At 42.5% G+C, this 135,380-nt stretch overlaps 3 protein-coding genes across 6 annotated transcripts; all 3 read right to left on the bottom strand.

Annotated features, from left to right (window-relative positions):
* Positions 1-19,993: 19,993 nt before the first annotated feature.
* On the bottom strand, positions 19,994-23,878 carry LOC306803527 (acyl-coenzyme A thioesterase 1-like). Its single transcript, XM_079309058.1, has 3 exons — positions 23,293-23,878; positions 21,774-21,976; positions 19,994-20,730 (listed from the first exon to the last, which is right to left on the bottom strand). The coding sequence occupies exons 1-3, from the start codon at positions 23,744-23,746 to the stop codon at positions 20,128-20,130; spliced, it is 1,260 nt and encodes a 419-aa protein (XP_079165184.1). The 5' UTR covers positions 23,747-23,878; the 3' UTR covers positions 19,994-20,127.
* An 844-nt stretch (positions 23,879-24,722) lies between these two features.
* On the bottom strand, positions 24,723-33,243 carry JMJD7 (jumonji domain containing 7). Its single transcript, XM_079309059.1, has 8 exons — positions 33,127-33,243; positions 32,490-32,643; positions 31,356-31,609; positions 30,823-30,879; positions 30,292-30,387; positions 27,997-28,073; positions 26,789-26,948; positions 24,723-25,409 (listed from the first exon to the last, which is right to left on the bottom strand). The coding sequence occupies exons 1-8, from the start codon at positions 33,191-33,193 to the stop codon at positions 25,321-25,323; spliced, it is 954 nt and encodes a 317-aa protein (XP_079165185.1). The 5' UTR covers positions 33,194-33,243; the 3' UTR covers positions 24,723-25,320.
* Positions 33,244-33,272: 29 nt separating this feature from the next.
* MAPKBP1 (mitogen-activated protein kinase binding protein 1) lies at positions 33,273-129,259 on the bottom strand. 4 transcript variants are annotated; one of them, XM_079309045.1, is made up of 31 exons: positions 129,124-129,259; positions 127,990-128,333; positions 100,284-100,375; positions 78,433-78,495; positions 77,800-77,857; positions 74,564-74,734; positions 72,347-72,484; positions 71,548-71,730; positions 70,263-70,423; positions 69,671-69,860; positions 68,530-68,676; positions 67,456-67,640; positions 67,254-67,345; positions 66,790-66,915; positions 66,335-66,405; positions 65,765-65,886; positions 64,790-64,865; positions 62,200-62,311; positions 61,567-61,630; positions 58,434-58,559; positions 51,913-52,061; positions 51,156-51,205; positions 50,389-50,625; positions 49,316-49,485; positions 47,574-47,719; positions 47,019-47,189; positions 46,091-46,169; positions 44,216-44,526; positions 42,361-43,422; positions 39,136-39,221; positions 33,273-38,149 (listed from the first exon to the last, which is right to left on the bottom strand). In XM_079309045.1, the coding sequence occupies exons 2-31, from the start codon at positions 128,104-128,106 to the stop codon at positions 37,856-37,858; spliced, it is 5,049 nt and encodes a 1,682-aa protein (XP_079165171.1). In that variant the 5' UTR covers positions 128,107-128,333; positions 129,124-129,259; the 3' UTR covers positions 33,273-37,855. The 4 variants fall into 4 exon arrangements, with proteins under 4 accessions (XP_079165171.1, XP_079165172.1, XP_079165173.1 ...); XM_079309046.1 differs by having other exon boundaries at positions 42,511-43,422; XM_079309047.1 differs by having other exon boundaries at positions 42,511-43,422; positions 127,990-128,328; positions 129,124-129,246.
* Positions 129,260-135,380: the final 6,121 nt, after the last annotated feature.

Genomic DNA, 135,380 nt, shown 5'->3' with positions numbered 1-135,380 from the left:
TTCTGACAACCAGTAAATCACAACTCCTCAGTTGGAAGTACCTACTGTCTGCTCACCTGGCCAAAGCAGAGATGCTGGTGAAATTGAGATAAATATTGGCAGAGAAAGGGAAAGCTGCATGCCTTCCACCTGCTTCTTTTCCCCTCTACCTGCTTCTTATATGAATATGATAACTTGATATTTCCCATCCTGTTCCCTCATCAACTTGCTGTTGACAATACTGAGTCCTAAAGGATTCCCTGAGGATGGCAGAGGCATGGCTTCCTCCTCTTGTCCCATACCTACTGTGACCTGCAGACAGGGTGCCTGTCAGGACATGGCTCCAGGCAATCTGCTCTGTCTGTTCCTTAATCCACACTTGCAATTTCATGGTGTACAGACCCAGACCTGGAAAAGGCCTGGGGGCCACCATAAGTTTTCAGTAAGGTATGTTCTCACTGGGGCATAGTAATACCAGATAGGATCAAGCCTCACAAAACAGCCAGCAGATACCTTAAACTGATGGAGAATGTGAAAAGCTAACTTTCATAAAATTATGAATTTGGCTTTTGACAAGAGAAGAAAAAATTAATTCTAACCACAATGGCTGTTTAGGAAAATAGGTTCACATGAAATCTTTGGCTTCAAATTTTTCATGAAAGTCAGGTACACACTGTGGATCATCCACTTTGTAAAATATTTTCCATAAAAAACTGTCACCAGTTAAAATCAGTTTTAGGCAGATGCTCCTGGGCTTCTGCAAGTGACAACCAACCACTCAAACTGGCATGTCACATATTTTGCTATGGCTGGAAAGGCAGCCACCAATGCTCACCACCAATGAAGACTAAATGCACTAGGTTGAAATCTTTGAAATACTAAAAAGAAAGACATCTCAAATAAAGGACTGGTGTTTACATGCAGCAAATCAAAAGGCAGTTACAAATCTCACAGAAAAATCAACCAAAACTGATTTGAAAGAAATGTGGAGTTCAGAGCAATTAACTATGCAAGCCTGCAGGACTCCAGCAGTAACACTGTTTAAACAGCCTCACTTGGGTGTTTTTACAGGACTGTTTTTTTAAGACTGCAGTGCACACACTCATCTTCTGGCTTCCATGGACACAGGAGTCTGTAACATCCCACTTCCAGAGATAAGAGAAAAAGCAGAGAAAAAAGGAAAAACCTCTTATTCAGAGAGGAGTCTACGTTTTCCATTTTTGTATTGCTGTTGCAGCTCTGATCAGACATTCTGCTGCTATAGTGAACTGAGAGACCAAAGCAGAACATTGACAAATTTGCCTCCTAAAGTGGAAAACCAGGCAGAGAACAATGAACTCCACTCAAAGAGTGGTATGTCTGCCTGGAAACAGAGCAATACATTAAAAACAGAACAGCTGCAGCAGGGAGACCCGTGCCTTAATAGAACAGGAAAGAAGAAAAGAAAGCTCCCAGAATGCTTTCAAATCAAGGTGCAAAAGTTACTTTCAAGAGCTATGGAACTAATTTTTTCAATAACCCCTTCAAGAACTTAATGTTTCCAGTAAATCAGCATGGCCAAAATGCATAAAAGGTTTTGTATTTCTGGTCAACAAGCACACTGACAACTACTACATCCATTTCCTCCTGGGCATCAGGGAGATGGGCTATGTGACATCAGGGCTTGCTGCAGACATAAAAAACATACAGCATGGGGAAAGCAAGACAGAGTCAACTGCATAAGGAAGGAACAACAGAACTGGAAGGTTAAACCTGAACCAAAGAGGGCACAGCAGAGTATGTTAGTGAACTAGACAATAACCAGGCAATAACTTCAAGGTGGTACAGAAAGTCCTCCCTATCCCCTTTTTAGAGGGAGGACATAGTCATGCCAGGCTTGTACTAGTGGAGTTAGACCCAGAAAATATGGTACTGTACCTTCAGCACAGATTGTAAAAGACTGTTCAGGAGACAAAGAGAAGAAGTATTCTAGAAAGATTTTACTTAATTAGGGCAGTTTCATTCCACATGTGTGACTGAATCTTACTTCTTTTCCAAACTACTATTAAGAAAGCACTTGGAAATAAGCTGGGATGCTGGGGGGGTGGGGTGGAGGAAGAGATAAAAATACATATCAAATTACACTGAGGTTAAATTGGTTCATGCAGTACCTGTTGGCATGTGGGTGATGCACACAAGAGACTGTGAAACAAAATCAGAATGGAAGAAGTGCAAGCCCATGCTGCAAGCTCAGCATGAAAGAAACAAAAGCCAATTAATAGAATTCAGCTACATGCAATTTATCCACTGGGCTGCTCACTAACTGCTCCTTGCAGGAAGCTACTGAGCTGCCAAAAACCAAGCAACAGAGTGGCAGCAACTTCAAATGATTGTGAACTGGTGGCATAAACCAAAAAGCTAACAGGGACAAAACCTACAAAAGACACAGAAGCCTCATTTAGTGGAGATCATTATTTGCCCCAGCAATGGCACTGCAAAATTTCAAACTCAGATTTAGTGTACAAAAACTGCCCTCACTGAGGCACTGTCTTCATAGTCCTTCCACCCTTGGTCCCAACAGCTTCATGAGGAAGGATGGCAGTTACCAAAGCACTCTCCCATAAATATAAACCTCCCAGTAACTTTGTTTGAGAAAAGTCTTTCATTCATTCATTCATTCCATAAAAGCTTCCAAATAGAGATAAGTGATGGGTCTTTCTAGGGCTAGATGCAGCCACACCACAGAGTAGGTGGAGGTGGAAGACTGCATTTTAAGGAAATGCATTGTTTTGTCACACAGAGACAATAGGAGATAATAGCCACTTTCTTTTTGCCTCGTAAATCAGTTTGTTGCTTGTTCAGCTCAGTGGCTAAGTTAGGAAAATTATAGTTATCTAAGAAAATAAATGTGTATGGTCAAATTCAAACTTTTTAAAAATGTTGACAGAAATTGAGGAAAAAAACTTTTTCATAGCTCATCCCCAAAATATTTTTCTATATTTTTTCCTTTAAGCACCATAAAAAAATAATCCAAACAACAACAAAAAATTATTCAAATCTATCTCAATTTTTCACTTCAAAATTACCATTAGAAACTAAGAGCTATAAAGCAAGCTTCAGAAATGCCACATTTAGGACATGTAATATTTAATTTTGAAATAAAAGCTTTCTAATTTTTCATTGTTTCCTCCTTGCCCCATTCTGAGCAAACAACACAAACAATCTGAAATTATTTCAGATCTTTGAATATTTTCCAACCATTTTCGGTACCTGCTGTTAATTAGAACAAAATACCAGGTTGTCTATCTGAGCAGCAATCAGGTGATAACATTTGTAAATGAACTGTCCTTCTGGCTATCAAGATCTATCCCTGTTTCAGGAAAGTAAAAGGTGTTATATCCTCTTACCTATCTCCTGAACCACTACTATCTTAAACAAAGACATCATACAGTAAATCCAGTATCACTGGCTCTTTTTCCTGGCCAGAGTAAGACAGCTACTAATTTCCTTAGGTGCTTTGCAGGTGTGGTTGTAAATATGGAAAGATAGTGATCTTTGCAGCTTCATGATGGGAGGAAGCTGCTCATTACTTACCTGGGGTATCTGAGGACTGCAGTGTTACCTTTCCAAGACACGTCAATGTAAAGCCACACATTGAAACCTACTGTGTTTATGTTTAGAAATTGTTCTTTTATTTTAAACCAAGGGATTGCAGAGCACCTAATTGAAATAATGGTTGAGTAAGATACTTCAATGTCTTTCCACTCAAGCCAGTTTCTCAAACCTTTATCTTCAGATCTTATTCAAATAGTCTGACACTGATGTCAGTATAAAATTGTTTGTGTAAAGACCTCAGAAGAGTTAGGTAAGTATTACACTTCACCACTTGGCTGACAGAGACACTTGACTTATGATTATGGTATTCAACTTCAAATTATCAGGAGAAGGGTTTCTTCCTTAGTTGCCACCTACCTCTTTTATTTATTTAATGGTCACTTTTTTAGAATTGAGAGTAACTCTTGCTTTCTGTTATTGTTTTTCACTCTCTATGACCATAAGTTCTTTGGGGCAGGATCTACTAAGGACATGCTTGCTACTGAAAGTTATTATACTGGGAAAGAGTAATTAAAAAACAAAGGTTGCAGTGATGGTATGACACATGCAGCAGCATTTCCTTTTTGTTTCTGTCCAATCCTGTTCCAACTCTGAATGTGGGATTTTTTCAATGTCCGACCTTTACTTGAGCACAGCCCTTAGATGTTGTTGAGAAAGAAAGAAAAGACATACAGTAATGTATTTCAAATAATATGGAAGTCATCAAGGGTTCAATTAATGCATTCCTGTCAGTAACTTACGAAGTTGCCCTCCAAAAATAGCAAGACTAAAACAGTAGCAGGCATCCTCCCTGTGCTATTCTGTAGGTGGGTATTGCCAGTGGGTAGGCTTAACTAAAACTAGAATCAGCCAACGTATGTTCTGGCCTAGGTAATCTGGAAGATTTTAATGAAGTGTAAATGTAAGAAAACCATTGAACTGAGCACAGAGGCAAGACAAAGAAATACAGAAACAGCCAATTCAGGGAGAACTGAATGCATTCACATGTATCAGCAGTAGCTGTGGAAATACCCGCAAAGTGTGTCTTTATAGCAGGCACACTGATCATTAAGAACAAGTGAATACTGACACAGAGTCCTTGGTTAATACCTGAAAATGCTCAAAATACCTAATGGCAAAGTTTCATGTTGCAGCAGGAAATCTAAGAGCTAGTTGTTGCTAGAAAAAGGAGGTTTTGCTCCAGTCCAACTCCCAAGCTTAGAAAGCCCTGCTCCTACTTCACAGTACTGGCTCTGGAACTCCTCTGGCAAAATGCTATGCTCATTTGAAGAGATGAAGCAACAGAAAACTACACTTCTCCTTTTCTTGAAGGATTTCCAGGGCTGCCCTTCTGTAGTGGCATGCAGCCATTACCTCAGCTTGAGCTCACCAGTGGGAATCTGACCATGGACAAGCAGCATTGTCCATATGAGCTGTCTAAAGTATCAACAATCCAAGAGAAATGAGTATTAGAGCTGGAAAACACATCAGACAATTCAGTGCACATTCCTGCAAGTGGATCATTAGCATCCACTGATCTCACTACCAGAAAGTCAGGGCTTTTCACTATCTCCTTGTAGGTGTGATCCAAGGTTATTGAAAGATCTTCACATTGGAAAACTGATGCTTTTTCCTTTCTTCACTTCTGTCTTTTTTTTTTTTTTTTTTTAATACAAAAACTCCAGATATCAACCAAACTATATGAACAATTTAGAATAACAAGAGTTTGACTTAGTCATTAGTGTTATTATGAGCCTTGCAAGCTTATTTACAGCAATTAAGAGCTGTGTGACTCACTTCTGGTGGATTATAGCTTCTGACAACTTCAGGGGTTCTGCAGAGGATTTGAATACAAAAGCTCCTTGTGTGTTGGTGCTTATCCCTGTACAAAATATTTCTGATGAGAAAAATTTCTCTCTCAGGTGTGTTTCTCTTCTTTCACTCAACCATTTCTGTGACAGAAAGAAGTCAAAATTTTCCTAATAGAGCAACTGGGAATTTGCCTTGCTGAAAACACTCTCAGCTTAATTCCAGTGATATGAAAGCAGCTTTCTGCCACCTGCTCCCCTTAAGCCAGCAGAGAAGGCAGACAAGTGTGAGCAGAGAGCCTGGCACTTAAAACACTGTGAGCATCTCATCTGGTCTCAGGAAAGCTGCCCTAACCTGTGCCAAGGCAGAGTCATCCACAGAGTCTGATATTATCTCTGAATGTCTGTGTATGCATATTAGGTCAGGGTTAATTCCTCTGTTTCAGCAGCACATAAAACATGACACTTGCATAACACTGCAATTTTAAATGCTTTCGGTCTAAAAGAAAAAATATTTTTACTGGCACAAATCTTTTTTAACTAGTTAACTTATATAATACCTTGGGAATTCTGAAGCTCCAAAGATTTTTATGAAATGCTTCTTGAAATGCGAGAATCTAGAATAGAAAATCATACCAAAGCCAAGAGAAATGTAGAACCTTCAGCATCTCAAGGAAATAGGGTGTTTTTAACTGTAGGTCTTCCACATTCATGGTCTATGTGGCAGGAAAGACATGATATGGCCAACAAGAGAAGAAAAATTTGTGTAGGTCCTGAAAAGCATTGAGTCTGTTCAAAACAGAGAACATTGAATTAAGCTACCTACACTGCCCCATTTGGCAGAGGATTCCAGACCTATGTGACAAAGGCCCAAAATGGACCTAGACAGAAAGAGTCTGAGCTAGGGAAGATGTGTTCACTCAGATATTTTAGCTTCCAGGAGCAGAGATCTGATGGAAAGCTAGATTTCAGATGATCACCTCTCCCATAAACAGCTCCAGGAAGCTCACCCACAGCCTGCCAACGCAGCAGAGCACAAACCACTGCTGCTGCCCTCCCTGCAATACACACAATTTGCACTCTGCAACCCTTCCCCATGCAATAGACATATTGCAAAGTGGCAGAGACCCTTGCTTTGTGTGATTCAAATCCACTAATTGTTGGTCTTCCCTACTGTGTAGTTACACACATACTGAATGCATTTGTCAGCCAAGTACTAGCAAGCAAACTGTGAACCACAAAAACGTAAAATGTCCTGTACCAGTATTGGGCACTGGAATGTTCATCCCACAGAGGAAATCATGTTGGCACACAACCCTAAAAAGATTTCACTCCCATATATAAGAAAGATTTTGAAACATTTCTGGGTTGATGCCTCAGCTGGCATGCCAGGACCCTGCCTACACAGCTGTTTTGGCTCAGCAGCCCCCTGGGCAAGCTGGGAGCTTCACAGCTGAGATCTAGGAAGCTGGAAGCAAAGGAATTGACCAACAGCCTAAGAACATCTAATGGGCATCTCATGCACCTACTGACCAGCCTAGGGGGTAGCCCCTGGTAAGTGGGAGAAGCCACAGTGTCCTGTCATCACAGAATGATGGGCAGCCAGAGGAACAGGCCAGGTGGGTCAGCAAGGTGTACAAAAGCAGGACAGCTTTCCAAGCAGGTTTCCGTGAAGCAGGAGAACCAGCCAACCCAGCAATACAGAATCCAATCAACATTTTTAAATGAGCAGTGTTGCATCAGAAAATGTATGATCGGTTCTGTTCATCAGACACCGCTTCCTCACGTACGCTAAAACTGGGAATGGGAAGTACCTGACTTGATAACACACCACATATTTCCTCCTCCTCCTCCTCCTGATGCACAAACAGCTGACAACATGGACAGATATGTGGAGCATAGAATGCCTTGTGCAATATCTTGCTTAAGTAAAAAGAAAGAGAGGATATAAGATTTACAATGGTAATGTACCCCCTGCTCTTTGACTCTGTCGTAAATCCTTCATACCTCTTGGGTAAGTAAGTGAGAAATTTGTTGTGCGAAATGAAAGTAGCAACAGCCAGATCACCTAAGATCACAGAAACTGCTGCAAGTCAGAGGAAAGACAAACTAATATTGCAAAGAAAAAGAAACTATTTGGTTGTTGTAGAATACACATTCCATTTATGAACCCAAACACTGTATACTGACACTCTCAATCTTCAGAGAAATTGAGTGTATTCCTCATCAAGTGCCTGTACTATGGAAGGCATCAATTTACCCAAGATCCAGAGAGCACCAAAAGGTCCACTAGCTGTGGCATAAATCAGAAATGTGTCCCACCCTCTGAATTAATACTTTAAAATGCTTCTTGTTCCACATAGGACATTGTTTAACCTTATGTGGCTCTGAATCAAATTAAATGAATGGTTGCATTACATTATTACAGATGCAGCTAAATGCTCTTCACTTGTCCCAAGCAAAACATCCTTCAGCTCTGGGGGGAATAACCTGGGAGTCAGAAGGTTAATTAATGGTTTCACATGGCACCAGGGACAACCTGGAAGAAGCAGTGAGCAGGGCAGCTTAATTTTCATTCAATATTCTCATGTATTAGGGAGTCTATATAAATTTCAACAGAATATACTATGGTCTCCATTGCAAAACCAAGAAAGAAAGAATACTGTAAAGCAATTTGATGCTTTCCTAAATAGGAGTAGATCTTAGCTATTAACAATCCCTTTCACCCTCAACATTTGAAAGAAGTGTACAGGTGAATCCATTCCAATCCATTTTAGTCTCTAGTGACAGGAATATCTGTTTGATATCTTAATACTAGTTCTGGTCATGATCATTTGAGCTCCACTTCCTTCCTTCTGATAGATGTAGTCATTGCCATTATGTGGTCTGTCTGTGTCAGGACAGGGTTTAATGAAAAACATTCTAACAACAGAGCATCTTGGGATCTTCATTGCTACCTGTGTAGAGCTCAGAACAAGTAAAATCCTCATCTTTTACACATTGCCTCCTGTTCCTCACCACTCCAGATTACTGAGGGGAGCTGGTCAAAATTCAGACAGTCAAAAAACAACCCACAGTCAAATGCTGAAAGTCCAAAGCCATGTCTATGCTATTGGAAAAGATGTGCCAAAAAGATTAAGAGACATCGTCCTGATCTGCAGCTACTGGTAATTCACTAGTAGGTCTTGTGCTTAGACAATTCCAGCTTTCCTGCCATCCATTTAGTAGTTAACATGTGCATTTAAAAAGCCAGAAGCTTTGATCTTCTCAGACACTTGCACACATTCCTCTCAGGACAGTCTAATTGATACTAATAGGATAATTCACAGGTGAAGTGCCACCTCAGGTGCACCAGTGCTTGATGAACTGCAGCACCACCAAACAGACAAAGGAATATGCACAAAACATCAGCCCATTTCCCCCCTCTACTCCCTGTGAAAACCAAAAGTATCACATTTTTCCATAGGTTTAATTATTGTTAAACTCCTGTTTCCTTTACTTCTATTTTTTCATAAGTGTTGGTGTATGTGTTGGTGTTCATGCATTCTATTTAGACTACAGATCTTTTTCAGAGCAAGGTCTACAGCTTATCTGGGAACTTCTATCACTTTTAACAAACCACTTCTCTCCTCAAGAAGTGTTCACTTCTCTCTTTTTGCAGTGTCACAGTACCATAAATGTCAATAAATTCTAATTCTTATATTGAAACCTGTGTTAAAGCTAAACTATATATATCTTCCCTCCTACACCTTCCTTTCACATGGTGACCTCTGACTTTCTCAGCCTCCACACCACATTTCCCCCCCACATGACAAATAAATTTAAATCAAAACTGGATGATTCTCTGTTATGTGTTGCTCAATCAAACATGAGGAACTCAATTCAGGCATTACTGGGAAAATGCATACATTGGGTAGGTCCAGCTAAATATTCATAGTTGGCTTTTGTTGTAAAAAAATCTCTTTTTCTTCCATATTCAAGATTTTCCTTATATATCAAACATATTTAAGAAACCTATAGTTGACCTATATCCACAGGCAGTGATGGTCTCTGTGCTACACAAAAAGCTTCAGATGAAGAGACAAGCTGTTTCCATTATTTCAAGAAGACTCACTTTTTCATCTAATGGTGTTAGAAACTAACACTGAAATGCCCTTGGCATTGATAGACAGTGCTCCTCTTCCAAAAGATATGGAGTACTAGAGCTTCCCAGACAATACCTTGCACAAGACAACACATAAAAGTTTCCTCAGAAGGAGACTTGGTTCCAGGGCCTGAGGTTCATAAAACCACAAGGGGAGGAAACACCCATCCTTCCCCTCTTTCACAGCTTTCTTCCCTGAGCAAACATTTTGAAGGCAATTCCTGGAGACAAACCTTGAAGGATTTCCTCAGCCAGTCTCCATTTCTTATTGGTATTCCTACAGTAAAGGCCCTTCATTTGCATCTCATCTGTGTCAGAGGGTTTCAGTCTTTCCTGTTTATAGTTTATATACCATCATGGCAGCAGTGCCATTAGGATAATTATAGTTATGTTAGGGCTCCCTTGCACACTACCAGGAGACGCTTTGTCTCAGATAATGAGGTCAGCAATTTCCAAGATTTGCAGAACAAGGACAAATTGTTTTGGCAATATGCCCAATTTATTCCCAAGCTTGACCCACCATTGGAGGAGACCCCATCTGCTCCTGTGCATTACTGTTTATACCTTCTGCTTTAGGGCCCTCTTCCTCCAGGATGAACCACACCATGTTTTATGCTCTACAGAAGCTCCCATATTGAAGGCCACCACCAGCACAGAGGCCAATGGGAAATTCTTCCAGTAAAGATAATCACAGAAGCAAGGGTGAGGGGGAAATAGGAGAAATCACAGGCCAAAATAATATCTAAGTTTTTCTAAATAAACATCAGTGGAACATACTTCTAAGCTGGTTTTACATTGCAAGTAGCAAGAGGAAACACAAAATAATCTGCTATTCACAAATGTACACACAAATGGACTCACAAACAGTCTTCCAAACCCACTCATTGCTGCCTCTGCAAGGAACAGGACATCTCATTTCTGGTGTAGCTTGTGAGATCTGACAGTCAGGTTTTATTTAGCATTTAATCACGGGTCACATTCAAGACCAGACTAACACAGCTAATTCCTCAATTTATGCCATTGCACTGAAATTCATACTGAGGCACCTGAATGTTCAGAGCACTATGTTTTGTAGATCTAATAATTCTAAATATGACTTGACTGAAGATATGGCCCTCGAACAGACATATTATAAGTGAATTCCTGGTCCAAACAGACAAAGTAGCAAAATTATCACTAAGAAATACACACCTTAAACTGGCTCTATTGATCTCAGCAGCTCTGCAGAGTAAGCTCCATACAAAGCACAGCAGCTGGCTTAGGGAAAGCATTACAACCACCTAATGTGCTAACCAGCAAAACAAATCAGCATGCACTCCCCATGGGTGTTATTGCCAGACGTGCTTCCTATAAAACAATAATCCGACCTACACGGGGTGTTAGCACAGGGCCTGCTACTCTGGGCTCACTTACCACTCACAGAAGAAACAATGCACACCAACACTTAGCTCTGCATGAGATTTTGCAGCCTTTTGACACACCCTGAGCCAGATAGCATCTGCTTGGCTAAGGCTGGTAGTGTATCTGTACACAACTGTTTCTCTCCCTGTTGCTATAGCTGTGCATTCTGAAACTCCTGAAACACGCAATACATCAGGTTTTGGCACAGCTCTCTTGGGCAGGTGTGTTGTGCAATGCATTCTTCAGAGCTAGCAGGATATTAATATTAAACAGCATTTTGTGGGTCCCAGGAGATGCAGTTTATATTGCTCTGAGCAACATGAGGCCAAGTTTCCTCTATTCAGCAGAGCCAAAGGCTGTTGCAAATTCAGATACACAAAGGAAGGAGAAAAGAACTGTGACTGAAGTTTAGGACGAGTCCAGCACAGATGGATTTTTAAATATCTAACTTGCAACAATTTAAGATAAAGCTTCCTATACAACAATGTTCCAAAATGCAGACATCTGGAGAAAAGGCGCTTCTGGGCTAAAAATTTTCTGAGATATTCCAGGAAGGTAAGGGAAGCTAAGAAAGAGATGTTTTGTGTAAAATATCTTCCTAAAACTCTCCTACTGTGAAGCTTTTGTGACCTTGCCACTTCTGCTGAAGTGTCTCCTTAGATAATGCCACATGGTTGGGATACTTTGAAAACTTGGAATTGCTGCTAGGCTTTGTTGCTGGAGGGTTTGGTGCCTTAAAACACAGTGACACCCTGTGGCCAATCGCTTAGGATGGAAACAATGAGCTCATGGAAAGGACAGCGTACAGTTTTCTCATTTTTCTTTGGCTTTATTGAATTTGTCTTAGGTATGCTTGAAACTAAATTAACTAGTGAGGGTAAACTAGGTTAGAATCTTCAGGTAGACAAGGCCAAAGCCAGTGACCATTTTGGATTTCAGCATAGGTTCAGAAGTCTAAAGTTCGCAAAATTGTGCAGTAAAACCTGTAAGTTCAGCAAGTAAATACCCATAAGAACAGTTTGCACGTATGTCAAAACATCACATTCACTTGACAGATGCAAGAAACTTGTAGAACTATGATTCAGCATTCTCAAAAAAGCCTATCTGGAAGTTGCACTTAAATATCTGTAGTTTAATTCTGCAGTAGTATCACTAAAATTTGAAATTAATTTTGAAAATGGAGATATATTTGCCTTGCTCTCCTGGCTTGTTTTTCTTCCAAATAGATGCAAATACCCCCACTTTTTCTTACAGGTATTTCTGTGCTAAGTATCTAAAGTCATAAATGGGAATACTGCTGCTATGTTCTCAGTAGGTTTGTTATCACTTTGCATTATATAATATGGTGACTGATATGATGAATCATCCCTCCCTAGCACAGTGCTTTTTTCCAAATGAGGCGCTGCACACTGGAAAGATTCAGCTCATGACAAATGGTAAGAATGGGAAGATCTCTTTGAAAGACAGACACACACAGGCAAGCAAATAGGCAGATGAAAATCGAATACAGAATATTCCTCAAACTGAAAGAAAATCATATCTTAATTAGCTCTTCACAGGGAATATATTCACTCAGCAATACTATCAAAAAATTAATGTTCATCAAGAAATGCATATTTTGAGGCAGTATTCTGAACACCTTGCTCTCAAGAGCAGAAAGTGGGTGAAAATACAACATATGACTTCCACTGTGACAGGTTTTGCAAAGTCAGTGTGCCATCAGTGTTGCCTTTTTTACTGATTAGATAATCAGTATAATGCTGGTGTCATTTTTTCTATTCCATATTGAACTCCTGGTGAGCAATTTATCTATTCATTGCATCTGAATGTAAATGAAACAGATTCGTTTGAAAGGTGATCTAAAAGGCTTTTCACCTACATAGATAATAGTCTCACCTATATACAAAGCAGTTACAGCCTAGGAAGCACCAGCTAATCAGACACAGGACTTTCTGCCTGTTCCAAACAGGAGTTTGAGTTGAGGAAGGTTACTGACCTGACCCTTCAAATTTTGTCACCCTGACTAGTGAGATTATGCTGCCATCTTGTGACCTGTAAATTTTTCTTAGCTACAAGTGACAGAATTTTCCCCTTAGACTGGGAGGACAGAGTACATGATCTCCCTGGAACAGAGGTGCAGTAAAGAGGCTCTGAGCAGCCGACCCCTCTTTTATTTTCAGACTCACATTGTCTCTCCTTAGCTTTCCCATCTGTCTCTCATGGGTTGCACCCTTCAATGTCCACATGGCTGCTAAAGGAATTGCTGTCCATGGACAGACTTGAGTAGAGAGCAGAGACAACCCTGCAGAGAGGATGAAACCCTTTAAACTTATTTTGAAGGACCAGGGCTTTGTAATAAAGGCTACAGAATGTCCCCTGCTGCCAAGAGAACCATATATTTTGGAAAGCAAAACACACACTTAGCCAGAAGTTGAAAATTGCATATACATAGGGAAAAAAAAAAAAAAAAAAAAAAAAAAAAAAAAAAAAAAAAGAGGAAAAAAGACATATTCTTTACAGCTGGGAACCATTACTATAAATTATTACATCGTTTTGTACATTGAGGATAAAATTTTCCTCTCCATCTTTTCAAGTGTAAAGCTTGAATATTTATGGTAACATTTTTCTTGCTTGAAAAAAAAACAACCAGTGCTACGATTCACTGTATTCTGAATCTAAACAGGATTGTTCCATCTAGTCACATTAAATAAAATAGCTGTATGTCAAATGATTATGCTGTTCCCTGAACAATACAGACTTCAGCTATGCAGTGACTGCTTACACAGCATTTTGAAATACCTGGAAAAAGGGTTAGTGTGGCTGCAGTCACATTGAAAAGCATGCTGGGATCCCCTCTCCTAGGAATGCCCCATTCTTCCCTTATACCCACAACAACATGTGCTTCCATCAGTGTGTACTCCCACAGCACTTTTGAATGTAAGACACAGAATCAGACCTTGAAGTGCTGCCAATATGAAAGGCATGGCAAGGCAGGAGCAGGCACATACCAGGAACAAGCAGGCTTGAGTGTTCTGAGCCAACAAGGCAGCTGCTTTCAGCTCATTGTTTGGGAGAGCCCACAAACAGCATAGACAGCTAAAAGGTTCCCTCAACACCTGGAGACAAACCAACAGTCTTTCCTCACTACCAAAGCCTCAACCACCATTATACCCAAATCATAGTTCCTTTAAAGACTTGTTTGCTAAAGTAAACCAAAACATCCTGCACTTCGTTTCTGATCAAAGTTTCCAGGACATACTGTATTTTCTTGAGGATATGGCACAGCAGAATAAGAGCTCCCAACTAGCCACTGAAGGTTATGTTTACCCATACATTCTTCTAAAAAGAGACACAAGGAAAGAAAGAAAAGAAGAATTAAGGAAACCTATTGGAGGAAAACAAACTAAAATAGAATGAGAATAAAACAAAGGACCAAGAAGTGATAAATTGTAGAAGCTCAGACCTCTGGTTGCCTGGAGGCAACTGCAGAAAGGAACTGGGGTTTGGTCTCTGGCTCTTGCCTGAAACTGGAGGTAGGTACATGCTGTGCCTGCTGCTTCTACGGTACCAGCAGAAGACAGAGCTGAGGGTGCTGCAGAATTGCCAGCCAAGCAAACAGCATTATGACATCCAAGCTCATCAAAGCATCTCTTGTTTCAGAGAAACAGTGGTTTTAGGCTATACAAAACACATCTTAGTAGCCAGAGACAACTGGGGAAAAAAAAAAAAAGAGGGAAAAGTTAATCTCCAGTCTTCCGCCCCTCTCTTTTGGGCATAGGATTCCAGATGAATCAAGGGAAACACTGACAAGGCACAGCTTAAGCAACATATCCTAAGGAAGCTGAATTACCAAATGAGACACTTTGTTTTATATTATGCTAAAGGTAACTCTTGGTAAAATGAAACTCTCATCTCATGAAAATATAATAAGATTTCAAAACCTACTGATCTAATGTGGAAAAAAATTTAAGCCTTTTTCCTGAAGCCATCATAAGCACTAATGTACAGATCAACAAAAACCCGCAGAACACAAATCTGGAAAATGGAAGAACTTCATCAGACAAAGCCAAGGCATGAGTTTCAGCCTTCTAAACCCCATGGAGAGCCTCAGCTTTTAGGTTAAGGCTATTTCAAGGAGACTTTTACCACTAGTCCTTAAGAGGATAAAACTGAGTCACACAACTAAATGCTAACCTTTACCCCAGTGGGAGAAAACCTTTTTTTAATACCTTTCTTATCTCAGAATTCTCTAGCAATTAGAGAACAAAAAACTGTATTATTTTCAAGTCTGATGAGTAATTGAAAATTTGAATGGTAGAGACAATAAGAGATAAAATATATAAAATTTGTTCCTCGGTTTCTACATTGACCTCAAAGAGAAAGAACTTGAGAAAATTTCTGTAATTTCTGTCACTAGAGCTTCAGTAATAGAAAGCAGTTATTACCTCCTCATAAAAGCATTCATTCCTTATGTCCCAAGACAATAAGTGTACTAATAATAAGTGATGGTGAAACCTCTTGGTTCAGAAAGTGAATAAAACATGGGTTTCAATGACTTGTTTATGAGTAGATCCTGTGTGCTGTGTTAGCTGGTGATACCATCCCATGCTGTCTGGCAGAGAAAGGTGGATTCACCCTGTGGCTGAGTAATGGGTACTGTGCTGATCCCTGGAATCCCAGAGCAGGCAGGGCTCACTGTACACTCACCTCCAGCACTGCACAGTGAAACCATCTGATTTGTGGGACTGAGCCATGATGCTTTCACTTGCACATGTCTGTCTTCTGCCAGGATGAGATTTCTGCTGGGGAACCTACATTCTACAGGAAAAAAACAAAACAAATCAAAACACCACAAAAAAAACCAAAAAAAAACCAAAAAAAAAAAAAAAAAAAAAAAAAAAAAAAAAAAAAAAGTATTACCTTTGTAAAGGAAACTATAGAATTGATACTCCTTAAATGCACACATTTTCTTTCTTTTCTCTGTATTCACAATTTATGTACAATTTATACCTCTATTTTGGTTAATTTTTGATTTGTCTAGCTGGGTTACAACTTTGATTTCGGATGCCCTGGAATTGGAATGGTCTAGTTCATGGTCAGTGGGACAGAAGCAAAACTGTTAAAGATAAAATAAAAAATAAAACCACACCTTTTACTAAAGTGATTTTAGTGTAAACATAAATTCCCAGTCTTAAAGGAAAATGTTGGAAGACCAGTAGCTTAAGCAATTGAAAAGATACAATCCTAAATATATAGAATGTAACTTAATTATTTTTCTCTAAGTGCTATCCAGAGTCAGGGTACAGACATTTTTAGGTTTAAATGCAAATTTTGCACCAACAGTTTTTTGAGACTCACCATTTCTAACTTTTGTCCTCAACAATGAAAAACAGCAGAGATATTTTACAGTAAATGCTGCAAGGAGCACTAGTTCATTGGAAATATTAATCTCTCTTCTCCCCAAACTTAAACATCATTTCCTCTGTGCTTAATACTACATTTGGCTTGGATTCCATTTCTGAATAACATATACACAGCACTAAAAAGCGAAGAACAGTGAATTTTTTTTCTGAAATGGTAGAATTATAAATAATTTAGGAAAATACTAATACAGAAAAAATACTTGTATTTTGTCATTAAACACTGGTCTTATCCCATAGCTTGATAACACATGATCTGGTATGTATTAAAGAACTCAGACTTTCAAGCACACACAGGGAACAGAGACCAGAAATGGAGAAAAGTGACTTCTAGATTACACCACACAACCTATATTCCCATCTTTTACTTCATTCCTCCTGTTCTGTGGCCATGAAACAATCTCACTTGCAGACACTGCTTCACCTGAAGAAGCTCCCAGGCTTGGAGAAGCACATTTGCACTGAAATCTCCTTGCTCAACATAGTCCTTACTAAAATTCCACTGAAACCTCAAATACCCACTACTTCTGCAGAGACAGCCCCTTTCTCAAAGATGTTTCACCTCTTCTGCACCTGTGGTTTACTTTTTGCTAATAAAGGCATTTTGACTACTTTCATTCTGCAGTTTCCTCCAAGTTATACTGTACGTGTATCAAAACACTTCAGGGTCAGTTTTCAATGCAAACATGAAAAAATTTTAAGAATATATTGGGCAAATCAGCACTCTCCATTTTTTGCCTGATTCCATGGTAGCTAGGGAAATCATCCTGCCCTAAAAAAGCATTGCAAGACATACTGTTCCCTTATAGTAAACTTGTTCATAGTAGATTACAGGTGGGGAGATTCTCAGTTCTTAAGAGGCTTGTCACAAGCTTTTCTTATTCTCAAAATAGAAATGTAGTGCAGAGTGCTAAACAGTGGGTGACTAAGAATCAAGATGAGATCTTTCAGTTCAAGCTATTCCTTTGATACTCTATTTTATCTGAAGCACTTTTCAATTACAAGCACAGATTTTCCCATCCAATTTCCATTAGATTTATCAGCTGGGCTTGGCAGAAGATCACTTGCAGCTAAAGGTCTATTATCTTTAATTAAATAAAAACTTTCACATTGTTCCTGAATAATGTTTTCTGTATTCAGCAGGCCTGGAGAGACTATATAAAGCACTCTGACTCAACAGCCTGCAATTAGGAGAATATTGTCTTGAAAAAAACCCGTGATCTTCGCCCTACTGGTCTAAATCATCTTTTCAGCAGAAAGAACATTAAGTAGTCAAAGTCATTAGCAAAATGCTGAAGAACATGCTTAAGAATAGGCAGAAGTGTTTCAGTGAATTAAGCCATTTCCAATTATTTTATATCAGTCTGACACCAGTTTCCAGTTTCTAATTCCTGAACATAACTTTCAAATTTTAGTGTAATTTTAAAAGTATTCCCTATGCAACTGAGTTGCCTTAAATATTTTCCTGTATGTGGCACATAGCTGCTCAGCTAAATCAGCTTTTTCAGTCCTTCTTAGATGCCATCCAAGTGATAAATAAAGGGCTTTTAAGTGAGTAGCAAAGCTTTCATTCCAGAGCAACAAAAGAAAGAGACCATATGTGCTGTTGTGATTGATGGAGTTGCCAGTCATCTCCCTTCATCCTCTATTTTCAACACTTTTCCATGAACCTGACTGCTGAGTGTGACAACATAACTAGATGAAAGCATCACTGACCACACTGTTGATTTACTGATAGAAAGTATTTTTATTTGTAATGGTAGTTTCCTAGAGATAATGTATTTTCTCAGAACGTCACAATTTTGTAATTCAAAGTATAGATCTGTAAATTGTCCATTGAAGCTGGGAATGTTCTGTTCCCCTCAGAAGGGATTAAAATAGGCATAAGTTATCCCACAGGCTGGAAAACAAAACTGTTTTGTATAAACCTCACTGTGTTCAGTAAAAATAAAAGAACAGAATTATTCATACCACAGAGAAACTCGCAGCCTAAGGCCCTGAGTCTGAGGAAAATGTGGATCAGCAGCTCAGGGATTTTTGTCCCTTACTCAGATGGAACTACTTAAAGACGTTTGACTTTCCTTGTTACGTGTTACTCTGCTGCCAGGTCCTACCCACTCACTAAGCACCTGGAACAACCACAGTCTATGTAGAACATAGGCACACAAGGGACAAACAGAAATCAAGTAAGAGACAATGGCATAAAACTTGATGGATGACCAGTATGGGTGAGCAGGAAAGAGATGGCCCCACTCTAACTATTCACACCTTCAGCTACCTGGTACCCATCTACCAGTCTGAGGAATAGGGGGTTCAGGAAAATCAGAAGTACCTGAAGTGACAGACTGTGTTGAATATATTGTATGAGAGTCCTGTGTGAAGCCCAATGTGCTCATTTTGAGTAACCATTGACCCTGAAGCAAGAAAACTAAGGGAATAGTTCCTCCCTCAGCAGGATCCAGGCTCCTACAGGGCTTTTATCTCAGCAGGAACTGGAAAACTACACAGACAAAGCCAAGATTTTTCTATCTCAGTGCAATGTAGAGACTTCCAGCTCCTTCTTGTTTCCGTGCTCAGGGTGTGAGTCTTGACTGCTCTAGGAGAGAGAATTTGCTCCACTGATGCTATTTGATATGTAGCTGCTGTTTGCCACTACCCCACAAAAGCACAAGGTAGATTACAGCCCCCATTGGCAGGTTTGGGCACTGGTAAAGGGTAAGAAAATGTACATTGTTCCCAGAAGGTGAGGTCAGTCCTCGAAGAGTGGCATTTCTTAGCTGTCACTGAGCCCACAGCTGTCTGCTAGAGTGGCAGCACCACTGTGCAGCCCACCTCTTTGGGCTCCTGGGAACTCAGCAGCAGTGGCTTTACTGTTCCCCCCAAAATGGAGACAGACTAACTTTTGACCATGTGAGAGCAAGTACTTGGCACATCTGTATCACCCCCATCTTGAACACTGTGCAAAAACACAGACTCCATCACTTCTCTTCCCAAAAGAAGGTGGGAACTCCTGCTCACAGCCTCTGCAATCAGATCAAGTAACAGCTTGTGGCTACACCAGGATTGTTCCTTAATGTACTGACTGGTGCACAGATGATTGTAGGCTTCATTCAGATAATCTCAAGCAAACTGTTCACACACAGATACACTGCATGTTGCACATTGCACTCACTGAGTAGTGCAGTGAAAACTTTACCCTGATAAGGAACTTCTATGGAGTCAGCAGGAGATACAAACCCGGTAACCTGGGTAAGATTCCCAGGTTTTGAAGTACCAGAAAAAAAATAAATGTTATCACTGCACTTCAGATTAAGCCAGAAGAATCCCTCTGCCTTTAGCTGAGATCAGAACTACTGCAACATTTTTACTACAAAATGGGAGAAAACAATATACCAGGAGGAAAGATGAGTGTACTAATGTGTTATCCAATAAAAGTGCTGTTTATATCTAGGTTAGTTAAAGGTGCAACACTAAGCCATTCAAAACTCCTCCTGTGAGAGTATTTCCTCTTATGAAAGGAGATGGTTGCATATTGAAGGCAAAGATAGCTCAGTACAAACGTGATTTAAATAATGGGATGCTGGGTTGATTTCAGACTACAAATGGTGCCAATCTACTGTGATGGTGGGGCCAGACGTCAGCTGAAATTCAACTTAAAATGGGAAATTATTTGGGGAATGAAAACAAACAACTATGCAACAGTGGGGTTTAGAGGAAGGCAGTCCAGGCAACTTCTGGTGAGTTTCCAAGATCCAGTGAGTGCTGAAATACCATCCCTGGTCAGCATCTATGACAGCTTCCACTACAGCTTACTCTTAGGGGTGTCTGAGTCCACCAAATGTCTCCAGAAAAAAGCCTGTATCCTGCACCATGCATCCTCTTGGGCTCTAGCATGTTCTCTCCACTGCCCTCCCCAATGCACCAACATCCCAAGCACCCTGTGGATGGAAACTTTGCACAGAGGCAAATATGGTGGCTCCAAGAGGTGCCCTGCTCCAGAATAGGAGTAAAACTCCACCTCCCGGCCGTGCTGCTGAAGGCGCTGAACAGCATCCTGGCAATAGAGGTCACTTTTCCAGTTCATGTCATCCAGCCCAGACAGGAAAAGGAACTTGGCTAAAGACTTCTCCACAGGAATGCGACAATTCCAGGTTGCTGGGTCCGTGTGATCATCCAAGACATCTGAAAAATCTACTAGTCCAGACTCATCACTGATCTTCATCCTCCCCAAGTCATATGGGTGAACAGGAAGAGTGAAGCCATCCCCCTTCAGGGGAATGAAGGAATTAAAGCAACTTCCAGATATGCTGACAGCTGCCTTGATGCCAGGTAGAAATGTAGCCATGGAAAGGGCTAGATCACCTCCTTTAGACAAGCCCAAAACACCAATCCCCATATCTTTCACCTGAAACAGAATTGTGAAAACAGTATTATTAACTACTCTTTATTTCCTGAGCTGATATAATCCCTCCAGTTCTGCTTTCTCACTCATCCAACTATGATCACTCATATTTTGCCCTTCCCCTCTCTCTGTTCCCGTTATATTACTCCCTCATCTATCCCTCTGCTGAGCCTCCAAAAGAGTGACTATGAATTCTACAGCTCCTCAACATTTCTCCTTCTGTAACACATTTGCCTGCTAGTGACCTGTTTAGACAAAGCACCCTTGCTCCCTCCACATCCCAGCTCAGCTTGCTCTCAGTACAGTGTTTCTTACTGCTCCTCTCTCCAAGCCAATTTCTCCTGGGTTTTCTTGCATTGGATTTCTTCATTGCAGTTTCTTCTATACTCTCCTACAGCTGTTATCTTCTGTTTTGTCTTGGAAGACATAATGTTCGTTACATCTGAGGCTAAGTGAGTGCAATAGCTGTTTAAATCAACTTATTTCTTGTGAAGGCCCTTCACATTGAATTCTAGATGTTCAAGAGCTCTCTGAGGAACAAGACAAAAAAGCAAGGCTGAATTCTGTTCTTACACTGCCTACAATCCTGGTGTCCACGTGATAGAAATTAAATAACTTCGAAAAACAAATACACATTAAGTAGCATTGCATTAAAATTTTAAATGCTACTTTATTTCTCTTGGTCACTTTTGGGTTAAGTATAATGATACATTGCTATAAAGTGTCTTTCTTGTCCCACATACTTGTTCAAATACAGCCTCAACTTCTTAAGATATGTCACACCTCCAGTGCTACAACTGTAAAGGATTCTTTTGTTAGAGTGTTTTATTATTGTCCTGCAAAACTTATTCAGAATCAAAAGCCTGCAACCTCTCAGAAACAGCAAAAAAGCCAGTGGATTTTTTTCCCTTCTAAAATCTTATAAGACTATTAGAACTAGTTAAAAATTACTATTTCCTGTCTAAGCAATTTTGTACTTAAAGAATAGGAATTGATTAGTAAACTGGAAAATAGTTTCAGGAAGAGCACCAGAATTTGTCTCTTACCTGCTGCTGCATCCGCAAGAAGTTCACAGCCTCTTCAAAATAGCTCAGTTCAAGAAACTCTGGCATAGCAGGGATATCTTCAAAGGACATGTAAGCAAGAGCCAGAGTCACAAAGCCTCTGCTAGCCAGGAGACTTGCTCTGTATTCAATAAGACCTCCTCCAGATCCATACAAATCAATAAGCCCAGGGAATGGGCCAGGTCCTGCAATGAAAGGAGGGTGTACACATAACCAAAAGAAAAGTTCCTATGGGTGTCCTTTGGTGGTGCTCCCTCAGCACACATCAGGACAGTAGATATCAGAAGAAAATCATCCTCTGAAGCTCTCCATGGTGGGTATCATTCTAAGGAACACACAAAATGACTGTAAGTATATGAATTTGCACATTTCTTTTCTCTCTTAGGAACTCATTATAGGAAGTTCACACATTCACATCCTTCTCTCATCCTGAATTTCAGCTGGCATTGGCCTACAACTCCTCAGGCCATTGAGGATCAATGAAGAAACAGTATTACTGCAGCAGTGGCTCTTCTTTAGGAACTATGCTAGCAGCTATGCCATGAAGGGAATACTTGGATTATAAAAGATACTCACAAATGCCAGAACTGACCTGTGCCAATTCAGGCTTCAATAAGATCTGAGTAACTATCCCTGAGCTCCTTAGCTCTTCTGCAGCAACAGGACCTTCCTTTCCTGATGCTAGTCTGCCCATTCTCATAGCCAGATTTCCTTTACAAAATGTGGTGCTACTGCAGCTGCAAAGGTCTGTTTGTTAATTACAGAGCAAGACAGCCACATTTAAGTGCCATTCAAGGAACAGAAACATTTCAGGCTTAAAGCAGTTTTGCAGGATCCATTCTCAGCACTGTCTGCATACAGAGTTATAAATTATAGCACCTGTTTAATTAAAGATCTTGGTTTTCCCATTTGTCTCCCATCTCCCTAAGTATGCCATGCAGTCCAGCAGCTCAGTCAGGAAGAGACTTCCTTTGGCTTTTCCTTAGCTAAACAGATACACAAACAGACAGGTCCAGAACCTGCAGGAAGATCTGTAGCAGCTGCTGAGGGCATGGATCTTCAGCCTAGACTGGCTGCAGCTTGAGTCCAGGGCTCCCACCATGCCTGGTCATACTCCACTCCACAGCCAGAGCTGTCCCCTCATCACAGCTCTGCGAAGGACCAGGGGCCTCTTTGCCCTGTCAGCTAAAGAGAAAAGCTAAGAAATAAACACACTTTTTGACAAAGCTGTCACTGCAGGAGAGGTCAAGGCACTCAACTAGAACAACCAGGAGACATCTTGTGCTACCACTGCTGTCCTCCCTGCAGCACCATTCCCTTGCCTTGGCAAGACCTGCTCCTCTTTGCTCTGCTGTGATGATCCAGGCACCTGGACCAGGCACAGGCTGAGGGAAGTGTTAGCTGAGGCTTTGCTCTGGGTTGCTGAGTGCATTCAGGGACCACGGGGCATAATACGTGCTGTCAGTCACACCTGGAAAACCAGAATGGAATTAAAACTCACCAGGAGGGAGGAAGAGGGTTGCTCTGAGACGACCTTCTCTGACCGAAATCCTCTTCACCCCCTCTCCTAAAAACCATCGTTCATGGGTGCATTTTCCCAGCAAGTGGCTCATGTCCCCATGGCCCTCATACACTTCCAAGTCCACACAGAAAGGGGTCAGGACGTTCCTCTTTGCCAGCCGCTTATGGGGCGTTTTGGACTGCAGAGCCCAGAGCAGCCCCATGGGCTCCACTCCCAAATAGCTGCCCCCCAGCGCCGGGGAGCGGCCGAGGTCCAGCTCCCCGCCGCTCCCAGCCCTGTAGAGAGCGTGGGCTTGGAAAAGCTCCCCGCTCTCGTCCAGCAGGCTGGCTCGCAGGGTGACCGCCTGCAGGGGCCGCAGCCCGGCCACACGGATCTGCACAGGCTCATCGAACAGGCACCTGCGGGAGGGCAGCACGGACACCCGCGCCGCCATCGCAGCCGGCACGGAGAGCTGCGCTGGGCCAGGCACGGGCACCTGCGGGACGCAGAGCCTCAGCACCCTGCTCCCCTCGGGACTAAAACCCTGCTCAAAGTCCAGCAGGGATCATCGTGACCGCTTCCTTCAGCGCGGGCTGCTGGGAGACGTAGTTCAGAGCCGCCTCTCTCCAGGCTCTCCGGCTCGGGTGGCACCTTGCCCGGGCACAAGCTGTCACTTGCTCTTAGCGGCTGCTGTTACTTCGAATTACAGAGAGAGACTATATTCAAAACCCCAAAGCAGCAAAAAGAGATATCCAAATTGCCGCGCCTCCCAGCTGCAGGAAATTCCATATTTGACTGCGGAACTGGCTTGGGAACCTTCACCAGGGCACAGTAAACACAAACAAGCCGGAAAGCCTAAGTAGCATTACATCTTAATCTAGCCACGAAACAAAGCCTGCTCTTGATCCCTCTCAAGCTTCCTGCACCACGAGTTAAAGTGGAACTTCATGCTATGTTTCTTTAAAAAAGCAAAAGAAACACAGTTACTAAATTTTTCTTCCCAATTATTGATTTCCCCCATATTGACAATGTTTCTAATGAACATTTGAAGATTTGACAATAAACACCAGCTTTAGATTTTCATACACAACACTACTACATTTTTGCAGGGTCTGTGAATTTGACAGCCTTCTAGTCTTACCCTGGGGGCTCTGAGATATGTGAGTAGTCTCATCCCATTCTGTGGAAGTACAAATAGGAATAGTGGCTGCTTGAACCAGGCTCCTGACCAAGCAGCAACTAATGGCAAAGGAATGAAACAATCAACGAGCTTACAAGCTGCAGAATCACACCTCATGCCATGAGACCATAGATATGCAGACTGATTGCAGATCTGGTAGGGCAACTCTAAACTCCAAAACCATCCCTCAGAATGCAAGAGAATGAAGCTATGTTTAAATACAACTGTGAAAAGAAATAAAAAACAGCAATAAAAACATGTAGCTTTTATTGGAAAATAGCCAACATTGACTTTTGTATGTCCTCCTAGATGTCCTTCAGCCATTGTCTACTTTGGAAAAAAAAAATAATCAGTACAGAAATAAGCTTTGAACTGACCTATTTATTGCAGAAGTTGTAGATTCTCACCATCAAAATATCACTGCCACTGAACTTCGAGAATTACAACAGGACAGATTTTTGCCTTAAGCAGAATGCACACGTTGGACAGTTGCAGCCTGATGCATAGAGCAGATCCTTCCTTGTCCACTTGGGTTGTTATGAAAACAATCTGTAGCTCTGAACAGTCAGTGCTTCCATTTTGGGATTTTCAAAACCTGGATTGTCTTCCTTCACATTCTATTTTCCTTACCTGAGGTAACATGCAAAGGCCTAAAATTTCTGTTATCAAAGTTCTACTTACAAGCCAAAAAAATCTGACCAATTGATCTGGATTCTGAAACCAAGAACAATGTGTTCAGCAGACACTGTTGACCACAGTTTAATGTTCAGTTCTTTTTGGGGGAATCATGCATGTACTCCAGTCACAGATGCTGATGATTGATCACAGGCTTGAGCCTCCCATCTCTGCTATAGCATTTTCACTGTTTTTGTGAGACAGTCTAGTAGTTGATAATAGCTGTACTTAATGTCATATTCCATGTCATACCAATAATTTACTGAGAAGACAAGAAAAGGAAAAAACATTTTAAGACTAGAATGTAATGATTTACAAATGTTTTACACAGTCCAGTTAGTACAGGCTTTTCCTTATTACTGATTGAACTTTGAAATGAACAAAGCTTGGACTACGGACAAAAATAATGTAAGCAAACAACAGAGTTCTTCAATGGTGCTGCCAATGCAACTCTGTCTTAGCACAAACCAGTTTCAGACTCAATACTGGAGATTCACTGAAGCAGAAAATGGCAAAACAGCTTAGGAACAGTATGCTTCTATTCAGACAAAATAATACCAAAAGTTTAATATCTGGATGGCAACCTCTCTTCCTGTGGATGGCAAATTCACCACTACTTCACAGTGGTCATCAATCAGACACTGCTTTAATTCTGCTTCACTTGCTAATTTTGTTGTATGTTTCCTAGGAAAATGAAGCCATGCACTGTAATATTGGACTAAAGCTTCTTGGAGGAGGATATGCTCTAGCTTCAGACACTCACCAGACCAGACCCATTCACCAGACCCAGACAATATATTGATTTTTCAAGTGCATACAGAGTGTACTGCAGTTAACAGACTAAAGGACAAATAAACTCAAACTCTAGTATTTCTGCAAAACAGATTGAAAAAAAGTGGCCAAGGGCTTGCAGCTGGGAACAACTCCACTTTAAAAAAAAAAAAATCTTTAGGGACTGATACAGCAGCACTAGGAAAAATGAATCGGAATTACTGCTTTACTGCTAGATTGCCTTTTAATCACAGAATCACAATAACTGAAAAAAGGGCTTGCAATATTTGCAGTGTTGCACAAATACTAATGTTACACTGTTCAAAGTAACTTTTTTCTTAAACAGCATTATCGGGATTATTCCAGACAAGCAAAGGACAAACAAAAATTCCAGCAAAAATCTCTTCCTCAAAACTTCCAAAACTTGCACAACGTAACAATAATACTTTGCATTATCCCCACCCCTCCCCATGTACCAAATGAGCACTGACTGAAATTCTAGAATTCACTTGAGCAGAGAAGAAGAAAAGGAGATAGAGAGATGATGATAGATCTTACTAAGAAAGCAATGACAAGGCTTTTGGTAAGTGCAAACACAACCTTATTAGTGAGGCAAGAGACTGGGTCAGAGCAGATTTCAGTTCACATGCAAACAGACTATCTTCCATGTTGTGTTGACAAAACTATGAATTATAAGCAAAACAGGCTGCAAGGAGGCAGCCCAATGGCATCTGTCAAGATTGTTGTTCCCTCCTGCAGAGAGGCAGATAACCTTAAAGGAACCTTTGCTCCCACTGATGCTTTGCTGTGGAATATCTACCTGCACACCCACCACAGTTCAAAAATGTATCTGGAAATGCTCTATTTTACCTGCAATACAGCCATGTGATTGCTGAACATGGTGGAACCAGAGAGAAGGCAGATATAACATCTCGCCAGCTTTCACTGTACACTGCAAAGGTTTTGCCTGAGCATACTCTGGGTACAGTTCTAGATCTGGGTTCAAGGGGTTCAGAGGGATCCAAGGTACCTAAAGGCAAAAGAGTGTGTATGTGTATATATATGTATACAGACCCTGGCATAAAATTGCAGCAAGCTTCCAGAAAAACAACTGAAAATCAAACTCACTAGGTTACAAAACATGTACTTTGTCTAGCAAAACATGTACAGCTACACAGCTCTCCACATTCAATTGGGAATAGGTCAAGGATGCAAAGATGTGCCTCCTTCAGTGACGCATTTCTAATCAGAGAAAAGGCAATAAACGTCATCCATGAAATTGCAGTTTCGTGGAATTCTTTCAAAACTCCTTCAGCCCCTTAAGTTGTTTGTTCCTCAGACATTCAGTACTTAAACCCTTTATCTGCATCATTCTTTCTAGAAATCCCTTCCTTCCTCTTTAGCTTTCTAGTGCAATTTTTACTCCCAGCAGCTAAAACACCCCTCCTTGCTGGAAAGTCCTTTTTGCCTGCATTAATTCTTTCTCTGCCCTACAGAATTATAAACCTCAGCATTCCAACCTTGCTGCATTAAAGGAATGAGATTCCATGAGGACTACTCTGGAAACAGAAAACAAGCCCCAGTTCAAGTTCTGTTATACATTACTCACACTTTTCAGGCAAAAGAGATTTGTAAAGAGCGTCCAGATATGAACATTTTAATCAAATAAATATTGCCACTATAAGAAAATACAACTTATTCAGACAGACATATTTTATTGCACTGAGTGATACTACTGTAGACCTGGGTAGAAGGTAAAAAGAAAGTGAATGTAGAGGGGTCTATTTCAGGCATAATTAAATAAATTCCTTTATTGTTGATAAAAAAGTTCTTTAGTGGATCTATCCAAGTCTGCTGCAAGGCAACCCTATGATATTAATGGTTTCAGGTGTGCAGTAAAAGATTTTTCTGGAAGCTAAGAATTCTTCGCAAATAGTAAAATACAAGTAAAATACCAGGGCATTCTCTTCCCAGTAAAGAAGGATTTCTAAATATCAACCAATATGCATAGTTTGAGGGCTCAGCAATGCCCTGAACTCTCCCTACTGTATTAATTGCATTCTTTATAAACCTTTTACCTTCTCAGCAGTCTTCTCATCCACAATTTCAAATGAACCATCTTCTGATATGTGGTAGGTTGCTGGCTGATAGAGCTCTGGAACCAGAGAAAGAATTAAATTACACAATTCAGAGAACCTAATGGCAGTGCATGTCACACTTTCACAAAAAAAAATTAAGACAAAACCATTTTCAACTTACTGCACTCAGTATCTTTCCCTTTTTCCATTTCAATTTTTATCCAGCTTCTTAATATACATTTTTTTTCAGTCAGTCTGAATAATACATATTCTCCTCCAAGCCCATTTGTATCCCAGTCCTATTTTGTTGCAGTAACTGCTTTCTTTCATTTGCAGAAGTCATAAATGCACCCCTGACTTACACATCATTCTATAGCTGGGTGTTTCACCTAAGGTCAGTCAACCAAAGAAGCACTCATGATAGTTATTAATGGCTTGTGGCCATTAATAATTTTAATTGACAGGGCTCATCAATTGCTTCAGATACTGCTGATTGCTTTTCTTTCATTGCTTCAGCACATGTGGTTTTCTAAGCCCTCCCTTGGGACAATTTATCTCCATTAATTATCCTAATGCTCAAAAAAATGGAATTCTCTTTTTACTACACACTGTGAAAAGTAAGCATTATCTCTGTTCTATGCTTTAACAGTAACTTGTTTTACAAAGTAGGACTCCTATAGTGCACATATATTTCATACATTCACATATGTACACCACCACCTGTCCAAGAAGAGAGAAGATGGGGTTGTTCAGCCTGGAGAAAAGAGAGTGCTGGGGATACCTCACTGTGCCTTTCCAGTACCTAAAAGGGACTTTTAAAAAAGACAGAGAAGGACTTTTTACCAAGGCCAGGACAAAGGGTTAATGGCATCAAAGACAGGATAGATTTAGATTAAATTTTTAAAAAAGGATTTTTTAACAATGGAGGTCATGAGGCACTGGAACAGGTTGCCCAGAGAAGTTGTGAATGCCCTGTCCCTGGAAGTGCTCAAGGTTAGGCTGGATGGAGCTTTGAGTAATTTGGTCTATTCAATGGTAGAGGCATTGATTCAATCATCTTCAAGGTTCCTTCCAACCCAAACCATTCTGTGAGTCTATGACTTCAAGGTTGCAAACAAAATAAAAACAATTAAAAAATATTGTAGCAGCACACATCTAGTCAAATTATGTTTGCATCACAGAGCACTCTGCATTCACTTAGTCTGATGGTTTGAAAGCCAAGGAATGGGAAAATCAGAAAGTTAAGCTATTCATCTTCTAGGTGACACTGCAACAGTAACTATTGCTGTGCACATAGGAAAGCAACATAAAGAAACAGAAAACAGGCAGTGTGAAGCAATGCTGCCATAAGATTCACTTTCTTAATTTCTCAGTTTTCAGAGTTTAGTTAGTAGCTTGAAAATTTCATTAAAACATAACTAATTTTTTAGCTTCCTGGCTTTTTTTCCTAGAGAGAAGTAGGTAGGCAGAATCCAAACCTGCAAAACATCAAAGATGACATGCTACAATACTGACAAAATACTATTCTGAAGTTGAAGAAACTGCCATGAGTATCACAGAATCAATTAGGTTGGAAAAGACATCAAGAGATGAGAACACCTGAGATCATCAAGTGTGAGCTACAATTGAACACCACCTTGTCAACTAAACCATGGCATTAAGTGCCACATCCATCTTCCCTTAAGCACCTCCAGACACATGCCTCCACCATCCCCCTGGGCAGTCCATTTCAGTATCTAATTAGCCTTTATGTGAAGAAATTCCTCCCAGTGTCTAATCTAAGCCTCCCCTGGGCACAAGTTTAGACCACTACCTCTCCTTCTGTCACTGGTTGCCTGGGAAAAGAGCCAGACCCCCATCTGGGTACAACCTCCTTTCAGGAAGGTCTAGAGAGTGATGAGATCTCCCCTAAGTCTCCTTTTCTCCAGGCTAAAAAAGTCCAGCTCCCTCAGCTGCTTCTCATAGGAATAGGAAACTCCACTAGCTTTAATGCCCCTCTCTTGACTTGCTTCAGTACCTAAATGTCCTACCTGAATTCAGTGGCCCAGAACTGGACACAAGACTCAAGATGTGAATTAATGAGCTCATTACTCTACTGGACTGGAAAACTCAGAATAACATTTGTACTACCAACTACCTGCAGCATGAAATAGAAGACATTTCTGTTCACACTGGAAAGTGTAATGCTGCATAAAGATCAAAATGTTACCACTGCTTCCTTTTTTTCACATCTTGCAGTATTTTAGTCTGTCCTCCTTCCAACCTTCAGACACACTGCACAGCAAAAGGATGTACCATATGGGATGAAGGGACGGTCACTTGGTGGATGCAGTAGAAAATATTTCTCTCCAGATATCACACAGTACAAGTTCTCATAATGGTCTTTATGTACTAGCATTGAGAAAAAAAATAAAAAATTAAAAAAAAAAAAAAAAAGAGAAATGTGGAAAAAGACACAAAATCATAGTTATTTCCTTCTCTGTAGCAAAAAACACATTAAATTGAAAGTATCAGCTTTCCTTATTATTATCAGACTGCTTCTTCCTCTTGCAGCCATGGGAAAGCCACCTATCATGCAGTAGCAAATGAATACAATGAAGCAAATTGTCAGTGCCTTGCCTGACACAATACCAGGTATATGCACCCAGAGACACAGCAGCAGGAGGCTGCAGAAGGGCAGAATAAAGAATACAAAAAAAGCATGCTAAATTAGAACTGGCTTAGCAAAAAAAACTGCACCCTTCCCCTGACCCACTAATTCAAAATAAGCGAGCTTAAACTTGTGCTGAAATCACCAGAAGATTTACAGTGACATAGGATACATACAAGATGTCACAGCAGCTGACTCCCCAAGCCAGAAATTCACAGCATCAGGCTTCTTCCCTGTATGGTTAGGGAAAAGAGATATGATGACAACAACAACAACAAATTGTAATTTTTAAAAGCATTTTAAATATTTTTCTGCCAATTTTTGCCTTTTCACTTCCTTTGTAACTATGACAAATTCCATTGCAAATAGCACTCTGTGAACAACAGCAATCTCCTTCTACATTGCAAACACTGGGCCAAAATATGACTCTGGATCAGAGAAAACCCACTTGATGTAAAGAAGAGTTACATGACATTTTTTCAGTTTTAAGGGTCCCAATACAGAACAGAGATACTGATTCCAGAGTAATCCAACCCCAAAACTTGGATTACTCTATTTGGTATTTTACTACCTCTGCTTTCTAAGAGGATGAAACCAAAATGAGCCGTGGCACTCAGAAAGAGAAGCATTCACCATATAGTACCTAGTGTGACTGCTTTAAAGCTCCATGCAAAATATTTACTGAATATGAGAGAAATAGAGGGTTTACCCAGTGCCTCACTCATCCATGGTATGTCAGGCTGCACATCACAGACAAGTTCAGGAAACTCCTCAGTGAGGTTTGAACACTGCTTCTGCACATAGAATACGTTGGGAGAGGCCACTTTCTTCTCCACAATGTCCAAAAAGTCCATGAAAGGCATTTGGCGCTCCTCTGGCATGACAAAACGGTCCTGAAACACTGCATCTGCATAACCATTTGGTGTCACTGCCACACTCACCACCTTGGGACCCACCACCTCCCTGCAAAACAATCAAAGGTTTACATCCAGGCCTGCAATTAGCTCTTATATTACATACTGGTTATGTTTAAAGGCAGCAAAAACAAGATGCCTGTCTTTCCAAGGATGTGTCTCTAGACTAGATTTTCTGCTGTCTGGTAAGGACTCTGGCATTCTGCTCCAATTGCTCCCTGCAGTTAAGACAACTCTAGTTTCTTTTTCCTCACTGAATTCTCTCCTAACAGGACAGTTCACAAAGGAGGTCCCTTTTCCTCCATGCAGACAGAGGATCCTCTTCAGCCACTTCTTTTCACCAAGCATGGCAGAGCTTAATACTATTGTAGCCATTCAACTCAGTCAGATCCAAGGGTTCACATGTTCAAAAGCAACTGAACAGGGAGAAGTGGTGGACACAAAATGATAGATACACACCCCATGATGCTAACAGTCCTTAATTCCACAAGATATTTAGCTTTAAATCCCACAGAACGAATCTGAATCACAGATTTTAGGTCTAACCATAAATCCCCTCTTAAAGAATGACTTTTCTTTAAAATTTCAATCATTGTTAAAATGTTCATCATTTAGTTTTTTGAAGAAGACAAGGTGTGCTCAGTCACAAACAAGTCAGCCTGTTCTTACAATGTTGTAGCCCCACTGCAGCTGGGTGGGTTTCAACAGCCTGAGTCTGCTGGATGCACCCACCCTCCTGGCTGCATCAGAACTAGGGGGGCAGTATGTGTGCAAGGAAGACACCTGATCCTGGGGGGACTGAACACCTTCATCCAGCACCAGGAAGGAATCTGAGCTAATCTTACAAATAAAAGCAAAGATCAACCAAGGGGTTTTTAGTGAGGTCACCCGAAATTGAACACCAGTCCTGCTCCACAGCTCACTCATACCTGAGGTACGCTGAGCTCCATTTCTTCAGAGCCGGCCAGTGGCTGATGGCGTTGCGAATTATACAGGGTTTATTCGGGCTCACCCACTCCCGATAAAACTCCAGCGGGGATGGAGGCCTGTCAATATAGGGTATGGACTCCGGCCAGCCCAGCTCTGTCCAGGCAAACAACAAACAGCGTTACTCAGCACCCCGGGACAAGCAGCCCTGCCAGCACACAGGCTTCACCTGCCTCACCACGCTGACAGCGAGCAGGGCCCCCCACGCACCCCGAATCCCCCGTTAAAATCCAGAGTGCCTGCGGGGTTTCAGAGCCAGATGGAAACCACAGGCCAGCGCCTGAGGATAAGGGGATAAAGGGCCTGTGCTACAGGATGTGCACCTCCCGCACAGAGGATACCACAGGACGGTCTTTAGGAAGCTGAAGCAGTGCTTTGTTTCGCTACTTTATACACAGAGTAACAACCATTAAAGGACCGTTTTCTCGAGTTTCGCTTTTTGCTTGCGGCGGCCCTTCTGCTTCGCCGTGCCCTCGGAACCCTCATGCGGGCAGCACCGGGCGGGGCCGGCCCAGCAGCACGGCCCGGCCCGGGCGGGGTCACCGCGGCCTCCCCGCCCGCCCCGCGCCCGGCGCTCACCGCGGGCCTCCCGCGGGAAGGCGGCCAGGCAGCCCCTCACGGCCCGCAGCGCCGCGCCCTCCGCCATGCGCGGCCCGGCCCCGCCTCAGCCGGGCCCGCTTCCCGCCCCTTCCCCCGGAACACCAACAGCGAACCGCGCCCGCAGCTCGGTAACAAATGGTCACGTTTTTATTGAAACAGTTTAAGACACCAAGTACAAATGGATACAGAGTTAAAAAGAGCTCCCTGGGGAGCCTCACAGTGCAAAAAAAAAAAAAAAAAAAAAAAAAAAAAAAAAAAAAAAAAGAAAGAAAGAAAAAAAAACAACAAAAAAACCCCGACAAACGGAATTTTTAATTCTTTCCCCAAATAATAATTAAAAAAAAAAGGACAAAGTATTACTTTACCTAAAGCCAAAAGTATAAAAGCAGGCGTTTATAAATAAAGCGGGAGGGTTTTTGTGGGTGCTGCGCAGGAGTGGAGGGGCAGGGGCGGGAGCGGGGCCTGCCCTGCGGCACGGGCACAGCTCGGCCCCGAGCCCCGCACACACCATGGCAAACGCGGCACACGCCGCAAGGACCCGGAGCACCGGCCACCTGCTCGCCCGGGGGCTGCCAGAAGACCTGTCTACCATTTCAATGAGGTCATTTCGTGTCCTGGATGCTACGCATCCAACGGGCTGGGGGGAAGACACCGTATACATGCATGAACTTACCAAGGGTGTTTAATATACCTGCTTTTTTTTTTTTTTTTTTCCTTATATATAATTATATACATATTCGTTCTTTTTAAAAAATTAACTTGGTATGTTTCTACTCCCGAAAAGAAACGTCCCAATTCCTCTGAGTCAAGATGAAATCTGCCAAACGGGGAGGCTGCGGAGGGGCTGCTGTAAGGCCATGCCCCAGCCATCGCCTGGGAGGTCGAATGGAAAGGAGAGGACAACCTGAGAGAGGAGGTGGAAGAAAGGCAGACTTGCATACACACAGCTCCTGGGTGCTGCTGAGGGATGGGGAGGAGGAAGGTGTCACCTGTCTGCAGCAGGAATACAACAGTTTGCTGCCTTTTCAGGCTGCAGCCCTTCCTACTGTCTCGGTTCAAGAGAGCCCTTAAACAAACTGAGGGGGTTCACAGGCAAAGCAATACTATTTACGAGATGGAAAAGAAACCTAAAATTTCTCATTTTGACCAGGAATGTTAGATTGAATGGGGGGAAATATATGTAAAGGGGATAGGTAGGTCCAAATTATTTTTCAGGCTTCATGTTAAACAAACAGCTTAATACAGGTATCTTGCTGTGCCTATGCTAACACCCACACAAACCAGTAAGTGGGATCACAAATCATTAAGAGGGATAGACTCAAATTTATTACCTCCTCTGACAAGCCTCTTCACTTCCCAGGCAGTTACCATTCATTATTTCTCTACCTGGCCCAATGAACAGCATGCAGTGAAACATGTTCACAAGGTGCAAATGCAATGTATTTATGCTCTTTTTGTTCTGTAAACTAGAGATTTTAGGAGTATTTCCTACTGCCAGCAATAGGAAGTTAGCAGGGAAGAATTAGTTGGATCAGTCTTAAATTATAGAGAGCAACACTATCTCCTCACCCCTCTCAGCAACAAACTTGTGGCCCCAGCATTTCCTTTACTGGGCTTCTAATCAATTCAAAACATCAAAGCCTTGAACAAGCAGCCCACGACTTTGCCATTTAAGAAAAAAAAATTGTTGCTTAGAGAACAACAAGAGAAGAAGCAAGAGGCTCAATAGAATATATTAAAAACAAACTCCTTCCAATTCATCCTTCAATTACAGATCACCATCTCCAATTCCTTCATCTACTTTCCTGAAGCCTTTTGGTATCGTAGCATTCACAGGTATTGGCCAAATGGTGTTCTCAAGACCAAGACTATCTCTACTTCTACTCTGTTTTCCTGAGTCTCCTACATATACTATTCTAAATTTATTTTAAACTACACAACCATTCTCCAACTGATCTACTTGCCCAACACTTTTCTCACCATCATTCTGATCGGATTTTACCTCTAGATTCCTGTATACAGCCATGACCCCAAGTTAAATCAATTCCAGGAAACAAAATCCACTCTGATCAACTTAAAAATCAGCTTTTCTTCACACAATTTATTTCCAAGGAGTTCTGTTCCATACCTCTATGCCAGCTTTGCTGGTTGTTGACCTTTACCTTCATGGTAATTCCATTCTCACCACTTGGCTCTCCTGTATCATCTCTGACCTTTTTGTCACTATCTCAATGTTTAAATAATAAGATGGTTAAAAATTGCACAAGGAAGTAATATAAAGGACCCTCCAACAGTTATCAACAGTACCAAAATATACCTGGGTTCAAGGGACTGCATTTTTTTCCTGAGTGTTTTGTGGCCCCAGTAGAGCAAGAAATTTCCTGTATACTAGGACGTATGTTCACAGTCTGAAAGTGGAGGAACTGGTCACCTCAAGAGCAAGCTTGATCCACACTAACTCCTATCACAGACCCAACATGACTGTTATAACACATTCCACTCACAGCATCTCCAGGTCTCCTTTTTACTCAGAGAAACTGCCAGAAATTTCCTCTCTGGTTTCCAACTTGCCTTCCTTTGCAAAACCTGTCTGTGCAAGAGAAGCTGCCCATGGGACCAAGCACACCAGCTGATTCAGCACAATACAGTGCAGAGACAGGACTAGAAAATAACCCCTTTAAAGTACAAGCCCATTGAAGGAAAGGTTAGCAAGGACATATGAAACATGATTAGGCAGATTTCAATTACAGGCAGAGCTGGAAAGCTCTCCAAATGCTCCCCATACTGCCATGTCCTGAAGCACTTGACAGTGATCAGACAGCAAACCTGCAAGGGGAGAGACAGAACTGCAGATTATTCATCCCCAGAGTTACCCAGGAGAAACAAGTTGTCCTATGCCAGATCAGCAGAAAAAAGGCTGCACTGCAGATCTGCAGTCACAGAAAGACAGAGAAGTCAACAGACCACAATTCCAAGTGCCACAGGGGTTCAGAGAGACAGCAGCCAGGACAGTAAAATGAAAGGAAACTTCCACCCTGTAACCTCCATAACCAAGTGATGCAGTCTGCTGCCTCTGACTGACTCCCACAGGTGCTAGCAGTCTGTCTCCCACCAAATTCTTGTTCCTTGCATTAGTTTTATGAACTGGGATTACACTGCTCTGCCTTAAAATAAATGTAAGACAGACTGGAGATGGAAGAAATAAAACACTTTGTGTATTTGCCCCTGCTGTTGAAAGGAGTGGGAGTAAGGTGCTGAAGAATTTCATTGGTTTCAATTTTTTTTTCTTAGCTTATATCATTGACCTAAAAAACATCACTGGATGCTTTTTGAAACTAACAATTTTAAGCCACAAGAGACACAAGTTAGCATGGGTTAGAAGCTCCACAGGGCAAGAAGAATATTGCACATACAAATGCAAGAAGAGAAGATTCTGTTTCTCAGACCAGAAATTCATAAAAAGCAAAGAGGCTAGAGGCAGGGGAAATGGAAATCACACCCCAAAATATCTCATTTTAAGTTCTTAGGAAATAATTTTCTGACAGGATTTGAAATAGCTTTACAGAAGGTAAGAGAATAGCTTTGTTGGAATGTAAATATTCCATTTTCATTTAAAGGCAAGGAGAAAACATTTTCCCATCACAGTGAAATGAATGAATGACACAGATGGCACTGCAGATCTCTCAAATCCAGAGTTACATACTAAGAGATGGAAACCAGCTTTCCAGTGTCACTTCTCACAAATAAGTCATAACATCAAAGTCAATACCCAATTCCTAATCATGAAAAGTGGCTGAAACAAACTTTGGTATCTAAATCCAATTTTAAAATATCTGCAGAAAACCTGGTCTGAAGTATCAATGTAACATCAAATTCCAGATTAAAAATATCACTTATGAATTCATAAAGTAATCTCCAAAGCATGGCCCAAGGGATACAGAGTCTTTCCCTGGAGGTGAATGCAGATAAAACACAGTGTGGGGACTGTCTTGACACAGTAGGAAAGCAGACAGGGTTGTCATAACAACAGCAGGATTACTGCAGAGAACAAAACTAAGGCAGGAAAAGCAAGAACAGCAAGACAAGGTCTAAGCAGAGAACAGTTCATTAATTGCACAGACACTCCAGCCTGTCTCCCTGTTTGGGATTTATAATACAGAGATTGTTTCTCGCTGGGATATGGCAAACGGATTGACAGTTTTTTTAAAGGACAAAGATAACAGCCACAAATGTGGCATAGACCAACAGTCAAGAGAAATAAATTAATAAATAAACCCATAAAAAGTCTGATTATTGATTCTCATGAAGTCTCGGAGAGGAAGGGATTGGCTTCACGTGGACTCCTTTGCTTTTAGTCAGCAGTTCAGAATTTATTGGATAAACTGGAGTTTCTTTGTATTTTTAGGTGTCAAACATCCTGACCTCCTGGCTATGAAGAAATTTCATGGCAATTTCTCCAAACTCCTCTTTCAAGACTTTGTTTAGAGACAGGAAGTTGAAGACAGTTGGGAAACAAATATTAAAACTGTGGCCAGCACATTGCTAAAAATTGGAACAAGTCAGTTGTTGGAGCCTGAGGAAATCAATTTATAAAGGTATCCCCACCAGCCCTAGACCAGCTGATGGTAGCATTGGTCTGAAGCTCTCTCTGTGGTCCTCTTCATGCAATTATTTCTGTGTATTCACAAACACCTGAAAGCCACCCTTCTTAGAGCTTTTTGTCCATGCGTCGTTCCACAGCTTGCAGCAATAGCTCTGAGTACTGTTCCAACAAAGCTAGTGTCTGCTCATCTCCCAAACTCTTGGGACTTGGTAGATTGGCACCACATCCCTCATTCACTGGGCTAGTGTTATCCTGTGGCTTCACCAGCACCTCCTTATCTTTTGGAAGCTCTTCTGCATCCTTCAGAGAGTCCAATTCTTTCTTCATAGAGGAGAAGGTTTCTGTCAGGAGGCCTGCTATTTTGTCTTTGTCAGTAGAAGATACTGTATCATTCAGTACCTGAAAACAAAGAGGAGAGGAGAAAACAGAATGCATTGGGGTTTAGGCAGAGCACCAAGCAAGCAATTTTAACCCTTTAGGAAAGTGAAGCCATAAAGATTTTCAGACCAATCAAGTCTACTTTTCTTCAATATTTGAGACTACCCATTTAGACATGGCAGGACATGCATCCAATACTCCCTAGCTGCACAAAATCCAGAGGCAATACTCCGATAGGACAGAGATGAGAAGCACATTTTTGGGTAGTGTTCCCTTTACAGTGGGCTTAAGGAAGTACTATGTTTCCCAGCTGCAGCGCAGAGCCACAGTCTCCTGTCCCTCCTGTCTGCCAAATGCAGCTGGTGTCCCTGGAACAGAGCAAGGTCACATGCTGTGGCCAGAGCTGCACCATCAAAGTCTCACATTCACTGCAGGAGACTTGACAGATCAGTGCTAAGCAAAGAAACAAAGAGCTGTTATATTGCTCTGCATGAACTCTGGTTTGGTGGTGAGAAGGACAGGTGAACAGCTGCATGTTCTTCTCACAGCTGGATTCCCATGGTATCCCACATTTGCTAATCTTTTTCCCAGGCATCAAAGACAAAGAACAGATGAGGATAATAAAACTCTAAGCTCCTATAATATTTCATAGCCCTGAAACACTGCATCACCATTAATTAATTCCCTAATACCCCTTTGAAAAAGAGCACACTGTTATCTTCAGTTTACAGATAGACTAAACAGACTGAAAACGTAATTGATTTGCTCAGAGTACCATAGCAAACCACTGGAAAATTCAAGAGCTAGAAATCAGGAGCTCCTGCATCCCTAGATGCATTCAAGCTGAAGGTGCAGTCAAGTGGACAGCCAGGCAGCTTGTGTCACTGATCCAGGTGTCAAGAGAGCAGCTTGAGGCAGCAATCAGTTAGACTGTGTGTAAGATGCCCGTGGGCTGTGAAGCCCAGCTGCTGCACCAGAGCTGTGTGTGAGGTCACTCAGTCACTCACCCTGCGGTAAAGGTGAAGGGCTCTGCGCATGCTGTCCTGGAGCTCGGACACCACGTGCTCACACTGCTCTATGCTGATGCCTGATTCTGGAGGGAGGGAAACATAAAAGCACAAGTTAAGGCACACACTCCACTATCCACAACATCATAGTTTGGTAAGAAAACAGGTTTTTCAATGCATATCTGAAAGACCACACATACACAACTTGTTATTCAAATTTTAGGGCTGGTTTGAGCAAATTATTAAATAGGCACGTTGCATGATCTTCCTGTCATGCTAACTAGATATGCTGCTTGCTTCGCCACCTCTATTTTTCCAGTCTTTAGACTCTTCAAAGTCAGCAATGTTTTTCCTCAGACTGCACATTTTTTTTACAGTCATGGATAGTCACAGATTACCCATGTGATTTCCAATTACAATTAAAGCCATGTTTGTATGAGAACTTCCAGTGGCAAGAGGGACAGATCCAAGGAGCCTCTAATTCAGCTTCTACCTAGTTAGAAATCTGCAAGCTTCCCCTCACACATCCTTCTGCACAGTGTATTACTAAAGAAGAGAGGATGATGGATTATACTGAATTATTGCAGTGTTCTCTAGTGAGGACTGAGGTCCAGAGGAGTTGTGACAAGCAAACTCAATCACAACAGAATTGCATTGCTGAGCAACCCATGACATACATTGCTGATACACCATAACCCAAAACTGAGAAACAAAAGCAAGCAACTGAAGGACAGCATCTTCTGCCTCTCCCCAGAAGATATAATCTCCAAAACATGAGTTGAGGACCTACAATCTTTATGCAACAAACACTTTCATGAATTTGACACAAACAAATACATAGACACATAAACACAATCTTCAAATTGCAAAGGTCTGGACAAAGGACATTCAACTTTCTTTAGTTACCTAAACCCAAAACTTTGCCACATTAGCACTGAAATTTCTGTAATTCTAAGAACACCATTTTTGAACAGACTAAAGAGGACCTGAGCTAATTTTATGAATACATCCAGATGATGCATAAACAAATACAGCTAGAAAAACATATACTTATACACAAACAAAAACATCCACAAAGAACAAAGGGGCATGAACAAATCCTTCCATTTGCATTCTTTGATCCTAAATCACCCGTGGAGTCTGAGCACAGTGAGCTTCAGTGCAATGCAAGATTCTTGCTTTCTGTCCCCCTCCTTCCCTCTTTATGTTTGAAACCCAGCTGTTTCTTCTCATGATTGTTTCTGGATTTCTCTTCTGATCATTGTTTTTATGCTGGTCTCCAGCTCAGGGAGGTGCCAGTCATAAGAAAGGTCACAAAACCTAATAAAAATGCTTAAGTAACAGACATTTTCTGCCTCTTGGGTGTGCAGAGCAGTGCTCTTCAGAAACTAGCAGAAAATATTAAACACAGCAACAGTATTAAGCACATCTACAGCATTTAACTGTAGATGATAAAATGCTTTAACAAGAACAATTAAGCCCCTTTATTTGCAGCTGTTATACAAGTAAGAAATGGAAGGACAGAAAAATTAAGTGGAAACCCAAAGTAGCAGTGCAAGTCAGAAGCAGAGCAAGTCTCTATCAACCCTACAGTTTTAATTTAAACTGCCATATTGTGATTCCCAGAAGCCACAGTAAGTTGTTAACAGCAATAGCCAGCTTGGATCTAAACAGTTTTTCCAGAACCCAGCACTAACAATTTGGGAAATGTAGTCTGCAAGAAGCTTAAGGCTGACAACTGCCTACTGAGAAAAAAAAAAAAACATTGGGATCCATATCATTCTAACTCACTAAAGGATGCTGTTAAATATTCTGTCAGGGTGTGCTACGTCTTGGGAGCTGTTAAAAAAAAAAATTACTGAAAAAAAAAAACCTTGCTCTTTCTCGGTGTTACCTGTGTTAATTCTGCAAACTGACCAAAACCTTTTGCTATGCAGCCTGATTCGCAAATCTAGAAGAGAAAACTCAGCCTAAAAAGTAGAGACAACTACAATTCTGCTATAGAATGTAATTCCACAGCTTCAGGCTGCATCTAGTGCTGGAAGAAACCTCACCCCTGTAGGGGGAGGGTCTGAAAATTTCAGATACACTCACTGTTCTCCAGAGCAGCTACAGTATGATAACTGCAGGTCCCTCAGACAAAACATCACATTTCCTGTTTCAAATATTAGTGCTTCAGTCTTAAGGTGTGTTTGATCCCTCTAAACATGCAAAAAGAAAAATAACAGTGCATCAAAAGCAAGTTAAACCTTCTGCAATGCTTTGGTGCAGAAATATTGTGCTTAACCAACCCAATGAATGGTGCAACAGCCTGGCACCACAGAAGTATTACACTGGATTACAGAGCTATCCCTTCTCAGATATGAGTAAGTACAACATAAAGGGATAAAAAACTGTATATCCCCTTAAGGTACAAGCTATCAGTACAGTGGTTAACATCCAGCTTTCTAATGCACAACTCATAAAAGTGCATTTCCTTTTAGGTTATGACACAACACAAAAGGTTCAGAGATGATGTAGAACTGAACAGTGCCACTGACTGCCACTGGAGGTTTTCCTGCCGTGGAGAGCAAGGTTTCAGCTTCAATCTGACCTTATCTGCTAGTTTTCATTTTACTTAACTACCTTAAACGGAGGCCTGTAATAGAGCTGCTTTCAGCAGGTGAAAGTATTTTGTCTTGTACCTTTTTTTCTATTAACTCACATTTTTTATGTTCAAACCCTCCACATGCACTGCATATTCAGTTTGCAGACATCCTCAAAGCAGAGTGGTAACAGCACAAAGACCTGCTTGCTCTCACAGGTAGCTACCAGCAAGGAGCTCACCTTTATGAGCTTTATCTCATGGGAGAAAATTGTATGCAAACCCTTTTGGACCCTGCACACTTGCATATTAACAAAGGAAAGTTTGGGCCCAGCATAACTCCACTGAAAGTATTATCTGTGCTTGATTGATTCTGTCAGCACATGTTGGCCTGCACCTTCATTTGCTGACCAAACATGTTACAGGAGGAGGATGGGGATCTGATCCACACACTCCAGGGCATTCCCAGCATATCAGCTTTTAGCATTGACCACAAAGAGGTAATTGTACAACTAAATCACTAGAATCATGACAGTTCTGAGATCTACAAAACATTCAGCTAAGGACTGTCAGACAAAAGACCCAGAGGAAATGGAAACTAAAGACTGAGAAAAAGATGTTAGATTGAAGAAGTGTCTCACCATTGAGGGGATGGTTTATGGAACGAGACAGGTGCAGACAGGACGAGACAGGCCAGAAGCTGGACGTAAAGAAATGTGATGGGATCGTGAGGCGGTTCACAAAGACAGGAGACAGAAGGGGGAAGATAAGAGATGGGTATCCATGCACACCTGAGACCTGTGCCAAGGCAGAAATTGATGTAGGAGACCTCGGCCTGATGGGGTCTAGTGGGCAAAGTCCAGGCTGGCTGTCTAGCACACAGGCGATGCCGCTGATCCGCTCCCTGCCCCTGGGCAGGGTGCTCTCAGGAGACCTCAGGTGCTGCCCCTCTGACACCTCCCTCAGTTTCAGACTAGCGACCCCTGGCTCATCCTGGCAATCTGTCCTTGAGACTGGATAATCCACTGGGCTCTCCTTAGCAAGCCCTGTTGGGACCTCTCTGCCAGGAACTAGAGATCCAGCAGTTTGATTCTCCCTCTTGGAGGCTCGGACCTCGGGGAAAGAGGGTTTCTTTTTAGAGGCCCCAGCAGGTGACTGTGGAGACTGTGGCTCAAGCAGGGTTTTTGTTTTGGTAGTGGGTGAGAAGGAGGCCAGTGTGGGTCTATCAGGCAATGGCTTGGGAATGTCAAGAATCAGATGTGCTCGGTTTGATGATGCCAACTTGCTGTGGAAGGACTTGGGAGACGAGCAGTTTACAACTGGCTGGAGTGCAGGTTTAACTGGAACATTTTCTTTCACAGGCAGCTTAATCTTCTCAGCATCTGATGTGGAACTAATCTGTGTCTTCTCTGTCAGTGGAGGACTAGTCCTCCCATCAGTCAACATTTCAGTGGAGCAACCAAGGTACAGATTTTCCCCTACAGATATGCTCCTTGACATCTTAGCCCGGAAGCTGGTTGTGGGGTTCATGTAGGACTTTGGTTTTGCAGCCCTCACATCTTTGGCCAGCAGAGCACCAGATCCATCCATCTTCAACATACTGGCTGATAACACCCTGCAATTGTTAGGTCTGGGATCCTTCTCAACCACCAAAAGAGTCTGAGGACGCTGCTTGGCAGAGGATATCACTCCAGGACCCTTATCTGTGAAAATTAAACAGACAAACATTCCAAAAATAGACGAGAGCCTGCAGTGAATTCCTAAATTGGAATTTAATGTGGCTTAGCTCAGCCCCTGTGAGATGTGTACAAACATAACCACTAGTTCAGGTCAATATCACTAAGCCTCAACAACTTTCTTTTTTCACCATTCCTCATCCTGCTCACACACTACTGCTTTTCTCATGGGAGATTTGTTCTTAAAGTGGGTGTCGGAAGACCTCCGACCACTGTGACTCTTAAGAGAGAGGCCAGAGGAAGCAGGCAAAAACTCGTATATGCTGTTGTGGTTATTAGGTGGGGTTTTTTTGGTTTTTTAAACAAACTTATTAATGGTTACTGAGTTGATTGTTTCAAAAACAGCGTTATTTCACACAGTGGGCTTGGATACAGTAAGCACCCTGTTACTGTCCCTTCCCTCTTTCTCTCCTTCCCACTCTGGGGAGCTTCAATCATAGCTTGGAGCAACCACACATAGCAAGAGAGAATACTTTGCAAATATTTTGCAAATACTTAATTTCACCCTTGCCAGTGCTCCTCCCACAGATGCCAAACAAATATCAGAGACTGATAATTAGAAGACCAGCATCTGCACTACAAATTTAAAATATTAAATCATATTTTAATTAATAATGTTAAAATATTAAAAATATTATCACTTGACAGGCTAGAAGTCCGTAGCTCAGAATGCAGAAAGGCAAGCTTAATTTAAATCCTCCACTCAGATATCCCCATTTCATTCTCAGGTTCATACCATCATTCCAACATGTATCCTTACCCTCATGCACAAGGTCATGCACTGACTGTGCCTTTCTCATGACAGCATTCACAGGGCCTTCTGGAAAGGAGGCAATAACCCGTCCAGGAGCCATTCCAACTCTGCTGGTCTCCAGAGCTGATCTGCGCTTTTTCTGCATGTAAATAGCTCGATTTGAATTCACATTCTCTAGGAGCTGGCTGCTCTCTGATGCATCACCAGGATGGCTGCTGTCATTTTTCAACAGGTTTGGTGTAAACTGACTGGTCTGGGTTGGTGGCTCGATGGGCTTTGAATCCAGTGTCAGATTTGACGAAGAGAGTGACAATCGTCTGAAGAACACAATAAAGGAAACCCAGTTAAAACAAGTAAGTATGTTCCCCTGGATAGACAGGAACATGCATTAAATTTCTCTGGAATAAAGAGCCCCTCCCTGTCTGGACTCTTTTGAGTCAAAAATGCCCTAAGCTGTTACTACTTAATTCTACCCAACCCTGCAAGCTGTGGTCTTCAGGCATTTGACTACAGGCTGTGCAATCACAGATAGCATTGGGTTGCTGTTTCCAGGGAGGACACCATAAAAAGTGAAGACAAAAGGAAAGGAAAAATTCCAGGCATAGGAAAGACTGGGCAAGTCAGGTCAGGCCTTTTCTCTTAGCTCACCTTACTAAAATTTAAATATTTTCAATTCTAAGATAACCCTAAGAAGAAGAATATATTATTTAATTATTTATTAATATTATTAATTCCTAACATTAGGAAAGCTGGTCAGTATCTTCAAGAGGAAAGCCAAATTTCCCCTTCCCGTCCACTTCAGACAAACACAGTGGGCTTACATCAGAAAGGAGGCAACTTCCAATCTGTCATGTTTAAACAGCTGAACAGATTAAAAGCCCAGAGGTTTTCATAATCAAAAACTACCTCCCCTGTTGCATTTCTAGAGCACCAGTGACTTCCTTCACTCATCACTGCAACTCTCCATAAGCTTACACAATAGCTAACCATTGACTTCCCTCCCAAACACAGTCTCAACATGAGACAGACTAAGAGGCACTCCTGACAGCAGCAACAGCAGCAGCTGAATACAGCAATAACAAACAAATTTCCCTACCATGCTGAATCTGGACACAGCTGGTGAATCTTAGATGATGTATTCAAATATGCTTAGTCCTATATAATGAAATTCCTTTGAGCTAAAATTTCAGGTTGTCATTTTAGAGGAATACAGAAGTATTTGTTTGTTTTAAGCATTTATGAACCCAAAGCAACAAAAGCATTGATCTAATTTCTAATTTTTAAAAATTTGTTTGTTTTGTTGGGATTTTATTTTAATAACAAGGAAAAGAGCTTGCAAAGGCCTTTTGGAGTGCTTTAGGGTTGAGGGGTTTTTGGAAGAACAATACCCCTGTGGGGTTCTGTATGAGACACCAGAACACCCTGTGAAGGCATGGGACCAAGAAACAAAGCTGAATAAGAAAGGACTGTAAAACAAAGGAAAAGTTGACAAATCTACTTTCATTGTCCAAGCTGAATGAAATGCAAAAGAATAAACAGAGCATAAACAGTGAAGAGTAAATCAGAATATTAGTGATTCCTCCAACTGAATCAACCAAGGCATTAATGATGAAATAATTAAGCATGTTGTTGAAAGAGGAAAAAGAACAAACAATAGTGTTACATCAGAATAAATAGAACAGCTAAAGAGATCCAGGATAACCTGTCCAAATCACAAGAGTCTGCAAACAGCCTGCCAGATGCTGTGCTAACACTTTGCTGTGCCTAGGCACACCAAGGCCAGAACTTTGTTAAACCATTTTCACCCAGGACCTAGCATGAGACCTACTTATATTAGTATAAATACACAGACAGAAACACTCAAAACAAGCAGAGCCATACCTGAGAGCCGGGGATTGGGAAAGAAAGCGAGAGGAAATGCTGAGGTTTTCAGTCCTTTCCAGATTCCTACATGAGCCACCTAAAAATTTTGGTTAAAGAGAAAGAAAAATGAGCAGTTTATTTGCAGAGCATTTTCATATATAAATTTTCTTATCATAGAGATATCAAGTGTTCCTTGATATCCAAGGGGATTTTTTTAAGCTAAAGCCACAGAGAACTAAATAATTGTATTTTCTTTGCTTTTAGTGTTCCACTTAGATTACTCTGCCTTAAGCTGCTACTCTCCCTAAGGGTACGCCTCCTCCTTTTTAGCTTCCCTTTGTGTCCTATCGTGCCTGTAGGACTGTGAGGCACTGGCATGAAGCAGAAAACAAACACATCAAAGAGGAAAAAAATAAAAGAAAAAACAAAGAACCCGAAAAACTCACAGAGATGTTGCTGCCTGCAACAATTATTAATTCTAAAAAGATATGCTTTGTTCTGGAGTGGGTCGATAAAGACAAATCAGCTCCTTTGCCACTCTGATGTCTCCTCTTATTCTCTCTCTCCACCCAGCCTTTTCTTTTGTGACATTGGTGATGCCTTGAAGCACCACTAGAGGCCACTGCGTGTCACCTACGGGGGTGAACGCGCAGCCAATACCTTCCTTTACAACAGGAAAAACCGGTCCGGGAGCAAAGCAACAGCTCTTTAGGATTCCAGGGACAGTACTAACACAACCTGACACATAGCCCAGTCTCACCCACACAAATTACACACAGACAGATGCAGTTAACAGATGTCACTCTCCTTTAGGCCTCTTACACTGTTTTCCATTTTTTCCCCTGTCCCCATGAAAGCCTAGCAGAACTTGTAGCCTGCTTTGGTTTATGCAAGGAAAAATCAGGAGTGACCTTCAAAAGTCTCCCCACTGAACATAGAGATGTACCTTTTCCATCAGTGTTGCTCAGGGTCCCAAAATGCTCCTTGAGGAACTTTTCCTGATCAGGTATTTGAGGAATTTCTCCCTCAGGCATGCTGGTACCCACATCCTCCTCTCCTTCTTCTCCCTCCAGGTCTGAGGCACCATCTACACTTAGAGGTTCAGTGCCTTCAGAATCTGGGAAAAGGCAAGAAAACTTCAGTGCTGTAAAAACTTAATCAGAGTAACATTAACCAAGTTAAAAAAAAAAAAATCAACAAAGATGATAGATTGAACCTAGAATGTTAAAGTCAGTCAGCATTACATGCAGTAATTCTCTAATCTACCATAGCTCACAAATAGCATAGCCTATGGCATAATCAGTACTAAACCTGTCTTCTTAGCTAGCAAGGTAAGAGAAAGCCAAAGGTGCACCAACTCCTGCTTCTACAGTGGCTTTGTTGAGGTTCAAATGCTCCTGGGTCTGTACAGCAGTACCAGTGAGATTAACAGGACTGTGACCTCAGGCCAGCTCACTAAGAGCTCACAGACAAATATATTTATAATGTCTTTGCATCTTACCTTCATTGGGATGGTCTGGGCTGGACAGACGACTGCTGCTGTAATCTACAGAGCAGGCACTGTCTGGACTGTGTTTGTCTGGGCATCCATTACTGTGATAACCTCTACAGAGCTTCCCATGGGGCAATGCTTTTACCTGGAACTCACTACAAGAGAGACAGGAAGATACAGCACTAGAAGACATATTTGTTAACGTGCAAAGAACACATTTTAACTTTAATAAGGCCTTACCTGTGTTAGTAATACCTTTTATTACAAATGTAAAGCTTTAAAGACAAAATGAAGTTGATTTCTCTCATCATAACACATTTTATTTTTTGCATTTCATTAAGCTTGGACATGGAAGTCCCAAGGGGACTGTCTGATTTTCTGGGTGTTGTCAGTTCCCATGATTACCAGGCACCAGCAGCACACTGCTCTGGCTGGATTTCCAGCACAGGTGAGGAACAAATGTAGAAGTTACATGATGAAAAAGGGAATAAAACCAGGCCTATACCTGCAGGAGAGAAACTAGTTTGCCATAGATTTAAGCTCTAATACACTTTTTTTCCCATTACATGACCTGCTTCTTCGGGAAAATTCTGTGATGCAAAATATAAAAGATTCTGTCTGAGAAATACGAATTTACTGAAGAATATCATACAAAAATACTCTTGTATGACAGGGTTTCTGATTTCTGTTGTGATTTCATGGATCTTATTTTGTCAAATGTCACCAGCACTGTTCTTTTGCCTGATGCCTAAGGACTTCAATTTCCCACTTTTTGAAATACTTTGGTTTCAAAGGTACTCCAAGGCAAGGTAGGATGCAGAATTCAATCAACTTCTGAATGGCAACTGAATGGCAACTACCCCTGACAGCTCCCACACTGTGTAAAGATTGCCATGTGTCCAGCCTCTATCCTACATCAGTGGAGGGCCTTCCTTTCTTACATGATGGAGGCAGCACATGGGTCTACTCTGTCCAAATGTTATCATCACAAAATTAAAAATGAAAAATAAACTAGGCAAAACTTAGCAGCCTCAACTTCAAAATCTTGGCATGCACTCTTGCATAAAAGTCTGCCTAAAGCTCTCAGCCCCACTCAGTGTAACATGACAGAAGACAAAGGAAATTAAACAGCCACTAGCATCAGGTTAAGAGGGGAAGGAAAGAACAAAATTCAGGGAAGAAAAAAAAAAAGGGAGCACAGAAAAATTAAATTATGCACAATTAAAACAGAAAAAACAGCAGAGGAATAAAAAAGGTCTCCACTGTCTCCAGTGTCCTTTTTAATTCCATCGGTATTGTGCAAGTCATTCTACTTCCCATAAAAGAGTAACCACACACTACATTTGCTAAATTCTTGCCCAATTTTCATAAGTGTCCTGTCAGTCCTCCTGGGTAGGTATTTCACTGCTGCATATGTGTCACTGTCAGTGAGTTTTCCAGCTTCCAAGTTTTCCCTTGCTATTTTCAACCCGGATAAGGGAGAAATCAAAAAGGCTGCTCCCAAGTTGTTTACTCAACCAAAAAAAAGTTTGGAGGAGACTACTAATGTGCAGTTTCCTCAGAGGAATATTATTTTAATGGTGCCTTCTTAGTTTCATATTCCTCTAGCATCCATCTGACACAGAACTCTCAACTAAACATGCCAGACATCAATCAGGCAGAAAGTCACGTCATCAAAGTTACCGCACAAGCTGCAAGAAAATCAGAACAGAAACATCTGAGCCATGCACAGCAGAGAACTTATTTTTAACCTGCTAGAGTCTGTGGGATGGATTTCATCTTGCTCAGGGTAGATTACACATTCCTCACTCTCAGAAGGTTCCAGTTCCTGAGAGAAAATCCCCTCTTCACAAGACACAAGCCGAATCACTTGGGGTCGCACACAAGACCCGTTATCTTGGGGAGGTATTGAGTTGCCAACCTGGTTGAATTAAAAAGAGGAAAAAAACCAGGTATTACCAGTGTTTTACCTTACACCAGCAAGTGCTGTGGAGGGCTAGAAAGTATGCATTACAGCACAGAATATGATCAGCAATCTAAGATCAGAAAACACAGCAATCCTATGTCTTTTCTGTTCCTTATTTACTATAACGGTCAGACTACTGCTGTACTTTCTTGGTTTGTTTCCTGTTTACAATTCCCTGAAGTTCTTTGGTAAAGTACTCTTTGATCACACATGGCTTCTATGGACTGATTGGACAATTCACAAAACTGAGCCATTTCAGCTGAAAAACTGCATTACTGCACTCAACAGCCTGATTCCTCTTCTCAGTCACACAGTTACAGGCTTCTAAAGAAGCCAGGCCCTAGGACAGACTGCTACTGGAAAATAGGCACTACCTTTCTGAGGATGAGCACTCATTACTTGCTGTGAACAATCAATACAAGATCAAAGAGAATTAACTAATCTAGCACAGCCAACAACTAAAGGCTTCATGTGAGTCACATTCCAGTGGCTACTGGAGTCAAGAAACTGCATCCCAGCACAGTGAGCTAACAGGTTACCAGGTTTTTACACACCTGTAATTCCAAGCTCAACCTTTCAACTTGTTTTTGACATAACAATTCAAAGAACTAAAAGAAAACATGAGGTCTTCCTGGCATTGAAGAGAAACCTTGACCCCATATAGTCTCTGCTGTAAGACAGCAGAATCACACATTGCAGGAGTATTAATTACAATAGAGTTGTCTAATAAGTTCCCCAGAAGTCATTTAGAAAACCTTTAACAATAGAAGGAATGGCATCAGGTAGTAATAAATGTAGGTGATAACAAGTAGATGCACTAAGAGTGGGTTCACCTCCTGCTCATAGCACAGCCCTTACCTTGTTGGCGTGCACAGGAAGGTCACTGTGCTCTTCTCTGTCGTCCCCATTGCTGTTTTGAGACAGGGAGTCTCGACTTGGCGAGCGGGACACAGAGAAGGACTCCAGCTGGCGCAGGTCCAGCATGGATTTCACAGTCATCTCTATGCTGCTGGCTGGCTGGGACCAGCGGCCACGCTGCCGGGGCATCTTGCTCAGTGGAGCCTCTGAGCGCTGCATTGCTGCTATCTCTTTGGCCTGAAGGAAATTAAAACACACACTGCCTTAGAGACTGAGTGTTGCTGCTGGAAAAACAGGAGAAAAAACACAAGTTACACAGAAAAAAATAGTTATGTCTATCCCAATAAAAGCCTCAAAATTGTCTAAGAGACAGCTTGAAAGGGCACATTTAACCATAAATATCAAGTAAAAATGACACTTTTATTGCTGCTTCTTGCATAGTTGAACAGCTAAATGTCTTGCTCAAATCCAAGTATATGAACAGCTTCATCACCACACAGATTCTGACAAAAAAATTAAAGGACAAAAGCATAACATCTAATGGAAAAAGACTGATGTAAAAATCTCAAGTGCAGCTCTAGACTCTAAACACCCTAGTCTCTTAAACTATGCTCTATTTTGCCATGTCCAAATCATTCTTCAGAGAGAGGTTTCTCACCACAGCTGCACCTTTCCCATATGTGCAAATGAAGTATTTAATCTCTCTGAGAATTTCTTCTTCAGTTTCCCTATAACAAGAAATACAATCTAAAGGTTTAGTAACTCACCCTTCTCATTTCCCAGTGGGAAAGGCTTCTTGAGAGGGTAAGGTCTGGATCTGCAAAGGTAAAGAGATATGCACCTAGTTGACATCCTGGCCAGCAGTCCAGCTGTTGAACAACCTCTTACTTCATCTTTCAACAAAAGCAGTACTCCTACACCTTTTGAACCACTGTCAACACATGCTTTCCCACTGAGTACTCAAATCATTGTATCAAAATTTTAATGGAGACATACAATTTTATGTAAGATTTTCATTGAATCAGTAGACCACTGCAGAACACTTGCCAGAGTGCAGTGCCCTCCCACAAACTTGGGGAAAAATTTTGCTCCAATATACTGTACCATCTGTGGTAAAAATACATCAAATTAAAAATAGCAATCTCTACTGTAAGTTTTATCAGTAAAAAAAACCTTACCTTTTGGCTTCTCCAGACTTTTAATAGCTTGTATATCCCAGCCCATGAAACTAATTCAAAATTTCTTTAGCCAGTTGAAACTAGCAAGAAACTTGGCAATTTAACAACTGTATTTCTAGACAGTTTAACAACTGTAGTTCTAGAGGACTCTGAAATGCATCCATCTTCAGATGCAGGAATGGGCAGCTCCACATTGCCCATTGGTATCTATCCATCTGCTTCTGTTTTGGTCTCTCTCTTTCTGCCCATACCTTGTTATCCCTAAGCCAGTGTCTCACATCTCCTCCTCCCCTCACATCCATGCCATTTTCCTCCAGCTCTGCCCATGTCCCTCTTCCATTTATACCTGAGTCTCTCTCAGTGTTGCAGTTGGACTGAATATTGAAAGACTGCAGCCCTCGTAACTCATCTTCATCATTCCCTTCATCTTCACCATCCTTATCGCTGTCTGATGAGAGTGCAGGCACAGAGGACAGGGCAGAGATGGACTCATGTCTGCAAGGCAGGAATTAGGAGGAGAATTACAGTTTATGCATGAACTGCCCACCATTTCAATCCTTACACCAGTTCTCCACCTTGTCTCCATCCATGTTCAGGAGGCTGCCTCAACTGTCTCAAGGAGCCCTTGCTCTAGCACAGTCCCTCTGAGAACCAGGGCAAGCTAAACCCTGCAGAAAGATGTGCAGACCCTGCCACAACAACATTCTCATATGCACAGAAGGTTGACAAAAATCAGAAGAAAGCAATTCTGAGAAAGTCAAATTAAATGAAACTGGGCTTTCCATTTCAGACTGCCAATTGATAAGGTCAAGATGGTAGATTATATTTGAAAGGCAAATATTTTTCCCACCCTTAAGCATTTCTTCTCTGGAGCTGATTTACACATCAAAAACTCAGAGATAGTCTCTGTTCGAAAGTAATTTGGTTTATGGCAAATTATCCCTTAAGAGACAGGTTCATTTCAAGGATTGCTTCAAGCAGAACCTGAAGGCACAGCCCACACACCTTTAGAGCACCATGCTATTTTAACTTTCAAGCACAAGGATCATGTAAAGCATATCTTGTGCAGATCTTCTATTAAAGTAGGTCAAGTTTTACTACACACCTCAGAGGCACTCCCAGCATAGAATTGCCCACTACCAATCAAGGATGCTCATTAACATCAAATTTTACCCTCCCTCCTTCTTCTCTTCCCTTTCCTCTGCTCCCTCCTTCAGTCAACAGGATCAAATGAACAAATAAAGCTTTGGACAATAATTAAAGAAAGAAGAATCCCCAACAAATACACTTGAATAGCCCCCACTCCATGGCCTTGAGCTAGAGTGCCAAACTCATAAGTGACATTTATAGGATATCACTGGTGGGTGTTGAGTGCTGAGCATTATTCATGAAATAAAAATAACTCATCCACCAAACACACAGCAGTCTGGTGAGGGACAAACCTCTCCTGCAGCTGACAGATAGCAGGCAATATTGAAACATGGCAAGAAGCAGTTAAGGTATTTTAATCTTTTCCTGTGTAGTGGCAGAACATAATTTCCATTTCATTAGGAGTAATAACTACTTGACCATTTCAGATGAGCTTTGAAGTGTTCTGGCAAAAAGAAAAGTGAAACTGACTGTAGCCTGCAGAGTTCTCCAGTGAAAAAGTTTCATTTTGTTCATTCACATCTACTCTTGACATTTAATTTTGTCAGTCTCTTCATCTTTCTTACTGTCTCCTACTATGCTCATCTTGTCACTCACAGGTTCTTGTGCCTAAGCAGGGGAATCCTAACAAAGCCCAAGCACCACAGTATGTTTGAGGATATGCCATGTTTCACCCTATGACATACAAAGTTAATATTGCCTACCATTAATAAAAGTAATTAATGTATCAGTAACTTTGATAGCATCCTTCTGCTTCTGTTCATTATGGCTGTTTGAGGAGTTTATTGAGACAAGAGTTGGATTATTAGACCTTTAAATATCTAGCTGGTTGAATACCTCACAATGATGAGGTGATATGGCAAGGCAAGGTTATGTGTTTGCCAAGCTCTTTTAGGTACTATCATTGGGGTAAATGGAGAAGGAAGGATTGCTATCCATGTGTTTTATGTTACAAATAGAAAGATGGCCCCTGCCCATCAGATGGTGGCCAAAAAAACTAGTAAGGGAAAAGTATGTTCCAGTATCCTTAAAGTAGCAGAGTAAGAAAATGCAAAACATATTTTGGAAGTCAGATGGGGTTTTTTTCATACTTCACAGGAGGTATAAACAAGTTATGGAGGAACATATTTGATAAAGACATACAGTTATCTTGCACTAGCCCAGCAAAAATTCATGCCCTTCTTCCACATCCTTCTTTTCACAACTCAAGTGTGCTTTTCAAACTCAGTTCTGTAACTTGAAGGGAGATGGATGAATGAATGAGATTTTCAAATTGATCTTAGGCCTACTGACTTGAAACTGAGATACTCCTGAAATGCAGTTTCCCAAGGTTCTTGTGTGTTTTAACTGTTGGTCTTGCCCAAGTCAACCCTTCTATTCAGACTTCACTATTTCTCCTTTCTTTCTCTGTCTGCCCCATGTACTTTGGATTTTCTCCTAAGTCTCCTGTTGCACACATCTCAATACTCTTGTTTAGTTCTTTTTCATGCTTAGATGAGAGTCAGTGCAATGTACAGTGAGTTTTCAAGCACAGAAGCTGTTTCTAAATAAGCACAACATGAGAGCATTTTGAAAATGAAGGAGTAAGACTTCTGGAGTTTGCTGAATTCCTCCTGAAAGCCAAACCCCAAAGCATCATTATACCAGAATGAATGTTTCAGAGTAGTTATTCCAGAACAGCATGTACAGACATGTCCAATTCTTACGATGCATGTGACTCAGAGCAAGTGTTTTAATTGCAATTGTTAATCTTCTTTGCTGAGGAACTATTCCCATTCTAGTATCATAGAATCACAGAATCATTAAGGTTGGAAAAGACCTCCAAAACTATCAAGTCCAATATTTGACTGAATATCACCATGCCCACTAAACTATATCATGGAGTGTCATGTCTACTCATTTGTTAAGACTTCCAGGATTAATTTTCCCTTGGGACCCTGTTCCAAAGCTTAACCACTCCTTCAGTGAATAAACTTTTCCTAAAGTCCAACATGAACTTTCCTTGGCACAGCTTGAGGTGCTTTTCCCTTGTTCTGTTGCTAGTTGCCTGGGAGAAGAGGCAAACTGTCAGCTCACTACAACCTAAATCTTGTTCCATACAGGTAGGCAGTGTCAGTTGCTCTTCAGCTCCCAGTTTTTGAAGGGTCACACAGTATAGGGTGAATGGAAGGGAAGGACCTTAAATTAGAAAGTCTTCAGGACATAGTATAGACTTAAAAAGTGCCACATGCCATTATGGAGTTCTAGTATTCAGACATCTGATAATAGGTATTCTGTATTCTTTTGTGTGACCTGAACCCAACTCTGTTTTGCTTTCTTGAAACAAAACAAAGCAGACAAGAATGGCAAGTATCCATTTAAAGAGGTATGCTGTCAGCATTCCCACTCTGATCTTGTGCTACCCAAACCCTCAGCTTTAGGGACATATTTATGAAACTGTAACATCCTGTGTGGTAGGTATCAGTGGCAGATTATAGCCTTCTGCTTCCCCCTCAAATGTTGAAGGGTTTTAAAAAGGAAAGTTATTCTGCTTTTCTCCACAGAAGGATCACAGTGCATTGACTTGAGAGTTGCCCTAATGTTATAATTGCAGTAGTTCATCACAGACTGAGGCACCATTTTCTGATAAGGCATCAAAAGCCTGCCCCATTCTAAGCCCTAGAAACAACACAGCTTTCCTGGACTGGACAAGATCCACTGAGAATTTGATAAGGAGCTCTTCTTTCCAAATATATTTGACAGCACACAGTACTTCTTCAGTACACATATGTAACTTTTAGACAATTTAATTTGGATATTTCTTTTTCTCCTGCTATTTATAATAAAGAGCCAAGGAAAACCACAGATACAGTGATTTTTAAAACATGACTATAAGCCCTCCAAAAATTCCACAGTAAAATCAGCTTAAAACTTGAGACAAGCTTTTCTAAACTAGAAACATATACTTGGATCAAAACCAAAACTCTACTAAATGGCCTTTACATGATTTCTTCACTGAAAATATAAAAGCCTTAAAACCAAAATGAACCAGCAATCTCAGTTGAGTACAGGTTCTATTATCCTGAACTATCAATGCTGCTCATGTTCACAAAAAAGCACACATGTGCAATTACCACAACCAGAGATAGAACTCAAAGGCTCTCAGCCACACTATAGAGAACTGTGGGTCATACAGGTCAGAGCAGTTGCAAAGTAATACAATGTTCCATAAAGGTGAGTCAGAGAAATCATTCAGAGGAGAAACTTTAGTCTCTAAAAATTTTTGGAGGGACTGAAAATGCTGGGACTCTTTAGTTCAGAGAACAAGTTGGACAAAGAGAGGTTATGAAAAAGGTTTACAAAACCAAGGGCACTGCTGAGATAGCTGGCTGCAGAACAAAAGATCACCAGAGCACACAATATTCAGAAGCAGAGGAGTTTGAACAAAACTAGTAGGAATGTGCTTTAACAGAGACAAAAAGTCCTCCTTTCCACAGGGAGCAGTGAACTCCAGGAACCTGTCACCAAAGAAGGCTGCAGAGGCAGACAATATTACGAAGTTCAAAAAGAATTTATACAAACTCAGTGGACAACTGGTTCATGTCCAGACAGTAAAGGAAAAAGGTAGAGATGTACCTCCTAACATCCCTGATGTAACAATGGAGCATGAGGCAAATAGACCACAAAAGTTCATATAGCAAGGCTCACAGTGTCTCACTAAATAGCATCTTCCATTGCCACAGAATTGCCCAGAACACTGGGCTTTGTGGAGCACTTGTTTGACCCAAAAAGGCATCTTCTGTGTGTTTACACTGCTGATGTTACTCACCTGGGTCAATTCCTGCCCTGACAGTTGCAACTGGATAGACAGCACTGTCCTGAATTGAAAATCTTCATCTCCCACCACCTCCTCAGATCAATTTTGTTACCCCAGCATTATTTTAATTATTCATCCTGTAATACAAGGGAACTAGCAGGAAGTATTACTTTACCCACCACATCCTAGCCATACTGTTCTAAAGAACAACTAGTAGAACAAATGGCTTATCACAAGGCAGGGAGCTTTCTGATACTACTGTCAGTCTTCTGACAACAATTTTACACCACAAGTTGCAACTCAACTCTCTCCTGCAACCTACACAGACAGGCTTTGGAAACAAACAGAACAGGTACAGGGCACCTAGAAAACAAATCTCACTCAAGTTCATTAGTTTTCCTTCTCCCACCTCAGTAATGCTGGTCCAATAGGCTCTTCTTCCATTGTCAGTACAATCCAAAATGCTCTGGGAATTATGTCTTTGCTGATCTCCAGAGACCACAGAGGACAATCAAAACTGAAAACAAGCTTTCAAAGCTGACAAGTGGATTCCAGGCTTGCAAAGAGGCTACCAAACAAGTTTAATAAAGTTCTGGGCTTGGCGTGGCACTAGCACCGCCCTCCAGCAAGCGTCTGTGATGGAAACAAGTATTTACTCACGTGGAACAGGACTGGGATTATCTGTCACAGGCTGAGCCTTGGTATGGTAAGACTGCAGCTGCTGGAATAATAGACACTGCTATAAAAAGCACATTGCTTGACAGATCCAGAACTTTGGTTAGAAAAAAGACTTCCTGAGTTTTTCCAGCATTGTTACCAAAAGCACTTAATAGACAGGACTCGTTTCAGGAATGAGCAGATCAAGACTTTCCAAAACAAAACTATGCAGACAGACTTGTTACAACATTGCTTGCTCCCAAAGGGAGTGAGAAACTCCTCCTGATACTCAACAGCCAGCGTGGTAAATCCTCCAATCTTTTGGTACTTCCACATCCAGAACACTATTTGTAGTCATTTGGGACATAGGAACAAAAAAAATCTGCATTTATCCTTTTTTACCCCACTGTGATCTCATAAAAGCTTGGTCAGAGCTCTCCACTGCATTACTTACAGTCCAACTAGTCTCACTTACTTACAAACTACAGAGAAATCAAACACATTATATACTAATAATCAAAAATATCCCGCCACTCTTGTTCTGTTTAAAAACAGAGGCACAACTTTTTAAAGAAAGGTCACCAGATAAATTTAGATCTATTCAGCTTGTAGGCTGCAGTAATTGGCTTTTAGATACACTGTTTGCCAAGCAAAAAATAAGAATATTATTTAGCTAGCAAGAGCTTTTCCTGTATAAATAATTTTTTGTATTTACTATTCATATTGTAATTACCTTAGCTGAGTTTTTTCAAAGCCTCCAGAAAAATACTTAACAAAGAAACAGCAAAACTGTAAGGACTCTTTTAGAATTATGACCAACATAGCTAACTCATAGAGCTCACAGGTATATTTCAGTTCTGACACCACAGAAAACAGCCTTTAAGTTGCATTCAGCTTAGATGTAGAGAACTTTACTCATGAAGGATCACAGCTTCCTTGGTGGAATTCCATGTACCATCCTCAGTACTCCTAGATGAACTGCTTATTAAAGATTTTGACCACATCACTAAACTAAATTAAGACACAAGAGACATTGGATACATATTGCAATCAGTGGAGCACACTAAGTCTGTCTGAAGATCCCAGCCTTGTTTCTATGTCCAAAGAAGTGGGGGTACAAAACCAAATTCAACAGAGGAATAAGAGAACTTTTGGAAGAACACTATCAGCGAAGGCAGCAAAAACCTTACAGTTGAATCCCAGTGCCACATTTTCACATTCCACCCTACACAGGCAGCCACCTGCTCTCAGCCTGCTCTGCTCACCTCATGAGTCCAGCTGCCTTGTGAGGAGGAGACTTCTCTGCCTGCTTCCCTCTCTGCTTCATGTCCGACAGCCGCTGCCGCATGTTGATGGTCATCTCTGAGCTCAGCCGCCAGATGAAGATGCAGCTGGAAGAGAGAAAGGTGAGGCTGGGATCAAGTCTCACTTCAGTTTATTGGTGCTAATTCCCACTGTAGAGACAAACAGGAGCCTTTTCTGTCTGTGGCAGAGAGACACATGCAGAAACAGCTTCACAGAAACTCAATCCCAGGACAAGCCTCGTGATGAAGGGGTTAAACCTGCCTGTCAAAGTCTCCCTGTGAGTAAGAGCAACTGCAGAGATATTTACACAGACTTATCTCTGATCCTATACCTTTTTTGACTATCTGACCAGCTGCTGAAGGAAAAGCCCTCCCTGGTGAGCAGGATAAGTGGAGCCTACAGATTTGCATCTTCTAACAGTGGCTAAGCTGAAGTCTCTGACTGCCTCTACCCCCAACAGCAAGGCCTTCCTAATGCCCACCATCCCATGGAATCTCTGTGCTGTAATAACAGTTAAGCTCATGTGGAAATACTTTTTGCAGTCAGGGTGCTTCTAATATTTTACTTGGGACTCTCTACAGGACACTTGCACAGAATTTACACAGCCATTAGCTCAGCTGGCACAGTGCTCAGAGCACAGTGCTAATAACACCAAGGGTTCAAGCCATTCACTTCAGAGCTAGATTTGATGATCCTTCTGTGTCCCTTCCAGTTCAGAATGTTCTGTGAAATATTTGACTGAATTTGGTCAATGGACTCAAAAGCCTTTGAGAGAAGGAAACCAACAGTGAGGTCTCTTTTCATGAATTTCTTCAGAAATTCAGTTTAAAAAATATATTCCTCATGACATTAAAGAATACTGTATCTCATCTTCAGCTACTAGAAAGTAAAATGACCAGCACTGTCTTTGAAATTTAACCTCAGTGCTAACTAATTCCTTTCATCTCAGTCATCTTTCCTGTCTAGCTGGGTGTACTTACACTGATGTAAAAACAGACATGGTGCTTTGGATATCACTTATAAAATCTTGTACCCTACTTTGGAATCCAAAGAGGATTGAATTCAGTTCCTCAACATCCATCATTGCCAGTATACCCATCGGCACTCCAATACACAAGATTTTTCAATTACTGATTTTTCCCTCCTTTTTGCTAGCATGTAAATATTAATTTGCTTTGTCATTTTGAACAATGATCATGAACTTTGGTCTTTGACCTGAGGCAAATGTCAAAAGTGCCAGGATCCTGAACACCTGAATCGTCTTCATTTTTTCTCTCTCATTAGGAAACAATTTAAAAGGTTTTAATTTTAATATCACACCAAAAAAAAGCTCATAAAACCCTCTTTGTGGTCAGTAGAGATTTTAAGGTAAAACTAAAAATTAGCTTCTTTCCCCCAGTGCCATGCTCAGGAGCATCACTACCAGCTACTGAAATCACAAACAGACACTTCCCATTGCCTGTGAACACTCCCATCCTCCCACTGGAGCTTTTCAGCCAGGAGAATGGGGTGAGGCACTGTGTCTGGGAACTATGGCAACCCAGAGCAGCCAGCTGTTTCCCCTCAAGGAGCAGCCCTCTCCAAGTAACAGCAACCATAATCTGCTGCTAAAAAATACTGAAATGGAGGAAACAAAATTCTGAAAGCAAATCTGGCTTGTTCATTTATTCTGCCCCCACAGTTATCCAACCTAGAGACAAGCAGCAATTAACCCAAGCCTGTGAATACATTAGCATCCAACACAAACTCTGCAGAAGCAAGCACCCACCCTTTTGCTGGGGTTGGGGAGGGTTTTTTTTTTTGTTTTCTCTTACCTTGCACGACTTTCCTCACATGAATCTCACAGTCCTTATGCCCTTTCTCATCCCTGGTTTCCTTTCTATTCTCAGCTCTATTCTTTGCACATGCTGCTGTGTGTGAACAGACTATATTCCCTGTTCTCCTTTGAAAAAGATGCTTTCTCATCTCCTTACAGCAAACTTCAGCAATCCTTTCCTCACTTCTCATCTACCTCCTGCATACCCTCAGTGAAGAAAATGACCTTTCTGCTCATGGAAATGTCAACAAAAGAATGTTGCACTAAACCACAAGGGACTTCAAACCTTCAATGTTTTTGGAATTTGTCAGAAGTTCACAACAGAAGTACTCTCTCTCCTGCAACTTTTGTCCCTGATCTATTTAAACACATGAAAGGTAAAGAAAGTGGAAAATTTAATTATTTATTTGTTACTGAAAGACAGGAACAACCAATTGATGGGATTTAAGGTGATATATTGTATTTAAAAAAATAAACCCTAAAACCCCCTAAAACCCTCTTTCCAATTCAATTGTGTTTAATTAATTAAAAAATGAAAGAGGGAGAGAGAATCTGGGTTGCTCTAAACTTGCAGTAGCACACCTTTCTCAAAGGAAAAATTTTATTCAGTTCAGCTGATTTAAGTATTCACTGATTCCAGAAATAGTGGCTCCACTCACCTGTACAATCATCATATTAAGCATATATTCTCCTTCTTCCCTTGGGATCAGTCTGGTGACTACTTAAGCTTTTAGTGAACTGATTGAGCTCACTAAATGTGCAGAAAACTCATCTCAGGGGAGTACTGATGATGTGACCTGAATCAGCTGCACCACTGCTGACTCAGGAGAGCAGGAAGAGGACCATATGGACAGGAGCAAGAAGTGAGGATAGGACTGTCCCTTTTGCTGCTAAACAGACTCTTTCACCTGGTAAAACTCACCAACAGGGATACTACATGAAAAAGTGTTGGCACTACTAGCAAAAGCAGCACAAGATGCCTTATATTACAGCCCTGAAGGCTGGTCAGGAAACAGATCACATGCCTGTCTCCTTTCCAGCACAGATTATTATTCACTCTCAGAAAAGGGAAATACTTCACATGGGTCTCATTCCATGAAATAATAACATAAGCTCTGTGACCTTTGCCAAGAGCACACATTTAGGATTCAGAAAGCTCTGAGATTTATTTGGAATTCATAAAACATCCCTTTAAAAAAATCTACCTTTCCTAAGGACATGTTATATCCAATATGACATGGTATGAGCCAGTATCACAAACAAGCAAAACCTCTTACCTGTCACCAGAAACAGAGATCAGATGTTTGCAATCATTACTGAATTTCATCCCAGTTACAATCTCTGTGAGAAATAAAGCACAAAAAACAAATGTTCCCTGAATTATTCAAATGGACAGAAGGGATCATTAGCCAAATAGCCTGTCTGCACTCAGTAATTCACACTTCACAGACCAATATGCCCCAATTACCATAACCATCTAACCAAGAGTCTAGGCTTGACATGCAAAGGCAAAATACACAGCTAAATACCCATGGCAAAATATACATGAAGACTGAATTCTCTTTTTGCCTATAATAGAAAATGTCCTGCATGGTAGAAGCTGAGTGTATATCATAATGAAACTTAATATACACTGAAAAACCCACAGAGTACTTTATAGGCCATTAGAAAATCTGTGTAAATAAAGACATGGTTTGACCAGTGTGTGTGTGCACTTGTTTGCAAAATGCAAAAACAGAACTTGCAATAAAATAAGCTATTACAACTTCATCAAACTACTATCTATTCAAAAATACCAATTAGGTAAACTTTGGTGGGGAGGAATCTTCAGAAAGCTTTGACTAGTATCAGACCCTACTATATAGTCATCAGCAGAAAAAAATGAATTTCCAGAATTTTATAAGCCTTACCTGAGTGTCCATACATGGTTGCAACACACTCGCCAGAATAGAAATCAAAGATGGAGAGGTTCTTGTCAGAACAACTGGTTGCAATATAAAGACCAGAAGGATCTGTTTGCACCTGGTTTAGGAGACCAGAGGAATGCAAAGATCTGGTGAGAAACTCTCTTCAAACTACATAAAAATAGTCCAGAATACTCAAGATGGTCAGAATAAAATGGAAGTAATTTTAGACTGTCTCCAACCTAATCAGAGACTGAAGGTACTTAAATTAAATGCCTTCATGACTGTGAAGGTATTGCCACCAATGGACAGATTCTACCTCTCTCCTACTTTCTTTTAACTGTTGAGGTCTTACTTTTTTCTATGTTAAGATCAAAAAAAACAAGAAACCCCCACCCCAAAACACACACACCATAAAAAAAAAAGAAAAAAAGAAAAAAAAAATCAGCGCTGACAGAGTTAAGTGAAATATTACAGGATTCAAGTCTTCAGGAGTGAAAGCGAAAAAGAACACTGCCAGAAAACTGTCTTTGATAATGATGCTGTCACATCTCCAGCATTGCAACTCCCATTTTTCATCTATTTTTTTATTGCTTGTTTCTTCATATGCACCTATTAGTTGCTTTATCTTGGATTAAATATAAAATCCCCTGCAAATGCCTCACCAGGTCTAAAGCAGTACTACACATCAAATACAGTTACTGTCATCAAACGTCCTGCTCTGTCCTTTACAGAATTTTAAGGAACTGAGAGGGTAAACTGTGTTTTTCAAGGGAGATGTGGTATTTAGATAATGGTAACTCTTTTGGTTTGTTATGTTTATTTTACTGATGTTTGCTTCCAGTGTCACTGTTTGGGTTCTACTCATTAAACTGCGATGTGTATTATGATCTCAGAATAACATGCCAAGAAAGTTTAAATTCCAGAGACAACCATAATCCCTTGGTTACATAATTGTCTTAAAAATGAGCAAAACAACAGTAAAAGTACTTGAGATACCCCACTTGAGATACACATTTTAAAAAACAACACCAAAAACCCCATAAAGGATATTAAAACCAAAAAATCCATCTCCCAGAATATCATAGCTTTTAGTCTGAGAAAAACAAAAATCTAATCGAGCACCTAAGCTTATCTGCAATTTAAAGTGCAGCATCAATTCTTCATTTTCTTTATTCTGGTTTACAAATAATTTGTAGGAATTATAATAGGCAAAGAGAAAGACCTTATCTTTCTCTGTAAAAAAAAAAAAGAGTTCACACTGAACAAAACTGTTTGTTTTCCCCTCCCTTTTTACCCAGTTATTTACACCCATCAATAGTTTCAGCTAGAAGAGAACTATAAGTATCATCTCTCCCTGCCTGACCAATTCAGAGTTAACCAAATTAAAGCTTGCTATTAAATGTATTGATCAAATGCATCTTTAACACTGTCAGGATTGGGGCACTGCCCACCTCTCCAGGACTCTTGTTCCAGTGTTTGACCAAACTCTCAGTAAAGAAATGCTTCCTAATGTCCCCATTGCAGCTTTGAACCATTCTCATATATCCTGTCACTGGATCCCAGGGAGAAGAGCTCAGCACCTCCCCCTCTGTCCCTTCCCCAGGAAGCTGTAGAGAGCAATGCAGCCACCCTTCAGCCTCTTCCTCTCCAAACTAGATAAGCCCTCAGTTTATCAGCAAATCCTCAGCTGCTCCTCATAGGACATTCTTTCCAGTCCCTAATAATAATACTGCTGAGCTGTGCAGCAGCAGAAAATCACAGTGAAAAAAAAATACAATGAAGAAGCTTATTTGGCAACTTCAGAAACATTCTGATTTTGTCAACAGGTTTTCCCTTTGAAGGCAAGAATGCAGTTCTTCCACTCAGCTGTGAATCTTGAACACACCTGATTTACCAAGGTAAGCACTGGATTGTGACAGAAGCAGGCATGCAGCCCTGGCCCGAGGCCTGGATGCACTAAGCAGGTAGAAAATTTAAACAGACTCTTTCTAAGCAGTAGCAGGCTTGTCCAGAACTCCAAGACCCAGGCTCTTCAAGTCCAATACTATTTAATTTTATAAACTCAAAGAGTTTCCCTTTAGACTTGCCATCTGAAATCCATTTCACACACACTAATTAACAGGCATTTCCACTTTAAAAATCCTAACAAAACCAGTCAAAAAATCCAGAATGAGCTCTCTGGAGTAGAAAGTTAAAGGATTAAATTAAATGGATTAAATCATCTCCTGACAGATACTGGTGCAGTTCTACTTGTTTACAGCATGGTCCTGTGACTCATTTCAGAAATAGGACAGACAGAAAAATCATAGATCAGCTTCAGCATTCACTAACTTTTTCCTGGTTTAGCCTGATGAAATCCAAATACATTACCAGCCCTTAAGGCTGGAAGTAGGAGGAAGCAGCAGCAGGGTAAAGGAGAGAGTATGTAGCAAGAAGAGAAAAAACAAACAAACCAACAACAAAAAAACCCAAAACAAAATAAAAACAACAAACAAACAAACAAACTGTATTCAGATTTGTATTTCATTTTCTTGCCCCTGGGCTGCATTCAGAAAAGCTGGAAAAAAATTGAAAAAGGAAGGAAACAGCTTACTTTGATAAGGGTGCCATCTTCACCTTGGGATCCTTTGTAAAGCTTCTTCTGTTTCCCACTGCTTATGTTGAAAACCCTGAGGGGATGACATAAGATTACATGGCTCATTGTGTCCAGGTACTACTCTGGGGCTGTTGCCACCAGGATGCTTTTCTCTCCCTGTTCCTCATTCCATATAAAATACAGGAAACAGGGCCAAGCCACAGGAAGCGGAGAAATGATCTCCATGATCTCCATGAAGTATTATCACTAGTCAGTTAAATGGTTCAAGAAAGAAACAACCTCAAAAGTAATGCAGAGACAGATTATCTGAATTAAATTGAGGCTTTATTCTCAAGCCAATAATCAATCAGTCCTCACTTCTGCAAAAATAGCTTGGCTCCTTTGTAACAGACCAAAGGATTAAGAGAGCAAGACACTTTAGGTTACAATACAAAACCAAATTACAACCAGTAGTGATATTTAGCTATGACCAACGCTCTTAACACCTCACGCATAGGAGGAGACATACAACTACAGAGATACTCCTTTGCTTTCAAGCAGACAGATTAGAGAAATGGATAAAAAGGGAGCAGAGAATGGATTCCACTTGTTCAATGACAGTCACATCTAGCTCAGTTTTAAGTTCCCACAGTTCCAGGAATTCCAGAGGACCTCACAGTTTCTTATGAAGTATCTTCAAAACCAAAATTTACCACACTGCAGAAGTTCTTGCCCCACAGTTCAATGATGTGCCAAGGAAGGCACACTTGCTCCCCCCAGTAGAAAGCCTTTGCTCTGCAGAAACCAATAGTCCCATGGGAATTGCATGCTTTCACAGCTTTTTATCAGTGAGGGGAAAGACAGAGTTCAACCTCACAGGGCCTCAGATTCACCTGAAAACATCATATCAAAGAACTTCGAAGAATAATGATGGAGATAGGGCTGCCTTGTTTATGACTGCAAAAATATTTTCAAGATGAGAAGGAAACTAACCTGATGTTACGATCCTGGCATCCAATAGCTGCATATTTCCAGCTGGGATCCACATCCATGTCATAAAGGGTGGTCTTCCTAACAATGTGATGTGTTCGGGTAAACTGGACCCCTTCTCCTGTCTAAATATATGGGTAAAAATTGTGTCAAAATCAAGTAGCTAATCCATTATTAAAAACAAGTAAATACAGACAAGTCTTCTGACACAGCCAGCACAAAACAATCCTTCCCAGGGAGCTGCTGGGAGCAGATGGGACTGGAAGCACAAGGAACTATTCCTTCCAGCCCATGCTCTTTCATGAGTCCTCACAATAGCTCTGGCAGTGAAAGAAAAGCAGATATCCTAACAGTTCTCTATTTCACATCTTGCTGTGAGAGGTCAGGCTGGGAGTTGCTGCATGCTTCACAGAACTAGTTCTCTGAATGTAATCTCTTCTCTGGAGTCAGTGGGAAGCATTGAGGCTGAAATAGCAACAAGCTCATACAGAAACACTGATATCATTCTTTGAAGTAACTCTTTTGTGAAGAGATTCTAAATTAGAAGTGTACAAAGAGTTGTGGTAAGGCTACCTTCTGTGCAGTGCGGAAATAGATGCTCTTGTCTGCCCCACAGCTTATCATTCGCACTTTCCCATCGTTGGCTGGAATAAAAAGGCAGGAGACAAGAGATAAACACATACACAAGGTGAAGGAAGTGTTGCAATTTATACCACTGCTCATTTATTCCAGTTCTGATTAGCTAAGACTGACTCCTCCCCAAGCAGCAAAACAGAAGCCCCTTCTCAGGGACAGCATTTGTCTTCCATGCTCAGAGTGCAGGAGACCTTAACACAGAGGCTTTTCAGAACAGATTAGGATGTAGTTCTCTCTTCTCCCTTACCAATATGCTCATATCTCTGAGTGCCACAGCACTCTGTGACAATATGGCATATGCACACTCAGCAAACTTCAGCAGAAAATTACAGCCACAAAAGGACAAGAGCAGTGCTCAAATTCAGCTTTGAAGGGAGGACATGATTTGCTACCTGCAAACTTCACTGCAGTGATGGAAGAAGAATGTTCATCCAGGGTTTGCTGCAGGCTATAGTCCTTCCCAGCATCCAAGACATGAATCAATCTATCCCGACTGGCTGAGGCTAAGAGCTTCAAACCTGTCAGAAAGTGAAAAAGACTGTAAGATCATGACTTAAATTTTTAAAACAGCTCATTATATTGTAGCTAACTGCATAGATGGACACAAAGTAACACACCTGAATTTAGTATTATAATAATAAACAGAACAAGTTTCAATCTGAACATACAATATTCCAATAAAAAGTAAGAGAAAGAAGACTTTTTCAAAGCCTGGCTCTACTGGCCCAACATTAGAAGCCTGCTCTGAAATCCAGGAGTAGTTCAGCATGACAATTCTAACATACCACAGTTGGACATTCTGACTTGCTCAACATTACATGCATAGGCAAAGGGGAAGCAGCTCAATTGCATTTACCTGTGTCAGGTTTGGAGTATTCCAGACATAGGATTTCAGAGTCATGGGCTTCCACTTTCAGCATTTCCTTCAGAGACTGCAACTCATATATTCTAGGACATAACATGGCTCATTTCAGTATGTTTAATAAAATTAGCAAGATCTGGTTATTTTCTTATGCCTGACCAGTCTGCAATCTGCATAAGAAGCTTTATGGGATTACCTGAGAGTGCCTATCCTGTCCCCTGAGGCCAGGTGCTCCCCACTGGGACTCACACAGACAGTGCGTATCCCCACCTTCGTATCCAGAACTTGAGCATCAGCTTTCTCTGCACTTCCTGCTGAGTTGTAATCAGTGTCCAGAAGTACCTGAGTGTTGTCATCTACATAGATGATTTTCATCAAGTCCTGGGGACACAATACATCCAGAAATATTTACCAGTTACAAAATATTAAAGTCAAACATCTGCCTTAGAAACTGAGCTCCTGGCCAACATAAATATTTTATTGACTTCAATGCTGTAATTGGTAGGACCTTTTAGTTAGGAGCAAGCACTAAGCCCCTTCAGACTGTAGGATGAAAGTTTCACAGTTGTGTTTCACAACCACCCCTTTGAAAAGATTTAAGCTAGAAACTAACAGCATCTCCTGCACTACTGCCAAGCTCTGGCATTAGTGATTACAACATATTAGGGCACATAGAAATATGAAAGACTTCTAGAGGATTATCCAAATCAGCCTTCTGAGTAGTGACAGAAAAAGCAAGAATTTTTCCACCTGATTCCTGAGGTCAGGGCTGCTGTGTCCAGAGATTTTCCCAACTCACATGAGAACAGAAGAAAATGTCTATATGTCATCACTGTTCTGTATGATTAGCCTCCCTCTTATATAGATGAAGTGAATGCAAACTTTTTCATTCATTTTCCCAAACCTCTGCTTAATTTAATGCACCTTTTCCAAACAAATCTTAAAAGTGGTTACACATCACAGAGGTGCAGAAAAAGAGAACCAACTCTTCTGAAACATATGGCCCTTATGGAAGAGACTAAGCTTGATGAATCTTTGGGTAGTTTATGAAAACAGCAATAGTCCCCAGGACCATTTCAGACAACCTGTCCTTCCACCCAGTAGTCCTTTTGTGCTTCTTCAGGTTCATACATTTAACCAGATTTGTGCTCAGTTTACAGAAACCTGTTTGACTTGGAGATCTTAAGAAATTTGGGCCTTAACTTGGGAATCTGTGTGTGAAGAAGAGCAACCCCAAGGACCAGGAGGTGATCCAAACCTAGGATCTTACATTGCTGAGGATGTTGCGGTGCAGGGCTGTGCCGTGGATGTTGGAGCTTTCAGTGTTCCACAGACGAATGGTGTTGTCAGAGGAGCAGGTGATGAAAGAACCAGGGGGGAGACAGGGCTGATTGTTGTCCTTCACTTCTGGATACATCTAAGGGCAAGTAAAACCAACCCCTTAATAATATTTCCTGGCATCTGGCACCCTAGACACTGGTAGCAAGTTTCAAAACGAGACAAAAGGGGTGTCCTCTCTGTTTTCTAAAGGTGAGAGCCAGACAGTTCTGACAAAAGCCTATTTGCAGACCAGAGCTTTCTACTGACTTCAAATAAATGTTCACTGAGCTTCTCTCATCACAGAAAACCTCCTTAAGAAACATGCAACAAAACAGTATCCTTTATTTCTGGTGGTTCAAAGAGAGCACCTCAAATCCCACATAATGACCATGGAACAACTACCTTGCACTGTTTACAACTTTCATCTACTACTGTCAGTTTATCATTCAGAAGGAAAGTGTGCAATGCAATTAATAAATAATAACAGAGTTCTCAACTTCTTCCCACTTTCTTTCCATTTTCCCCTCTCCTGACCACAATTAGACATATTTCAACATATTAACAACTCCATTGTTTCCTATTCTTCCTTTCCTTCTGTCTGTCCCTCTGAGGGAAAGCCAACTAGACAGATGGCAAGATGACAGACACTTGAGAGGCTACTTCTCCATGTTCAGGTGACTATGTTAGGAAGAACCAGAGTTCAAATTATATCACTTGTTTCATGTTTTTGACTTTGAAACACTTGCTCACCACAGATCTCAATTTTTCTGACATCAGCAATAAACTCCTGTGTGTTTTCTAAAGGATGCTCTGTATTCAGCTTTGTTCCATTTTGCTCCTTCTCCCATCTCTCACCTTTTAAGGGTGGAATTTTTTTCCCAATAGCACCACACATTTGGTCAGCCACTGCAGTGCAGCCAGAGAACAGTTCCCAGGCCCAGTAGCAAACACACTAACCACAGGTGAAAATCTAAGTAAATTCTTTCCCTCTACAGTAAGTATTTGCATTGAAATTCAGCAGCTCATCTGATGACTTTCTCAGCTGCAACTCACAATCCAACACATAACACCTGTGTCTGCAGACAACATACCTCAATGTTCCACACACATGAAGAGTGATACAAAGCAGAGTACACCTTGCCCACTTTCTTCGGATCTTTGACATCCCACACATACAGGCTGTGGTCATTGTAGACACAGGAAAGCCACTGGTTGGTGGGGTCAAAGGTCAAGGCAATTGTGTCTGGATACTTTGCATCAGCCACACCAGAGAAAAGACGGCTGCAAAACAGAGAACAACAGCCTGATTAACTGGTGTTCTCTAGGAGCTGGGGCAATGCTCAAACAGGGCAGCTCAGATTCTCCATGGGATGCTGTTGAGATGAACTCAACAACTACTGTGGCATCTACAGGTAGAGAGAGTGGCTGGCCAGGAAGACCTGTCTCTTGAACAACTGGAGTGCCAAAAGAATCCTGAAAGTCCCACGGCAAAAGTCTTTCTCCTTGCCATCCAACCGTAATCCAGTCATACAGGACAAGCCTGCAACACATCAGAGAGACCTGCAACAGGCTGCCAATTTTAATGCATAAAAAGAGCAAGCTGCAGATGGCAAAGGTCTGGGGAACAGATCTAACCCCCCCCCACCAAGCCTCCCTTGCTCCCCTCCACCTTCTCCACAGTACCTGGCCTCGGTCACACTTGCAATGTCAGTTCCCAGGAAGTGTGGCTTGGGCAGAGTAGTGACAAAGTGAAGGTTCAGAGGGTTAAAAATCCGCACAGTGCCATCAGCGCAGCCACAGAAGATGTAGTCATGATTCACAGAGATGCAGTTTGCCACAGTGGTCTGAGGAGGACACAGCACATGAGACAGCAAATGAGAAATGTGCTCTCACATCAAAGGTCACCAGACACATGACAGGGAGAACAGCAAACTGACAGACAAAGGAGTCATGGTCAGAGGAGCTATAGTGAAGTCAAGCCCTGGCAGCAAGGAAAAGCCTAAAAATCCATTTTTCATTTCTGAAGAACTTTCCAGCCAAGATCCACTGCAGATCCCAAGCAGTTAGAAAAAAGCTCAGCTTCTCTGCCACCCACTATGATGAGGCCAGCAGAGCTACACATTTGCTCCAGCTGAGCCCTGCTCTGAACATTGCTTTTATTTCTGTGACATTCAACAACACTGGCAGGCAAGCAGCACCTTACCCTGTACCAGAACACCAACACATTACCTGTCAGGAGGGGAAAAGAAACAAAACAAAATGGATTTTCTTCCCCTCCCTTTGGAATCTGTACAAATGGCAGAAAATGGTACAAAATGAAGTGTGGTGAAAAGGGGATGAGTTCAATGCAAAAAGTTTTTTTCCAACTTACTGTGAAGCTGTCTGTATTCTGAGCAAGAGTGAAAGGCAGATTTTAGAGAGAAAGGAAGGGAAAGAAAAGAAGAGGCATTTCACTTGAGTGAAAATGTGGACAGACTTTTTCCCTTGATTTTAATACACTGGATCCTTGCAGGTGGGCGTTACACTCAATAGAAAAGAAAACAAATGTGATCAAGTTCTTAACTATGGGCCAGCCTGGTGGTTTAGAATAGCCAAATCAACTGACACCTTGGGAACCTGTATTTGAGATATGCAAGCCAAGTAAAACACTGCAGAAGCCAGAATCCTTCTAAAACTCCTACTTGCTCCAGCCAAGCCAGGAGGGACCATACAGGAGTTACCATAAGGACATTGCTTTCCCAGTAGATCAGTCACTGTAATGCCGAGGCATGAGAATAAAAGAGCCTCAATGATCAATAAAATCCCTTTGCCAAGAAACAATGCTATTTTTGCCCAGCCTTACAGAGTAAATCACAGGGTTGCAGAGGCACAATTATTTTCACTGCTGGTGGTCAGCCTGTATGTCTGAGTGCCCTTATTATTTGTTGTTCCTGCTCTGCTTGAACAGAATAGGAGGATGTAAACTCACCCTCAGCTCCACCCACTTGTCTAGCAGCCTTTTTTCATTGAATTCACAGAGCAGGCCTGAGGATGTGATACAGAAAGTGCTGTCAGCTTTTTTGCCCCTTCCACAAGCCACGTCCGCAAAGAAGTTGTTCCTCAGTTCTCCAAGCAATCCCGAGCGACCCAGCAAGGGAACTGTGGCATTGACCTATGAACAGAAAACAGTTTGCTACAAATACAGCAAGGCACTTCAGGCAGACTGACCTTTTAGAACATCAACCCCTGAGAACTAAGGTGATTCAAAGAAAGAACTGTCAACAGCCTACAAGGAGAGGTTTTACTTGCTGTTCGTGTTTACATCTGTTCGTAAGCACACAGAAAAATCACCATAGGTGGATTCTACCTCCCAGAGAATAACAAAACAGCTAAAGTTTAAACACTTTGGTTGATGCTTCAAAATTATACTCACAATTCTTTGAGATGCTCATACTAATGTCAAATAGCTCTTCTCACCTCTGTGCTTCAAGGAGTTAAAATGACTGCAATTCTTTTCTCGTTTATTTGTCGTTCAGGATATGTGACTACTAAAGAGCAAGTATGCTGCTATGCAACTCCAGAAGCAATGTCCCTACCTCAGTGCAAGATGAGACAAGCTTTTGGTGCTACCAGCCCATGAGACTTGAGAGCCAGGGGTGGAAGGCTAGCCTTGCATCCCAGAAAAACAAAAAAGTTCCCACTTCACACAGCTCACTGGGGCAAAATCCACCCTGCTCTAAGATAGAAAATGATTGTATACAGGGTGGCCTTGATGCACTTTCTCTCACCTTGGAGGTTTTGCTGTCATCCAGGTACCAAAACTTGATATGTCGATTTCCAGCAGTGACAAAGTAACTGCAGTCCTCCGAGAATGACACTGCTGTCACTTTACTTGAGACTTTGTTGGCTGCCACTACAATGTTTTTCTGGAAACACAATTGTTTAGATTGCTTAATTTCTTTGCTTAGAAGCAAAGGAAATTAATTTCAATTACAGGCACATATCCAAGCAGTGCAGCAGGGAAAAGATGAAGCCCAAACTATTCCCCATTCACATCTGTATACAACCTCCCCAGCATTAGCTGGGAACATTGCTTTGGCAGACAGTATAATTCACATTTATATTTTTATTCCTCTTCCCCATTAACTATGATCAAGAACAAATTAGCAGGTACTAGTGCCTGCAGGAACTTGGTGTCTGAGCCATGACAAACATGTTGGTTGCACAATCACCAGGAGCTCAGAGCAAACCCATTTCCCTTCCTAAATAGCAAATACAGATATAGGCCAGCACAAGGAATAACTCTCCCTGCCCCCAGGCAGCAATGAGGGGGAAACAAGTATTTTTTCATGGAGAAAACTGTACTGGTTCTTCCACAAAGTATTCCTTCTCTTTAAACACATTACCAAAAGACTCAAAATACACAGAGACCATTCCAGTACTGGAAGAGAAAAAGCAAACTTTTTATACCTCAAATATACAACTCAAAATGTCAAAGTTTGGGAAAGGAGGAGGAAGATGTAGAGACAGAAAACAAGATGGACACTGCTCAAGCAGAATGGTCAGATAGCAGGAGGAGGTCCCTGTTCACAGCATCATTGTTCAGTTTTCATCTCCCTGCCTTTCCCCAGTTAAAAGTGAGAATAAAAATGTTTTCTGCTTTGTCTGTTGTGGGTCTGCAAGCATACAGCACATGGCTGACAACAGTGCACCCCTTGTCATTCCTGCTATGTTTCCTTTATCCTTCCTTTCAGGGATTCAGCTGCTCCCAATCTTCCAGACACAATGCCCTCAGCACACAAACCACATCACTCTGAGAGCCCCACTGTGTGCCAGCAGAACTGAAGAAACCAGCACAAGGTAAGTCTAGCCTGCTGCCCCATCACCATGGGGATCCCCCAGCCCAGAATGAAGGAAAGGCAAGTGGGACAGTAATTATCACAACTTCTTCCAAGACAGTGCACAGAGAAAAGCTTAGGACCCTTGCAGACCTCAACATCTGGATCACTGCTGTGGTCAGTATTTAGGGAAGCAAGGGAATCCTACAGTCAACATGGATTTTCTTTTCCATCACAGTCAAATGACTAGGTCTACCAGTGAGGAAAAATGGGGAAATTCAAGCAGCAGCACAGAGGACAGAAGGGTTGTGGTTAAAAGTGCAGGAAAATGCTTCAGGAGATCTGTATTCTTTGTCTTTATCGACTTTGGCCAGGCAAAGTATCTCTAGTTTTGGTATCCAGCCTGCAAAGTAAAGGCCAGTTAGACCTCCCATCACAGTCTGGAGCATAAGCTTCAAGTGTGTGCTCTTCAGCATGGAAGAGACATGTTCAGACAGTCCTCACCTCAGAAGTTCTCATATCCACAATTATATAGTGAACAGAAAATCTGGAAAAGTTTATGTTTACTTTTTGAACTACAAAAAACAAATGTTTAAATGTTTACTAGAGGATAAGACAGGCTTTGTTTCTACCAAGTGTTGCCTCAATACAGTGGCAGGCAGAGTGACTTCCATCAGCTTTCCCTCATTATGAATTCCCTATGTTCCCCTTCTCACCCATCAAGGATGGGATCAGAGTATCACAAACTCTGACATAAAATAATCAAAACAAGCCAAGAGCATCCACCATATTACAAAAGAAATCTCTGGCTGATGAGAGTTCCCTTCCTTAACCTCATAAATCAGTTTTTAATAAGCCTCTAAAAAAGCACAATGGTTTGGCAAGGTTTCAAAGTCCAGGCTTTTCTGGCTGGACAGCAAAATGTAACACATCTCCAAGCATAAAGAATATCCCTTCATGGAAATGGTTTAGACCTTCCCTAAGGGACTATAGCTTCTCTCTTGTCCAAATTTGTCTGTGTCCGTGAATGTCAAAAACCAAACAATAACCACAGAATTTTAAAAAAAACAGAAAGCAAGATGGAACTGAAATAGTTTACAGTCAGACTGGAAGCTCCTTTTGATTTAGCAACACCCTGTGGTCCACCCAACCTCCTGGAACACTTACCTTCCATGACCACACGTTGACAATCATGTCATGCTGGTACCCCACTGACACAATGTACTTGGAGCTGGGGGAGAAGGCCACGCAGGCCACACCGTACTTGTGCTCCTGGAGCTCTGCCACCTGGGAGCGCTCAGCCACGTCCCACACCCGAACCGCTGGCATGTGCCCACTCTGGAAGGGACAAGGACAGACTCAGAACACGAGGTGCAACCCTGAAACCACTCCTGACACATTCGAGCATGTAAATGGGCAGGAGCTTGGAAAAAGATGTCTAGATGGTGCACTCACAACAGGCTTAATGGCTGCTTTGATTCTTTAAAGCCCAGGTTGAGACCAACATCCTAAGGAGTATATGCATTTCAACAGCTGTGCAAACTAATATCACCTCTCCTGCCACAAACCTCCTCTTGTGCTACTCACAAAATGCTAGTCCTTGTTCTAGCACTTTTGATGCACATCCCTGGTCTTTGTAATGGGAACTTAGAGCCTGCTTGTGAAAAGGATTATAACAGATTGCTATCCTTAGACTCAGTGAACAAAAAGCCCTCACATGCTCTGCTCCTAACACAACACAGACATCTGAGATACCAAGCCAGGTCATGCCATACAAAAACATGACATGGCTATTGTGGGAACTCTCACACACCATCTGAGGGAAGCCTCTGAGGGACTAGCAGCATCATTTCTGCCACAAGGTAACACACGGATGCATTCTGCCAGAAGAGTGCAGGCAGGGTAATGTCAAAGTAAAAGACATGGTGGGAACAGAGCCTCTGGTTTAATGTTTGCCCTCCAGAGAAACAGAAATGCCAATTCAGCACTTTCTGCCAGACAAATCTATTCTTTTGTTTAATTGTTTGTTATTAAGCCAAATTAAAACAAGGCACACAAGATGAGCTGAAACGCTGGCCAAAAAATGTGCTTGATGGGCAAATCTTACTCAAGTAACTGCTCATGATTTCATATTGAAGTCTGTCAAAACAGTAGCTTAAAAGATAACATATCCATGGCAACATGGCAGAATGGTACCTTTTTTATTGGTTTTAAGTTAGTCATTTGATTGCGTGGGAGAGGCAAGTCTCATCACAAGTAAAAGTCAAAGCTTATAATTGTACATGTTTTAATTCCCTTGTTCAGAAGCTCTGCTAAGCAACTGCTTGTGGCCTGGAAAAATGCCATGGTCAGATTTAACTGCAGTTGGTACAGTTCTCCCTCCTGCAACACAGAGCTCAGGTCTCAAGGTGCTGGCAAGATGATACAATGAGCTGAATCAGCTGCTCTTCAAAACAACTGCTGTACTTAAACACATACATACATATAAATATTTCCCAGTAACTTAGCATACACCCCAGGACCTTATCAAACTTTTGCATTTCATCTTTTAAGAAATGCACACCAAAAGGCAGCTCTGTGTGACCCCCATGGACAAGGACTCTACACTTCCATGGGGGGAAATAAAAAATAATAATTAAAAAGAGAAAAAATTAGTTTTCTTATGAATTTGAAACATGTTAAAGACATTTAATATGTATGGCAGCCAAGAACTAACCTCCATGCTCTCCTCCCTGAAAAGCCAGCCATGCAGAAAACTAAGATGTTATTAGGCAGAATTAGCATAATGCAGCTGCAAGGGGAGCTTGACAAAGTGAACTCAGAAAGCATTTCCCTGTGGGACAGGGGTTGAACTAAGACATGACTGCTGACACCAGCAGGGGACACTGCTACACTAAGCAATAATTCAAATGTCAGACACGTGGGAGGATACTGAAAAAAAGAAATGGTTTTACAACAGGGCAAGAGGAGACATGTTTTGCAATAAGGGGGGAATAAACCAACAAAAAAGCCAACAAAAAATCCCAAAAAGTCCCCCACAACAAGAATAACAGTAAAACTCCTACAAAGCTCAAGTATAACTGGAACAGCTTTTTTTTTTTTTTTTTCAATAATTTAAATTTGCCATCTACCCCAATGAATTTTCAAGCAGAAAAGTTTGTTAGTAAGAAAAGTACCCACTTCATTTTTCACCATTTTTCTTTCCCCACATAAAAAGAGCTGAGCACCAGAAATAAAAAAAAAAAAAAATTAAAAAAAAAAAAAAAAAAAAAAAGGTACCAGAATCATCAGAACTGAACACTATGGAGAAAATATATATGTTATATATATTAGAACTTTAATACAAAGGAGTTTTGTTAAATTGAGATTTCTAGAGGGCAGGGAGGTATTAATACATATTACAGCTATAAAACCTCATGTTTTCACTAAAAAACTAATGACAACACCTAATGATGGAAAATTTATGCTAACTTTCTCAGTGTTGTGATAGCCTTCATCAAAAAAAACCCACTCTTGTTTCTACCCTTCTTCTGATCCTACAGGACTGAGGAGCTTTGGAGCCACCTGGTGACATGACAGCTGTCATCATGGTGGCCACACTAGGGACCTCTGGAGTGAAGTCTCCACCTTGACAACTCCAACACAGGACAGTGACACACTTCTCCCTGTGGATGAGGCTCAGGAGGAGACCTGTCTCACACATGCTCCCTCCCCATCTCTTACAGAGGCACAGGGACTAGTGGTAAACTGCCATAAATCACACAAAAGAGAAAACTGAGCCCAACCATACAGAGATCAGCATTTCTGTGGGTTTTTAACATCCAGCAATTCCAGCCTCATGACACACCCCACATCTTGAACTTCTAATGCAGAACAGACACACAGTGTACTCATCCTTATTTCCCTTTGGGCATGTTGGGAAAGAGGAAGCAATTGTTGCCCACAGCCAAACAAACAACGCCAAACCCGAGGCACCGACATCTTCTGTGACTATTCCTAAAACTCCACTCCACGTGCTCTTCTCACTTTTCCTGCAACACTGTTTCTGGCTTCAGTCACTTCCTGAAATCCTAAAGGGACCCTAAACTCAGGCCAACATTCAGGACCATCCAAGTACTCTTCATTGATGCTAGAGTAGAATGATGCCGTGTGTCCTTTTGTGTATTTTCACTCTACCTTCAGCCCACAGATGCCACCCCAGAAGACCAGTTCCCCTCAGCTGACATGTTAAAAAACTCCCAGCAGGAGCATCCAGTGCCACCCATAAGCCAGCAGATCCACTGAACAGCGAGGCAACACTGAAACTCACTTCTCTGTGTGAAAACAGCCTGTTTCTTTTAAGCCACTCTTCCCTGCTTCAAAATGCAATGGACAAGGTGCACCCTCTCTCCTCTCACACTTACCTCTCCTGTAACCAAATATTTTCCATCTGGAGAGAAAGCAAGTGCTGTAATTGTTTTCCTAAAACAGAGAAAGTAACACTGAGAAACATTTCTAACGTGACTTCATTTCAATACATCATGACTGGGGAATAGGTTGGGACGAACTGAAGAAATGCTCAAGTCACCCATAATAGCCTGACATAATGGTTTTGCCTTGCCATGGGGATTCCTTGCTGCCCAACTCTCAAACAGCAGCCTACAGAAGCAGAAAAGCTCAAAAAGTTGAGGTTCAGGACTGCACCTTTATCCCAGGTGCAGGACCATGTCACACTGCTGGCTTCCATAATGAGGTAATCATTTTAGGTGGAGAAAAAAATAAAAGGCAGATACCATGGAGCTGTAGTAAGATCCCCCCCAGGTCATGACCATTAGCAGTTCCTCTTGGGATCACAATGTTTACAAGGAGGTACTTTGTCAGCAATAACATCTCATGTGAGAAGGAGCTGGAGTCAAAGCTGCAGGCAGCCTGTCCCCAAGGCAACTCTAACAGAGGGGATTTAGCCTGGAGCAACAGCAGCTCCTGCACTTCAGTCAAGCCATAAAAGTCTTGAATTCACCTCACATAAATCAAGTCCAGCTTAAAGCTTTACTCACCTGGAGCTGTTTAGAATATGGTGTTGCTTATTCTTTCTAGGGTTGAAGAGCACAACAACACACCTAGATGGAAAAAACAGAAAGAGAGATTACATCACCACATGCATAAAGATAACCAAAGAGCTATCCTTTTTGGAAAAGAAAAAAATTTAAAAAAAAAAGGCAGCAAAGTAGCCCCCAAAAACTGTTTTATTCCCTAATCTCAGACTGAGCTGAGGTTAACTAGAAAACACAAAGCAAAGGAACAGTTCAGAGGGAAACCATAAGTCTCTCCCATGTCGAGGAATACCATTTGCTAGTACCATAAATAATTACCTTTCCACACTCCAGGAACCCTGAGCCAGATTGTTCAAGCTGGACAGAAAGGTTGACCATGAAAGCTTGTGCAAAGCCCTAATGGATGTCCCCTGCCATAAAAGTGACCCTGTGTACCAGGCACCAAACCATGTCTGATGTAAGAGGAAGCAAGCAGGGAAGAAGGAAACAAGAAATCTTCTGGAAAAGATTTAGGAGGGGATGAAGGGGAATTAAAGGCACTAAATTTCTGTGCCCGACCTTAACAATGGATAGGACAGAAACCATTGAGTATAGCACAAGAAGTGATTGGCCAGTTGAGAAGTGAGACATACTATGCCAAAAAACTATTGACCTAAGAAGTCTCTCTGCATAAACAACTTGCTCAGTAGGCTTGCAGATATCTCTCAGTAAGATGAACTGCTAAAGCAAGCAATACTAAGATCCTGGTAAGCAATATAATCACCTCCACTGGGAGCAAAACACCTCTATAGCTGACTGGGGGGCTAAGGAAGGAGAAGAGATCCCATTCCCACTACTCTTGCCCACAGCACATTGCCTTCGTGCCTCTGTCCACCACAACTAGACTGACAGGAGTCACAGGTACTGCAGCCTTCCCAACGCCCCACAAACACCCTCTACACCAATTTTAAATCTTCATGTAACAGCATTTGTCTTGCAGCAGAGCACAGTAATAACCAGTAACAGAACATGCTGTAAAGGGAATAAAAAGATATTGCTCTGATGACCTTGTGCCCTATTTTTCACTTCACCTTTAAAATACAAACTGTGGGTTTTGCCTGTCCCTCTACAAGAATACACTGCTGGAGTTTGGAGAGTCCCAGCTCCTCCTTTGCTGCAGTGTTGAGGCAGCACTGCAGGATGTCCCTGCACTGCTGTCAGCAGCCTTTGCTGCACTGAGGATTTCACTCACATCACCATCATGTTGGGGCTTGCCTGCACAACACATGCCAGGCTACAGACATCAATCACTGGAAGAAACATGCAGGACACACAGGAGAAGTAGAGGAGTTGGCCTGGAGTAAAGAAGTAGAGGAGTTGGCCTGAAAGAGCCAAGCAGAAAGGCAAAAAGCTGAGGCATCACAGAACCTCACCTACAGACGTCACCAACATTTCAAGACAGGCCTCACTCATGCACAGGACAAAGCACACCTTGGCACCACGCTGCCTAGAACAAGAGCTGCATCCTTCCAGGCCCCACTCCACATCCCCAGCAGCAGGCAGGAGTGCTACAGGCATAGCTCAGGGTTGACAGGGCCCTGCAATGTCTCTGGCATCTCCTCACCTAGCCCTGGCAGCTGACCTTTCCCTTAGTGTGGCCAGGCTATACTGCCAGGAGGGTCAACTTTGAAATGGAAAAGAGGGCAGAGAAGGAGCAACGCACCGATACCTTGAGCTGAGAGTCCTTGGCTGAACTGCCACACTCCATTAACATTCCTAGCTCAAAGCCAGCATCCGAGGCACTAAGGATGCACAGGATACATCCTTCCCTCCTTTAGACTACTCTACTCTCCAGCTATGCCATTTCACACACCCCTATCCACTCATGCCTTACACCCTGAAGGCCGAAATAATAAAGACACCAAACTTTCCTGACAGTTAAAAGGCAGATAGCCATGGTTGGAGATGTAACCTTGTGGAAGAACAGAGAAAGTGTAGATAAGTAGTTTGTTCAGACTAGGATTGATCCTTTTGCACTTTTTGCCCTGGGGAAGCAAACTGGAGAGTTTCAAGTCAAAGCTATGCTACATATTTCTGAAGGATTAGTGCAAAGAAGCAGGTGGTTTGTGATCCATTAACAAGTCAGGGAAGGTTAAGCCTTGCAAATCACAAGATATGAAATAGGAAGTTAGCAGATGTGAAAAACCTATCTAATCCTGAGCCTCCAGCTAATCAGAAAAGCAAAGCAAAACACCATTATGTGGAGTTGGATAGGGTTAATGGATCAAAATCCTGCAAAGTTAAAACAAGGATGAATTGTGCTTAAAATAAACTTCAAGAAACCAGCAAGAATAAAATGAAGACATGAAATCTTGGCAAAGACCTTCCTATGCAGCTCTTAAATTTAAGTTTCTGTTTTATTGTAAGGAATTCATCAGAGAAACTGGACTTCAGAGAAGTGAACACAGTTTAAAAAACAGAGGAAAGATACAAAATATAAACCACACTCTTCAAACCAAGCAAGCAAACAAACCACTTCCTAGAATGGTGTAGGGAGCCACAAAGGCCCAGGGCTTTGTCATTATTAACTTACAGGACAGAACTTTTGGCCACTTACAATCACAAATTTTAGCTCAACAGCACCCCAGAACACTGTGCCAGAAGGCTTCCTCCCCCTCTTCAGACCCTGGCCAAATCCAGATCCTACAGGGAGGTAAGAGCCACCATCCAGCTCACACACTAAGGCAAATCAACAAACCGCTCCAAAGGCCACACAGCTCTAGTGCCAGAGCAGCCATCACAAATGTGGATATTTTTACTTTGTCTTAAGACAACTCTATGCTTGATTCACTGAGTATGACCCATAATTAACAAACACTAACTGCAGGAGCAGGGGGATAAATCACAGTATCTCCTTACTGGTGAGCAAGCACCGATTCATAGCATGAAATAGTAAGCTCATAAGCTCAGCAAAAGGAGGTATTTTGATTTGTAGTTAATAATTAACATAACTTAGTAATTACTTATGACCTTCTTGCCAACAAAGCCATTTAGCCAGGATTAATTAGTCTTCTGAACTTGCTTTCTTAAATTAACTGCTACCCAACAAAAGCTACCCTACTGCAATGTTGTCCCATGATGATTTTCCACCATTCACCTCCTCTCTGCCACACTGAAAGGCAATGAAGACTTCAGCCAACTCCAAGGACACCCTATTCAGCCAGATGGCAAACCACAAACCATCAATCATACAGTGGGGCACAGATCCTGTTCTGGGAGTCAGGAGCATCCACATTTGTAAATCAGCTCCCTCTCAAAATGCTTGGGAAGGTTTCTAGTCCATTCCATCCTAAAGAGCACATCTCCACAACAGGCAAAACTGTTTCTAGTTCTTTAATCTCTTTAGAGCGTTCAAAAACAGCCCCAGGTTGCATCAGGAAGGTTCTGATAGGATATTAGGAAATTTTTTTTTCACAGAAAAGCTTGTCAAGCGCTGGAATGGGCTGCCCAAAGAAGCAGTTGAATGCCATCCCCAGAGGTTTTTAAAACATGAGGAGATGTGGCACACAAGCATGGTTTTGTGGTGATTTGGCTGTGTTAGGCTAATGGGCCATGATCTCAGGTTCTTTTACAGCCTAAACACTTCAGTGACACAGGGTGGCCTCCATTGCCTGCTCAGACACTCACACAGCTCAGCTTGATTCTGCAGAACCTGCAGTAGCTTCCTAAATAAGGTAGTCCAGAGCCCATTAATACTCTGGACATGCTCCATTTTAGCAAAGGAAATCAGTCTATCAAAATAAATGGAATGGAGACACTGAATGACCAGGAATTATCCACTTACTCCACACTGCCTCCTAGTCCAGTCAGGCTATCAAGCCCTCGAGAGAGTCAAAGCATCTACTCCTTTCCATTTATGCTTGCTTTAATCTTACAGTAGTTAAAATAATGAAAATAACTACCATTGAAAATTAGTTGCATCAAAGAACATACACCCATCTAACCATTCTCCACTTTTGCCTGCTTCTTTATAAGGCTGCATTCAGTATTTTACAGTCAAGGGGATAGGAAAGGATGTGTGGTAAGACAGCACTGATTTTTTTTATTCACAGCTTCCAACTGTGCATGTAGACAAAGCAAAGTGCTTCAAACCCAAAGTCCCACAGTGGTCACACCACCTGTTGCAAGCACTCCACCCCTTTCCCAAAGAGAAGCTTTCACAACAAATTCAAATGTTCAAGACACCTTTGTCTGAAGAGATATTTTGGAATGCTAGTGCCAACTAGCATGACACCTACAGAGCCTGGCACACATTAGCTGTTGAGAACATTGACACTGTTAGCACTCTTGTTTCAGCACAAACCCAACCTCCTCTGCAGCTGCAGACAAGGCTTGATGATCACAGCACCTCTTTAATCCAAATGTAAGTTCTGATTTCCAAGACATTTGTATAAACTATTTGCAGCTGTATGGATTACTGCTGTACAAACCATACATCACAGCCAGCTAAGATCAAGGATCCTCTTTGTTTGCCATTGCCAACAGCCTCTGCAGGAACCAGAATGCACACATATAGAAAAAGTTTAATTTCTAGGTTTGTGGTGCCACCTCACAACTATTAAGCACACCTTTCTGATGCAAGCAGCTTTTATGAACAGCTTGAGTGGGCAATCTTTCTCAGTATGCCTCTTTCTTGTGGGACATCCAGGTAATACAAGGGCAGGACAGAATTAGTTCTCACAGCACTGTCAAAAGTTTTTACTGACAACATGAGCATTGTCCATCAGGGAGCCCATTTGTATCAGCCAACAAGAAAGGTTCCTTGCAGAGCTTTCCAAACCTCCATGAAGGCACTATCTTTTATGTTCACAACTGTGCATCACACATGCAGATGAAAAACAGGGAGGGAAAGGGGAGAGAAAGAGGAAAGGAGGAGATAAGCACAGAATGTCACAGAAGTTTCCACTGACTCCAGCAAAAGCAAAAAGACCCACAAAATATAAAGAACAAGCAATTTTCCTAGGCTAAATACCATATAAGGAGTGGAGAAGAATCAGACTTCAGTATCATTTACAGACTCCATTTACACAAATTCACACACATTTACACATTTATCTGACTCACTAAGTCAGTGACAGTGGGTCACTCCATGTAGCTCCCTCCACCTTCTGACTTTTCTCCTACTGACTTCACTTCTGCACTTACCAAATCACAGTTTCTGGGCATTTTATTCTTCTTATTGTCCTCCTGTTTCCTAGAACATCCCTCTATTATCAGCTGCCTTACCCCAGCCATCTCCTTCCTCAGCAAACTGACAAAAAAACCCAAATTTCTGTAGAAGTCTGTTTTTTCCTTCCTCTACAGGTTCCCCTTACAAGGGGTTCAGGGAAAATTAAAAGGCTGCAGTAGCATTCCTTTCCAAGCTACCAACCAAGTCAGCATTTCCCTATCTCATGGGACACATGTCTGTAGGCAAAGTTCATGTGTCAAGTCCCCCTCTCCCAAATGCATGGAGTCTAAGCTATAAAGAGGATGCTGTACAGAGGAAAGAAAACTCCATTAAGACATCAAAACAAACATTAGTTTTCTTTTTCCTCCCCACAATATACTCTTTTCATGCCACTGCAAGAATAAATGAAAAGACCCAACAGTCCCATCCCTTCAAAACTGGGACATTTCTGAATTTCTGGCTCATACTTTGCTCTCTTCTCCCCACCCAAAGCTATTCAAATAAGAGTGCAATAGCTTCCTATGCACTAAATGCATGAGGGGAAAAAAGACTTTGATAAGAACAAAATCTTTTTTACACTGCATTGGTTGCCATGGGAAGCTTGATCAGAGCAAAGCAGTGTCTACAGAAGCTGGTGTTAATTTTCTATGTGGCAATTCTTCCTGCCAAAAAGCTTCTTTAATTCACAGCCAGTACTGGGAGTGGGTTCACAGTGATGAGAGGATGTGCACACTGACTATATAACTGAATAGGTATTTTCATGCAAACTGTATTAATTACATGCATGCTGAGAAGAAAGATCTATCTGTTGAGAGGTTAAGAGCTGTGTGTCACTGCTTGAGCAGAAAAGCCTCCAGAGCTCCCTGTACCAATCTGTGACAGAGAGAACTAAAAAGGTGGGAGCCTGAGAGGTGCAGCTAAATTCCTGCTTCAGAAACCAGAGCAGGCTAATGAAAAGCCATGAATACTGAACAAGAAACCCACTGTGAAAGTCAGTGATATATTTAGTGTCACTAAACTAATAGTGTAGAAATTTCTGATTGCTAAGCAGGGATACACTTGGTCTCTTTAAAAGGCTGCATAGCACCCCAAATCTGCAGGAGTGGGAACTCAAGCATATCATCCAATAGGCTCTGCTCCAAAAATCACAGGAAGAACTGTGACAAACTGAAGTCCAATTTCTTGCCTCCAATAGCCCAATCCTAAAGAAGAAGAGTGCACATTTTAAGATACTTGTCCAGACTCTTTGCTCAGCCTCCAGAAATTTGACTTTCAGAGATATCTTGCAACAGTGACCACCCACACCTAGAGGAGAGAGAGCAACAGAGGAAATTGCAGCAGAGCTGAACTGACTTTATAAGGATAATCCCCAAACAGACAAGGGCAGCCTCTGTTCTTACCATTTCAGCCTACTGAATTCACCTTGTCCATTACACTAACTGAGCCTCAAAGCAGAGGGCCCTCAAAATCCCCACCAATACCTATGTGACCTGATGACATTGAGAAAAACAGGCAGCTTTCTCTCCCTGTCATCTGGCAAGGATGCTACCATCCTCATGATCTTCTGCTGCCAGTGTGGTTTGTGCCTGTCTACCTGAACAGGCCCTGCTGCAGATGAGGGGACAGGGCTGAGTGCCAATATGCTGGGTTTTCAATAATTAATTTTTGGTGAAGAGGAAAAGCCCAAAAAGCTTTTTCCTCAGCTCCTGCCCTGCATATGGAGAACCAACATAAACTCCTGCCACACAGCCAACAGCTTCCAGTGGCTGCTGTCAGTAGCCTATTTCCACCTGCCAGACTATATCTTTAAAACAACCAGCTGTGTCTCTAACCTCAAGCTGCAGATGGCAGGGAACAGATGGACAGATCTGAAGCAGCATTCAAAACACTTTAAAAATACTTTAAAAAAGCTCAACACATGGACAGATAAAAAGATTCAATAATGAGCAGAGATTGTGATTGTAACACTGACCAACCCAGGCCTCTCTTCTTTCATACACAAGGCACCACTGAAGTTTCAGCTTTACCAGGACCACAGATGAGAAACTGCAGTTTTCCTTCCTGCTTCCTGCTAGAGTGAAGGTGTTGTCTGTCCACTTTTGCTGGCTACACTGATTTCTAGCAGGTCCAGCTGATCTCACTGCAACATATCCTCATCCCTCTGCAACTACTGCATATGGAAAATCCTTAACCCACCATGGGAGCTTTTCATACTATTTCAAGGTCTATTTTTAAGGAGGCAGAGCAGAAGAAGAGGAGGAGGATTTTTAAAATTGGCAGCCTTTCTGACACTGGGCAAATATAAGGCAGGGTGATGACTCAGGAAAACATTTTGCACGAAAAGGATGCAGAGAGAAAAGACAGCCTGGGTCCCATCTCCCACTGGATAAATTGTACACAACTCCAGTGGAGCCACACTGGAGCCAGAGACATGGCAGTAGTGCCCTCAGGAAAGTGATGGCTTTTTACAGAGCTGCACATTAAGGAGGCACCTTTTCTGGGAGGCAAAGAACTAAGCCAAACACAGATTGTGAAAGACTTGGGCAAGAAGTGCATGTAGGGAAAGCAGAGAGGGGAAAAAAGGCCTCAGAGGAAAAAGATGGAATTTAAACCAGCTTACTAACTGGGAATCATTACAGCTGTAAGGAAGATGATAATGTTTCCAGTTAATTGCTATGGCTCACAGCTACCTAGTCACCAGTGATTCAGCAGGAACTTCACCTTCAAAACAACCCCATTCCTTTCAGCAAGTCAAAGCCAGGAGAGGGGAAAAATAAAACCATCATGAATGAGAAACCAGGAGTAAAGCCTTGTCCTGCAGAACCAGGGACAGACCATCTCTGCTGCATTGCAGAATTCTCCACCTGTCCTTCAGCCTGCAGCAAAGGTAGGTAGAAAAATGAAGCCACACAAAGCAGCAGCTGTACTTACAGAGACTGAAATGTCTGTCAGTCTGCACATCTGACAAGCTTCAAAAGAGACAGGGCACTGATGACAAATGCCTGTACAGACACACACACACATATATGCAGGTATATACATAGACACATGCATACATATGGCTCACAGCTGACTGTAACATTTACACATAAAGAGTGCACATTTCTCCCTCTCTCTCTCTCCAAAACCACTCACTTCCCTAGGGGCAGGGAAGCAATGCCAGCAATACACCTACATGAAGTATCAAATCAACTGGGCTAGGAGTTGCAGAGCTGCATTTTATTTCAGTGCTCTTGCCAAACACCCACGGAATACTGCAGATGAGCAGCAACCCCAGAGGTTAGAGCAATGGGCAACTGGTGACAGGTAGACTGGAGGAACAAAAGGATCACTGAGATAGTTAATGACCAGAAAATGTGCTGACCAGACAGACAAGAAAGACTGAGAAGCACTAGAAAATGGAGCCTTGAGCAGCATCTGGCTGGTTCCAGGTGTGACCAGGAGAGATGAAACAGACAGAACATGGCTCAAAACCTGAAGGCCTTTGCATGCAAGACAGAGAATGCAACTTCTTCCAGGATGAACACCAGAGATTCAGAGCATACTGTGTTAATTCTTGGGAAAGGACCTGTTTCCAAATGTTGAGATCTCCCAAAGTCACAGCTGTCTCAGGCACACCAACAAGGAGAAAAGAACAGCTATCTGTCCTGACAGACCAGCCAAGACACCTGCTTTGGGGATCTCTTGCTCCCCAGTTGTGCTCCACCCCTCCACATGCTCTCAAGATCCAGTCCCTCTTCAATCAGTATCTGGCTGACAGCCCCAGGCTTGCCATTTTCAGCAACAGGCTACAAGCTTTTTACTGAATCTCAAAGGCCTTGGTCTTCCTGGGTTTGTGTGCTCTGAACTTTTCTTGACCTTCTTGTAGCTCTGTTTGACTTGGTTGAGCTGTGACAGCAATTTCTCTAACTGACCAGGTGTCTATAGATGATTTGGTTTAGTTCTGTTTATCTTTTGTGGAGTACAACCACAGTTTTATATAAACAATGTTAACCAACAGCTATTTTATGTAGACTGAGATATTTACAACTAATGACTGCATAGTGGAGAAAAATGCAGGCATGGTATGAGAGCAGAGGCCTTGAGAAGTGGAGAAGCAGGATGCAGTGCAGAGGAGTACAGGAATGGGATGGTAAGAGAGGAGGCACATGCTTGCCACTGGAGACCAAACTGCTGCAAACAGTCTCCCCCTCTGTCTCTTAAAAAAATACAGACCTGGAAAAAAAAAACAACCAACCAGCTTTTAGGTAGAGTAGCAAATAAAACAAAGAAAAACTATCCAAAATGCATTAAAGACACCACACATAATGAATTCCAGAAGCATTGTGGAGTTGTACAAGTGCAAGATGTGCAAGTGTATTAGCAAGCATATTAAAAATTATCCAGGTGAACCCTGGAGTAAGGAAGAAACCAGTAAAACCCACATCATACTCCTCCCAGAGAAGGGCTACAAAGCTGAAGATTTACCCTCAACAATTGACTTTAAGATCCAGAGGAGCAGCATAAGCATGAGCATAACACCAGGAAAACCAAACAGAAAGAAAGAAATGTATTACAGTTTTAATTGCATTATCATAATTGTTGAGACATTTTTATATAGAATTACCCTAATGCATTATTAGTCCTTTTTCTGTCACAATTAGTGGTAAAGTAAAATGATCCTTGAATTAGAATGTTATGTATTCAGTTATACCAATAATAAATTCCTGACTTCTTTTATTTATGCACATACACAGCCCATATATAAGGGGTGTTTCCTCTTTGCCCATGAACAACAAAGCCCAAGGGAAACATCTCAGAGAAAAGACACACATACAGGGGAAGAGAAAGCAATGAAAGACAAGTTCAAGAAAAAAAACCTAAAACTTTTAAAAACAGGCAAAGAGCAGCTTAAAGAGAAAGGCAAGAAAAATATAAAGATAAGCAAAGTTTACAATAAAATTACTGCAGAATAATCAAATCTGCCATCAAGTGCTGAGCAAATTCAGCTTTCCAGCCCAATGCACAACAAGAGAAGATGGGAGCTCTCTGAAGGTACTCTCCTGGGATCAGGCAGCTCCTTGCAGAGATTTGCAGACCCAGCTGGATTGCACAGAGAAATCTGGCTCTACATTTCGGGTTTGCACCAACTTCTCTGCAAGAGCAGTTGACACCATGCCATGAAGCCTCAAAAGCTGAAAATGAATATTTCTTTAAAACAAAGACCCAAAGGAAAATAGAACCTGCTTTCAAGCATTGGCCAGCACCTCTGTTTCCAGCAGCATGCACAGCCTTCATTGTGCCTGAGCAGCTCAAGAGCAGGGAGAAAGATCCATATATCAAACTAATAATCTGGGGCAGACCAACATGACAGCTCATGGCTGATGCCTCAGGGCTTTAACTGTTTTACCATGAGCACAAAGCATATCAATATTAAAATGGCATCATTCAAAGGAGCAAAACAAAAAAGAAATGAAATGTAACCCTCTCTGCCTCTCTGCCAGCCCCCTCCCCACCACCATCTCCCTGGATTGTCACAGGTGGGGTAAGGTAGTGGGCAGATCCCTCCAAGGTCCATTGACCCATTATTGACCTCTCTGCATTCCAGAGCAGGCAGCAAAAGCCCCCACTGCGGCAAAGAAACTGGAGCAGCTTTTCCCCTTGAATGCTTCAGTAAGCATAACCAGGCCATATCTCTGCAAGAGTGTCAAACAAAAAAAATAAAATAAAAAAAAACACAAAAAAGCACTCAAACAAACAAACAAACAAAGCCCACCACAACAAACAAAAAAAGCCTCCACACCAAATGCAAACACACACAGAAAAAGAAATGCTTCTTGGAAAGCATCAAGTTAAAGAATTACTTGTTCAAATAGCCAGTTGTTTTCTGCTCCTCTAGGCACGGGCAAAGCTCACAGTTGGCTTAGGCAGCAGGCTGCCAGATCCACAAAAAGGCACTAAAGCCTCCTGCCAGCCTTGCCTACTCAGCACCCTACAAGGTCAGGCTGGCAGATGCTGAAAGAAGGGGCAGGGGGGGCTGCTCCTCCCCACAACCGTCCACACCACAATACACAGGAAGCCTGCTGCAGCTCCCAGGCCCAAACATCCACAGATCATGCCAGCTCCCTCTCCCAGCCTTGCCACCTCTCACAGATGGAACAGCTCAGACATTGCCAGATTGGCAAAGCTCAATTCTGCCCACGTTATCTTTTTAGAAACCTTGTGACAGCTCTGCCTTTAACAAAAGGCGAACATTGACTTCTGCTTTATTTCTATTTCAGCATAATACATAGCATTTTAAATGCACTGAATTTTTTCTTCAGAGTAGTTAATGAGCATCACTTGTCAGGAGATCTGAAAAGACAGCTTTTCTAGAAGGAGAAGTAATCATGTTAAAACTCAGTTTTGCTTTCTTGTATATCTGCATCTTCTGTCACAGAGAAATGTTGTCAGGTGAGAGTCCAACATTAAGAGTACTTCCTAAAAAGTATTAGGATAGTGTTGAAAAAGCATAACAACTGACTCCAAAGGCAAGAAATTGGCTGGTATCAGCTCTGTCTTTGGCTGCCAGCTGAAAGAACCACTTTCAGGTGCACAACAGGCCACTGTTGTGAGCATGCCTTGCAGGGCACATCTTCCACTGCAGCAGGGAAGGGGCCAAGTCCTACAACTGGTTCCTAAGCAATAGTCAGGGCATGCTTACAATAAACAAAATACACCACTTCTTGGCACTTCCTAGCTAACATCCTAACACGATGCTCTGTCACCTTTAACTCGTTGCCTTCTGATACTGAGTGAAACCCAAGACCATCCACAGTGCCAGGTCTTCCAGAAAGAGGAAAATGAGTGACTCCTTGTTGTTCACACCTGGTGAAGGGACATGTCCTTTGGACTGTGTGTACTTCTTTTAAGTTAAACTCTGTGATTTGTCTCCAGGTTGCCAGGAGACACGGTGCCTGTTTTGAGATTCTTAGAAAGGGTGGAGCTCAGCTGAGGCGGCTGGTATCTCATTTTCATCCCAGACTTTGCTATTCAGTCCCCACAACCCCCCCTTCCTTGCTCTTATGCAAGCTCAGGACTTGGCTCACAGGCCAGTGGTGTTGCTGCAGCAAGGCACTGGTTGCTAGGAGGTGAAACTGGAGAGATCCAGAGCAGGTAGAGCAGAGAGCAGGCTGCTACCTGCAGGTACACAGGCATGGTTCTCTCTGCTGACCCCCTTCTTTCTCAGCTAATGGGCAAACCCCAGCAGGTTGCAGAGCTTCAAGCTGAGAAAAGGCCTACATGTTCCAAAATAGCTGAGGTACTGAGAGCTTAGCAACACTCCTCTTCCCTATTTCCCTAGCATGCAATAGCTTTCCTGACCTGTCAAAGCTTCCCACTTGCAGAGTTCTACCTGAGTGTTTAGCTCTGTTATCAAATAAAGTAGTCATGCTTATTCTCTTGCTTCCATTTCTTTGCACATAAACTGCAGGTTTATGACCCTCACCACGGGACTGCTGCCTCCTCCTCCCCTCCCTGTTTTCCTTCTAAATAGTAACTTCCCTTTAGTTCGCATGCTGGTTAATGAGACCAAATCACAAAGTAACAAACCAGCCATCTACATGGGATTATTACCAGCTTGCTTCCCAATTTAAAAATCCAATTGACACACTCAAGGATTGAGGACAGTCAGGGTTTCTCTTAAGGCAGGTAAAATCAGATATGTCGAATACAATCATTAAAATAGCAACTGCTGTAGCTATTGTGACAGGCATGATGGCACTTTCCTTTTGAGGGAACTAGATATATTTGTCCTGTAACTAGGCTGGCAGCAATAAGAAGAATGTACTATGTAGTTTTCCTTAATACAGTTTGTCAAACAACAACAAACTTGCAGGATTCCTCCAAAAAACCCTACCTTTCCCTGCTTCCAGCCTCAGGAATCCAGCACAGAGATTTCAAGGGCAGTTAAGTGCTTTTGCTGTGACAAAAGTTTTCATTGCAGCCTTGCAAAGATAAAAGCATTCCCATTTCCCTGTTCTCACTTTCTTCATCACTAACATTTTTGGCAACAGCAAAAATCTACACTAACATTAATCATTTTGAGGACTCAGCTAATACTTCTGGCCCCCCATGAAACATTGCACAGGCAATGTCCAGAGCTGCCACACCAGCTGAGTGAGACAGTGTGGGACAGAATCTACCTACTTGCCCTACCCACAGCACCCAACTTCCCTCCACTGCAGCATCACATACAGAACAAAACCCCTCTCCAAGACTCCCCATCAGTGGTGGGAAGAGCACATGCACACTGCCTACACAGACACTGCCAACAAGGAGCCTTCTTTGGCCCATAATAAGGGTCCTGCAATTCATGCTTACACTAAAAACCATCTCAAACTTCACCATCAGCTAAGCCCAAAAGTTGCTTGTAGTTAACACAATTGTGTGCCATGTTGTGGTACTGAAGGGTCGGAGTCCAAACACAATTAGTAGTCAAATAATTTGCATTTAAAAGCATTCTGATGTTTAAAAAAAAAAAGGGGGGGGAGGAAAATGTAAAATACACCACTGAAGGGATGCTTACATGAACTCCATCCCTTTTCCTTCTACAAACCCTTCTGAGAGCATTTCTTTCCACCACTGCCTCATTTTGCTCTCCTCTCTCTCTCTAAGAACCAGGCTTGCTCAGCACTTGGAACAGGTGAAAACAGACACAGGAGTGGAGCCAGTAGCATCTGGAGTTTTTTGCCATAACCACGTCCTTAACTTTGTGTGTGTACATGTACCACAGCATCAGCTGAGCTCCTGTCCCATTTGTGGAACCAGCTGTGGAACTTTGAGCAGGAGCATCACACTGCAGAGGCTCTGAAAGGCAGCACAACATGTCTTTGTGGGCTTTACCACCTTGAGGGAAGGTTAATGCATGGTCCTGGGACAAGAGTGTCCAAACTAGCACAGGTAAGGATTGGTGTACAACACAGCATCTTTCACATTACCCTTTTTCTTTCCTTTTTTTAGTATAGTCATTATTTAATACCCAAGTCCTATTATCTCTAAGGGAAAAAATAGAAAACTATTGCTTTTATTTTTAGGAAAAGGTGCAAGCTGAGAGAAACAGTGATTTTCTCTACCAGTCAGTCCTGTGACAGACTAAAAATATAAAGAAAAAAAGTCTGTTCCCCATGCCCTACAACACACTGACTCTTCCCTACTGCTGGCTTTTTTCAGAAAAGTCTTCCTGTCCTTTGGACAAACCCTCAGTATCATTCTAAATATGGAGAAACATAAAGAATACAGAACAACACACTTCTGGTGAGACCTCACCTGATGTACTGCATCCAGGTGTGGAACCCTCAGGACAGGAAAGACACAGACCTGTCAGAGCAGGTCCAGAGAATAACCACAAAAATGACCAGAGGACTGGAGCACCTCTCATGTGAGGACAGGCTGAGAGCTGAGCCTGGAGAAAAGGCTCCAGAAGATTTTACTGTGCCTTTTCAATACTTAACAGGAACTTACAAGAAATATGGGGACAAACTTTTTAGCAACCTACTACCGTTGTAGTAGTAAATGGGGGGAATGGCTTTCAGCTAAAAGAGAATAGATTAAAATAAGAATTTTTTTACAAAAAAAGTAATGTGGTGAAGCACCGGAACAGGTTGCCCAGAGGAGTGATAGATGAACAAACTATTTTAATTGAAGATGTCCCTGTTCACTGCAGGGTGGGTTAGACTAGATGGCCTCTAAAGGTCCCTTTCCAACCCAAATTCTATGACTTTCCTGGACCCAACCCTGAAAATTTGAATGTGAAAATGGGTGGCTGCAAAGTCCAGCCTTTTCCAGGTGCCTGACAGATGGAAGGAATCACAAAAGCATGGATGAGCACAGGCTGATCCCAGATAGAGTGGGGTACACAAAGAAATTTTTGGGAGAAAGGGCTCATATCACATGGCTTCTCTTGAAAGACAGGGAATAAACAGATACATTGGTACCTGAAGGCTTGAAGGAGCATGCCATATCAGACCTATTGCTGATGCCAGACCCTCAAATAGTAACTGTAGGATAAAGCATCACATTACATCTCTATTTGTCCCAAGCTGTAGCAGCTGGCTACAGAACAGTGACCCACCCCCTTGTAACCTGAAGGCTGGATTAGCAAATGGCACTTGGGACAAGTACCCAGAAGCTCTGTGTGCAAGAGAACAGCACTCTGTGTACAGAAACAACAGCAGCTTGTCTCAAAGGAACCTGGCAACACCAAACATCAGCACTGCACTGACTCGGCTTTCAGTACCAAGAGTGACACGATGTAGAAGTCACACAAGGTCTGAAGCCAAGCACACCACAGGATTCCCACTGTCACCACAAGAGCTACTCCACAGCTGGGAAAGATGGCATTAACCAACTACTCCCCACCCAGCAGCTGAGCTCCCAGACTCAGCAGCTCAGCTCCCAACACATTCCCCAGCTGTCTGACAGCACCCTAGTGCTGCAGTCCTCAGTCCTCAGTACTTCTGGCACATCTTTTGACTTTTTGGCAGACTTCCTCCAGTTTAGTAAGAAGTCTTTCTGCCCAGCTATTTAGAGGTTTTGTCCTGTTTTTCTCCCTTTACTGCTGGGCAACAGGTTTGCTGCAGGTCTGAAGCTTCACAGCTTCCTCATTATTTAAGATTCTACCAAATGTTATGTCCTATGCTGGTTGTCAAAGGTAAAGAACTTCAATTAATTAGACAAGAGATGAAAAGCAGCCCCACATACACACTAGGGGACTGTCTGATGAAAACTGCCTAGAAGTCAATTTAACAGGTTTGACTCCAATTCTGGTAAAGACTTAAACCAGGGGAGTTTGCCTACAGCTCCAGGTGATTGCTAGTACTGCTTCTTTTGCCTATTTTTGAAACCCAGTGCTGTTCACTTTTGACAGAAAATTTTGTTTGGTTTGGTTGTAATGGCCCAACTCAAACCAATCTGCCGTACAGATTCTAATTATGTTTAATGATCTCACTTAAGGGGATTTTCTTATCTTCATCTCTGAGCCCATCACCACAATTGTGCCAGCTGGAAAATATCTCCAGATGGCAAGTTAAGCACAGTAGCCTCACAGAAGAAATGTATTAACAACACTCCAGATTCCTGGGAGATGAGGAAGGGAAAGAGGTCTAACTCTTGAAAGACAACTGTCCTTTTTTCAAAGAGGACAAAGCAAGTTGCTTCTGATATGACCAAAGATACTGATAATTGCTTTAAACCATACACAAGAACTTTTCTTCATTTAATGGTAGGTTTCTACATCTTTACAATGCCACAGGATTCTCCTTTACAAAAGAACATAAAAAGAAGGCACAGAACATCTCCTTCAGGGTTTTTGGTAAGTAAACTTGAAGGAAGCAGCACCAGCAGAAGTGGATTTATCTACTAGGAACCCAGCAGCTCAAGTATTTCAAAATCCCTGTACCAATTCATGCTGCATTTGGGATATAGTATAGCCCAATAGCATTAGTGTTTATGCTAAGCAAAAATCAGTGAAGAACTGTACCTACACATAGCAGTAGAGCTTTGCTCAAACTGCTCATATACCATGTACTGGCTCCAGAAGGAATAAAGGACTCCCTCTGTGCACCTAGAATTTTCTAAATGCAACTACCATTGTGGCACCCAAGGAACAAAATCAATTAGTTAATAAAAACAGGCACTGAAATAAGGCAGGAATATTTGTCATTTTACAAATCAGGATTTTATTGTCCATGTCACTACTAATTCTAGCCTGGACAAAAGAGTCTTAAGTCTTGGAAAGATCCCAGTTCAGAATAGAATTTTGTCTCATTCACCATAGTCACCTGTTGGATTTGCCTCTCACAACTTGTTACTGTACTAACTGACTAGAACCCTCCACTTCAAGGAAGAAAGAAAGAGTGAGGCAACATCATACCTGGTCAAGTTATGCAATGTTTATCCTAAATGTTACTCTTCCATTGTGGGTTTTATACCAGTTAAGGGAAATCATTCTAAATTGATAATTTATTACCTTGTTCAGTAATCTATCTGTATAATGATAGAAAATTATGACTAAAACTTTCCAAGGGACTCCACATGTGGATGGGCTGGAAACCACTCAGCCTTACAGCCAATCTACTGGAACTGGAAAGAGGTATTTGAGAGCAAATCAACAATCACTTCTAGAAAAGAAAAATCTTCATTCTTTCAGCTTCCACAGGGATTTACCACTCAGCTATATGAGACAGCTACACATGTGTTGAGCAGGCCCCTGGATGGATTGAAACCAATTCACTCATTTCCTGTTCATCCCCCTCCTCCCTTTGCTGTGGTAGAGACCATCACCACTGCATGCCAGTGCAGGAGGAGTATGACTCAGAAGGGCTGACAGAGTTAAGTGGCTTCCACTCCATACTGCAAATCAGCTAAGGATGAGGGGTGCAACAGGGAAAGACAAAGTGAAGAGAGCTGAGACTTGGCTGGATGTTGCTGCAGTCCAGGCACATGAGAGGCTTCTGCACTGACATGAAGCATACACAGCACAGTTACAGTAAAATAAAGTTGGACTGAGGCAACTGTGCAGTTTTCTGATTTGAACACTTATACAATCATTTGCTTTGGAATATTACTTGCCCTATCTTCAAAACAAAACTACAAAAAACCCAAGGGGATAAAGCTGAAGAAGGAACAAGTAACTCTTCAACCAGATCATGCAGCAAAAAGTAGCAAGAAAAAAGACTCAGTATCTTCATTTCAGCTTGGATCATCCATCTTCTATTGTCCCTGCCTTCCTATCCACAAATGAGGATGATCCATTCTGAAATGGGACAGAATACAGGGGCATCCAAATCATGTGTTCAGTAAATGTACTGCACACACACACAGAGCTAGCCAGGGGCCTGTGCCTGCATTGTCTACAGTAATTTCTGAGAGAAAGCCAGAGAAACTCATTTTACTATGTGTCAGAGAGAATTCACTATATTAAACCCATATCTGCCTTTAGCAGGAGCTGCTGTACATAAAGAACTATGCAAGAGCTTAAAGGGGAAAAGAATAAAAGAATATGCAGGTTGAGATTGAACAACTCAGCACATGTGATATATACCAAATACCAGTCTTCCCAGCAAGGAACACTAATGTTAACAAATACCTTAAATCTATCAGAGTAGCTCCAAACTGATGAGCAGAACTAAAGGGATACTTAAGCTGATCAGAGCATAACAGCATAGTGTTTAAAAGGCATTGCACACTAAAGTCACAAAGTGCTACCTTCCTGCTCCTCAGAAGAAAAAGCACAGGATGCTTCCTCAAGCAGGCAAGTGCCTCACCTGAAGAGCAGGTTCTCAACCAACTATCAGGATCAACTGAGAGCCAAGAACAGAAGAACAATGAGAAGTAAAATTAATCAACAGCCACAACCTACAAGGCTTAAAAAAAACCCAGTAAACAAAACACCAAAACCAAAACCAGATAAGCTGACTAAAGCTATCTTAGCAGCTGGTCTAGAATTTAAATGATAGACATTTCACACACCCTTTTTCCCTTTTTTAATGTTAGTCATCCACAGAGGATTTTCTTCGTTTTGTTTCTCTTCTTGTTTCTAGGAAACAGTGCCTCAACTAGCTACTGCAAAAAAAAGAAAAAAGAAGAAAAAAGAAGAAAAAGAAAAATAACAAGAACCTCAGAAGAGAATAAACTGAGAAGAGCAGGGGAAATGCAAAGCTGGGGAATTAAAACAAAAGAAGGTCAGAGCACTGGTCCTACCACAAGAGGTAAAAAATTCTGTAGATTTCTGCACCCCCCTCACAAGAGCGACTTTGTTACTCACTGCAAAACCCAAACAGAGATCCAGTTAAGCAACTTTGGGTTTGTTTCCCTTGACAATATAAAACCAGGTGAATGCAGACAAGCAGATGCAAGACCTTTGCAGAGAATACAATTTTCTCTCTTACAATTTTCTCTCTTCTGTTGTCTTATCTCCCAAGACAACAGCTTTACATCAAACTGGAATACCTGCAGCACTCAGTGCCTTTAGCCCTTTACTGCTGACATGAAGAAAAGGTCTCCTGTAACAGAAGCATCCCACAAAAAAAATTCCAGGATCAGCACAGCTGCTGTCTCACACTGCCAGAGAGGGACCCATTAGGGTCAAAGCAGAGAAAGGATAATATGTGTAAAAGTCATTGGGAAGTAAAGGAAAAAACAATGTAACACTCAGCTCTTTGGCACCACAGGGGAGTTGGAATGAGTTTTGTTGCATTGGAAATTGCTTCTTTCATCAGTTTAAGAAACTTCCCAGGAGACTGAGAAGCTCCAAGAAAAACTCAGAAAAAACAATCACATTTTTAAAAAAAAATTCTTTTAGTCAAACCAGAGACCCAAATAAAGAGCATGCTCAAAGAATGTCAAATCATCTTATGCACAAGTGCTCATTCACATAGCTGCTTGTACGTGATACCTGATGTGGATGAAGTCACAATGCCTGGGGCAACTGTTTTGATCCCAACCAAATCAATCTAGGTATGTTGAAAGTGTTCTTAGGAAAATACAGGGTTGTTACGTAAATTCAGCTTTTAGGGGTAGGACTGGAGGAGCAAAGCATCTGCATGTCAGCATTGCAAAATCTCCATACACGAGCAGTGGGATGGGGAAAGCACTGGAGTACAGCTGAGGATAACCAAGTTGCATGGACAGCTTCTTTGCTGTGCAGGTGACAGTTCAGTTCTTTAGTGAACAGGTTGCCCAGAGAGGTTGTGGGGTCTCCCTCACTGGAGATATTCAAGAACCATCTGGATGTAATCCCATGCCATGTGCACTAGGATGACCCTGCTTGAGCAGGGAGTTTGCACTGAATGACCCAGTGTGGTCCCTTCCAGCCCTATCTATTATGCGAGTCTGTGTAATTTAAATAGAAACAAAAATAAACAAAATGAAGCCAGTGTAACAGAAAGGCCAGGATTCTTCCAAATCAAGAGACATTCACCGGAAAGCAGAATAGGAAAAAAATAAACAAACAAACAAAAAAAAAAAAAAAAAAAAAAAAAAAACTAAAAAAGCCCACAAAAACCAACAAAACCCAAACTGAACAAGATAATTAGATTGTTAAGTCAAGACTGTCTTGACTGCAGCAAATTACAACAGTATCACAAGACAGGCCAGCCATAGCACAAAAGCAGCCATGGCATAAAAGCCTTCAAACTTTCAGAACACACATCTAGTATATTCCTGCCCAGGCCATGAAATGTTACCACCAACAAGTAAGGACATGAATTCCCCTAAGGAATCACATAACCTTTTAATTAGCCAAAAGAAACCTCAGGTGTACTCACACTTGATTAAATCAGTGTCAGGCATGCTCATCAAAGGACATTGCTATTAACAAAACTAACCTATCTTCAGCTATGCAAGAACCCAAAATACCTGTTTACTGCACTCATTTTCTTCTCTCTTTCCTTGCCAACTTCAAGTGTGAACATATTCAGTGTCAGAAAAGATACATGGGAAGAGGCAAAACACACCAGAATGCACTTGCCTGACTCCAAAGAGTTCAAGCATAACAGATGCTGTTGAACATTGATGTGGACCTCAAATTGTCTGCTGATTAACAGACTGCCCACTGACAGAAAAAGACGCAGTAGGCAGAAATCAAAAGATATTAAATTCCATTTGAACACAAAGAAAAAAAAATTAAAACCTCTTTATTTTCATGTGGTTTTTTGTTGTTTTTTTTTTTTTATTACTGTGAGAGTAGTCAAACACTACTGGAACACCGTGCCCAGGTATGGTGGCATCTCTGTCTCTGGAGATATTCAAAAGCTGTTTGGCCATAGTCCTGGGCAACCTGCTAGAGGAGACCCTGCTTGAGTACAAGGGTTGTGTACAAGGGAATCTCAAGAGATTCCCCCAGCCACAGCAATGCTGTGATTTGGTGAATTAGGATATCACCAGAACAGGCAAAAATTTCTAGGCAGTTTCACTGACTCCATCTCTCGTTCTAGCCACAAACACAAAATCTTTAAATGCTGCTAGCACACTTACTGTACCCTTGAAAATACCATCTAGAATCAATCTAGAAGTTCTGATTCTGATTCTGCATTACAGCAGACCTTTCCAGCCCTCATCCATGTCCCTGTAGGTAGCTCTTTTGCTTTCCATCAGTCTCCTTCTGGATACCTCTATTTGAACTTAGACTACAACTGACAGATATGTTTCACTCCAAAGATTCCACATATAAGCAGGTTCAAGCTTTAAGCCTGAAATCGTTCCTCACATTTGGCTGAGGAACATGGTAAGTCATAAATTGCAAAGCATCTACAAGAAGGCTTCTGTCAATTCACTGAAAGCATCATTTGTTCCATTGGTATTTACTGGATAGAGAATCACACTGAGCTATGCTTATGCTCATCACACTACAGAACACAGTGAAAAGTCCACAAAATGTATTTAACTCCCAGCTTAGAGCAAGAGGAATGAGAGTAGTTCCATTAAAAGGGACCTCATTAAAATTTGATAATGCAACCCCTCTCCCTTGCCAATTACACTAACAGTGCTGAGTCTCATCATTCTCTGGTGTTTAAAGAGCAGGAAATAGGCTTCCTATAGAAGATGACAGTGGAAACACCCTGAATCTTTATGTTAGTGCAGCAGTTGAGGTTTATTTTAGCTTTGAGGAATGTGGTCAGTGACTCACCCTGCTGGATAAGCGACGAGGCCAGTTCTGGGGTCGCAGGCTAATCCTCTGCCTCCTGACACAGTTATGCCCAACACCTTCTCCAAAGTCACCTAGAGCATACAAGAAAGAAAACAGGAAGTACCATGAAATCTGAGTGCAGTTCAAACAGACACATAACAAAGATGCTGATGATCTGGTTCCCTGGTTCCTAGAAATCCACTGAGAAGCACCACGTACAAAAGTAACCCCATTCAACTTTCAGTATAGGCATAGGAAAATACTGCTGGGGTCCAGAGAAGGAGTTACTGACCCACTTATTACTCCCTCTATGCCAGAGCATTTCAAACAGAGGATTGCAAGCAGTAGATATTACTGGTGAAAAGCTGGGATGTACATTCATTGATCACCAATTCCCATCTTCCCAGTAAGAGCAACATACTCCAGAGCTTGGCTCTTTCCTGAAAATTGTTTCCAAGTTGACCTATTCCCTTTGTTGCCTCCATCCAGTAGTAGGTGGTTCAGCCTGGTATTCCTAGGAAATGAATAGTCAGGTTTCCTGAGGTGCTTGAGCTGGAAATCACAACTAATGGTCAAGGGTATCCCTTACCAGGAATCATGAGACAGAACACCATAAACATACACAAGCCTGCTGCATACCAAGACCCTTGCAGGAGACAGTTATCTGCATGTCCCCACACTCCCCTCAGGCAAAGACCTCCACTATTTTTAGGAAAATAAAATAAATGCAACTGGGAAGAGCTACTTGGAAGATACAAAGGCCTCTGTGGTAAGAAGCTGATAAAAGCAAAAAAAAAATAAACAAAATGGGAAGGACGGGTGACAAATGGACATGACACAATGTTTTAGGGAGCACTTTCCTGGCAGAGAAAGCATCAGAATTCAGCAATTACCCCAAAGCAAAATGCTGCAGTGGGATTACACTGCACAAAATCTGGTTTGTGGCATGAAAGGACTCAATCCCTGAGCACAAACCAGTTCTCAGCCCTGGGGCTATTTTGACCGACAAAAAATTATTCCCTTTTCCTTGCATTTGCACAGCTTCATTTTATTTATTATATATTTGATGCATACATTCCTCCTCAGCACTGCTGTCTGTGCCAAACTCAAGGATTTTACTGGGTCACAGCCTCCTGTTTTTAATTATCATCATCTAAGTTACATTTGGTAAAAGCCTTAGGGGCATGGACACAGCATAAGAAGTTACTATTGTAATAATTACTAGTGACTTTAATAGCTGCCCTGAAGACGAACATCTTGCATTTATAGGGAGGTGGAGCACAAAAGGCAGGGGCGGGGCAGGTTTCCCACGCTGCCCTGACCACACACCTTACCAAACCCGAGGAGTTTGGCTGCAGGCTGAGACACAGGCATGAACCCAGCCCATGGCTCAGGCTGCTAGCTAAGGGGCCAGAAGTAACCCTACACAGAGAACCCCCTTCACTCTGCAGCTACAGCAGGGCTGAGCTGCCACCACTTAACATGAGCCATGCTTTCAGTGAGCTCAAATCTGGCCTGCATTCAGTGACATGGAAAGTAGATTTCATTTTTTTACCTCTTATTAATAATATACTCCAGGTACTTAAAGACATTATGAAAAACCACCAAATTGTCCCCTTCCCTTGCAAATTGAGAATCTCTGAAAACGTGGCTCCACTGGATTTTTGTTAAGTAAGAACATGCAATTAAAAATGCAGTGATGAATCCACCGATAAAGAAAGGAACTAGTTTTGTTTCAACTTAATATTGGAACAAAAATGCAGGGATTGGGGAGAGGAGTGGGGAAGGCCAGGAGGATATCTAGTCTTCTAAAGCAGCTCAAAAATATACAGAAAGAACTCAGTGCTTCTGCTGCTGAGATTCTGGCTAATATCAGCAGTTCCCAAACAAGGAGAGGTTTAAATTCCTACAGAAAATGCATTCTTCACAGCAAAGAAGGAAGTGGAAGAGAGACATGTGCCATTCAAGTAGTTCCATCTAGATAAGGCACCAATTACTTGATGCTGTCAGCAAACATCAATTTAGCAATGCTGTGATTACACTGCTCCGTGCAGGCTTCAGCTCAGTCTGGCTGTAATTGCCACTATCCTAAAAGGCACTGCTTGACCTTGGCTATGCAAGGTCAGCAGCAATTCAGCAACCTACTTTCACCAACAGGTATGTTTTTGCTCTGCAAGGACACTTATCAAGCCTCTCAGTGTGCAGTCTTACACCACAGCTGAGCTGATCCTACAGCAGCCTGTCTTGAAGGGGACAGTTCCTTCCTCCCTCACCCTACTCAGCCCACAGACACCTCCCACCATGTTCCTCACTCCAGACAGCTCTGGCATGGCAATTCCCTGTTCAAGGCCAAAACAGCAGAAAACCATGTTCTACTTTTTATTTTCTGTTTGTCAGCCTGGGGGAAACCATAGGAAGACCAAATTCAGGAAAAGAAAAAAAAAAAAAAAAAGCCAACCAACCAGCCAAAATAAACCACCCCCCCCCAAACCCTCTGCCAAAAAAAACCCTTTCCCTGGCAACTAGATCAATCTAGATGCACATCCAAAGCCCAGTCAGACCCCTCCAAGTCTTTAAGAAGATTAATCAACAGGAGCACTGCTTGATTTGTCTTGACACTCTCACCTCACCAATACCAAAATGTCACCCTTAGTCCAGCCTCTCTCTCTCTAGTCAGAGGAAGTCCCCTGCTGCTCTGCCAAGAGACTTTTTGTGGCAATGCTAGGATGTGGAAAGTCTACCTTTCTCCTATGGTCAGCACACAGCTTGACACAAAAGGAGTGCCTCAGTCTTCCACCCTAATTATTTTACTGCCAGTGAGTATCTTCTGGCCTCCAACAGATCATTTGTTCCTCTAGAAAAAGGCAACTGTCAAGGCCATATCCCTGATATTGGCAGACCAAGTGCCACAGAAACACATACCTGTCTCTAGACTAAAGATTAATGATTAACTTTCTGAAAAAGGCTTCCCTTCTTTTGCTCCCAGTCTTAACTACAAAAACTTTCTAGTGCAAAGAGTTTGAAGGGCAACTCCACAAAGCCTATCCAAAGGCAGCACCTCCACTTGATAATACTCAAGTATTAAAACCAACTTGCATTGTAAAGGAGTGCATATAAATTTAAAATGTGATCTTATGGAACATGTGAGCTCCACTTCGATCTGCCCATAATACATCACAGTTTTTCCCCATGACCAGCTTCCAGACTTGGTGACATAGGGACAAGAGATAGTCCCTTCATCAAAAAACTTGAGAATAAAAAATATTTCAGAGAGAAAAATCAGTAGGTAAGAACACAATATGAACTGGATTTTTCTCAATTTGCCAGCTAATACAAATGAATTCTTAATATGGTTAATTAGGGCAAAACCACATCAACTTTAACTTCCTAATCTGTAATTAAGATTTGTCAGCAAAGGGTAGATTGGTTGATACAGGTCTGCCTTTATCCCACTGCTGGAGTTATCACTTCCTCCTGTGGTAAGGGCAGTGTTCCAGTCCTACATAGCCATGAGCACTGCCATTCATACAAGTCTCCCAAGCAGTACTTCAGCACATCTCAGTCAGAAATACATTATTTTGCACACCTTGCCAAGTCTGATCTGAGCTAACCACAGGATTTGGAGAGTTCCCCTGCAGATCTGAGACACTGTTCATTACCAACAGACCCTGCATTTGCCCAATTTGCATCCTACAGTTGTCAGACATGTTGCAGCTTGCTCAGGCCTTCACAGGCAACTAATGGGTCACCTCAACACCCTCATCCAAACCTGGAAACAACTGCAAGATTAAACCTGTCATTTGTACCTAAATTAGAGGCAGGAGAAGAGGCTGACAAGCTGCATTTGTTACTTCATCTTGAGGCTTCTATTAATAGCATTTGGCACATTCAGTCAAGGTTCTCTGTGCAACTTGTGAGAGTTATTGAATTGATCCACACACAAAACACTTCTGCAGCTCATTTTGCACTGCCACTTTGCTATCTGGAACCATGCCATCTCCATTCCTTTAAGGTCAACTTTTACTCAAATTTTGAGGCTCCACATACACTTAGACACCAAAATCTGTGCAGCTAACACCTGACTTGCAAAATTTGATATTCCACCATTTTACAGGTTTAAATCTAATTTTGGTTACTTGGAACTGCACAAATATATGTGAAGAAATTTTTGTGTCCAAGCAGATCTCTTACCCCATTCCTTCCACATCAAATCTCAACACCATCAGATAGGTAGTCAAACCAGCAAAGTCCTGAATTGCAGGACTCAAAGTACCAACAGCATATCTGAGAGCAGCCCTTGCTTCCATCAGGCACAGTCCCACACAGCACATAGGGAAAGCCCATGCTTGGGGGGAGAAGCCATGCAATCTCTGCCCTCCTGCTGAGGTGCAGATAATCCTTTCAGGAAGATTTGATCCAAACAGTCCCAGCCAGCCTCGTTTTGCTTTTCAGAAAACTCAGTGTCTGACCAGCTGCGCCCAGGTCTCAGAGTGAGTTTCGTACTTGCGTGAGCTCTTTCTGCTGTTTTGAGGAAGTTACCACAAACAATTGCTTCCATATGTTATAAAGACAACACAGAAATCCTTGAAGGATCAGCCCAACTTCACTCCCCTTGCAAACACTTTCCTCTTGCCTATCATTTGCATTCCTTTGAGACCATCTACACTTGCAAAGCCACAGTACAAGAGACAAACACTGTGGCGTGCACATGGAGCCAGGACTCTGTTAGAAAGCAGTAGTAAACACACCCAGCACAGCAATAATTTCCACCAGAACGGGTGCCAAAAGGGACCATCTCGTCACACTGACAGTCCTGCCTGACCTGTCTCAGGCACTCTGCCTACAGCTGCACTGTTTCACTGCTGAATCCCTGCTGCTGGGTAGGAGCTCCTGTATCTGTGCCTGTTTGTACACCAGCAGATTTCTGTGGTCTGCCTTCATCTTAAAAGAAAGAGGGAAAAAGACATTTTCAGGAGAAAGCCATCTTCAGGCACCAGGCATCCCTCAAAGAGATTTGACTGTAGGCTAAACAACCTGCTACCACTCACCCCACCATTCTCCCCAGGTCAGCAAAAGACTAAGCAGTTCAACAGTATTTCAGCTCCTCATCCCCCCATTCATATGCTAAAGAAATTAGAGTTTTCTGACTTGATTATCTCACCTCCTACCTTCTTATGCTATCTTCATTCTCTCTTGGTCCCAAAATCTCATCGTTCACTACACGCACAAGGTATTTAATGGTGGAAATAAAAAAGCAAAGAATTTGAGAGGATTTGTGGTACTCTCCAGTGCTCAAAATTACAACCAAAGGGAGAAAACTGATGTTACTATACAGGGCTGCTCACATACCTCAGTACCTACAGCATTAGGCAGGAGGCTACAGCCTGAGAAAACCAGGTATGTCCGTTCCAGATTTCACAAGATTGGCCACCTTGGATCAGAGACCAATCTCTAGCTCTAGTTTCTTTTCCCATTTGCAACCAAAAGCAAAGGGAGAAAGTCAGGAAGAATGGTATAAAGAAATGTATGGATAATGTTTAAGATCAAGGAAAATAAATTTGATTCTTTCTCATCTCCTGTCAGTCTTCCAGTCTCAAAACAGTCTCCATTTTTAACTTATTTCAGTAGAATTCTCTACCATGAGCTTACCCACTCTGTCTATAAAAGCTTAGCATTCACCACATCTTTTGGTAAGGAACTCCACCAGTCTGGTATATTGAAAGATGAACCACCTTTCATTACTTGTTTTAAACCTCACATCTAATAGTTTTATTTGATGTGCCTCAATTTTTACATGGGAAGAGACAGTGAACAGTCAGTCCGTATCCACCCTTTAGGTGGCTCATGATTTTGTAAGGAGCTATACTGTTACCCCAAGTCATCTGTGTTCCAAGAACAAGAGTCTTCTCAAAGTCACTTTATGGCTCTCCTGAAATTCATTTCATATCCCTTTTCAGTTCTTCTGTGAAGCCCCTTCCATGTCCCCTACATTTTTTCTGAGATGAAGGGGAGACACCAAGAGCACATGCAGCTTTCTAGGCACGTCCACAGCAAGTGTTTACAGAGCAGGATAACATAGTCTGTTTTGTTTTCCATTTTTTCTCCATTAATACCTTACTCTCAGTCTGCCTTTCTGGCATTTAAGATCATTTGCAGAGAGCAACAAAGAGGTCACGCTGCTCAGAAAAGTCACAGATAAGAACTCCTGCTGCTTTGCATTTGGAAACTTATCCCCTATTCTGTCCTGTCTGCTCCCCAATGGAATGGGAGATTCTATTCTTGAATTAATAGTTTGATTTTAATGTGCCCCTTTCTTTCCATGCTGTTGTGAGCATTTATGATCAAGAGCATCCCCAGAGAGAGCTCTTGCAGCACAACCACTCCAATCCACTCCAGAATGGTACTACAGTAAATGTCCACAAGCAGACAAGTTCAATTTGAAAAGCCTTCCCATGGGCCTATGCATAACACAGTTACCATTCAAATCCATTTAATTAAGCAGCGGCATCGAGTCAGCATGACAAGACTACATCCATCAGAGTTCATCTACCGTCCACTGCACAATGTGCCTGCCCTCATCCCTCTCTCCTGCTTGAAAGTAGGCATGTTAATAATGCATGTGCAAAGGCATGTGCTCCTGAAAAAGCAAAGGATGCAAAAATCCCTGGGATACAGGACCCATGTGGGTTACTTTGAAAAGCCTTCCCTAGCACATCAAGTAATCAGTTGTAACTAACAATTTTGCATGGGGAAGTGGCTACATAATCATCTGTTATTTTCCCTTAAAAAAAATAAAAAAAATAAAAAAAATAGAAAAGAAAAAGCCTTTACTGGTCTACTTGAGACCCCAACACTCTTAGGTCTAACACACTGACACAGGGAGCTCCAACATCAGGCCTGAGTTTCAGAACAGCACTGTGGTTTGCATGTCTCTCTACACTCTGCTCCCAGAGTTTTCAGCACCTCTGCATGCACTCCAACATGTTTTCCATGCTGCATACAGCAAAGTCATATCAATGCACTCTGGTATCCAATACGTGAAAATGCTGAAAATGTAGCTGTACACTGTCAGCGTCAGCATTTAAGAAATAGCTGTCTATCTTACATAAGTGAAATTTGATACAGAGTGCCAAATCTCACAGCTGGCCCTGTTTGTACATCTCTGCTGCTGCCCCCGAGCCCCACGGCAGAAAAGCACGTCCAACCTCCAGGGAGCAGTGCTCACGTTGTAGGCACTAATCCATCGTCTGAACACACTGTCTGATGTCCCGTTACTACTGCAGAAAAACAAAGGCTTGAAGTTTTACATTTAGTTCTGCTGAGCTTTGTTTGGCACATAAAACACAGAGCACTAATTACAGTATACTGTTCTACTTAAGGGGCTGTCAGCATTTCCACTGCAAAGCCTTCATTTCAGGGCTTTATAACACAGCTGTGAAATACTCATTTTGCACTTCAGCTTAACATGCAAAGGTCTGGCTTTGGACCAGGTTCCCCGTCTGATTTTTTTTTGGGGGGGGGGAGGGTGGGGGAGTTCAAGTTTTTATTGTTGGTCTGGCAGGGGAAGGGCTGAAGATAGGGGGTGGAATTAACTGCAGGAGGTGTCTGACTTACAAAAGCACACAAACAACAAAACCACTCAGCTCCACAGTCAGTTTCTGCCCCTCACCTACCTACCCTGCTTTTGTATATGCAAACTTTCAAATTTCTTTTATGTATATATATTTTATACGGTTTTAAAGAGGTTTTTCTATCCTCTCCCTCTTCTCCAGCTGTCTTCCTTCCATCAGCAACCAGTGCTAGGAAAGAGTAATGTCTTGACAAGCCTGGAGACCTAAAATATTCCACCTGCAAAAGGCAGAAGTAGCAAGCCAAGCTCCAACACAGGATCCATTCAGGAGGTCTCTGGCTGACAGAGCAGTCTCCATTTCTCTCCAATGTAAGCCTCCTAAACCTTGCCCACAGCTACCATTGCACCCTCACACCCACTGCCAAAATGACCATCCAGGAATGACTGCAGGACCATGAAACTGGTCTCATGCAATCCACTAAATAGATGTGTTCTGACATTGAAGGTGTTTCCAGCCAATGCCCATTTTAAAGCAGTATTCATTGGAAGAAGATTCAGAGCTATGAGCAAGCCCTCACAGTTAACCAATTAAAATAAATAACATGGAAGAGAAAAAAAAAAACAAACCACAAAGCAAAACAAAACAGAAAAACACCTGATCAGAACATCATAGTATGACACAAGCAGTTACCAACTCTATGCAATTTGATTTCAAGATAATCACTTTAAGAACATTGGGTAACGATCTCCCACAACATCAGTTATGAATGGCACTCCTTGGAACAAGAGTGGCAAGAGCAGAAACTGACTTGCTGAAAGGTTTGGAATCACTGAGTTATGGGAAGTATTACATTTGTAAACCTTCATAAAAGCAGAGATGGGGGGCATTCCAGTGGAAGTGCTGATCCTGAGCTCTAATGGCTCTGCCAGGTTTGTTGGACAGGGGTTGCAACAGGGGTATGCACACATTTATTAAAAAATATCCAGACAGTTGGGAAAACAGAACAAATCAGGGATGAAGGTGGGAGAAAAGGAACACAAGCAACCCAGAGTCCCCCCAGGCTGTCCTTCCACAGTGTGTGCATTTGTCCATCTCTACACAGAGCCTTTCCTGCCTGCTCTCCCCTCCTGGCCTCCCCACCGTGCTGGCTGCTTTCAGCCCAATTCCAGCTGTCAGGGCTGCATTCCTGACCCATCAGCCCCAGCTGTCAGGGGCTACGTGCTGAATCTGCACTCTGCCTTCTTCCTCATGCACCTGAAGAAAGGCAGTCCCGAGCAGGCCATAAATACCATTGCACAGCCCCGGGGAGTGGGTGGAGGGCTATTAAAAGCACCTCTAGCAGCAACCATAGTGAGGAAACTTAGGACTGGCAGCAGAACACACCTGCAAATGCTCCTGCAGCCTGCAAACAGGACATGCAGAGGGTAAATTCCCTACCAGCTTCTACAGCACAACCTAGCTATCATTCAATAATCTGCTGCTTCTTCATTTAACACCAGCCTGGATCACCAGTCTTCTCTTCCCCACCCCCACACTAAGTTCAATTTCTTCCTAAATATTGTAGGGATGAGGAGAGGTCCATGTAACCTTACCAACCCTGGCTAAAGGCATGACAAGCAGCAATTTCTTCTTCTACCATTCAGTCATCATTCTCACCATAAAAGCAACACCAACTCAGACTGTCTTGAGATTTCACAAAACTTTCAGAAAAAAGGAGCTTCAGAGATAAAAAACATGGTGAATGGACAGGGAAAATTGTGTGTAAATTGTCCACCATTGTCAGTGTTGTCATGATGCTATTTTGACATTGATGTGGGAAATATTTTTTTGTTGATGTAAGCAAAGTTTGTGAAGACTGTGTGATGAATGCATGAAACGAACGTAAAAAGAAAAAGTGACATCAAACAGGTTACAGGTATTCCCATACATAAAGAGTCAATCCTGATTTGTTCCAGACTAAGCATCTGCACATGGAGTCAATTGGACCAGTTTCACAGGCAGTTAAGCCCCATGGAACACAACACAGACACCTCTGTGTGGGCAGGCTTCAAAGAAACCTTTCCTTGAGCTCTTGGGACCTGGAATTCTGCAGGATCACTCCTTCACAAGAACCAGATTTTTCTACTTTGCAAATGTGCATTACTTTTTCATAAGGAAAGAGAGCAGACAAGATACCAGACTTTACATGGGGTATGCTCTTGCCCTCACACATTGGCAATTTGTCCAGTGATTTTTTTTTTTTTTTAAATTTGTAGTAGAAGATGAAGCCAATTCACCTTCCCCTGCATCAAGAACTTCCTATAAAAGTTTTAGGTACAAATGTGAACTTGCAACACTCCCCTAATCTGTCTCAACAGTGGAGATCAGTGGAAGCAACTTCTGACTTTCTGGCAGTCTTACATATTAGTCTCCTCCAAATCCATGCACAGGGACCTGAATATAGGCAATGAAAGTGCTCCAGTGAGAAGAAATAGCAAAAAAAGAAAAAAAAATTTAAAAGGCTAATATAGCTCCCTTGGGCAGAGTTTCAGTTACTCATATAAGGGTTTGAAATCAAGCAGGAACAAACGGTTCTCTCAGCATAAGGGTCACTGTTCATCATCATTAATCATCACTTCCCAGATAGGAAAGGCTCCTTCCCCTCTGTTTTGCCCAGGCTTTAGCACTCACGAGAAGCAAGAAACAAGAAAAAGAGCCAAACAGGAATGGGGGCATAGGCTTGCAAGGCTGCTCTCTCTGTGGCTCTGCTGAAGTCCCTCCTCTTGGTCCCAGCCCTGAGCAGAGGCTGCTCCTAAGTGCAAGCAGGCAATGGTTAAAAGTCCACAGCTTCTCAGGAATACACTCCAAGGAAACCGTGGCAGCACCACATAATTCTTGACTCTGAAGCAGTCAAACACAGGGGCCATAACACAGCACTTCTAACACTGATACCGTCATGGCAAGGAGCTCCCTCCTAAATCACCTCCTGCTGAACTCTATAAACAACGCATACATTCAAACTAAACTTGGACACAGGGAAGACAGGCAAAGAGAGGGAGCAGAAAGCTTTCCCCACAGTCAACCCTGCAGAGGGGAACCACAGAAGGAAAGCCACATCTCAGCACTTCAAGAAAAGCATCATGTTACAATCTCCTTCCCCCTAATTTCTTCTCTGGGGCTTATTTTTGGTATAAACGGACCTGTGAACTGTTTGACAAGGCTTGGGGGGGGTGGAACTTAGTGGTTCATCTTGAGTCCAAGAGTAGAAACACACTGAGCTATGCAGGATGAAGAAAAGCTTTTTGATCAGCCTGCCTGAGGCAACATACATAATTCATTTCTGATTTCTTTATTCACCCATGATCCCATGCCAAATCAATTAATTTTTATCCTTCACCAGTGATTTACACAGCCATTCTGCCCTAAAAGTCTTCAACTGCCAGATCCCATTCCTACCTACCCACCTCACATTGCCTTGAAGGCAGCTATGCCTTCTAGAGAAGGGCACAGATGTAAGAAGTCTTAAAAGAGACTAAGTAGTCTCTTAAAGAGACTCTCTATGGAAAAACCCCACCATTTCATGCCCAGATTCCTTACACAGAGCAGGTACCTGTCCCTGCCATAGGAGGTCCAAGAGTTCACCTCTGCTGTCACCTGACAGATCTTGACTGTAAACCTGAATGGCTCCAGGACAAGACACCTTGTCCTCCCATGTATGCATGTCCCTAAGATTTCAGTGATGTTATGAGGGAAAGAACATACTAGCATCTCAAGAATGATAAAATGGTTTTGTTGTAATCTGATTTAAATTATGTTTAAAAAAATTACATATCAGCAATTTAAAAGATGCTAAGATGGGGATAAATACAACAGGAAGGACAGAGTAAGTGCAAAGCATTTATCACACAGACAACATCCCTATGGAAGAGGCAAGAGGTAAAGAGATTCATGTTCCATCTCTCCATAAACATTGTCTGAACTATTTATTATTTGTTTCACTTGCAAGAAGTCCCAACAAACACGAAGCCCTGCTGTACTTACAGCAGCAGCAACATGAACTCTCACACACCTGGCAATCTACAACCAAGAGGACTAGGTGGCAATACCACACAAACACTGAGGTTAAGTGTCTTGAACATGCAACAAATTAGCATCAGAACAGGGAATAATCTCACTCCTTCCCAAATTTCAGCAGCCATCTACTGCATAGATCATGCTGCATCACTGCTGTACCTCACTCCTGCTTGAGTCCAATACAGTATTTTTAAAGAATGCTTAAAAACTAATCAAAAGAAAACATGAGAGATTTCTTTACTTTGCTCAAGCCAACCAGTATATACAGAAGGAGACCCCCTGCCAACACTCACTGCCTAGCTCCAGGCAATCCCTTCCTGCACTCTTCCCTGTCCTCTGCCCCAAAGAATAAGCCTCTTACAGAATAGACTTTATCAGCATCTTGCCCTTTGTGCATCCTGGAATTAAGAAGCTATTCACATCTGTCCATCAACATGCACACTGAGCACCCAAGAGATTTGTCCTGTCAGCCAGAAAGGAGACCACATCCCCCAAGGGAATGATACATAGCAACATAAGCCAAAGATTGAGAAAGCAAACTGGAGGACAGCACAAGCACTGATTCCATCACCTCCTCAGCAACCCTGCTGCCACTTCCCCTCCTGTTCCAGTAGGGGGGAAAGCCCTTCACCTGTAACACAGTGTCCCCATCGGTGCCCCTGCTGCTCAGCCACCAGCACAGACAACTCCAGCAAAGCCACATGTGCTCACTCAGGTACACACCACTGAGCCATCTTCCTGCTGCAAAGCTGCTAAATGGCACTCCAGGAGAAACAATCATCGTCCAACAGTCACAGCAGATGCAGAATTCAGTTTAGTCTTTTCCAAATAGTCCACATTTCTTACAAATTTTATGACCTAGACCCAGCATCCCAAAGACCTGAATACTCTTCCTGTAAGTCAGCAGCAAGAAACACCATCGATCCTCTCACTTCTGCACACACACACACAGAGGAAACCACCACCAGACAATAAACCATAGAGACAAAAGGTTATAAAGGTAGCTACAAAGCAAACCTAAACAAACTCATTAAGTCACTCATTCAACTTGCTTTCATTCTTCACTTACTCTGCCCTTAAATCACTTCTTCCTGTGATTTTTCCCAAGCACCTTTTCAGTTTATTTTCCTGAAGGAAACAAAGTCTGTAAACGAGGGGTACAGTAGTCCAACAAAAAATGACATATTTTAGTAGCTTTTAAAGTGACTTCACAGAAAAAAAGAAAATGAGTAGGCTGCCATCTAAGTCCTTTAAAACCCTGAAAAAGGGAGTAGCTCTGGTAAAGAATTCTCCTCTAGCTTGCCTTTAGGTTCAGGAGCATGGGTAACTGGTAGAATAACCAAATGTGAGAACTGAGGAAGTAAAAGCATACTTAGAGGAAACAATTTTTATCCACAGACTTTAAAAACCCTTGGTTTTGTTACCATGTGGTTTCTGTCGTATTTCAAGAAAGCAAACCTTTGCAATAATCACTTGGATTTGTCACTGCTGTTTAGAAATTCAGAAAGCCCTAGAACCAGGCACACAACCAACAGTTGTTACTTCGACACTTCACAAAACACTGCTGCCTTTACATTTTTAGCAAAATTTGCTGTAAAAAGCAGAATGCAGAAGTAGAGATTATAAAACTCCAGCCTGCAGCAGAGAGGCAACCCTCCCAATTAAATAGCTTTAGACATATTCACCTATTTAGAAGCATTTAGCAGGATCTGTCTGGATAAGAAATAACTTTGAGTGACACATGTAGTTCAGAAACACCTGAACTAAGTACATTTCTGCAGTTCAAACAAGGGACATAATAACCAGGAAATCACTTAAAGAGCAAAGCAACACAAGAGAGAACATCACTATTGACTGACATTCATGCTGAATCACCATGCTAATCCTGGTCAAACTGTATTTTTATCCATTAAAAAGAGAACTGTAAAGCTTCTATTTAGCTTGTGTCCACTCCCTGCTGTGGTACACTGGCAGAGAGGCAGTGGGCAACTGCTGGATGCAAGTTTTATTGTCACCCCTGCACCAAAACTAGCTCCTGCATGAAGCCAGGCTGCAATTCCCATCACTGACCAGAGAAGAGGTGTTGGATGAAAGAGAGCTGATGGCCTGTCAGAGTTGAATGAACACAACTGATGACTTGGACTCTTAAATAAAAATGCAGAAAGAGATGACTGCAGAATTGTTTGTGGAGCACTGAAACCTGAAACGTTCCCACATGTACACAGTCTTGTCTCTCTTCTCCTAATTGCATCAGTCTAAGGAAAGACAATACTTCCAGTTTAATACCTGCAAGGGAGCACTTAGACAATACGGTGGAAGGATCTGTTTAAAAATTAGCCAAAGACAAAAGAAGTACTCAGAGAGTTTAAAGATGGAATTAACAGAATTAACATCATCCACAAGCAAAGACTAAAACTGGCTGCTCAGTGCTTATCAGTACTTATTGCTATTTCTACAGAGGTAATTTCCTACACTTCCTCTAGGTGAGATACAAATCTATTAGTGACAGAAAGGAACACAAAAATTGGCACAATCTGCTACAGCAGCCAAGGTGACCAAGCAAGTACATTCACTAAGCAATCTTGACAAAGAACTAGAAAGCTAATTCTAAATTGCAAGGGTTGTGTTCAGAAGCACTGCCTGGGAGAAGTCTTATGCAGACTTCCCATGGTTGATGATAGCAGCATCTCGATGCACTTGTGAAACCACAGATGATCCCACTTCAAAATACTGATGAATGATCAAGGCAGCTCCACAAGTACTACATGTCTAACAGTTCAAGGAGGAAAACATCTGACAGTTCAAGCAAACTCAGCAACAGTTCTGGAGTGACAAAAAACTAAGATTGTCACAGACCAAATTCTGCTGTGTTGGGCCACCAGGTTGCTGCAAACTGAATCCTATGGGATTTCTGACAGATGCTTCACCACAAGAGAAAAGAGGTGAGCAATCTTCAAGCAGGAAGCCAACACTCCAGACCCCAGCACTTATGCTCTTCTCTGAAAGCATGCCATATGGCATTTTGTTGTTGCTTTCAGCCACCTTCCACAGCCTTTTCCACTGAAGATAGAGTATCTGGGAAGTCTTCTTGAATCAGCTGAAAGGAAGGGAAGCCCTGGGTCTACCACTTTCTTCTATTTATACCAGCAACATTACTGCACCAGTTCAAACATATTTTATATATAGCTCTGTGGCTTATTTCCAGGCAGAAGTAACTCAATGCTGGTGTACATATGTTTAAACCACAGCAATTGGAAACAATGTCCCATAAACTCTGTTAACTGCTGCTCCACTGTAACCAGAACAGGCTCTACAACTGCAGAAACACAAGCCATTATAGGAAAAAAAAAAAGTTATCCACCCAGAAGCTAAATAAGCCAGTTGCCACCTGCACAGCACTGACAGACTTCCACTGCAGCCCCAACAGATTTATAGCTGTAAGTTAACAGCCAGCTCTTGTCACATCAAGATATAGTGTCTGACTGCCAAGACAGCACATGGAGGTGACCAGGGTGTGGGCCAGCATAAGGGCAGACATGCAATACACAGAGCATCTGCCAGTATCCACTTGCATTTTGCAAACTTAAGAGTGGACAAACAGAAGATAGATGTTCACAGCTCTATTTGCAAACCCTGTACTGAAAATATCAGCAGTGCTAGCATATTTTAATGAATCTGACTTGAAAAGCTCACACATTGGAAAGAAACAAGAATGGCAAGGAGCAGGAGCCCTGGCCCAACACCCAAAGGGTTTGTACCTCAGCACTGGTTGCAGAGGCCTCAGTGATACTTAGATGAGGAAGATACTTGCTAGAAACCTCACAGGTTACTGATGCTAGTGCTGAGCCTAGGCTTTAACATAACCTGCAAACAGCAGCCCACATGTAGAAAAGTAAGAGGTGATAATTACCATGCCTTTCACCAGACTGTCCCTCTCACAGGTTTCAAACACAGCCCTGTCAGTCTTCCCAATACACATACAAAAAACCTTTCATCACATTTTTCTCTGCAACAGTTAAATACCGGGAGGGTGGATGGGGGGGCAGATATGTAATTAACATGTTTTTAAAAAAATCTTGCCTTTCTTTTGCCTTAACCCAATGAGACTGAACTTAAAAGAGGAGAGCATAATCAACACTTCAGAAGTATCTGAAAAGGCATGGCACCTTTGGTTATGGGAAGTGGAAAAGTTAATAACCACCATCTCAGGCCTCTGAAGAGACAGGCGTCTCTTCTCCTGGGGTATAAATAACCTAGCTTCATCCTGCATAAACCTGTTTGTAGCTTCAGGGATGGAACTGCCCTTCCTGAACATGCCAAGTCAGCATCTTGCCTAGATCAGAGGAGGCTCTGTCACTCTGTCAGAGAGCTTCTAGATGGGGAGAAAAGGGGAAAACTATTTCAGTGGTGATGATAGCGGTACAAAATAAAAATGGAATTTCTCTGGTCAACTGCTTATTTGGAGGATGTGAAACAGGGAAAGAGAAACATAGTCTCTGTTCCAGCTTTCACAGGACTGGTTAGCAACATGTGCAGGAAATATGGATTATTGGACAAAGTGCAGCTGAGCTGGTCAAAACAACATGATGAAGACAACCGCATGATATACATATAAGGCATGCAGATACAGACACAGACACAGTTACGTGCATTAAATGAATTACACATACACTCTGATCTTGCAAATCGGCCACAGAGACACTTATCTTTACATCCACTGGATGAAATGAACCACTCACACACATACTACCTCAGCACACAAAATTAAGCACATGCTGAAGCACCCACAGGAATGGTGCCAGAGTTTGCATTCAGTTTCCTTTTAAACCTTTCAAGGTCATCACGACTCTAAAAATGCTACAAAGAGTTGCATAAGACTGTGTACATTACCACTGTAACATAATACCACTGTCAATTTATAAGTAGGGGAAAGGAGCAGGCTGTAAGTTACTGTATTAACAGGCACACTAAGAAAAGTAATATACACTCAACCAGAACAGAGTATGTTCTCTGTATTAAACACACACACAGAAAAATAGAAACATAATCATACCATCATCCAATCAGGCCTCAGCATTTAAGTACGCTCTACAAGGCAAAACCCTGCTTGGCAGACCTTTACAGTACTTTCCTTTCTGGGGATTTGAGAAAAGCATCCAAATGAAATCACAGCAGAGAGTAGGAGAGCAGGACATGGGACAAAACACAGGCAGCAGACTTAGAAGCAAATTCCTCTTCCAGAGAGATAGCTGCAATGCATAGGCAGCATTCCCTCTGCTGTCCAGAGACAAGACCCTCTTCCCAGCAAGGGAAACCACCCACTTTGACATTTTATTATGGGTTTTGTTGCTAAGCCCTTCTTTCTGTCCTAACTGCTTCTGCAGCTACAGAGATCACTAATGATTTATAGTTCTGCCATCTCCTCAGCATGAGAGCTCCTCAACTCCACTAATCACAAATGCTACACAAATATGTTTCAGGCCCCCAACTCCCTTCCCCACAACCCAGGGCAAGAATACCAGCTTGTTTCTGTCTGCACAGAGTACTATTACTCTTTACACAGCCCCCTCCTCTCCTCAGCCCGGGCTGCCAGCTAAGGAGGGCTGGGTTGTTCTTCCCAGTACAACAGGCCCTAAGTGCCAGAAAAATCTAGGAGCAGAAATAAAGAGATTATTTTGATTGTCAACAAACCTTTAGGCAGTAGGTGATGAGTGCTCCAAATTGTTTGAAACCTCTGGAAAATACTTACAGCAAAACTAAATGCCTTATTGCAACAAGCACTCTTCTTTTCTCAGGGGAACATCATATGACTGTCCACAGCAAGCAGTATTTCTCAACCCCTGGTAACCTCAGAGATCCCCAGGTGTCCTGTAAACACTTGTCTTTCACTAAAGAGGCAGATTTCTCCTAACTAATGATACAATTCAGTTTTCTTGGCAGAAATGCAAAGCCAGAAGCTGCCCAGTGCATCATATCCCCTACCATGAAGGGCTATGTTACTACTCAGGGCAACCTGGTGGTCTTTCCCAGCCAAGCTGGTCAGTCTGGAACTTTGGTCACCAGAGTTCCACCATGAAGGTCCAGGCATTGTCTGGAACAACACAGACTCTGAGCATATTATAGAGGGTTATTATATTATAGACTGGGAGCTTGGCTGTCTCCTTCTCCTCAGTGTGTGTTTAAGCTAAGCTTCTCAGGGTTACCAAGGGCCACAGGCCCCAGGCAGTGCAGGGTCCTCCCCAGGCATATCCAACCCAGGATACCCACAGAGCCAGAGGCAGGACCACAGTGCTCCTTCCCAAGCACACCACAGCACGTCCACGGCACAGGAGGCTGCAGCATCTGGAAGAAGTCAGGGCAGAAGCCATGAAGTTGCCAGCAAGCAGGCAGGCCAGGCCATGCAACTGTGGCCTGGATGCTGTGTGGCCCACTGGCTCTCACCTTGGCTCCAGCAGGCTGTGTAGAAAGTCATTAATCAGCCCCTGGCCATTTTATTAACAGCCATGTTTACACACCAACACTCCTGGGCAGAGACATTCATTCCAAGGGCCTGGAGCAGCTTCAACACATAGCAGAGATAGTCCAGGCACTGCATCTTCTTCCCCAGCACCACACTCACTTTTCCACTGATGGCTCCACCAAAAATGCATTTTTTGCAGGTCTCAGACATCAGAAAGCTTATTTGCAGCCCTGCTACAGAAAATGGGCCAAGAACTTCACAAAGCAAGTGTCCATGAGCCACTCAGCACAACGGTGGTGCAGGAGTCCTGTTCTTTCAGAAGTTGCAGCCCATGCAGGCAGTGGCAAGGAAGCTGAAGAAAGCTGCCTCTCAGCCAGAGCACCTGGCCCTCATCCTCCCCCAGCAGCAGTTATTCACGCTGCTGATTGCGTGCTAATACATCTCAACAGCTTAGCTTGGGAAGCCTGCAGAGACAGGCAGCACAAACCACGGATTATCAGGAAGGAAGATTATCCTCCCTGTGCAGAGGACAGTAGAATCTCAATTCCAGCCTCAAAAGCTGCTCAGGCTTCTAGAAACAGCTACATTCATGCCCACCAGAAATTAATCAGAAATATTTGTTCATGCATTTCCTTAAGAGCACTCTATGTCATCTTGTATCCATTCCACCCAACCACCACTCCTGGAGCAGGGTTTGGGGCACACACTGGGCAAACACAGCTCTCACAGTTCAGAAAGGTACACAGAACCACATCTAAAGCCTATCTGGCCACAATTCAGTCCAAGAAAACTAGATGAGTTGGGACAAGATGGGCTTAAGCAAAAAAAGCAGATTCCAAACTTGTCAGCTCCAGTTCACAGTCAGCAATGCTTTCGGACTCAGCTGCTCAAAAAGGATGACACCCCCAAAGCAGGTTTGAAACAACTGTGCTCAGAACCACTATATCTAGTTCAAAACTGGGAGATAAGCCAAGCACAAGGAGTTATGCAGCTGCTTTAAAGCCCTGGATGCTGGACACTTTGCAGAAAGTGGAAAAGTATCCTGTCGATTTTACACTGAGGGAAAAAAAGACGTTGAAAGACAGACTGAAAAGCAGACTGAAAACTTTAACTACGTTTTAACAGAAAATTACACAGCTCTATTTCAAGGCTCACTCTATACAGTTCAGCAGCATAGAAGCACTGGTTAAGAGCACAAAAAACATCACTCTCAATCCACACAAAGCTCTTGCAGAAAGAATAGTATTGATGAAACATAACTGGCAGAAGGAAGTGCTTTTGCTGGGATAGCCTGGGTCAGGATCATTCAACAGACTCTTATGATACTGTGTTACGATTTAGGCAGCTTGGTTTTGGATCTCAGTTTGCTAATTCTTTCTAGCACAGGCAAGTGCTCAGGCAAGTACACCCTGTCATTGATGCCCTCTCAGGGTAACTCTGACACCATCCTTATCCCCTCATGGTTCCAGTCACGGCATGGCCACGACCAAAGCACTGAGCGGGTTCTGAACACCAAGACCTGCCACCAAATAAGGAGGTGCCACCAAACAAGGAAGCAGGTCCTGCAGACACTCCTTTCACCCTCAGTCTTATTCAATGTTTCAGCACCTCCAGCATCTAGATTGCATTAGAGACTGTACAAGGAACTCAAGCTCCTTTGGTGCAAAGCCTGGCCTGAGCAATGGTCTTTTTTTTATTGCAAATGAAAGCATCTCCAGTACAAACAAGACTTCAAAGGCAAGCAGCCCCTTATGTGCTACTCAAAGGTGAGCAGCCAATTTCAAAGCCCTTGGGAGACCTCAAAGGCTACCACTGTTGAGCCCAGGAGAGGTAGCTAACACTTCAATACTGGCACTTCAAACAGCTATCCTGTGCTGAGCCTGTCTGCCAGTAGTGAAGGGTTTCTGAAGAGGCAGCACTGTTTTCCACAGTGCCTACTTGGGAGGAAAGCTTTACAGCTCTATTCTGGAATCCATGGGCACTGCCATAAAGTTGCTTTCTCCTTTCAGAAACTCCTCCATCTGCCTGCTCTCAAGATATTTGTTAATGTTATGACACTCTACTATGATGTAACCTCCAATAACCTACCTTCTTCCAGAGAAAGGAGTCTCTCTGGATCCATGGGGGAAATTTCAGACTAACACTGCAAAGAGTCAGGAAGATGCAGAAATTAAAGAAGCATCACTGTAAGGAAGGAGTGCCATTGTTAAAATTTTATTGGGTAAGAAATCTCATATTAGTTGCTATATCACATTAGCTATCTTGACCAGCTGTGAATTTCAATACTGTATTTGGGAGAACAAGCAGGTTTGACTTTTATTGCTATTGACTTGGAAACTCTGAACACACCAGCAGTTCATAGTTTTCTACAGTACTATTTTCAATCAGTTTCCTCACAGTAACTAACAACAGTACTGGTCTCCTGGGACACTAGCAAATTTACAAGGCTTACTGGGGTTTCCACAGCTTTAATTCTTATGGTGCTTAATCTGCTTGAGCTTGTTGGAAAGTCATCATCACCAGAGCTACTGAAATCATTAGTGACAATGGGACCAAATCAGCATTTACAACAGCACAGTTTATGGACTTTTAAGCAAATAATCTTAAATGAACACAAGTCCCCCTCATATGGGAGAGGTGAGAAACATCCCCAGTAATCTACAAGAGGTTGGGCTTTGTGACTAAGGCTAGGACTTGGTCTTAGAGGATCAAGATTCAAGATTTCTAGGTCTGCCTCAGACTTCCTGTAGGAGTTTGGAATCATGTCTGTATAGAAGAAGCATGTTCCATTCCCTCCATCCCTTCAGTTTTTTAAGCCTGAAGCTCATCTGGGCTGGATCTACTTTAGCCCATCTGTCCAAGGCTCACCAAAGCAAGATAGAGAGATGGGGTGCTCCTGCAGTCTATGGTCACACAAATACTAGCAAAAAGTCACCTTTGCATTGATATTTTTAAATACAGATAACACATCACAGCTGATTATAACAGCTGCAGGCCTCAGTTGCATTTCCCTTGCACAACACACAAACATGCTCAGGGCCAGGATAAGCAGCCCCGTGGTGAAAGGAAATAGTGGGAGGGTTTTCTGAATTGCAGCAGCCACCCTTTGGTGGGTATAGCCCCAGCAAAGCCTGCAGGGTTTCAGGCACAGCCCACATGTGGAGCTGGGAAGCAGAGCAGCGAGCGTGCCGCAGCCCTGCTCCGCACACACCAGAAACTCCCAGCTATGCGGGGGCAGGCAGGCACAAACACAAGCCTCAAGTAACTGAAACTGGGCTTGGTGATAGTTAATTATTCAGTCCTTAGCTGGGATCACTCAGCATTAATGTCAGGGCTAAGCACTGTTTGAGTGCCATGTAAGCACCGCTCCTGGCACCAACCACCAAAACCTTTAAAAAAAGTCAGAGAGTAGCTGGTGTATGTTGTTTGCTTTCACTGTCACAGAGAAAATTGTACCAAGGCTAATCAAGCAACTCCCCAAGACCTGATCAACAGAAAAAAAAATATCTACTTCAATTTTTCAGGCCATCAAAATGATGCTGCCCCTTGCTTTCTCAGCCAGAAATGGACGTGATTCCACTAGACACAGAGGACAGTAAAATAATATACAAGTCATTTTACAGGTATTTACAGATCCTTGATGATGGAAAATTAGATATTGGCCCAGCCTGGTCTGACCCTCAACCAACACTACAATTGTTCTGCCCTTCTGAAACACATGAGGTGATACACCACAGGAAGGGCCAAGCATGCAGCTAGTGAAACAGATGGCGACTCTGAAGGAAGTCTCTTCCTACTGAGTCTGAGGATGCCTTTCTCCACCAGCCCCCTCACCACCACAGTGAGCTCTGACTAGCAAGCAGCAAATATACCACCTGCAAAACCTCTGAGCAGCTCTGAGCTCTGCTAGCTTACTATCCCAGTTGGCAAACACTACACGCTTCACAGCCCATGGACAAAAGGGGGGATTCTGTGCACAGCTCACCCAGCACAGCAGGGACAGCAATGTAAAACCTGCTTATGAGTCTCTCCAGCCAGGTTAGCCAAGTCCCACATGCCCTCTCAGAGGGTACCAGCTCATCTGAAGGAGGTGAAGAACAACATTGAAGGCAGGACCACAGCAGCTCTGAAAGGCTATCCAGGTAAGCAGAGTATGACCATCCACAGGAAGCAAGAACCATTAAAACCTACAAGTCAAATGACCTAGTTTGTGTTATTTATGCTGACTTCACCCCAGCACATCATTCATCATGGTCCCCTGCCATGGAGATGCCTTTCTGCTGTCTTTCACAGCAAAGACAGCACACGATTTAGGGCTGGCTAGAAGGATGGATCTTACCAGCAACCTTGCCTTAAGATTGGCAAGAAGTATCACACTGTTTTATGGATATAACTGCAGGCTACAAGACTAAATATGTTGAATTGTTATATTATTTTATATGCACCATAGTCCAAAAACCAAAGTCAACTGGCACTGCAGCTCACCAGCAGAAAAACTCTGGCTTTGATATGCTCTGTGGATGTAAGTCACATTTAACACTGATGTTTAGACCAAGGGAGCTAGCCAGATCACCCTGTATTTTCATGACAAGGCATATCATTCACGGAGTGAAGAATGGAACAAGCAAATGCTGTGTACGAAACTATTAACACACACAGAGTCACCCTGAGCACCACATATCCAAGGAAAGAATGGGGGGACCAGAGCAACCCAAGCAGGGAAACATTCAACCCCTGAGCTATGACACTCTCAGTTGTTCCACTGATTCTACAGATACAGACATGCCACTGAAATGCAGGTCTGGCTATGGAGAACCCAACCAGCCTTTGTCCTGTGCTTTAATGGATGCTGTTATAAGCCTGACCAGACACAGACATGAAATCCCTTCTATCTCTGTACAGCAGGCCCTAAACTGTAGAAGCAATTGGGTGTGTTTAGACTGAGCAGTGCAGAGCTGTGAGAGAGATCCCCAGCTATCAACTGGGGTCAAGCAATATTTATGGATGCTGAAGCAGAACAGGCACAGTAGCAGACATCCAGACCAGGGTTAGAGGCATTCCCTCAGCTGTGCCCTGGCTGCACTGGTCCCAGAGATGGCAGGCTGAGCACCACTAGGTAGGACTGCAGTGGAACAAAAAGGGTGATGGGCTAATATTGCATTGAATAGCTCCTCAAAAGCACCATCATTTTGTAGAAGACCCTTCCAAATTCTGCCAAAAGTAAAGCTCATGTCAGCATCAGACAGGCTGCTCCCTAACTCTCCCACACAGTCACGCTGCTCAGCCCCACATTCAGCTCCCTGGGAGCCCAGCAGGTTCTGCTGCTGCAGGACCAAGTTGTTTCCAAAGATTTACAAAGAATCCCATTCTGCAACAAGCCTCAGCAGCACCTGAAGAGGTGATGATTTTTTATGCATTTGCATCAGTGAAACAAACTTGTGTGGTTTTTGGTTCTGTTCCAGTTCAGGTTCAGCAATTCTCAGCTGATCCAGTTAAGACTGGCAGTGGTCTGACACTAATTCATGTTGGAAGCCACAATATTTTCAAACAAAAAGGATTGTGTGCTGAAGGCAGGAAGCTATAGGTCAGGCCAGAAACATTACTCCATTCTCCTGTGTCCAGGACAGCCTGTAGTCCTAGCTGAGCCCTCCAGCTTCTCAGGAGATTAAGAAGCTGGAGAATTTCGTTGAGAATGACAAGACATAAGGGGCTTGAAGCTTCCATGGATCTGCTTTCCTCTTAAATCTGTGCAAGCTCACTGGCAGGACACAGAAGTACACAGAAGTACTTGTTTCTACTGGTTGGCAGTAAGAACAGACCATGCCTCACCAAAGGAGGACAGGAAACCCTGTCCCACCAGGAGCAACTTAGTCAGGGCTCATTTTCAGAACAAAAGCTCTCAAGAAGGTTTTGCAGAGCCACCCAGTCCAACCCAGCATCGTGGGGCAGGAACAGCCACTCCAGCTGCACATGTTTGCATGCCACTTGGAGAGGGGAGAGACCACAACACAACAGTTCCCTGCTGAATGGCTTCCTGCTGAGGAATTCAGGTTTTAGTCAAAGTACTCTTTTAAACAGGCAACTTGAAATATTTCTGGCTTAGAAAAAACAGGAGAGATCAAAGAAACCAGCATCAAATTCCAAATTGTTTCTTTGATTCGCTGGCTTCCTGTTTCAGGGAAAGCTTGTAACAGGTTTTGTAGCAATTTGTTTCCACATTGACATTCACAATCTGATTTGACTAAGCATACCTGCCACACCATCCCCCCTAAAACAGGAACAGCTACGCCAGTTAAAAAGAGGTTTATATTTACAAATATAAAGCTCAACAATAGAAACAACCCCTGCAGGAACTGTACTTGCTTAGGTACATTACCTCTGTGAGTAGGGCACTACAGCAGCCAGGACATTTTAACAATGGCAGATGGGTCAGGCCTGAGCTGCCCCTCTGTCGTGATAGTGCTGCTCTGCAGGGTGATTCAAAGGCACTTAGCGCCCAGTTTTTAACCCCGTGTCTCTGCTGGAATCACAAGCACGGTGACCAGATGCACGGCTGGATTTCTGGCAAGGGTAGTAATCCTCTAGAAATTGAATGCAGGCCAATCAACTTATCTGAGGAAATTTTAGCTTCCAACTGCCACACCAATACATTACAAATCCCAACTGCCAACAAGCCTCAGACTTGGGTCACACTACTCTAGGTCTGTATTGGTTCAACACAAATAACAGAGATCCTGAGAGCACAGCAAAAGTGGACTCAAGCCATGAACATCTGAAGACATGCAAAAAAAAAAAAAAAAAAAGAGAAAAAAAAAAAAAAGAGAAATCTAAACACAGAACTAGTCAAAAGCTGTTTTCAGAAAGCAGTAACAAAACCAAACACTACATCCAATTTGTCAACAAGCTTTACTTAGAGCTCCCATTCCTTTCCCCCCTTTTCCTTTTCTTAAATGTCCGTGATTATCTATTCTCTCCTTAGTTTTACTTCTGTAGAGATCTCCTGGAGCTCTACAGCAAAACCATGCATTAATTATAGCAAGAAATAAGTCCTAGTGGAAGTCACAAAACAAGTTCTCTCTTGTACAGATCCACACTGCCTGTCCTGCACAGCCCTCATGCAAAATATCTCTATTTACCCACACTCCCCCTTTCACAGCATTGCACAAACAGGTCTCTGCAGAGCCAGCCTCCCACAGACTGCCCACGGCCAGCCCAGCATTACACGGCTGCTTCACTGAAAGGAGGCAATTTCACAGGCCTTCTCTTCAGCATGACAAACTGCCCAAGGGGTCTGTCCCTAACCACTGAGACAGCCTGGCAAGCTCACACGCCCAAAGGGCTCCTTAGGAAAGAGCCAGGACACTTCCCACTGGAGGGGGGAAAAAAAACAAACCACAGTTCATGTAAGTTTAAGCAACTGAGGGTGTTTGTGCTCAATTTAGAGCACCTGGTTGCAATAAAAAGTTGAGGGCTGTTAAGGGCTGGGTCTTCACCTACATCTGCACATCTGTCCAGCTGAGATGACCAACTTCATTGGCCCTTCCATGCTTCCACCTGACCAGTGGAAACCAGCTCTTTCATAGAGCTCTTGGAGCAGTTATTTCTCAAAAAGTCCAAGAGACAAAGATGCCCCAAAGACTCCTTCCTGCAGGTCAGAAAAGATCCTTCAGGAGTGATGTGTATGGTGGTCAGTGTTAGTCCCAGGAGTTTTTACACACACACAACAAATAGAGACTGAAACCTGTTTCTGCTATTTTAGAAAAACAGAGCTGCTTCTAACCTTGGGAAGCAGAGGAGCACACATGTAGCAGAGGGAATGTCTCCACAGACACCCAACATCTGTCAGATCTTTGATAAAGGGCCCACTCCTTTCATTTTGATCCCTCCAGCTGGCCCACTGATGGCAGACCCTAACTCATTTTGAGCTAATTCAGTGCAGATCACTTCAGGAAACCAACACTTGCACCTAACACCTCATAATGCCAAACTGTTTCTAACAGCAAACTCCTCCCCAGTTCCTTTGCACCTCACTGCTTAACAGCTCTTACTAACAAGATGGGCAAAATTCAACCCTGAAACCCTGGTTTGATGGTGCAGAATGAATCCATGATATCTCCTGCCAGGGACTCAGACAGCCCTGGCTGCACACTGGGAGACAGCACAAAGGATAAAATGGAGCTCTCCCAAAGGCATGTTAAGAAAGCAAAATGAAACGTGTACCACAGAATACCCAGGGTATGTAGCAGCAGGTCCCAGCCCCGAAAAGGAGTGTGCAGACCACAGAGCCAAAATCAAATGCCCACCACATGTGGGGGTACAAGTGGCTTTTGTCTCTTCCAGTAGAAGTCTCTGCAGAATACAGACCAACAAACTGCTCCTCAGCAGCACCAACACAGCATATTTCACTGGCAGTCCACAGGCTGCATGAAATGCACATACATCCACACACTGAGGTCAAGCACAAGCACCAAGGACTTTCCCCTAGAAAACTTTGAGGAAGCCATGCAGGTTTTTCTCTTGCTTGGAAAGAGAAGAATACTGTGTTCCTTAGTATTACAGAGCCATCCAAGGGAAACTCTGACCTGAACCAGAGTTCTGAGAACAGGATGTCATGCTGGGGAAAGATCATTTTTAGGTACAGTGTCATTTACTTCTCCTGAAGTTTTATATACACTCTTCACTTCAAGATAGAGAGATTTTGAAGCATTACTGTTTTGAGACCAATGAATACACTTTTCAGATGTGTATTACAAGCATTTTTTGCTTATTAGCAAGTCTTCACAAAAGGGGAGGGATTAAGTTTTCTATTTATGGAGGCAGAGAGTTACACAAAGGCTGAGTGATTTGCCCAGGGTTACAGGTGAATCAGTGGTAGGGACAGAACAAGGTGCCCTGACTCAGAGGCACCTGCTGTCAGCACATGCCACAGCTCTTGTGCTCCCTGAAGCCAGGCTTAAGTCATCTTCTCCTCATGACACCCATCAATTCCCAGAGAGTGAGTCTGTCAGGAATTCTCCAAAACACCAAGAAAATGATGGATTTTAAGAACAAGTTATACCAACAGAAGGTAACCTCAAAGAAAGCTGGTCTGAGGCACACAGAGGAAAGCACAGCCCAACCTGGAACACAGACCCTATCTGAATAGGCACCCCCAAGACATGTTTCACATCTTTCTTATCATCCTTCTCTCCCCCACAAGTTCATAGAACCTTCCTTTGGAGGATGAGAGCAATTGATCATACACAACAGGTGTTTCTGTATCCTCAGGTCCCAGTAATGCAGGTTAGCAGCTGGTAACATGGAGGAAGAGGCAGCACTGCATTTCTCCTGTCAGTCATCTGTAACAACTCCACACACCACAGTGCAGGAAATCCCAGAAGCTTTCTGATACACACTGGGTTCATATCACACATGCAAAAAGAATGTTTCAAAAAAGGAGCACAAGCTCCAGGAAGATCTGCAGCAGAGCAAAGATCCCAATTAAAAGACAGACCAATCATGGATCAGTTCCTCCACACCACTCTGCAGTTATACCAGGTCTCCCAAAGCAGCATTATCAGTACAGATGGAAACTTAGCTTAAACAAAGTTCAAGCATGCTGGCTGCAGCACACAGCACTCACCTTGCTGCCTATATCTTCTCGCTTGTTCCCAGGCTTGCTTCTCCTCAGCTTAATGGAAGGGGATCGAAGCAGATTTTTGATTCGACTTGTTATGGTAGAGCCTTCGACTGACATCATCTCCAGGTGCCACAGAGGTGTTCACCCCCCACACAGACTGTGCCTGGGGAACGAGCCCAGGTTTGAGGCAGAAACACCGATGGGCTCAGCTTTGCTCCCACACGTTCACATATCTCTCAGCGATTCTGCTCAGGGACTCCACTCCTGTTACACTGCAAAGCTATTCACAGAGGCTGGCAGACCTTTCTTTTGCAGATTCCAGAGGATCAAATCAGCAGCAATCTAAACTGAAAGATGCACTATGAGTCAATACAATATTCACAATACATTCAATTTCAGCCTCATTCTTTGCAAGAAATATAAATGCAAGACCTTAGAGGGATGGAGTCATCGTTACTACTGTCAGAGGTTTCCACACAGATTATCATCCACTTAGTATCAATTAACACATCCACACCAATTCCCAAATCCAAAATTTAGGTTTTGCACTTCAATATCATCTTATGACAAAGACAAAAATTCCCACCCCTTGCTTCAGCTCCATACACATCAATTTCGCCTTATGCTTCAGAGCCTGGAAAGCACAATGCTATATTTGACTATTAAACACCGAGCCGCAGAAAAACCCCGAGAATACACACGAGGGAGTTTTTAACTCCCACAAACCTATCTCTGTTTTAAGTCCGTACAATTACACAGTGTGTGATATCAGACGATAAAGGCATTTGATGTTTCCACGTCTCCCTGCCCCTATTTATGAAGTGAATCAAGGAGGCACTGTAGCTGCTGCCAAGGATTACAGACCCCCAAAACCTTCACCTTTCCCGAAGAGCCGCTGGTGGCCGGGAGGAAGAGGGATGCAGTCAGAGCCTGCAGTGAATTATCCTCCCGGCTTCTGTGCAAAATGGGGGCGGGAGGAAGAAAGAGAGAGACAGAGAGAAGGGGAGAGAGAAGAGAAGGAGAGAACCGTCCGAGGCAGCCCAGCCGCAGCCTCCTCCCTGCGGCGGCAGCACTGCGGTGAGGGGCCGCGCCCCCTGCCCCCTGCCCAGCCCGCCCGCCGCGCTGAACCGCTCCCACCTGGCGCCCAGGAGCGGCGATCCCGGCGCCCGCGGTGCCCCGCAGCGCCCGCCCATGCAGCCGGCCTGCCCCGAGGAGGGGCCGCGGCGCGGGCCGCCCCCGCGGGCGGGGCGGGGGCCGTACCCTGGGGGGCGGCGGCGGCAGGGAGGGGGCGGCGGCAGCAGCGAGGGGGCGGCTCCGCAGTGCCAGGTGCGGGCCAGGCGCTGGGGCCAGGCCGGGACCCGCCCGCCGAGCCCGGGAGCGCAGGGACGCGCCCGCCGTCCCGTCCCGCCGCAGCCCGGCCCGGCCCGGCAGCGCTACGGCGGCCCGCGCGGGCCACGCCGCGGCGCCGGGCGGCGGAGGGAGACGGGCGGCGCTGGCGGAGGGATCGTGGCGCGGCGCCGGGCCCGGCCGTGCGGGGCTGTGCCGGGGAGGCCGCCGGCGCTGGTCGAGCTCCGGCGCGCTCCAATGGGGATCTGAGGGCGCGTCTGGCACACAAGAGCCAAGTGAGACCCGGGGGAAGGTCAGAGGCGCGCTAGAGGCCCGTTCTGCCGTTCGCCGCCCCTCAGGACCCATGGCTGCGCCTCCACCGAGCCCTGTCACCCTGTCCGCCTTCTCCCCGGTTGAACCTGCTACTGTAGTGTCTCTGGAGAGAGGGAATGCAGGTTGGCTTAACATCCAAACTTTGTGTAGTAGTTCCCAAAAATAATGACACTACGCTTGCCCTGATGTCCCCCAACAACTAATCAAATATGGAGCATCCTTTAAACAGTGACACCAGAAATTGGGAAAATGGCCATATACATAATATAAGAGGTAGGACAACAACCTGATGTGGAGGCTGCTGTCAAAGACAAACCCATAATCAGTTGAGCTGGGTATTCCTGGATGACCAGGGGAGGCCACAAGCACACAGTAAACAGCATAGCAGGGCCCCACTGCATAGGCTCCCACCCACGGTGGAGTCCTGGAGCTCCTTCTGCAACGTTTTTGTGAGGAGTCTGGCAGCCACTGGCACATCAAGATGCCCATGGAATCTTTGGACACTTGTGGGCTGGCTTCTAGCAGGTGAGAACCTAGAAGAAAATATAGATCAGACTAGTGAGAGGGTTTTGCCTTGGAGCTGTTGTTAGGCACCTGTTCCCCGTGGAAGAGTTCAGAAGCCACTATGCTGATTCCCATGCTTCCCAAGTGGGAAGAGAGACAGCTTCCCTGCCGTGCCATGGCAGCTATTAACTACATGAGAGCAGGTGGGCAGGCAGATTTCACAAGCCAACAAACCTGAATCGCTGGGCATACATTTAGGATGTAGCTCTCTCTCTCAGCCCAAAGAGATCGTGTGTATCAACACTGGTCAACACACCCCAAAAGGGGGGAAGGAAATCAGCCTGTCATAGCAAAGTCCTGCTAGCTCCCTCTTCCTTAACTGCCCTGCCATTTATTGCAATTCATCCTATGTCCTTGGAGTATTTTTCTGGCTCCCTGTTGTCTACTGTGGATGACCTGCTGCCTTTCCTCTCTTCAGCAACTGGCCCGTCTTCAGTGACTAATTCAAACCCAAAGTATTCACAGCAATTGGAGATGATCCTTCCAAGAGTACAGGCTGTGGAAATTTCCTGAAGTACAGGTGGAGATTTATCATGACAAATGATCCACATGGGTTATGGTCTTCCCCACAGTGGCCAGCACACTGCCACCATCACAGCTTGTCACTGTGTGAACCTGCACCACTGGAATTTCAGGAAAAGTTTGTTTGCATTCTAGGTGGGATTCTGAGCAGGCACAAGGGCTTGCAGGACTGGGATCTTAAGGTTTGTCTGGTCAGAAACTTGAATAAATTGATGAAAACACCCAGAGGCATAATAGGATATGCTTCTAATCTCTATCAGTAGCGTGCAGGAAGTGAATTTAAAATGTCAGAGTCTAACCTTTGATAGCTTTTGTTTGGTACACTTGCCAGAGACAAATCCATTCTTGTGGATGCATCAAAATGTCATAAGGTTATGGGAACTATGGCTGTTTGAAAAATATCAAATTTTGTGAGATTTACAATAAAATTGCAAGAGTTGGTAACATTGCAATTGTTTTTAAAATAGAAGTAATTGAAGTCCACGGAGCTAAGAATGTGTATATAGAATCATGGAAGCATATGGGTGTCTTAACTTTCAGCCCCAGAAATGGTCTGTGACCCAAGACGTGGCACATAAGAAAATTATTCTTTTAGAAAATGTGAATATTGTCCATTCCTCCCAAATCTCTTGTCCTATTGCTCTGTAACAGTGTCTTTATGCTAAGGGTGAGGAGAAACTCATGAAGGAAACCAGACCTGCTGCTGCAAAAATAAAATCCCTTTCTATGAAGATTTACACATATCCTTAATTTTATCCAGGCTATCAGTTCTAGTGAGTGGAACTACTCACAGTGGATATGGAGTTTGAAATGTGTACCAGCCTGTACAGTACTGGGATCTGGCACTGCACAGTTTAAAAAAATAAAGTCAATGGTTCTTAAATTTCTATTGTTCAACACTGAAACATCAGAGTCATCACATTTGGGAGAAACATGCAGACATTTGGGAATGTATGAGGGATGTCTTTGAAAACAAGGCACAGCTGAGCTGTATGCTTGGGAGATGCTGTTTAAATGCAAGTAGAATTGTTCCTCTTTTGTTGGAAGCTGAGCACAGCACAATGTGATTTGTGATTACAATTCTTTGTGTCTGTGAAGCGACTGAAGAGACAGGCTAACTCTGAAATATCACTGGACTTCTAAATTCACTGCAAAGGAACTGGGACAGAGAAGGGACGTTTCTGATTTTCAGACTAAAGCATACTACCTTTCTAGTTACCTTTGAAGCAGCATGAAATGTCACAGCTTCTTCAGTTTGTCCTAAAGACAAGCATCTCACCAGTGGTTTTTAAAGAAACTTTTTCTGTAGTTTCATTAATAAAAACACTTGCTCTTTTTCTCTTTGATCTCAATAATATGAAAGGGAAACAGGCAGGAAACACCAGTTTCCTCTAGGTATTGCAGTACAAGTCTTACCACGCACCTGTTTCATTGTTAGAGGTACACAATTTTCCAGTTGTAATATCAAATTTATGAAATTGCTCTGACTCTACAACTGCTTGAGCTTCAGCTGGAGTGAAACCACAGCAGATGTTGCAATCCTGCATGGCTTCTCTTCTCTCAGCCTTACCCTCCAAGAAACACCAAATCACTTGAAATGGAGAAACTGCTTTTCATCCACTGGCATGACTAGAAGCAATTGGTGAGCTTGCTGCTCCATGACAAGCTCCCTGATGTTGCCCTTGCTCATGGTGTCCAAACTAAGCTGTGCCATGGCAGCAGTCAGGCTGGCAATCTGCTGGCCAGGCATTGTGTCAAAGGTCATTAAAGGTGCATGTGTAGCTTGTGCTGGGGCAAGTGCTTCCCTCTGTGCTCACTCACCCCAGAACTTGCTGCTGTTTCTTTTGTGGGGCCATTATTGCATCCTCACTATTGCCACAGATTACTTTTATTTCTGAACAAGGCTTGTATTTTTACAGTATGTTTCTGTAGGGCCCATCTCCCCAGGGAAGTGCCTTGACTGAGATCGGTTAATGATAACCAAAAGCAACAGAACTTTCATCTTCACTCTAGAGTCATGAAATCTTCCTTGACAGAAAGGATAATGTACCATGAATAAATTATGTCATTTATCTTTAACGTTCCCAGCATTTGGTCTTGAATTATGTGTTCTTAAAGAAGTCTACTGAGGGATGCCTTAAATAATGAAAGAACAGATGCCTCAACAAATTAAATGCCAGCTTTTTAAGCACTAGGTAATGAAGTATCTGAAAATGTTTTTCTCTGTTGCAGAAATCCTCTATGTTTTTCTAAGAAATAGCATTTTGCAATAGTTCTGTAATCCTGTAGGGCTCTGAGCAAAAGGAACATTTTGAAAGTGATTTTAAAAAAGTTATTTTCCTAATTATGAATACGGTGATAAAAAAAGAGCACATAAAAGAAGACACAAAGCAACAGAGCAGAAGTGCTACACAAACCCTCTCAGTGTGATATTAAACCTTTCCTTGAGCTTGTTTTCCTTACAAAGTTCTTCTCACTACCTGTGGCCAGGCAGGGAGCATGGTGTGAGTCTCCAGATAGCCATGCTGACGTGCTGAGGGCAGAGGTAGTCCCCTGACAGGATACACTAAGTGCTTTCCAAACTCTCTGTGTGATGGGGCTGCAAGGTACTCTGTGCCTCTGAAACCCTGACGTGCTGATACCACTTTGCAGCCAAGCCCCTGGGTGGTAGCTTGATCAGCTTGGGGTTTTGCCATTTTAAATTTGTTTTCTTAGTCAGAGAAACAGATCTGAGAAAGGATTTTATTTTTTCAGACACTGATGTGCTGGAGTTGATCTGCTGTCTGGTACTAGAGGGAGCTCCAAACTGGAAGCTGTGGCAGCCAGCATGAGCAATTGAGGCCAGCTCAGCGACCAGGTGAGTTAGTCAGGCATCATGAGGATTCATAGCTCCCACACAGCTCAGAGGATGGGTTGACCACCTTCACATGTGCCTGCAGAAAAAGTGGTGACAAACTTTCTGCTCCACACCCTCACTGTATGTTTCTGAGCAGCTTTCAGGCCAAGTGAAGAGCAGAGAAGAAATTATTCCCATAGGCTTTAAACTCAGTGTAAGAAGAGCATTTGGTCATTTTCTGTAAGAGCTGCCTACCCTCCAACTTCCAAAGGACCAGTTAGGATAATGACTGTCATTTCAGGTTCACAGGATGTTGATTCAGCAGGGTCATTATGCCTTTTTCCTCCTGTTGACTTCTTGTTAGAGCAGTGAACAGCAGGCACTCAGATGTGAAGAGAGGGTGGAGCAGGAAAGATAAACAGCTTTGGTCTAGTCCAGAGTAAAAACAACCATGTGAGAAATTAGGCAGGTAGAGGGTAAGAGAAGAAAAGCAGCTACCAGGCAGTATATAGAAGGCATTTCATGCTTAACATTTACAAGAACTTAATAATAATTTCATTATTAACCTCTTAATTAGATATGAATTTGCTCTGGCAAAAGGCACCAAGAATTCTGTTCTGGACACACAGAGGTCTCCAAAGCTCAATGTACAGTGTGTCAGGTGATGAAACCCAAACAGAGTTGCTTTTGTTGACTTGTTTTCCGGCAGTGAGCTTTGTCCCTTCCTCTTTCTCATTTAGTGCCACAGCTACAAGGGATAAGCAGAATGAATTTCTGGAAATTGTTTCCAACCATAGCTTAGGTCTATTTACCAGGCTCTTGATACCTGACTTGAAATGTTTAGAACCCAGCCAGCAGTTACACAGGATCTTTTCTTCTTGTGTTCCCATAGAAAAGCCATGTAGACATCTACAGTTCATAATGCATCCAGGGAGAATGTGCTCATATCATAGATCCCAGCTGTACTTAAAAAAAAAAAGAAAAATATACATGCATGAATGCCATTTAGCTGGTTGCCAGGAAATTGTGCTGATGAAGAGAAACCATGGGGAGTACAAACAAAATGTGTAGCATAGAAAATCCAGCTGAAGGTAGAAAGTTACTGCTTAGAAAAGGTTTATATCCACTAAGGACTGATAGTTTCTGTAATAGGACAAAATGTGCAGAGATGCACTTGGAAATCCCAGGCACGGCTACACTCACTTTTTTCTGAATTTAAAGAATATCCACTAAACTAAAGGAAAAAGTTACAAATCTATTTCAATTTTGGCTCTGCTATTATAACAGGTGAACTAGTCTGCTTATGTCTCACTCCTGTATTTCAAGGGATCAACAAAACCCATGTCTTCAATTAAAGCTATTTTTAACATAATTAGCAACGTGCACACAAGTGTCCATTCAGCTGTCAGGCAAGGCCATGTTCTGACTCACCTGGTGCCTGAGGCACATGTGCATCCGGTGTGCAGTGAGGTGTGCTTCCAAACCTGCTGTGGTGTGGAAGATGTGATTGATAAAAGAAAATCTGTGTCAGCTGACTGAGGCCTGGAGGAATGGCTGCTGGACTTCCCACAGCCACCTTGGGCAGCACATGTGGAGAATGGTCCTCAGGAGGGTGTCCCCAGCACCTGAGTGCTGCAGGGGCCAGTGGCTCCCTAAGAGCAAGGCCACAGACCCCACTACTGTTCCAGCCTCTCCACTGCAACTGTTCACTAGTTGTAAGCTATCCCCACTAGCTGTGGCCTGGCCCGTGTATTTGTGCATTAGCCAGCTTGTGGAGGGAGATAAATTATGTTACAACCCTATTAAATTTCCA

The sequence above is a fragment of the Erithacus rubecula genome, assembly GCF_903797595.1.
Source record: "Erithacus rubecula genome assembly, chromosome: 6".
Taxonomy (NCBI): Eukaryota; Metazoa; Chordata; class Aves; order Passeriformes; family Muscicapidae; genus Erithacus; species Erithacus rubecula.
Note: the sequence above shows the minus strand (reverse complement) of the source record. Positions and strands in the feature narration are given on the sequence as shown.

What these genes read in the sequence shown, in the direction of transcription:
- LOC306803527 (XM_079309058.1), bottom strand. Translation starts at nt 23,746, where the DNA reads ATGGCGGCGCGGGTGTCCGTGCTGCCCTCCCGCAGGTGCCTGTTCGAT. An exon ending in AACCCTCTTCCTCCCTCCTG is followed by an intron (nt 21,977 to 23,292) that starts GTGAGTTTTAAT and finishes CTTTCATTGCAG; the next exon opens with GACCTGGCCCATTCCCTGGG. An exon ending in TCTTGCGGATGCAGCAGCAG is followed by an intron (nt 20,731 to 21,773) that starts GTAAGAGACAAA and finishes ATTCTGTTTCAG; the next exon opens with GTGAAAGATATGGGGATTGG.
- JMJD7 (XM_079309059.1), bottom strand. Translation starts at nt 33,193, where the DNA reads ATGGCGGAGGGCGCGGCGCTGCGGGCCGTGAGGGGCTGCCTGGCCGCC. An exon ending in CTTCCCGCGGGAGGCCCGCG is followed by an intron (nt 32,644 to 33,126) that starts GTGAGCGCCGGG and finishes TTGCCTGGACAG; the next exon opens with AGCTGGGCTGGCCGGAGTCC. An exon ending in GTCAGCTGCTGTGACATCTT is followed by an intron (nt 30,388 to 30,822) that starts GTATGTATCCTA and finishes TCTCAATGCTAG; the next exon opens with TACATAAAGACCATTATGAG.
- MAPKBP1 (XM_079309045.1), bottom strand. Translation starts at nt 128,106, where the DNA reads ATGATGTCAGTCGAAGGCTCTACCATAACAAGTCGAATCAAAAATCTG. An exon ending in GAGAAGATATAGGCAGCAAG is followed by an intron (nt 100,376 to 127,989) that starts GTGAGTGCTGTG and finishes TGTATGCTCTAG; the next exon opens with GTGACTTTGGAGAAGGTGTT. An exon ending in CATAAACCATCCCCTCAATG is followed by an intron (nt 39,222 to 42,360) that starts GTGAGACACTTC and finishes CCCTCCCTCCAG; the next exon opens with AATCAGGCATCAGCATAGAG.